The 134,148-nt window shown below is 45.1% G+C and overlaps 1 protein-coding gene across 1 annotated transcript; it reads left to right on the plus strand.

The window, feature by feature from the left end:
* Positions 1-3,472: 3,472 nt before the first annotated feature.
* Positions 3,473-120,616, plus strand: LOC311122553 (myomesin-1-like; the record flags this gene model as incomplete). The annotated part of the gene is made up of 31 exons (XM_084196899.1): positions 3,473-3,615; positions 15,595-15,738; positions 30,507-30,690; positions 30,858-31,015; positions 43,831-43,923; positions 44,669-44,757; positions 44,893-44,937; positions 45,221-45,382; positions 50,966-51,127; positions 53,389-53,530; positions 53,984-54,183; positions 58,792-58,848; positions 58,990-59,114; positions 78,364-78,547; positions 80,424-80,598; positions 80,777-80,898; positions 81,943-82,139; positions 82,313-82,439; positions 94,902-95,083; positions 95,275-95,389; positions 95,994-96,150; positions 97,314-97,420; positions 98,227-98,271; positions 103,685-103,821; positions 104,334-104,478; positions 104,837-104,896; positions 105,002-105,069; positions 115,491-115,616; positions 118,861-118,948; positions 120,023-120,061; positions 120,507-120,616. The coding sequence occupies 31 exons, from the start codon at positions 3,473-3,475 to the stop codon at positions 120,614-120,616; spliced, it is 3,888 nt and encodes a 1,295-aa protein (XP_084053025.1).
* Positions 120,617-134,148: the final 13,532 nt, after the last annotated feature.

A 134,148-nucleotide genomic window follows, 5' to 3' on the forward strand; every position in this document is an offset into this window, starting at 1 on the left:
TAGCTAACATAACAATTCTGAGGAAACTAACTTACCTCCCAATGTATTAATTTAATGTTCATATTTTTTAATTGACTAACTCTCATAATGGTACTAAGACTGGGTTCATATTTGCAGTTGAATAGTGCATGGATACCTAATTTTAGAATAAGGGCCCCAGTGGCCGACCATAAGTCATATTACGTAACATCTTTAGACATCGTGAAGAGATTCTCTGGTACTTTTTAGGCAGTAGTTCTGAAAGTAGCGCCCACGAGCCAAAGGTGGGTCCCGAAAATGGTGTACTACGTCACATATGTGCACCATGTCATGGCCCGCCCTGCAACCTCATTGGATAACGCTGGGCAGGCCTCTTACTAGCTGTCACTCAAATGTGAGGGGCTGAAGCTCATTGGTTAGAACTCAAACTGCTAGGGGGCTGGCCCACGTGGGGGGAAATGTAGAGAAAATGGCACCGGCACAGCTTCAAGAAAACAGTTGCTTTGTAACTAGGGATTTCGTGGCTAATTGAGGTAAGACAGTAATTCTGGTCATAGATTATGCATCTATGAAATACACCGACACATCCAGCCCAAAGTGAGAGGTTTAAAAAAATACTTTCTTAGTCGCCAAAGTACCGGAGCATGTCTTTAAGACATGTAAACTATAGTGGAATGTAGAGCCTTCTTTACATTGCATTGTAACATGCTTTGATAGATGTCCATTCATTTCATCAGCTAGCAGTGTGTGGAAGTGTAGCGTACTGTCAGACAGACAGACAGACCTCTCACAGTATTTCTGGAATATCTCTAATGATGTGATCATGGGTTGTCTACTATTGACAGCAGATGATGGGGTCTATGTATGATTTTGATTTGATTTGATATAGTTCCCCAATGCTCTTTTGTTTTGTTTGTCAAGAATCAAATGAACAATGTATTAAATAAAATGCTAGAGGAGCACATCACCCAGTTTCCCATAGGCTTACTACCAGAGCATAGGTCTACCAATGTCCATACTCACCCTGGGTAGGCCTATCTATATCCATACTCACCCTGGGTAGGCCTATCCCTTACTCACCCTGGGTAGGCCTATCCCTTACTCACCCTGGGTAGGCCTATGTACAGTGGGGGAAAAAAAGTATTTAGTCAGCCACCAATTGTGCAAGTTCTCCCACTTAAAAAGATGAGAGAGGCCTGTAATTTTCATCATAGGTACACGTCAACTATGACAGACAAAATGAGGAAAAAAAATCCAGAAAATCACATTGTAGGATTTTTAATGAATTTATTTGCAAATTATGGTGGAAATTAAGTATTTGGTCAATAACAAAAGTTTCTCAATACTTTGTTATATACCCTTTGTTGGCAATGACACAGGTCAAACGTTTTCTGTAAGTCTTCACAAGGTTTTCACACACTGTTGCTGGTATTTTGGCCCATTCCTCCATGCAGATCTCCTCTAGAGCAGTAATGTTTTGGGGCTGTCGCTGGGCAACACAGACTTTCAACTCCCTCCAAAGATTTTCTATGGGGTTGAGATCTGGAGACTGGCTAGGCCACTCCAGGACCTTGAAATGCTTCTTACGAAGCCACTCCTTCGTTGCCCGGGCGGTGTGTTTGGGATCATTGTCATGCTGAAAGACCCAGCCACGTTTCATCTTCAATGCCCTTGCTGATGGAAGGAGGTTTTCACTCAAAATCTCACGATACATGGCCCCATTCATTCTTTCCTTTACACGGATCAGTCGTCCTGGTCCCTTTGCAGAAAAACAGCCCCAAAGCATGATGTTTCCACCCCCATGCTTCACAGTAGGTATGGTGTTCTTTGGATGCAACTCAGCATTCTTTGTCCTCCAAACACGACGAGTTGAGTTTTTACCAAAAAGTTCTATTTTGGTTTCATCTGACCAAATGACATTCTCCCAATCCTCTTCTGGATCATCCAAATGCACTCTAGCAAACTTCAGACGGGCCTTGACATGTACTGGCTTAAGCAGGGGGACACGTCTGGCACTGCAGGAGTTGAGTCCCTGGCGGCGTAGTGTGTTACTGATGGTAGGCTTTGTTACTTTGGTCCCAGCTCTCTGCAGGTCATTCACTAGGTCCCCCCGTGTGGTTCTGGGATTTTTGTGATCATTTTGACCCCACGGGGTGAGATCTTGCGTGGAGCCCCAGATCGAGGGAGATTATCAGTGGTCTTGTATGTCTTCCATTTCCTAATAATTGCTCCCACAGTTGATTTCTTCAAACCAAGCTGCTTACCTATTGCAGATTCAGTCTTCCCAGCCTGGTGCAGGTCTACAATTTTGTTTCTGGTGTCCTTTGACAGCTCTTTGGTCTTGGCCATAGTGGAGTTTGGAGTGTGACTGTTTGAGGTTGTGGACAGGTGTCTTTTATACTGATAACAAGTTCAAACAGGTGCCATTAATACAGGTAACGAGTGGAGGACAGAGGAGCCTCTTAAAGAAGTTGTTACAGGTCTGTGAGAGCCAGAAATCTTGCTTGTTTGTAGGTGACCAAATACTTATTTTCCACCATAATTTGCAAATAAATTCATAAAAAATCCTACAATGTGATTTTCTGGATTTTTTTCTTCTCAATTAGTCTATCATAGTTGACGTGTACCTATGATGAAAATTACAGGCCTCTCATCTTTTTAAGTGGGAGAACTTGCACAATTGGTGGCTGACTAAATACTTTTTTCCCCCACTGTATATCCATACTCACCCTGGGTAGGCCTATCCCTTACTCACCCTGGGTAGGCCTATCTATATCCCTTACTCACCCTGGGTAGGCCTATCTATATCCCTTACTCACCCTGGGTAGGCCTATCTATATCCATACTCACCCTGGGTAGGCCTATCTATATCCATACTCACCCTGGGTAGGCCTATCCCTTACTCACCCTGGGTAGGCCTATCCCTTACTCACCCTGGGTAGGCCTATCCCGGCCATGACACCTGACGGGGCTCACCCTGTCCAGTGTCAGTCTGCTCAAAATCTGCTCTGGAACTTTAGTCTGCGAGATGTAGTCTATCAGTTTCCAGTCTCAAAACTGAAGACTGAAGTGATTGTTAGGCTGGAGTAGGAGAAGGAGAAGAAGTCAATTCGTTAAAGACATTATAGCCTAATAGTAAAGATGAAATGAATTGTAAACTTGCTCTATTCTAATCAGATTCTTCTAATAACAGCTTTTTCATTTTAATACATTGTGAACTAATGTATAACTATTGTATTTTTATTAACTATAATACCTTATATTTAGTTGTCTAATAATAATATAAATTAAAACCATTTAATCATAAATTGACATATTTAACTACAAGTTTTAACTAAACCGACTTGACTCCCTCTATAACATAACCCCATCATAACCATAATCAGATTGTTTTACAGATGTATTTACACTGAATAGATACAGATCCCGTTCTGATTGAACTTAGCGTGTGGCGGGGAGCCTCGAGTCTGAACTTATCAGCCAGCCAGTCAGGATGTCTGGATCGGTCCATGTGAAACACCACCACCACAGTGACAAGAAACAGCAGCATGAGAGCATCAGCCATCACAGTTCTCGCTCCTCTTTTAGTCAGCTGTCATACGCTGCTCACAAGAGGAGCCAGCACAGCACCACAGGGTAAGAAAAGGAGGAGGAGAGGAGGAGAGGAGAGGAGGAGAGGAAGAGAGGAGGACTGTATCACAGCACGAGCATGGATCCCATAATATGTCCTCTACCGTAGAAGGCACCATGGTAACCATCTCTCTACTGTAGAAGGCACCATGGTAACCATCTCTCTACTGTAGAAGGCACCATGGTAACCATCTCTCTACTGTAGAAGGCACCATGGTAACCATCTCTACTGTAGAAGGCACCATGGTAACCATCTCTCTACTGTAGAAGGCACCATGGTAACCATCTCTCTACTGTAGAAGGCACCATGGTAACCATCTCTACTGTAGAAGGCACCATGGTAACCATCTCTCTACTGTAGAAGGCACCATGGTAACCATCTCTCTACTGTAGAAGGCACCATGGTAACCATCTCTACTGTAGAAGGCACCATGGTAACCATCTCTCTACTGTAGAAGGCACCATGGTAACCATCTCTCTACTGTAGAAGGCACCATGGTAACCATCTCTCTACTGTAGAAGGCACCATGGTAACCATCTCTCTACTGTAGAAGGCACCATGGTAACCATCTCTACTGTAGAAGGCACCATGGTAACCATCTCTACTGTAGAAGGCACCATGGAAACCATCTCTACTGCTCCTCTCCTCTGCTGTTTGATCATTTATAATCTATCCGCGTGATTAACTCATATCCTGGCTGTAACAGTCTTGGTGTGGTGAAGTGATGTGAATATAGTCTTTCCGTGTGATTAACTCATATCTCAGCTGTAACAGCCTTCATGTGGTGAAGTGAAATTAAGTGAGGTTACTGTTGGTCTAATACTACTAAAGATAACTGTAGTAGTAGTTTATGTGTTAAGGGTTTTCTTTACTACGTTGTGTTGACATAGATATGTGACTGACTGGTGACTTGTATGTCTGGAGTAACTGTGTGACTCGTTTCAGTGTGTCGGACGTCACTACTTCACAGGAGAGCCATTTGAACATAAACTGTTTTTAAAAAATCTAAACGTGTTTTTTGGCAGAAATGCCATCTGGAACATGTGAACTTTCATGTGCCTTAATAACAAACTTGTATGCCATCTGTAAATACGAATAAAATTGTTAAATTACGAGCCTAGTTGGTTTAGCCACAGAAAAAGACAGCAACCTTCTCGCTAGCCATGATTGGCTGAGATAATGAATGGGCTGGACATGCAGAGAGATGAGTTCGGATTGGTCTGCCATATAGCACGCTTCTGTCTATTTGAGCTGGTCAGTATGTGTAGGTAATCCTGTCTAATGCGGCTTTTAAAAAATATATATTGCTTAGTAGAACTGCATAAGTGTTGCTCTCAACTTTCTGGACGACCGAGTTTTGAAATCAGTGGAATTAGAGTATGATAGCTAAGGAGATGGAGAAAACACCTGTCTCCGGATTACATCTTCAAACTAAGGGCAACCATGGCATCCGTGACAGAGAGGGAGAAGCGTTCATCCATGTAAATGGGTAAGATTGTCTAGCTAGCTACATTTTCAGATATTACACGTTTCTAATTTTGTCAGAAATTTGTTTTCATTTCAAGTTAAAGTGTAGCTAGCTAATGTTAGCTGGCTCACTAGCTAACATTACGTGTATGATCTGTGTAGTAATATTATTTGTATCTCAGAGTCATTTGCATTCCTAGTTATAGCCTAATGTTAGCTAGCTAACATTGAACCTGGTTGGTTAGCTACCTACAGATTCATGCAGGGGAGTAATGTCATGAGTTGGGATTATGGTTCATTGTTTAGCTAGCTAGCTACATGTCTTAACAAAAGACTTCACTATGCAAGTATCCATTTCAACAGGGCGAGTAAAATGGTCACAGTGAGCTGTTTTCTCATTTGTGTCTGGAAGTAGCTAGCAAGCTAGCCAACGTTAGCCAATTAGCTTGGGTGCTTGACTGCTGTTGTTAGGTCAGCTAGCTAATGTTACGTGTATGATCTGTGTAGTAATATTATTCGTATCTCAGAGCCATTTGTATTCCTAGTTATAGCCTAATGTTAGCTAGCTAACATTGAACCTGATTGGTTAGCTACCTGCAGATTCATGCAGGGTAGTAACGTCATGAGTTAGGATTATGGTTCATTGTTTAGCTAGCTAGCTACATGTCTTAACAAAAGACTCCACTATGCAAGTAAGCATTTCAATAGAATGTTAATGATGTCACAGCGACAACTGTTGATAGACGTAGCTGGTAAATTCCCTTTGGCTATCTACTCCGATTTCAGAGCATTCTCGTTTGAGTGTGCCAGAGCACAGAATAACTGACTAATTTACGAATGCTCAACACCTTTTGAATTTGTCCGGTGTCAGTAAACGTTGGCAAAAAAGTGTGAATTGTTGCCAGCAGCACAGTTGCAGTCACCAACGCTTTGGATAACATAGAAACAGCCTAACCAGCTCTGCTAGGGCGAGTAAAATGGTCAGAGTGAGCTGTACTCATTTGTGTCTGGAAGTAGCTAGCAAGCTTTCCAACGTTAGCCAGATAGCTTGGGTGCTTGACTGCTCTTGTTAGGACAGAACGCTCGGAACAACCCTTAAAGAGATGGGTGGGGCTAAGCTAAGCTTAAGAGGGTGTGAACGATGCTGAATGGGTGTAGACAAAGAAGAGGTCTCCAGTTGGTGTACCAAAACATTCAAAGGCCATTTTCTCAAAAGTGAGGTTACAAGTTTATCAACTTTCAAAGCAGAATTACTTTCCCATTGTTCCTCAATTGTAGTGTATGATATACCATTTTCTAGCTCTGAGTCTCTACTTTTATCCAATGTAAAAAACACAATTTCAAATGTTGCTACATAAGACCGAATCGAGCCGGTCGGTCACATATGCTCATAATCCTGATGTCTATTGATGCACCTGTGTCTCAATCTAAGTAGTATAATAAAAATCTGTCAGTTTAAGCTAGAGATATCTGTGTATGTCGGCCATCTGCGGTGGAAGGTGGCCGAGCTACAGCGGTGTTTGTCAGACCATGAGACATCCCGGAAATTGGTTTTCTCATGAAAACGTCTATAGCGTCCGCTCGGTTTGGCCTATGGATTGACCACTCTATGGAAAGGGGAGAGTCTCATGAACACGATGGTGTTCTGTTTTGCTCTATGACCACCACAAGTTTCACAGGACTCATCTGAAAGTAACCCATGGAAACAAATGGAAGTATGGAGGTAGTTATGTGGCAACAAAAATAAGGGTTTAAATATGTGTAAAAAATATATATACAGTACCAGTCAAAAGTTTGGACACACCTATTCATTCCAAGGGTTTTTCTTTATTTTTACTATTTTCTACATTGTAGAATAATAGTGAAGACATCAAAACTATGAAATAACACATATGGAATCATGTAGTAACCAAAAAAGTGTTAAACAAATCCAAATATATATTTTAGATTTTAGATTCTTCAAAGTAGCCACCCTTTGCCTTGACAGCTTTGTACACTCTTGGCATTCTCTCAACCAGCTTCACCTGGAATTCTTTTCCAACAGTCTTGAAGGAGTTCCCACATATGCTGAGCACTTGTTGGCTGCTTTTCCTTCACTCTGCAGTCCAACTCATTCCAAACCATCTCAATTGGGTTGAGGTCAGGGGATTGTGGAGGCCAGGTCATCTGATGCAGCACTCCATCACTCCTTGGTCAAATAGCCCTTACAAAGCCTGGAGGTGTGTTGGGTCATTGTCCTGTTGAAAAACAAATGATAGTCCCACTAAGCGCAAACCAGATGGGATGGCGTATCGCTGCGAATGCTGGGGTAGCCATGCTGGTTAAGTGTGCATTGAATTCTAAATAAATCACTGACAGTGTCACCAGCAAAGCACCATCACACCTCCTCCTCCATGCTTCACGGTGGGAACCACACATGCGGAGATCATCCGTTCACCTACTCTGCGTCTCACAAAGACATGGCGGTTGGAACCAAAAATCTCCAATTTGGACTCATCAGACCAAAGGACAGATTTCCACCAGTCTAATGCCCATTGCTCGTGTTTCTTATCCCAAGCAAGTCTCTTCTTCTTATTGGTGTCCTTTAGTAGTGGTTTCTTTGCAGCAATTCGACCATGAAGGCCTGATTCACGCAGTCTCCTCTGAACAGTTTGATGTTGAGATGTGTCTGTTACTTGAACTCTGTGAAGAATTTATTTGGGCTGCATTCTGAGGTGCAGTTAACTCTAATGAACTTATCCTCTGCAGCTGAGGTAACTCTGGCTCTTCCTTTCCTGTGGCAGTCTTCAGGAGAGCCAGTTTCATCATAGCGTTTGATTGTTTTTGCGACTGCACTTGAAAAATCTTTCAAAGTTCTTGACATTTTCCGGATTGACTGACCTTCATGTCTTAAAGTATAGACAGAAATAGACACTCTGGCTTTACTCAAAGCCAGTAGCATGTCATTAATAAAGATTTAAAAAAGTAAGGGGCCTAGACAGCTGCCCTGGGGAATTCCTGACTCTACCTGGAGTATGTTGGAGAGGCTTCCATTAAATAACACCCTCTGTGTTCTGTTAGACAGGTAACTCTTTATACACAATATAGCAGGGGGTGTAAAGCCATAACACTTACGTTTTTACAGCAGCAGACTATGATTGATAATGTCAAAAGCCGCAAGGAAGTCTAACAAAACAGCCCCCACAGTCTTTTCATCATCAATGTCTCTCAGCCAATCATCATTCAGTTGTGTAAGTGCCGAACGTCCTTCTCTATAAGCATGCTGAAAGTTTGTAGTCAATTTGTTTACTGTAAAATAGCATTGTATCTGGTCAAACACAATTTTTTCCAATAGTTTACTAAGGGTTGGTAACAGACTGATTGGTCTGCTATTTGAGCCAGTAAAGGGGGCTTTACTATTCTTAGGTAGCGGAATGACTTTTGCTTCCCTCCAAGCCTGGGGGCAAACACATTCTAGTGGGCTTATGTTGAAAATGTGGCAAATAGGAGTGGCAATATTGTCCACTATTATCCTCAGTAATTTTCCATCCAATTTGTCAGATCCCAGTTGGCTTGTCATTGTTGATAGACAACATTATTTTCTTCACATCTTCCACACTCACTTTACAGAATACAATGCTTAGTGCTAACAGTATTAATCTGGTTATTAGACACATGATTACCTCATCCAATAGCTGTAGGATCAGCAGAGGCATTCAGGGCAGTTAGAGGGACATACATTAGGTTACTTATATTGTGTCTACCGACGCCCCTGTTGTAATGTACATTTGCTGAAGCATTTTGACAACTCTGTGTCACAATGGTAGGGATTAGCTAAACTGGGCTTGGGTCATTCATAAGTCATTGTCTCAATGCAGCCTTATAATGCTGTGAAAGGATCCAGGAACCCAAATGATTGGGGTGGATCCCATCCTCCTTATAAAACGTGTTTTGTTTCCAAAAGGTATCGAAATGATCAACAAAGTTACACCCATTAAGCTGCAATAATCACGTAGCCAGTTGTGAAGAGAAAGAATCCTGCTAAAGCGTTCAATGCCACGATTCAGAGAGGACACAGGGCCAGATATGTTTATTTTTTGTTAGTGTCTAGCAGAGAGTCAATCAGCTCTTTAAAATCAAATTTCAACTGTTCAGAGCTGTTCTTCATAATGTCATTAAAACCCACATGGACTACAACAGAATCGATTTCCATGTCCTGACGTAGTACATTCGGGAGCAGCTTAGTAACGTCATTTACTCGAGCTCCGGGATAGGACATTGGTTTTGCACCAGGAACGCTCACATGTCATATAAAATATATTGTGATTTGTTTAAAACATTTTTGGTTACTACATGATTCCATATGTGTTATTTCATAGTTTTGATGTTTTCACTATTATTCAACAATGTAGGTTCCATTTTGGAGACATGCTTTAGGCCGAAGGAACAGACTGTAGGCTCCATGTTGGAGATATGATGTAGGCTGAAGGACCAGACTGGAGGCTCCATGTTGGAGACATGCTGTAGACTGAAGGCTCCATGTTGGAGACATGCTGTAGACTGAAGGCTCCATGTTGGAGACATGCTGTAGGCTGAAGGCTCCATGTTGGAGACATGCTGTAGGCCGAAGGACCAGACTGAAGGCTCCATGTTGGAGACATGCTGTAGGCTGAAGGACCAGACTGTAGGCTCCATGTTGGAGACATGCTGTAGGCTGAAGGACCAGACTGTAGGCTCCATGTTGGAGACATGCCATAGGCTGAAGGTCCATGTTGGAGACATGCTGTAGGCTGAAGGACCAGACGGAAGGCTTGGAAGTGTGGTGTTCCTCCAGCTGAAAGATCATTGTCAATCTGTAGTTCCTCCAGTTGTTAGTGTTTAATACAGCAACTCTTCTAATTATGTGAACTCTCCTACAGCTGAACTCTACTCCAGCTATCCAACAGTTCCTTTCCTTTCTTGGTCTTATTCAAAAACCAAACAGACAAATGGAGGTGTGAGAGGCTAGTGTATCTGTGGCGTATGGAGTATCTGTGGTGTATCTGTGGTGTCTGGTATATCTGTGGTGTCTGGTGTATCTGTGGTGTCTGGTATATCTGTGGTGTCTGGTGTATCTGTGGTGTCTGGTGTATCTGTGGTGTCTGGTGTATCGGTGGTGTATCTGTGGTGTCTGGTGTATCTGTGGTGTCTGGTGTATCTGTGGTGTCTGGTGTATCTGTGGTGTCTGGGTATCTGTGGTGTCTGGTGTGTCTGCGGTATCTGTGGTGTCTGGTGTATCTGTGGTGTCTGGTGTGTCTGGTGTGTCTATGGTGTATCTGTGGTGTCTGCTATTTATGTGGTGTATCTGTGGTGCCTAGTGTATCTGTGGTGTGTCTGGTGTATCTATGGTTTCTGGTGTATCTGTGGTGTCTGGTGAATCTGTGGTTTATCTGTGTTGTCTGGTGTATCTGTGGTGTGTCTGGTGTATCTAATAATAATAATATTAATAATAATAATATGCCATTTAGCAGACGCTTTTATCCAAAGCGTCTTACAGTCATGTGCGCATACATTTTTACGTATGGGTGGTCCCGGGGATCGAACCCACTACCCTGGCGTTACAAGCGCCATGCTCTACCAATTGAGCTACAGAGGACCACATCTGTGGTGTATATATTGTGTCTGCTGTATCTGTGGTGTATCTGTGTTGTATCTGTGGTGTCTGGTGTACAGTGGGGAAAAAAAGTATTTAGTCAGCCACCAATTGTGCAAGTTCTCCCACTTAAAAAGATGAGAGAGGCCTGTAATTTTCATCATAGGTACACGTCAACTATGACAGACAAAATGAGAGAAAAAAATCCAGAAAATCACATTGTAGGATTTGTAATGAATTTATTTGCAAATTATGGTGGAAAATAAGTATTTGGTCAATAACAAAAGTTTCTCAATACTTTGTTATATACCCTTTGTTGGCAATGACACAGGTCAAACGTTTTCTGTAAGTCTTCACAAGGTTTTCACACACTGTTGCTGGTATTTTGGCCCATTCCTCCATGCAGATCTCCTCTAGAGCAGTGATGTTTTGGGGCTGTCGCTGGGCAACACAGACTTTCAACTCCCTCCAAAGATTTTCTATGGGGTTGAGATCTGGAGACTGGCTAGGCCACTCCAGGACCTTGAAATGCTTCTTACGAAGCCACTCCCCGGCGGTGTGTTTGGGATCATTGTCATGCTGAAAGACCCAGCCACGTTTCATCTTCAATGCCCTTGCTGATGGAAGGAGGTTTTCACTCAAAATCTCACGATACATGGCCCCATTCATTCTTTCCTTTACACGGATCAGTCGTCCTGGTCCCTTTGCAGACAAACAGCCCCAAAGCATGATGTTTCCACCCCCATACTTCACAGTAGGTATGGTGTTCTTTGGATGCAACTCAGCATTCTTTGTCCTCCAAACACGACGAGTTGAGTTTTTACCAAAAAGTTCTATTTTGGTTTCATCTGACCATATGACATTCTCCCAATCCTCTTCTGGATCATCCAAATGCACTCTAGCAAACTTCAGACGGGCCTGGACATGTACTGGCTTAAGCAGGGGGACACGTCTGGCACTGCAGGATTTGAGTCCCTGGCGGCGTAGTGTGTTACTGATGGTAGGCTTTGTTACTTTGGTCCCAGCTCTCTGCAGGTCATTCACTAGGTCCCCTCGTGTGGTTCTGGGATTTTTGCTCACCGTTCTTGTGATCATTTTGACCCCACGGGGTGAGATCTTGCGTGGAGCCCCAGATCGAGGGAGATTATCAGTGGTCTTGTATGTCTTCCATTTCCTAATAATTGCTCCCACAGTTGATTTCTTCAAACCAAGCTGCTTACCTATTGCAGATTCAGTCTTCCCAGCCTGGTGCAGGTCTACAATTTTGTTTCTGGTGTCCTTTGACAGCTCTTTGGTCTTGGCCATAGTGGAGTTTGGAGTGTGACTGTTTGAGGTTGTGGACAGGTGTCTTTTATACTGATAAGAAGTTCAAACAGGTGCCATTAATACAGGTAACGAGTGGAGGACAGAGGAGCCTCTTAAAGAAGAAGTTACAGGTCTGTGAGAGCCAGAAATCTTGCTTGTTTGTAGGTGACCAAATACTTATTTTCCACCATAATTTGCAAAAAATGCATTAAAAATCCTACAATGTGATTTTCTGGATTTTTTTCTTCTCAATTTGTCTGTCATAGTTGACGTGTACCTATGATGACAATTACAGGCCTCTCTCATCTTTTTAAGTGGGAGAACATGCACAATTGGTGGCTGACTAAATACTTTTTCCCCCCACTGTATCTGTGGTGTCTGGTGTATCTGTGGTGTCTTGTGTATCTGTGGTGTATCTGTGGTGTATCTGGTGTATCTGTGGTGTCTTGTGTGTCTGGTGTGTCTGTTGTGTATTTGTGGTGTATATGTGGTGTCTGGTGTGTCTGTGGTGTATATGTGGTGTCTGGTGTATTTGTGGTGTCTGGTGTATCTGTGGTGTATCTGTGGTGTCTGGTGTATCTGTTGTGTCTGGTGTATCTGTGGTGTCTTGTGTATCTGTGGTGTATCTGTGGTGTCTGTTGTATCTGTGGTGTCTGGTGTGTTTGTGGTGTGTCTGGTGTATCTGTGTATCTGTGGTGTATCTGTGGTGTCTGGTGTATCTGTGGTGTCTGGTGTATCTGTGGTGTCTGGTGTATCTGTGGTGTCTGGTTTGTCTGGTGTATCTGTGGTGTCTGGTTTATCTGTGGTGTCTGGTGTATCTGTGGTGTATCTGTGGCGTCTGGTTTGTCTGTGGTGTCTGGTGTATCTGTGGTGTATCTGTGGTGTCTGGTGTATCTGTGGTGTCTGGTGTATCTGTGGTGTATGTGTGGTATCTGGTGTATGTGTGGTGTATCTGTGGTGTATCAGTTGTGTCTGGTGTATCTGTGGTGTATCAGTTGTGTCTGGTGTATCTGTGGTGTCTGGTGTATCTGTGGTGTATCTGTGGTGTATCAGTTGTGTCTGGTGTATCTGTGGTGTATCTGTGGTGTCTGGTGTATCTCTGGTGTCTGCTGTATCTGTGGTTTATCTGTGGTGTCTGGTGTATATGTGGTGTCTGCTGTATCTGTGGTGTATCAGTTGTGTCTGGTGTATCTGTGGTGTATCAGTTGTGTCTGGTGTATCTGTGTTGTATCTGTGGTGTATCTGTGGTGTATGGTGTATCTGTGTTGTATCTGTGGTGTATCTGTGGTGTCTGGTGTATCTGTGGTGTATCTGTGGTGTCTGGTGTATCTGTGGTGTACCAGTTGTGTCTGGTGTATCTGTGGTGTTCTTGTGGTGTACCTGTGGTGTCTGGTGTATCTGTGGTGTCTGGTGTATCTGTGGTGTATCAGTTGTGTCTGGTGTATCTGTGTTGTATCTATGGTGTATCTGTGGTGTCTGGTGTATCTGGGGTGTATCTGTGGTGTCTGGTGTATCTGTGGTGTATCTGTGGTGTATATGTGGTGTATGGTGTATCTGTGGTGTATCTCTGGTGTATCTGTGGTGTATCTGTGGTGTCTGGTGTATCTTTATTGTATCTGTAGTGTATCTGTGGTGTCTGGTGTATCTGTGGTGTATCTGTGGTGTCTGGTGTATCTGTGGTGTATATGTGGTGTATCTGTGGTGTCTGGTGTATCTGTGTTGTATCTGTGGTGTTTCTGGTGTATCTGTGGTGTATCTGTGGTGTATCTGTGGTGTCTGGTGTATCTGTGGTTTCTGGTGTATCTGTGGTGTATCAGTTGTGTCTGGTGTATCTGTGGTGTATCTGTGGTTTATCTGTGGTGTCTGGTGTATCTGTGGTGTATCAGTTGTGTCTGGTGTATCTGTGTTGTATCTGTGGTGTCTGGTGTATCTGTGGTGTATATGTGGAGTCTGGTGTATATGTGGTGTATCAGTTGTGTCTGGTGTATCTGTGGTGTATCTGTGGTGTCTGGTGTATCTGTGGTGTTTGGTGTATCTGTGGTGTCTAGTTAGCCTGTTGTTTGTCTGGTGTATCTGTGGTGTATCTATAGTGTCTGGTGTATCTGTGGTGTCTGGTGTGTCTGTGGTGTATTTGTGGGGTCTGTGGTGTATTTGTGGTGTCTGGTGTATCTGTGGTGTCTGGTGTATCTGTGGTGTCTGGTGTATCTGTGGTGTCTGGTAAATCTGTGGTGTATCTGTGGGGTCTGTTGTATCTGTGGTGTCTGGTGTATCTGTGGTGTATCTGTGGTGTATCTGTGGTGTCTGGTTTGTTTGTGGTGTATCTGTGGTGTATCAGTTGTGTCTGGTGTATCTGTGTATCTGTGGTGTCTGGTGCATCTGTGGTGTATCAGTTGTGTCTGGTGTATCTGTGGTGTATCAGTTGTGTCTGGTGTATCTGTGGGGTTTGGTGTATCTGTGGTGTCTAGTTAGCCTGTGGTTTGTCTGGTGTATCTGTGGTGGTATATATGGTGTCTTTTGTATCTGTGGTTTATCTATGGTTTATCGTTGGTGTCTGGTGTATCTGTCGTGTCTTGTGTATCTGTGGTGTCTGTTGTATCTGTGTTGTCTGGTGTATCTGTGGTATATCTGTGGTGTCTGGTGTATCTATGGTGTATGGTGTATCTGTGGTGTCTGGTGTGTCTGTGGTGTATCTGTGGTGTCTGTATCTGTGGTGTATCTGTGGTGTATCTGTGGTGTCTGGTGTATCTGTGGTGTATCTGTGGTGTCTGGTGTATTTGTGGTGTATCTGTGGTGTATATGTGTTGTATCTGTGGTGTATATATGGTGTATCTGTGGTGTATCTGTGTTGTATCTGTGGTGTCTGGTGTATCTGTGGTGTATCTTTGGTGTATATCTGGTGTATCTGTGGTGTCTGGTGTATCTGTGGTGTATCTCTGGTGTATCTGTGGTGTCTGGTGTATCTGTGGTGTATCTCTGGTATATCTCTGGTATATCTGTGGTGTATCTGTGGTGTCTGGTGTATCTGTGGTGTATATGTGGTGTATCAGTTGTGTCTGGTGTATCTGTGGTGTCTGGTGTATTTGTGGTGTATCTGTGGTGTATATATGGTGTCTGGTGTATCTGTGGGGTTTGGTGTATCTGTGATGTCTGGTGTATCTGTGGTGTCTGGTGTATCTGTGATGTCTGGTGTATCTGTGGTGTCTGGTGTATCTGTGGTGTCTGGTGTGTCTGTGGTGTATCTGTGGTGTTTGGTGTATCTGTGGTGTCTGGTGTATCTGTGGTGTCTGGTGTATCTGTGGTGTCTGGTATATCTGTGGTGTCTGCTGTATCTGTGGTGTCTGCTGTATCTGTGGTGTCTTGTGTATATGGGTCTGTAATGTGTGTCAGGATCATGTCAGTTATTTCTGCTGTTCACTGGACTAGGATCCAGTCTCAGTTTATCTTTATATGTTTCTTTGTTTAGTGACTCTTTCCATTCTTCCATCTATCACAGTAACTGTAAAGGCACATCCAGGTAGAACACATGTTGCTGTTACACAACTACTCAGTGTTAAAGAGTTGTACAGCTCTGCCTCTCTCTAACTGTCTCTCCCCCTGGCAGAGTGCAGCAGAGTTCTGTCCAGTCAGTGAAGGGGTCGGAGTTCATACCTAGCCAGCTGCTGCCGCCGAGAGTCAAGAAGTACCTGGCCATGGACCCTGACACCAACGAGGTCATTGGATACATAGTTCCTGTCTTCAGGACCAGGTGGAGTACTGACATTATGTCTGTTGTCCTGTCTGTAGTCATAGGATATGTCATCCCTGTCTTCAGGACCAGGTGGAGTACTGACATTATGTCTGTTGTCCTGTCTGTAGTCATAGGATGTGTCCTCCCTGTCTTTAGCACCAGGTGGGAGACTGTTGTCAGGGTTACTATAGCTGGGATATAACATAGTACCATTGACATGTTTCAGATAGACTTTACTCTGAATGTAGTGTTGCCAGTATTGTCTGTTTTCATACAGCATGCGCCTGTTGTCTGTAGCCATGAGTTTGGGGATGTTTAGGTTTAATTTATTTGCACCAAAGAAAACAATTGATAAACAACAATATAGATAAAAACTAATAAATAAACGGTGTGCAGGTGTAGTTGGAAGCCCAGGGGCTTGTATAAAAACCACACCACAAAAAAACTATATACAATACATAAGTACAAAAATAAAAAGGTTTGTTAAAACAGATAACAAAACCTACTAATCATAAATGTATAAATTAATTGATCAGTAATCACGAAAAAAAAACTAACAGTATTTGTTTTGTTTAAATGTGTGTGTGTGCATGTGAGTGTGTGAGAGTTGGGCTATATGGAGGAGATTACTGAGTAGTTTGGTTCATCAGGCTGACCCCCAATCTTACCTTTAAGTTATTGAGGGATGATGATGTTTTGGCAGTGTGAAGATAAGAATTCTATATCTGATAGAGAATTGACTATGAGAGGTGGGGCAGTGGGGAGGGTGAAGGTTATCACAGTGTCTTGTTTTATATAGATGGATTTGGAATTAACCTGGAAGAATCCATTGAATGGTTTAGATAAAATGTCTGGGAGATATGAGTATTTGTAGATGAAACTTTTCATCCATTTCATTCCCACCAATTGAGATTCTGGCTCCTTTTTTACAATCTTACTAGTGCATACAATAAAGTTGGATTTTTTAACATTTAAAGATAACTAGTTTATCTGGAACCATCCAGAAAATGTGTCCATGCCTGAGTTGGCTTCATTAATTACTGAATCAACATTTGTGTGTGATAAAATCTACTTGGTATCATCAGCAAAGAGAAGGGGAAGTATGGTAGGAGACACAGCAGCAAGGTCATTAATATAGATTAGGAATGACAAAGGTTCAAGGTCATTAATATAGATTAGGAATGACAAAGGTTCAAGGTCATTGATATAGATTAGGAATGACAAAGGTCCAAGGTCATTGATATAGATTAGGAATGACAAAGGTCCAAGGTCATTGACATAGATTAGGAATGACAAAGGTCCAAGGTCATTGACATAGATTAGGAATGACAAAGGTTCAAGGTCATTAATATAGATTAGGAATGACAAAGGTTCAAGGTCATTGATATAGATTAGGAATGACAAAGGTCCAAGGTCATTGATATAGATTAGGAATGACAAAGGTTCAAGGTCATTGATATAGATTAGGAATAACAAAGGTCCAATTATCCAACCCTGTGGAACACCACAGGATATCGTGGCCCTGGTAGATGCACAGCTGTTTGCATAAACAAATTGCTCTCTATCATAAACATAACTACAGTTCATTCGGAAAGTATTCAGACCCCTTGACTTTTTCCACATTTTGTTACGTTACAGCCTTATTCTAAAATGGATTTTAAAAAACATGTAATTCTCATCAATCTTCACATAATACCCCATAATGACAAAGCAAAAACAGGTTTTTAGATTATTTTTGCACAAAATAAAAAAATAAAACACTGAAATATCACATTTACATAAGTATTCAGACCCTTTACTCAGTACTTTGTTGAAGCACCTTTGGCAGTGATTACAGCCTCGATACTTTTAAGGTATGACGCTACAAGCTTGGCACACCTGTATTTGGGGAGTTTCTCCCATTCTCTCTGCCAGGATTCCTCCAGATGTCACGCTTGGCATTCAGGCCAAAGAGTTCAATCTTGGTTTCATCAGATCAGAGAATCTTGTTTCTCATGGTCTGAGAGTCCTTTAGGTGCCTTTTGGCAAACTCCAAGCGGGCTGTCGTGCTTTTGTTCTGAGGAGTGGCTTCCGTCTGGCCACTCTACCATAAAGGCCTGATTGGTGGAGTGCTGCACAGATGGTTGTCTTTCTGGAAGATTCTCCCATCTCCACAGAGGAACTCTGGAGCTCTGTCAGTGACCATCGGGTTTTTGGTCACCTTCCAAATTTCTTCCATTTAAGAATGATGGACGCCACTGTGTTCTTGGGGACCTTCAATGCTGCAGACATTTTCCGGTACCCTTCCCCAGATCTGTACCTCGACACAATCCTGTCTCTGAGCTCTACGGACAATTCCTTCTACCTCATGGCTTGGTTTTTGCTCTGACGTGCACTGTCAACTGTGGGACCTTATATAGGCATGTGTGTGTATTTCCAAATCATGTCCAATCAATTGAATTTACCACAGGTGGACTCCAATCAAATTGTAGAAACATCTCAAGGATGATCAATGGAAACAGGATGCACCTGAGCTCAATTTCGATTCTCATAGCAAAGGGTCTGAATACTTATGTAAACAAGGTATTTCAGTTTTTTATATTTAGTACATTTGCAAACATTCTAATACCTGTCATTATGGGGTATTGTGCGCAGATTGATGAGGAAATAAAAAATAAATACAAATGTTTGAAAAGGCTGTAACATAACAAAAAGGGAAGTGGTCTGAATACTTTAGGAATGCACCGTATATAGCCAATTATATGTATATTCATAAACCGTAATAATGTAATATTTCATCATCAACCGTGTCAAATGCTTTGCATACATCTAAAAAGATGCCAAGAGCGTATTCATTGTTGTTAAGGGCTGTAAATATTTTATCCACAAGTTGCAAAAGAGCCATATCTGGGAAGTAGATTTTACGAAAACCATATTGGTGCTCATATAGAATACAGGGTTGGAACCATATTGGTGCTCATATAGAATACAGTGTTGGAACCATATTGGTGCTCATATAGAATACAGTGTTGAAACCATATTGGTGCTCATATAGAATACAGTGTTAAAACCATGTTGGTGCTCATATAGAATACAGTGTTAAAACCATATTGGTGCTCATATAGAATACAGTGTTGGAACCATATTGGTGCTCATATAGAATACAGTGTTGAAACCATACTGGTGCTCATATAGAATACAGTGTTGAAACCATACTGGTGCTCATATAGAATACAGTGTTAAAACTATATTGGTGCTCATATAGAATACAGTGTTAAAACCATATTGGTGCTCATATAGAATACAGTGTTAAAACCATACTGGTGTTCATATAGAATACAGTGTTAAAACTATATTGGTGCTCATATAGAATACAGTGTTGGAACCATATTGGTGCTCATATAGAATACAGTGTTGAAACCATACTGGTGCTCATATAGAATACAGTGTTGAAACCATACTGGTGCTCATATAGAATACAGTGTTAAAACTATATTGGTGCTCATATAGAATACAGTGTTAAAACCATACTGGTGTTCATATAGAATACAGTGTTAAAACCATATTGGTGCTCATATAGAATACAGTGTTGAAACCATACTGGTGCTCATATAGAATACAGTGTTAAAACTATATTGGTGCTCATATAGAATACAGTGTTAAAACCATATTGGTGCTCATATAGAATACAGTGTTAAAACCATACTGGTGTTCATATAGAATACAGTGTTAAAACCATATTGGTGCTCATATAGAATACAGTGTTAAAACCATACTGGTGTTCATATAGAATACAGTGTTGGAACCATATTGGTGCTCATATAGAATACAGTGTTGGAACCATATTGGTGCTCATATAGAATACAGTGTTGGAACCATATTGGTGCTCATATAGAATACAGTGTTGGAACCATATTGGTGCTCATATAGAATACAGTGTTGGAACCATATTGGTGCTCATATAGAATACAGGGTTGGAACCATATTGGTGTTCATATAGAATACAGTGTTGGAACCATATTGGTGCTCATATAGAATACAGGGTTGGAACCATATTGGTGCTCATATAGAATACAGTGTTGGAACCATATTGGTGCTCATATAGAATACAGTGTTGAAACCATATTGGTGCTCATATAGAATACAGTGTTGGAACCATATTGGTGCTCATATAGAATACAGTGTTGGAACCATATTGGTGCTCATATAGAATACAGTGTTAAAACCATATTGGTGCTCATATAGAATACAGTGTTAAAACCATATTGGTGCTCATATAGAATACAGTGTTGGAACCATATTGGTGCTCATATAGAATACAGTGTTGGAACCATATTGGTGCTCATATAGAATACAGTGTTGGAACCATATTGGTGCTCATATAGAATACAGTGTTGGAACCATATTGGTGCTCATATAGAATACAGTGTTGAAACCATATTGGTGCTCATATAGAATACAGTGTTGGAACCATATTGGTGCTCATATAGAATACAGTGTTGGAACCATATTGGTGCTCATATAGAATACAGGGTTGGAACCATATTGGTGCTCATATAGAATACAGTGTTAAAACCATACTGGTGCTCATATAGAATACAGTGTTGAAACCATATTGGTGCTCATATAGAATACAGGGTTGGAACCATATTGGTGCTCATATAGAATACAGTGTTGGAACCATATTGGTGCTCATATAGAATACAGTGTTAAAACCATACTGGTGCTCATATAGAATACAGGGTTGAAACCATATTGGTGCTCATATAGAATACAGTGTTGGAACCATATTGGTGCTCATATAGAATACAGTGTTGGAACCATATTGGTGCTCATATAGAATACAGTGTTAAAACCATATTGGTGCTCATATAGAATACAGGGTTGGAACCATATTGGTGCTCATATAGAATACAGTGTTGAAACCATATTGGTGCTCATATAGAATACAGTGTTGGAACCATATTGGTGCTCATATAGAATACAGTGTTGGAACCATATTGGTGCTCATATAGAATACAGGGTTGGAACCATATTGGTGCTCATATAGAATACAGTGTTAAAACCATACTGGTGCTCATATAGAATACAGTGTTGAAACCATATTGGTGCTCATATAGAATACAGGGTTGGAACCATATTGGTGCTCATATAGAATACAGTGTTGGAACCATATTGGTGCTCATATAGAATACAGTGTTAAAACCATACTGGTGCTCATATAGAATACAGGGTTGAAACCATATTGGTGCTCATATAGAATACAGTGTTAAAACCATATTGGTGCTCATATAGAATACAGGGTTGGAACCATATTGGTGCTCATATAGAATACAGTGTTAAAACCATATTGGTGCTCATATAGAATACAGTGTTAAAACCATATTGGTGCTCATATAGAATACAGGGTTGGAACCATATTGGTGCTCATATAGAATACAGTGTTGGAACCATATTGGTGCTCATATAGAATACAGTGTTGGAACCATATTGGTGCTCATATAGAATACAGTGTTAAAACCATATTGGTGCTCATATAGAATACAGGGTTGGAACCATATTGGTGCTCATATAGAATACAGTGTTGGAACCATATTGGTGCTCATATAGAATACAGTGTTGAAACCATATTGGTGCTCATATAGAATACAGGGTTGGAACCATATTGGTGCTCATATAGAATACAGTGTTGGAACCATATTGGTGCTCATAATGAATACAGTGTTAAAACCATACTGGTGCTCATATAGAATACAGGGTTGAAACCATATTGGTGCTCATATAGAATACAGTGTTAAAACCATATTGGTGCTCATATAGAATTCAGGGTTGGAACCATATTGGTGCTCATATAGAATACAGTGTTAAAACCATATTGGTGCTCATATAGAATACAGTGTTAAAACCATATTGGTGCTCATATAGAATACAGGGTTGGAACCATATTGGTGCTCATATAGAATACAGTGTTGGAACCATATTGGTGCTCATATAGAATACAGTGTTGGAACCATATTGGTGCTCATATAGAATACAGTGTTAAAACCATATTGGTGCTCATATAGAATACAGGGTTGGAACCATATTGGTGCTCATATAGAATACAGTGTTGGAACCATATTGGTGCTCATATAGAATACAGTGTTGAAACCATATTGGTGCTCATATAGAATACAGTGTTGAAACCATATTGGTGCTCATATAGAATACAGTGTTGAAACCATATTGGTGCTCATATAGAATACAGTGTTAAAACCATACTGGTGTTCATATAGAATACAGTGTTAAAACCATATTGGTGCTCATATAGAATACAGTGTTAAAACCATACTGGTGTTCATATAGAATACAGTGTTAAAACCATATTGGTGCTCATATAGAATACAGTGTTGGAACCATATTGGTGCTCATATAGAATAAAGTGTTGGAACCATATTGGTGCTCATATAGAATACATTGTTGAACCATATTGGTGCTCATATAGAATACAGTGTTGGAACCATATTGGTGCTCATATAGAATACATTGTTGAAACCATATTGGTGCTCATATAGAATACAGTGTAAAAACCATATTGGTGCTCATATAGACTACAGTGTTGAAACCATATTGGTGCTCATATAGAATACAGTGTAAAAACCATATTGGTGCTCATATAGAATACAGTGTTAAAACCATATTGGTGCTCATATAGAATACAGTGTTAAAACCATATTGGTGCTCATATAGAATACAGTGTTGAAACCATATTGGTGCTCATATAGAATACAGTGTAAAAACCATATTGGTGCTCATATAGAATACTGTGTTAAAACCATATTGGTGCTCATATAGAATACAGTGTTAAAACCATATTGGTGCTCATATAGAATACAGTGTTGAAACCATATTGGTGCTCATATAGAATACAGTGTTAAAACCATATTGGTGCTCATATAGAATACAGTGTTTTAAAACATTATGGTTGCTCATAGAATACAGTGTTAAAACCATGTTGGTGCTCATATAGAATACAGTGTTAAAACCATATTGGTGCTCATATAGAATACAGTGTTGGAACCATATTGGTGCTCATATAGAATACAGTGTTGGAACCATATTGGTGCTCATATAGAATACAGTGTTAAAACCATATTGGTGCTCATATAGAATACAGTGTTGAAACCATATTGGTGCTCATATAGAATACAGTGTTGAAACCATATTTGTGCTCATATAGAATACAGTGTTGAAACCATATTGGTGCTCATATAGAATACAGTGTTGGAACCATATTGGTGCTCATATAGAATACTGTGTTGAAACCATATTGGTGCTCATATAGAATATAGTGTTGGAACCATATTGGTGCTCATATAGAATACAGTGTTAAAACCATATTGGTGCTCATATAGAATACAGTGTTGGAACCATATTGGTGCTCATATAGAATACAGTGTTAAAACCATATTGGTGCTCATAGAATACAGTGTTAAAACCATATTGGTGCTGATATAGAATACAGTGTTGGAACCATATTGGTGCTCATATAGAATACAGTGTTGGAACCATATTGGTGCTCATATAGAATACAGTGTTGAAACCATATTGGTGCTCATAGAATACAGTGTTGAAACCATATTGGTGCTGATATAGAATACAGTGTTGGAACCATATTGGTGCTCATATAGAATACAGTGTTAAAACCATATTGGTGCTCAGTGTTGATTTAAATGTTTCAACATTCTCTTTTACACCCATTTTTCTAGGATTTTAGAAACATGGTAGGACAAATACTGGGCGATCATTTGTAAAATATTTTGGATCCCCAGATTTATAGAGGGGGATAACCTTTTCAATTTTCAGATCTTTAGGAAAAATATCAGTTTGCATAGATTTGGTGAAGATGTACGTTAGAGGCTCAGTGATTGAGGAAGACTCTGATTTCACCAAAGAGGCCCCAATCTCATCATAACCTGCTGCTGGTACCTTTAATTTACCAATGACCTCCATCACCTCCATCACCTCCATCACATCAGGAGGATCAAACTGAAGCAGAGAAGGGAAATGTCCCTTAATGTAATCCAAGTGATTTACGTCAGTTTTCTCTATTTTATTTGACAGAGAGGAACCCACAGTCACAAAGAAGTTATTAAATTCACATGAAATAACATCAGAATCACTATAGGTTTTATTTCCAACAATAAATTGAGATGGGATATTTGTAGATGTTGTTTTCTTATTCAACAGTTGATTGATGATTTTTCAAGTTGACTTTAAATTATTTAAGTATTCTTGGAATTTGTTAGTTAAATATATTTTTGGGATATCTGAAGTAATTTGTTCTTGGTGCTCATATATTCAGGGGAGAGGGATTTGTGAGAAACCTCCAAATCAAATCAAGTTGTATTTTTCACATACGCCGAATACAACAGGTGTAGACCTTACAATGACTTACATGCCCTTAACCAACAATGCAGTTTTAAGAAAGAATACCAAAAACAATCACAAAGAAATACAATATCAAATAATACGAAATAAAAGTAACAAATAATTAAAGAGCAGCAGTAAAATAACAGTAGGGAGGCTATATACAGGGGGTACCGGAACAGAGTCAATGTGAAATAACAGTAGGGAGGCTATATACAGGGGGTACCGGTACAGAGTCAATGGGAAATAACAGTAGGGAGGCTATATACAGGGGGTACCGGTACAGAGTCAATGGGAAATAACAGTAGGGAGGCTATATACAGGGGGTACCGGTACAGAGTCAATGGGAAATAACAGTAGGGAGGCTATATACAGGGGGTACCGGTACAGAGTCAATGTGAAATAACAGTAGGGAGGCTATATACAGGGGGTACCGGTACAGAGTCAATGGGAAATAACAGTAGGGAGGCTATATACAGGGGGTATCGGGACAGAGTCAATGGGAAATAACAGTAGGGAGGCTATATACAGGGGGTACCGGTACAGAGTCAATGTGAAATAACAGTAGGGAGGCTATATACAGGGGGTACCGGTACAGAGTCAATGGGAAATAACAGTAGGGAGGCTATATACAGGGGGTACCGGTACAGAGTCAATGGGAAATAACAGTAGGGAGGCTATATACAGGGGGGTACCGGGACAGAGGCTATGTGAAATAACAGTAGGGAGGCTATATACAGGGGGTACCGGTACAGAGTCAATGGGAAATAACAGTAGGGAGGCTATATACAGGGGGGTACCGGTACAGAGTCAATGGGAAATAACAGTAGGGAGGCTATATACAGGGGGTACCGGTACAGAGTCAATGGGAAATAACAGTAGGGAGGCTATATACAGGGGGTACCGGTACAGAGTCAATGGGAAATAACAGTAGGGAGGCTATATACAGGGGGTACCGGTACAGAGTCAATGGGAAATAACAGTAGGGAGGCTATATACAGGGGGTACCGGTACAGAGTCAATGGGAAATAACAGTAGGGAGGCCATATACAGGGATACCGGTACAGAGTCAATGGGAAATAACAGTAGGGAGGCTATATACAGGGGGTACCGGTACAGAGTCAATGGGAAATAACAGTAGGGAGGCTATATACAGGGGGTACCGGTACCGAGGCAATGTGCGGGGGCACCGGTTAGTCGAGGTAATTGGGGTAGTATGTACAGTTGAAGTGGGAAGTTTACATACACCTTAGCCAATTACATTTAAACTCAGTTTTTCACAATTCCTGACATTTAATCCCAGTAAACATTCCCTGTCTTAGGTCAGTTAGGATCACCACTTTATTTTAAGAATGTGAAATGTCAGAATGATAGTAGAGAGAATGATTTATTTCAGCTTTTATTTCTTTCATCACATTCCCAGTGGGTCAGAAGTTTAAATACACTCAATTAGTATTTGGTAGCTGAGTAACTGAGTCAGGTTTGTAGGCCTCCTTGCTCGCACACGCTTTTTCAGTTCTGCTCACACATTTTCTATAGGATTGAGGTCAGGGCTTTGTGATGGCCACTCCAATACTTTGACTTTGTTGTCCTTAAGCCATTTTGCCACAACTTTGGAATTATGCTTGGGGTCATTGTCCATTTGGAAGACCCACTTGCGACCAAGCTTTAACTTCCTGACTGATGTCTTGAGATGTTGCTTCAATATATCCATATAATTTTCCTTCCTCATGATGCCATCTATTTTGTGAAGTGCACCAGTCCCTCCTGCAGCAAAGCACCCCCACAGCATGATGCTGCCACCCCTGTGCTTCACGGTTGGGATGGAGTTCTTCGACTTGCAAGCAACCCCCTTTTTCCTCCAAACATAACATTTTACATTTGAGTCATTTAGCAGACGCTCTTATCCAGAGCGACTTCCATAACAATGGTCATTATGGCCAAACAGTTATATTTTTATTTCATCAGACCAGAGGACATTTCTCCAAAAAGTACGATCTTTGTCCCCATGTACAGTTGCAGACCGTAGTCTGGCTTTTTAATGGCGGTTTTGGAGCAGTGGCTTCTTCCTTGCTGAGCGGCCTTTCAGGTTATGTCGATATAGGACTCGTTTTACTGTGGATATTGTCACGCTCGTCGGGAACAGAGGAGGATCAAGGTGCAGCGTGGAATGCGAACATTTTATTATTATAAAGTATCACACGAACAAAACAACAAAACGAAAACGTGACGTCCCTGGTTACATACACAAACCAACACGGAACAAGAAACCACCCCAAATGAATGCCTAACGGTTACTTAAGTATGGCTCCCAATCAGAGACAACGAGCTACAGCCATCTCTGATTGGGAGCCACCCTGGCCAACATAGAAATACAACAACTAGAACAAACACAAATGAAAACTCACACCCTGGCTCAACATACTAGAGTCCCCAGAGCCAGTGCGTGACAGTACCCCCCCCTAAAGGCGCGGACTCCGACCGCGCCAACCAAATACCACAGGGGAGGGACCGGGTGGGCACTCCGCCTAGGCGGCGGATCCAGCTCCGGGCCTGATCCCCGCTCCCTCTCCAACCCCCCAAAGTATCCCTGGTCCGGTCTGGCCCCGCTGGCCGGAGCTGGACTGCACACTGGTGGAGCGGATTGCTCTAGCTCCGGCGTGAAGCATCTGAACAGGCACGGGACGTGCCGGACTGACGACGCACACCACTGGCTTGGTGTGGGGAACAGGCACGGGCCGTGCCGGGCTGACGACGCACACCACTGGCTTGGTGTGGGGAGCAGGAGCGGGCCGGACCGGGCTGGCGATGCGCACCATTGGCTTGGTGCGGGGAGCAGGAACGGGCCGGACCGGACTGGTAACACACCCCAGTACCTCTCGCCGTGCCTCTACACCTTCCATCCCCTCTTCGACCAGTGGCCCCCGTAACCTGGCGGCCTCCTCTGCCAACCCGCTGGGCCGCTCTGTTGCGGTCTCCTGCTGGCCCGTCGTCCACGGCGTTAGCCCCCCCCTAAAAATTTTCTGGGCATCTCTCCTACCCGTGGACCAGGTCTCCATGTCCCTCGCCAGACTTTCGCCCTTCTGCTTCCAAGTCCGGCCCTTCTCTTCCTCACCCGGCTTGACCCAGTCGAGGAGGCGAAGGAGATCTGCTAGAGATCTCCCTGGCGATGGCTCCTGGACACGCTGCTTGGTCCAGTCTTGGTGGTTTCTTCTGTCACGCTCGTCGGGAACAGAGGAGGACCAAGGCGCAGCGTGGAATGCGAACATTTTATTATTATAAAGTATCACACGAACAAAACAACAAAACGAAAACGTGACGTCCCTGGTTACATACACAAACCAACACGGAACAAGAAACCACACCAAATGAATGCCTAACGGTTACTTAAGTATGGCTCCCAATCAGAGACAACGAGCTACAGCCATCTCTGATTGGGAGCCACCCTGGCCAACATAGAAATACAACAACTAGAACAAACACAAATGAAAACTCACACCCTCAACATACTAGAGTCCCCAGAGCCAGGGCGTGACAGATATAGATACTTTTGTACCTTTTTCCTCCAGCATCTTCACAAGGTCCTTTGCTGTTGCTCTGGGATTGATTTGCACTCTTCGCACCAAAGTACGTTCACCTCTAGGAGACAGAACGCGTCTCCTTCCTGAGCGGTATGATGGCTGCATGGTCCCATGGTGTTTATACTTGCGTGCTATTGTTTGTACAGATGAACGTGGTACCTTCAGGCGTTTGGAAATTGCTCCCAAGGATGAACCAGACTTGTGGAGGTCTACAATTTTTTTTCTGAGGTCTTGGCAGATTTATTTTGATTTTCCCATGATGTCAAGCAAAGAGGCACTGAGTTTGAAGGTAGGCCTTGAAATACATCCACAGGTACACCTCCAATTGACTCAAATGATGTCAATTATCCTATCAGAAGCTTCTAAAGCCATGACATCATTTTCTGAAATGTTCCAATCTGTTTAAAGGCACAGTCAACTTAGTGTATGTAAACTTCTGACCCATTGGAATTGTGATACAGTGAATTATAAGTGAAATAATCTGTCTGTAAACAATTGTTGGAAAAATTACTTGTGTCATGCACAAAGTAGATGTCCTAACCGACTTGCCAAAACTATAGTTTATTAATAAGAAATTTGTGGAGTGGTTGAAAAACGAGTTTTAATGAATCCAACCTAAGTGTAAACTTCCGACTTCAACAATAAAAAGAAGTGATGCAGTCAGTCTCTCCTCAACTCTTAGCCAAGAGAGACTGGCATGCATAGTATTTATATCAGCCCTCTGATTACAATGAAGAGCAAGACGTGCCGCTCTGTTCTGGGCCAGCTGCAACTTAACTAGGTATTTTCTTGCAGCACTCGACCACACAACTGGACAATAATCAAGATAAGACAAAACTAGAGCCTGCAGGACTTGCTTTTTGGAGTGTGGTGTCAAAAAAGCAGTGCACCTCTTTATTACGGACAGACCTCTCCCCATCTTTACAACCATTGTATCTATATGTTTTGACCATGATAGTTTACAATCTAAGGTAACGTCAAGTAATTTAGTCTCCTCAACTTGTTCAACAGCCACACCATTCATTACCAGATTCAGCTGAGGTCTAGAAGTTAGGGAATGATTTGTACCAAGTACAATGCTCTTAGTTTTAGATGTGTTCAGGACCAGTTTATTACTGGCCACAAATTCCAAAACAGACTGCAACTCTTTGTTAAGTGTTTCAGTGACTTCATTAGCTGTGGTTGCTGATGCGTATATGGTTGAATCATCAGCATACATGGACACACATGCTTTGTTTAATGCCGGTGGCAATACATTGGTAAAAATAGAAAAGAGTAGAGGGCCTAGAGAGCTGCCCTGTGGTACACCACACTTTACATGTTTGACATTAGAGAAGCTTCCATTAAAGAAAACTCTTTGAGTTCTATTAGATAGCTCTGAATCCACAATATGGCAGAGGTTGAAAAGCCATAACACATACGTTTTCTCAACCACAGGTTATGGTCAATAATATCAAAGGCTGCACTGAAATCTAAGAGTACAGCTCCCACAGTCTTTTTATTATCAATTTCTTTCAACCAATCATCAGTCATTTGTGTCAGTGCAGTACATGTTGAGTGCCCTTCTCTGTAATCATGCTCAAAGTCTGTTGTTAATTGTAACTCGTTTCAGGAAACTAGGCATATGTCTTGTGTCACTACTTCACAGGAGCACCATTTGAATGTAAACTTTTTTTTAAATCAAAATGCGTTTTTGGCAGAAATGCCTTCTGGAACGTGTGAACTTTCATGTGCCTTAATAACAAACTTGTATGCCATCTGTAAATACGAATAAAATTGTTAAATTACGAGCCTAGTTGGTTTAGCCACGGAAAAAGACAGTAACCTTCCCGCTAGCCATGATTGGCTGAGATAATGAGTGGGCTGGACATGCCGAGAGATGAGTTCAGATTGGTCTACCATGTAGCTCGCTTCTGTCTATAATATGAGCTGGTCAGTACAGTGAGGGAAAAAAGTATTTGATCCCCTGCTGATTTGGTAGAGCATGGCGCTTGTAACGCCAGGGTAGTGGGTTCGATCCCCGGGACCACCCATACGTAAAAATGTATGCACACATGAATGTAAGTCGCTTTGGATAAAAGCGTCTGCTAAATGGCTTATTATTATATTATTTTGTACGTTTTCCCACTGACAAAGAAATGATCAGTATATAATGTTAATGGTAGGTTTATTTGAACAGTGAGAGACAGAATAACAAAAAATAAATCCAGAAGAACGCATGTCAAAAAATTTATAAATTGGCAGATGTGTTGTTGCCTACCCTTACCACCTGGGGGCGGCCCATCAGGAAGTCCAGGATCCAGTTGCAGAGGGAGGTGTTTAGTCCAAGGGTCCTTAGCTTAGTGATGAGCTTTGAGGGCACTATGGTGTTGAACGCTGCGCTGTGGGCAATAAACAGCATTCTCACATAGGTGTTCCTTTTGTCCAGGTGGGAAAGGGCAGTGTGGAGTGCAATAGAGATTGCATCATCTGTGGATCTGTTGGGGCGGTATGCGAATTGGAGTGGGTCTAAGGTTTCTGGGATAATGGTGTTGATGTGAGCCATGACCAGCCTTTCAAAGCACTTCATGGCTACAGATGATAACAATAATACATGTTCCACCTCTCCCACACTAACTTTACAAAATGCAAACTTGCAATGCTTTTCTTTCGTTATTAGTTTTTTTTATAGATGAGTACGACGGCTCACTGTTCGTTGTTGGAATTGAAAAATGTCTGTTGTTGTCTGTTGATGTGTCTGTAGCCATGAGTTTGAACAGTGTCTGTTGTTGTGTCTGTAGCCATGAGTTTGAACAGTGTCTGTTGTTGTGTCTGTAGCCATGAGTTTGCCAGGGGCCTAGTGGAGGTCCAGGAAGAAGTGAAGGAGGAGGGGGTGGGGCATGTTGCCATGAGGAACCTGTTCTCCCGGGAAGCCAGCTCCATGGAGACAGTTACCGTGGAGAAGAAGAGCAGGAAGAGGCACATTAGAGAGTCAGCTGACCGCCTGGAGCTCAGCAAGAAGGTCAGTACTATTATTTGATCGATTGACTGATTGATTTATTGATTGGAGCTACAGAAGAAGGCTCTCCTGGACATCACATTACTTGTGGTCTTTTGTCAGTGTTATGAGGGCGGTCTTAGATAAGTTAACCCTTTCCTGTCCATATCCCTGCTGTCTGTCCCCTGTAGGTTGAGGAGAGAGCAGAGTTCCGTAAGAAGCAGAACAGTGACAGCCTGACCCATCCTCCTGAGTTCATAGTTCGTCCCCGAGGACAGACTGTCTGGGAGGGCAAGACTGTCAAGCTGCACTGCACCGTGACTGGATGGCCTAAACCACGCATTGCATGGTGAGACACACACACACACACACACCCTCTCCTGCTGCTTTTTATACCCCGCCCGCTCCCACTGACTTCTTGTCCGACTTCCACACTCTCCCGCAAGAACTGGTCCCGAACACGACCGCAGTCCTGCAATGTTGTTTTAGGCTTATGTGACACAGCTCACTTTGCGGCCCCAGTCCCAGATATTTTGCCAACCTAGTCAAGATCAAAATTTACAGAAATATCCTAAGAAATAGATTAAAATACCAGCGATTCTCACGTGGCCCATTATATTAGGCTATCGGTATTATTGGGCTATATATCAGCCAATAGGGTAGGGCTGACCCCATTTAGTCAACTAATGGATTGGTCGAAAGAACAGATGACTCTCGGGTCGACCAATGTTTTTTTTAGTAGGGGACAGCCCTACAATAGGGTATTATTGGGCTATATATATCAGCCAATAGGGTATTATTGGGCTATATATATCAGCCAATAGGGTATTATTGGGCTATATATATCAGCCAATAGGGTATTATTGGGCTATATATATCAGCCAATAGGGTATTATTGGGCTATATATATCAGCCAATAGGGTATTATTGGGCTATATATATCAGCCAATAGGGTATTATTGGGCTATATATATCAGCCAATAGGGTATTATTGGGCTATATATATCAGCCAATAGGGTATTATTGGGCTATATATATCAGCCAATAGGGTATTATTGGGCTATATATATCAGCCAATAGGGTATTATTGGGCTATATATATCAGCCAATAGGGTATTATTGGGCTATATATATCAGCCAATAGGGTAGCCCCTATAATAATGAATTGTATTTTGTAAAGCGGTTTCTTGCATCATAAAACACAATACATTGCAATTTACAGTCAGCTATTTGGCCCATGGTGTTACAGACCACGTAAAAAAAGTCCTTCATAATGTAAAAACGTTTTTAAAAGTAGGCCTGCATTGAACACCACATATACTGTACTGTAGGCTATATCATATAGGACCCTGAACAGCTTCTTCTCCCATAAGACTGCTAAACAAGACTGATAAATAGCTACTCAAATGGCTACCCACTGCTGCTACTGTCTATTATCTACCCTGTTGCCTAGTCACTTTACCCCTACCTACAGTATACTGCTGCTACTGTCTATTATCTACCCTGTTGCCTAGTCACTTCACCCCTACCTACAGTATACTGCTGCTACTGTCTATTATCTATCCTGTTGTCTAGTCACTTTACCCCTACCTATATGTACATAGCTACCTCAACTACCTCAACTACCTCGTACCCCTTCACATTGACTCTGGTACTGGTACTCCTTATATATAGCCATGTTGTTATTCATGACACATAACAGGATGGTGCCGACAGACATGGTGGCCCTGTTTCTAGCTCCTAGCCCACAATATCTGCTCAGAACGTTTCTTACATTATTACTTACAGCCGAAAATAACTTTGGGATATATTCGACCGGCAGTCCAGCTTTTTGACCAGAAATTAGACTTTCCTGAATTGGATCCTTTGTTTGAACTTCCCGAGGCAATTTCATTCATCCCAGGGGAAGAGGAATAAGGAGTGGACTTTTAGTTCGACTCAGTCAGGGTCAGGCGGAGGGCAAACCATCCACCGCTTCCCAGTATATTACTCGCTAATGTTCAGTCCCTGGACAATAAAGTAGACGAGTTTAGGGTGAGGATCTCCTTCCAGAGAGACATCACGAAATGTAACATACTCTGTTTCATGGAATCATGGCTCTCTCCGGATGTACTGTCCCCGTCCATACAGCCAGCGGGTTTCTCCGTCCATTGTGCGTACAGGAATAAAAAACTCTCAGGGAAAAAGAAAGGTGGAGGTGTTTTATGATGAACTCGGTGTGATTGTGGTAACGTACAGGAACTCAAGTCCTTTTGTTCTCCCCATCTGGAATATGTAGTGATCACAATATAGTAACCATATCTAGAAAAACCAAAGTTTCAAAGGCTGGGCCTAATATAGTGTATAAGAGGTTAGTTTTGTAGTAATTCTTATGTTGATGTAAAGAATATTTGTTGGTCCGTGGTGTGTAATGAGGAGCAAACAGACGTTGCACTTGACACATTTATGAAATTGCTTATTCCAGTTACAAATAAACATGCACCCATTCAGAAAATAAAAAAACGGTTAAATCCCTGTGGATGTAAGAAATCCCGTTATGCCCTCATACAAACCATCAAACAGGCAAATCGTCAATACATGACTAAGATTGAATGCTACTACACCAGCTCTGATGCTCGTCGGATGTGGCAGGGCTTGCAAACTTTACGGACTACAAAGGGAAAACCAGCCACGAGCTGCCCAGTGACGCGAGTCTACCAGATGGGCTAAATGCTCGCTATGAGGCAAAAAACTCTGAAGCATGCATGAGAGCACTAGCTGTTCTGGATGACTGTGTGATCACGCTCTCCATAGCTGATGTGAGCAAGACCTTTAAACAGGTCAACATTCACAAGGCTGCAGGGCCAAACGGATTACCAGGACGTGTACAGTCGTGGTCAAAAGTTTTGAGAATGACACAAATATTAATTTTCACAAAGTCTGCTGCCTCAGTTTTTATGATGCCAATTTGCATATACTTCAGAATGTTATGAAGAGTGATCAGATAAATTACAATTAATTGCAAAGTCCCTCTTTGCCATGAAAAATGAACTTAATCCCAGAAAAACATTTCCACTGCATTTCAGCCCTGCCACAAAAGGACCAGCTGCCATCATGTCAGTGATTCTCTCGTTAACACAAGTGAGTGTTGACGAGGACAAGGCTGGAGATCACTCTGTCATGCTGATTGAGTTAGAATAACAGACTGGAAGCTTTTAAAGGAGGGTGGTGCTTGAAATCATTGTTCTTCCTCTGTTAACCATGGTTACCTGCAAGGAAACACGTGCCGTCATCATTGCTTTGCACAAAAAGGGCTTCACAGGCAAGGATATTGCTGCTAGTAAGATTGCACCTAAATCAACCATTTATCGGATCATCAAGAACTTCAAGGAGAGAGGTTCAATTGTTGTGAAGAAGGCTTCAGGGTGCCCAAGAAAGTCCAGCAAGCGCCAGGACCGTCTCCTAAAGTTTATTCAGCTGCGGGATCGGGGCACCACCAGTGCAGAGCAGCAGGCAGGTGTGAGTGCATCTGCACGCACAGTGAGACAAAGACTTTTGGAGGATGGCCTGGTGTCAAGAAGGGCAGTGAGGAAGCCACTTCTCTCCAGGAAAAACATCAGGGACAGACTGATATTCTGCAAAAGGTACAGGGATTGGACAGCTGAGGACTGGGGTAAAGTCATTTTCTCTGATGAATCTCCTTTCCGATTGTTTGGGGCATCCGGAAAACACCTTGTTCCGAGAAGACAAGGTGAGCGCTACCATCAGTCCTGTGTCATGCCAACAGTAAAGCATCCTGAGACCATTCATGTGTGGGGTTGCTTCTCAGCCAAGGGAGTGGGCTCACTCACAATTTTAGCAGAGAACACAGCTATGAATAAAGAATGGTACCAACATATCCTCTGAGAGCAACTTCTCCCAACCATCCAAGAACAGTTTGGTGACGAACAATGCCTTTTCCAGCATGATGGAGCACCTTGCCATAAGGCAAAAGTGATAACTAAGTGGCTCGGGGAACAAAACATCGACATTTTGGGTCCATGGCCAGAAAATCCCCAGACCTTAATCCCATTGAGAACTTGTGGTCAATCCTCAAGAGGCGGGTGGACAAACAAAAACCCATAAATTCTGACAAACTCCAAGCATTGATTATGCAAGAAAGGGCTGCCATCAGTCAGGATGTGGCCCAGAAGTTAATTGACAGCATGCCAGTGCGGATTGCAGAGGTCTTGAAAAAGAAGGGTCAACACTGCAAATATTGACTCTTTGCATAAACTTCATGTAATTGTCAATAAAAGCCTTTGACACTTATGGAATTTACATTTACATTTATGTCATTTAGCAGATGCTCTTATCCAGAGCGACTTACAAATTGCTTGTAATTATACTTCAGTATACCATAGTAACATCTGACAAAAATATCTAAAAACACTGAAGCAGCAAACTTTGTGCAGACCAATACTTGTCATTCTCAAAACTTTTGACCACGACTGTACTCAGAGCATGCGCAGACCAACTGGCAAGTGTCTTCACTGACATTTTCAACCTCTCCCTGACCGAGTCTGTAATAACTACATGTTTCAAGCAGACCACCATAGTCCCTGTGCCCAAGAAAGCGAAGGTAACCTGCCTAAATGACTACCGACCCATAGCACTCACGTCCATAAGTGTCAGAGGAAGGCCCTCAAAATTGTCAAAGACTCCAGCCACCCTAGTCATAGACTGTTCTCTCTGCTACCGCCCTAGACCCACTCCAATTTGCATACCGCCCCAACAGATCCACAGATGATGCAATCTCTATTGCACTCCACACTGCCCTTTCCCACATGGACAAAAGGAACACCTACTGTATGTGAGAATGCTGTTCATTGACTACAGCTCAGAGTTCAACCCCATAGTGCACTCAAAGCTCATCACTAAGCTAAGGATCCTGGGACTAAACACCTCCCTCTGCAACTGGATCCTGGACTTCCTGACGGGCCGCCCCCAGGTGGTAAGGGTAAGTAACAACACATCTGCCACACTGATCCTCAACACGGGGGCCCCTCAGGGGTGCGTGCTCTGTCCCCTCCTGTACTATTCACCCACGACTGCATGGCCAGGCATGACTCCAACACCACCTTTAAGTTTGATCACCGACAATGATGAGCCAGCCTATAGGAAGGAGGTCAAAGACCGGGCCGTGTGGTGCCAGGACAACAACCTCTCCCTCAACGTGAACAAGACAAAGGAGCTGATCGTGAACTACAGGAAAAGGAGGGCCAAACACACCCCCATTCACATCGACGGGGCTGTAGTCGAGCGGGTCGAGAGTTTCAAGTTCCTTGGTGTCCACATCACCAACAAACTATCATGTTCCAAACACACCAAGACAGTCGTGAAAAGGGCACGACTATGCCTTTTCCCCCTCAGGAGACTGAAAACATTTGGCATGGGTCCCCAGATCATCAAAAAGTTCTACAGCTGCACCATCGAGAGCATCCTGACCGGTTGCATCACCACCTGGTATCACCGCTATTTACATTGACCCCCCCCCCCCCCCCCCCACAGCTGCTACTCGTTGTTTATTTTCTATGCATAGTCACTTTACCCCTACCTACATGTACAAATTACCTCGACTGACTAACCTGTACCCCCGCACATTGACTCGGTACCCCCTGTATATAGTCTCGTTATTGTTATTTTATTGTGTTACTTTTTATTTTTTATTATTTAATTTAGTAAATATTTTCTTAACTCTTAAAATTGCATTGTTGGTTAAGGGCTTGTCAGTAAGCATTTCACGGTAAGATCTACACCTGTTCTATTCGGCGCATGTGACAAATAACATTTAATCTGATTTGGATTGATGAGGAATTGAAAAATGGTATGGTTGATGAGGCGAAAGGAATGGCAAATAAGTCTGGCTGCACAACCGATTGGCAAACGTACTGCAAATTGAGAAATAATGTGACTAAACTGAATAAAAATAAGAAGAAACAAAAATAAATAAATGACATAAAGATGATGATGATGATAAATAGTAAAAAGCTTTGGAAATTTGGGAAAAAAGGCAAACTCAGCTCCATCATTCATTGAATCAGATGGCTCATTCATCACAAAACCAACTGATATTGCCAACTACTTCAATTATTTTTTCATTGGCAAGATTAGCAAGCTTAGGCATGACATGACAGCAACAAACGCTGACACTACACATCCAAGTATATCTGACCAAATTATGAATGACAAGAATTGTAATTTTGAATTCCGTAAAGTGAGTGTGGAAGAGGTGAAATAATGATTGTCTATCAACAATGACAAGCCACCAGGATCTGACAACTTGGATGGAAAATTACTGAGGATAATAGCGGACGATATTGCCACTCCTATTGGCCATATCTTCAAATTAAGCCTCCTAGAAAGTGTTTGCCCTCAGGCCTGGAAGGATTGCAAAAGTCATTCCTCTACCTAAGAATAGTAAAGCCCCCTTTACTGGCTCAAATAGCCGAGCAATCAGCATGTTACCAACCCTTAATAAAGTTTTGGAAAAAATTGTTTGACCAGATAAAATGCTATTTTACAGCAAACAAATTGACAACAGACTTTCAGCACGCTTATAGGGAAGGACATTCAATAATCACAGCACTTACACAAATGACTGATGATTGGCTGAGAGAAATCGATGATAAAAAGGCTGTTTTGTTAGACTTCTGTGCGGCTTTTGACATTATCGATCATAATCTGCTACTGGAAAAGCGTATGTGTTATGGCTTTACATCCCCTGCTATATTGTGGATAGAGTTACCTGTTTAGCAGAACACAGAGAGCGTTTTTTAATGAAAGCCTCTCCAACATAATCCAGGTAGAATCAGGAATTCCCCAGGGCAGCTGTCTAGGCCCCTTACTTTTTAAAATCTTTATTAATGACATGCTACTGGCTTTGAGTAAAGCCAGAGTGTCTATTTCTGTCTATGTAAAACAAGGTTGTCCACTATCGGCATACAGTGGGGGAAAAAAGTATTTAGTCAGCCACCAATTGTTAATAACAGAACACAGAGGGTATTATTTAATGGAAGCCTCTCCAACATAATCCAGGTAGATTTAGGAATTCCCCAGGGCAGATGTCTAGGCCCCTTACCCTTTTCAATCTTTACTAACGACATGCCACTGGCTTTGCGTAAAGCCAGGGTGTCTATGTATGCGGTTGACTCAAAACTATACACGTCAGCTACTACAGTGACTTAAATGACTGTAACACTTAACATTGAGCTGCAGTTAGTTTAAGAATGGGTGGCAAGGAATAAGTTAGTCCTAAATATTTCAAAAACTAAAAGCATTGTATTTGGGACAAATCGTTCACTAAACCCTAAACCTCAAAGAATTCTTATAATAAATAATGTGGAAATTGAGCATGTTGAGGTGACTAAACTGTTTGGAGTAACCCTGGATTGTAAACTGTCATGGTCAAAACATATTAATACAACAGTAGCTAAGATGGGGAGAAGTTTATCCATAATAAAGCGCTGCTCTACCTTCTAAACAGCACTACAGACACACAGACAGGTCCTACAGGCCCTAGTTTTGTCGCACCTGGACTACTGTTCAGTCGTGTGGTCAGGTGCCACAAAGACGGACTTAGGAAAATTGCAATTGGCTCAGAACAGGGCAGCACGTCTGGCCCTTGGATGTACACAGAGAGCAAACATTAATAATATGCATGTCAATCTCTCCTGGCTCAAAGTGGAGGAGAGATGGACTTCATCACTACTTGTATTTGTGAGAGGTATTGACATGTTGGTGTTGGAGTCGTGCCTGGCCATACATTCATGAGTGAACAGGTAGTACAGGAGGGGACTGAGGATCAGCATGGTGGATGTGTTGTTACCTACCCTTACCACCTGGGGATGGACGTCAGGAAGTCCAGGATCCAGTTGCAGATGGAGGTGTTTAGTCCCAGGGTCCTAAGCTTGGTGATGAGCTTTGAGGGCACTATGGTGTTGAACGCTGAGCTTTAGTCAATGAATAGCATTCTCACATAGTTGTTCCTTTTGTCCAGGTGGGAAAGGGCAGTGTGGAGTGCAATAGAGAGTGCATCATCTGTGGATCTGTTGGGGCGATATGTAAATTGGAGTGGGTCTAGGGTTTCTGGGATAATGGTGTTGATTTGAGCAATGACCAGCCATTCAAAGCACTTCATGGCTACAGACGTGAGTGCTACGGGTCTGTAGTAATTTAGGCAGGTTACCTTAGTGTTCTTGGGCACAGGGACTATGGTGGTCTGCTTGAAACATGTTGGTATTACAGACTCAGGCAGGGAGAGGTTGAAAATGTCAGTGAAGACACTTGCCAGTTGGTCAGCGCATGCTCGGAGTACACGTCCTGGTAATCCGTCTGGCCCTGCGGCCTTGTGAATGTTGACCTATTTAAAGGTCTTACTCACATCGGCTACGGAGAGCGTGATCACCTAGTCGTCCGGAACAGCTGATGCTCTCATGCATGCTTCAGTGTTGCTTGCCTCGAAGCGAGCATAGAAGTATTTTAGCTCGTCTGGTAGGCTTGTGTCACTGGGCAGCTCGCGGCTGTGCTTCCCTTTGTAGTCTGTAATAGTTTGCAAGCCCTTGCACATCCCTCGGAACCGGTGTAGTACGATTCGATCTTAGTCCTGTATTGACACTTTGCCTGTTTGATGGTTCGTCGGAGGGCGTAGCGGGATTTCTTATATGCTTCCTGGTTAGAGTCCCGGTCCTTGAAAGCGGCAGGTCCAATCTTTAGCTCAGTGCGGATGTTGCCTATAATCCATGGCTTCTGGTTGGGATATGTATGTACAGTCACTGTTGTGATGACATCATCGATGCGCTTATTGATGAAGCCAGTGACTGATGTGGTGTACTCCTCAATGCCATCGGAAGAATCTCGGAATAGTCCTGTAGCTTAGCATCTACTTCATCTGACCACTTTTCTATTGACCGAGTCACTGGTGCTTCCTGCTTTAGTTTTTGCTTGTAAGCAGGAATCAGGAGGATAGAATTATGGTCAGATTTGCCAAATGGAGGGCGAGGGAGAGCTTTGTACGCGTCTCTGTGTGTGGAGTAAAGGTGGTCTAGAGTTTTCTTCCCTTTGGTTGCACATTTAACATGCTGGTAGAAATGATGTAAAACGGATTTAAGTTTCCCTGCATCAAAGTCCCTGGCCACTAGGAGCGCTGCCTTTGGATGAGCATTTTCCTGTTTGCTTATGGCCGAATACAGCTCATTGAGTGCAGTCTTAGTGCCAGCATCGGTTTGTGGTGGTAAATAGACAGCTATGAAGAATATAGATGAGAACTCTCTTGGTAGTTAGTGTGGTCTACAGCTTATCATGAGCTACTCTACGTCAAGTGAGCAAAACCTTGAGACTTCCTTAGATATCGTGCACCAGCTGTTGTTTACAAATATACATAGACCGCCACTCCTTGTCTTACCAGAGGCTGCTGTTCTGTCCTGCCGATACAGTGTATAACCCGCCATCTGTATGTTATTCATGTCGTCGTTCAGCCACGACTCGGTGAAACATAAGATTTTACAGTTTTTAATGTCCCGTTAGTAGGATATACAGTTGAAGTCGGAAGTTTACATACACTTAGGTTGGAGTCATTAAAACTCGTTTTTCAACCACTCCACAAATTTCTTGTTAACAAACTATAGTTTTGGCAAGTCGGTTAGGACATCTACTTTGTGCATGACACAAGTAATTTTTCCAACAATTGTTTACAGACAGATTATTTAATTTATAATTCACTGTATCAAAATTCCAGTGGGTCAGAAGTTTACATACACTAAGTTGACTGTGCCTTTAAACAGCTTGGAAAATTCCAGAAAATGATGTAATTTTTTTTTTTTTTTTCATCATTTGAGTCAATTGGAGGTGTACCTGTGGATGTATTTCAAGGCCTACCTTCAAACTCAGTGCCTCTTTGCTTGATAATGTGGGAAAATCAAAAGAAATCAGCCAAGACCTCATAAAAAAATGGTAGACCTCCACAAGTCTGGTTCATCCTTGGGAGCAATATCCAAACACCTGAAGGTACCACGTTTATCTGTACAAACAATAGTACACAAGTATAAACACCATGGGACCACGCAGCCGTCATACCGTTCAGGAAGGAGACGCGTTCTGTCTCCTAGAGATGAATGTACTTTGGTGCGAAACGTGCAAATCAATCCCAGAACAACAGCAAAGGACCTTGTGAAGATGCTGGAGGAAACAGGTACAAAAGTATCTATATCCACAGTAAAACGAGTCCTATATCGACATAACCTGAAAGGCCGCTCAGCAAAGAAGAAGCCACTGCTCCAAAACCGTCATAAAAAAGTCAGACTATGGTTTGCAACTACACATGGGGACAAAGATCGTACTTTTTGGAGAAATGTCCTCTGGTCTGATGAAACAAAAATAGAACTGTTTGGCCATAATGACCATTGTTATGTTTGGAGGAAAAAGGCGGTTGCTTGCAAGCCAAAGAACACCATCCCAACCGTGAAGCACGGGGGTGGCAGCATCATACTGTGGGGGTGCTTTGCTGCAGGAGGGACTGGTGCACTTCACAAAATAGATGGCATCATGAGGAAGGAAAATTATGTGGCTATATTGAAGCAACATCTCAAGACATCAGTCAGGAAGTTAAAGCTTGGTCGCAAATGAGTCTTCCAAATGGACAATGACCCCAAGCATAATTCCAAAGTTGTGGCAAAATGGCTTAAGGACAACAAAGTCAAGGTATTGGAGTGGCCATCACAAAGCCCTAATCTCAATCCTATAGAAAATGTGTGGGCAGAACTGAAAAAGCGTGTGCAAGCAAGGAGGCCTACAAACCTGACTCAGTTACACCAGCTCTGTCAGGAGGAATGGGCCAAAATTCACCCAACTTATTGTGGGAAGCTTGTGGAAGGCTACCCGACATGTTTGACATAAGTTAAACAATTTAAATGCAATGCTACCAAATACTAATTGAGTGTATGTAAACTTCTGACCCACTGGGAATGTGATGAAAGGAATAAAAGCTGAAATAAATCATTCTCTCTACTATTATTCTGACATTTCACATTCTTAAAATAAAGTGGTGATCCTAACTGACCTAAGACAGGGATTTTTTACTAGGATTAAATGTCAGGAATTGTGAAAAACTGAGTTTAAATGTATTTGGCTAAGGTGTATGAAAACTTCCGCCTTCAACTGTACATGCTTTTAGTTCATCCACTTTATTATCCAGAGATTGTACGTTGGCCAATAGTACCGATGGCAAAGCAGGTTAGCCACTCGGCGCCGGGTTCTTATCAGGCACCCCGATCTCCTTCCGCGATATCTCCGTCTCTTTCTCCTGCGAATGACTGGGATTAGGGCCCTGTCGGTTGTCTGGAGCAAATCCCTCTCGTCCGACTCATTAGAGAAAAATTATTTGTCCAGTTCAAGGTGAGTAATCTCTGTTTTGATGTCCAGAAGCTCTTTTCGGTCATATGAGACGGTAGCAGCAACATTATGTACAAAATAAGTTACAAACAATGCGAAAAAACAAACAAAATATCACGGTTGGTTTAAGAGTCCATAAAACGGCAGCCATCCCCTCTGCTGCTATTACACAATAAATCCATAATAAATGCAAAATACTAAATACCTCACCATCAAATGCAGACAGCATTACCTCCCATTGTCACGCCTGTGTATATTTCCCCCCCAAGCCGACACCACGACGGCTCTCAAGGAACTACATTGGACTTTGTGCGAACTGGAAACCATATATCCTGAGTAGGGCTCTGGCGGTCACGAAATTTCGTCAAGGTTGTCAAGCAAATAACTGCCGGTCTCACGGTAATTGACCGTCAATTAACATAAACAAATTTAGCATCTCCTGGCTTCCTACAAGCCGCTGATGCAGACCTTTGGAACATCGAATCCAAGATGGCGTAGTAGTGCAGTCCTAATGCAGACCTTTGGAACATCGAATCCAAGATGGCGTAGTAGTGCAGTCCTGATGCAGACCTTTGGAACATCGAATCCAAGATGGCGTAGTAGTGCAGTCCTGATGCAGACCTTTGGAACATCTACATTTGAAAAAGTCTAATAAATCCAGGTAATATACTGTAGTCTACAACTTTACAATAAATCCATTATTTATTTTAGACAGGTCTAAAGAAACTTGATATGAAGAAAATGTAGTCTGTTTCAGAAGAACAGAATAACATACTTAGTTGTCCTTATGTTAGGTCCTGATCTGGCTATGCCATATGGCTGTAGGCTACACTAGTTCATTTAGCAGACAAGATTTGCTTAGAATTCCGTGGCATTATTTTGTGGTATTTTATTGAATATCAAATACAAGAACATGTTTCAGTATAATACAGTACGCTAAAAAACAAGATGTAGATTCATCAATAATGGCTGTTGATGCCAAAAAGGCTTTCCACCATCTTTAGTGGCGTTTTCTATTCAACATTTTGGAAGGATTAAACTTTCCAGCTGAAATAATACATTTCATGAAAATATTATATAAACATCCTTAAGTAAAAACGCAGTACAGTATACACAAATAATACTGTACATTATTTGCTGAAATTGCTTTAGAAAGGGGCACAAGACAGGGGTGTCCTCTCGCCCCCCTCCTGTTTGCACTGGCAATTGAACCGCTTGCAGAAAGAATTAGACAGGACCCAAACGTAACAGGTATCAGTATTGGTAATATAAACTAAACTTTATTGCCGACGATCTCCTGATATACCTGACTAATATTGAAAACTCAATACCCCCCTTAAAATTTACTTAGATAAAAAAAAAAAAATGTTAATAATAAAAATAAAAATGATAACTCATGATCTACAGCAATCCTTGAAGTGGACCACAAAATATATACCATTATGGCTACAGACAGAAACAACATAACACAATTTGAAGTCATATGGGATAGAGTCTGGGATGCAATGGAGTCAATGTGGGCCAGCATCCCTGTGGAACGCTTTCAACACCTTCTATTGTCCATGCCGCAATGAATTGAGGCTGCTCTGAGGGCAAAATGGGGTGCAACTCAATATTACGAAGGTATTCCTAATGTTTTGTACACTCAGTGTATAATACGTCAAGCAGTTCTCTTCAAGAGTCAAGCCTCTCTAGCACAGAGATCTTCTCCTTTTCTGTTCTTCTGAAAACAATGTCTTCTCTCACTCCCTCCATCAGGTATAAGAACAATGTGATTATAGATGAGAAGGCCAATCCTGACAAGTACGCAGCAGAGAGCAACTACAACATGCACTCTCTGGAGATCAAGAGGTAGGTAGCTATAGTAACCCTGACAACACTCTCTGTAGATCAAGAGGTAGGTAGCTATAGTAACCTGACAACACTCTCTGAAGATCAAGAGGTAGGTAGCTATAGTAACCCTCACAACACTCTCTGGAGATCAAGAAGTAGGTAGCTATAGTAACCCTGACAACACTCTCTGGAGATCAAGAGGTAGGTAGCTATAGTAACCCTGACAACACTCTCTGTAGATCAGGAGGTAGGTAGCTATAGTAACCTGACAACACTCTCTGAAGATCAGGAGGTAGGTAGCTATAGTAACCTGACAACACTTTATGTAGATCAGGAGGTAGGTAGCTATAGTAACCTGACAACACTCTCTGTAGATCAAGAGGTAGGTAGCTATAGTAACCCTGACAACACTCTCTGGAGATCAGGAGGTAGGTAGCTATAGTAACCCTGACAACACTCTCTGTAGATCAAGAGGTAGGTAGCTATAGTAACCCTGACAACACTCTCTGTAGATCAGGAGGTAGGTAGCTATAGTAACCTGACAACACTCTCTGTAGATCAAGAGGTAGGTAGCTATAGTAACCTGACAACACTCTCTGGAGATCAAGAGGTAGGTAGCTATAGTAACCCTGACAACACTCTCTGGAGATCAGGAGGTAGGTAGCTGTAGTAGCTATAGTAACCGTAACCCTGTAAGGTATATCAGACAGGGCTGTGTTGTGGTTGTTGTGGTGGTTTTGTAATGTCTGTGTTCTGCTTGTAGCTGTGACTTCCTGGACACGGCTCAGTACCATGTGTCTGCTCTCAACATAAAGGGAGAGAGCTCCTCCGTTGCCACCGTGGTCATCAAGAGTATGTTCTCCTCCTCTCATATCCTGTTTTTACATCTCTTCTGTATCTCTAAATCTTTGTTTATATTGAGCTCAACTTCCTGAATCAAATATGTGTTATTCATATTAATTTGCATAGCATTTAAATCTCCACCAGGGTTCCAGGAGGGAGATAAAGTGGGACCTCTTGATGCTAAACCACGTGAGTCTAAATCTGGCTCCTGTCGTCAACCCTAACCCTAACCCTAACCCTAACCCTAACCCTAACCCTAAACCACGTGAGTCTAAATCTGGCTCCTGTCTGTCTCTATATCCTGTAGAGGTGTCAACCCTAACCCTAAACCATGTGAGTCTAGTCTGAAATCTGGCTCCTGTCTGTCTCTCTATATGCTGTAGAGGTATCATGGTATAGTTCAGTATGACTGTTGTCTTAGTTCTGTAGAGCACTCTGTTGTTCGTCATCTGTCTGTCTGTCTCTCTTTCAGATGGGTTCTGCTCGGAGCACGGCGTGACCTTTGAGACAGCCATCATAGACTCGTTTGAGGTGGCGTTCGGCCGGGAGGGAGAGACTCTGAGTCTGGGCTGCACCGTCATCGTCTACCCAACCGTTAAACGCTACCAGCCTGATGTCCTCTGGTACAGAGATGGTGGGTAGCAACACAATAATAATAATAATAATATGCCATTTAGCAGACGCTTTTATCCAAAGCGACTTACAGTCATGTGTGCATACATTTTTACGTATGGGGGTGGTCCCGGGGATCGAACCCACTACCCTGGCGTTACAAGCGCCGCGCTCTACCAATTGAGCTACAGAGGAACACAAACACAGGGCCCTAACCTACTTCATTTATATACAATTAAACAACTTTAAATTCTATTTGGAGAACAGCAAAAACAAGCAAAAATGACTCCAGCCATTATCACCTTGGCTGCTGTAGGTCCATTCACCTCAGTCACACATAGCCTATTAGTTATACAATTCTAATGTTATTCCCCTGAAAGATCCTGTGGAGATGTTCATATTGAAACACACAGTGGTTGTATTTTAATGTCGGCCTATAGGGAAGATAGATCCTGTGGAGATGTTCATATTGAAACATACACTGGTTGTATTTTAATGTAGGCCTATAGGGAAGATAGGTCCTGTGGAGATGTTCATATTGAAACATACAGTGGTTGTATTTTAATGTAGGCCTATGGGGAAGATAGGTCCTGTGGAGATGTTCATATTGAAACATCGTCACAGGACCTATCTTCCCTATAGGTTACATTAAAATTCAATTAACATGCAAACAATACAGTTCTAAAAATGTTATATGTTTTCGTTTCTTCACTGATGCTACGTGTCGGTGTGAATCATTTCTAATTTTTCCCCCTCTTTCAGGGGTATAACATTAGAATGGTATTTTAATGTCGGTCTATAGGGAAGATAGGCCTGTGGAGATGTTCATATTGAAACATATGTTATTTTTTGAAGTTTGTAACTTGTTTGATAAGATTAGTACAGATTTTCTCAGGGGACACATGGGGCCACAACCCCAAGTTTTGGAACCACTGTACTAACCTCTCTCTCTCCTCTGCTTCCTCCTGCATGCATTGCATTCTGCCTCAGCTTTACCACTGAGCACCACATCACTGTTTCAGTAGCCTACTCTCTGTAAAGCAAAGTTATGAGAACTTAGTAGCCTATTTTTTGCTGCTGTTGAGGTAGGCTCTGTTTAATGTTAGCTTCTTACGTCATTCTTCTAGCTGGCTTAGTAATGCTAGCCAGAGCCTTCAACGTTACTGCGATAGACGTCTCTGCCGGCAGCTAGCCACCTGACTGACTGACATATCTATAAGCAATTATTTACCAGTTGTTCACTCATTCTCCGAGAGTCGGTTTTCGTTTGCTTGGGGGATATCTGTAGACACGATAGAAGTCGCGGGCGGTTTTAAAATAACCTTTTGTCCGACATCTCGCAAAACACACTGTCAGTAGCGTCTCTATTGCCTACTTGAGCCGACCACGAGCTGGGGTATTTCCTTTCACGTCTCAGGCCCTCAGCCTGTGCCACGAGAGGGCGGAGTTAACCATTTGAGAGAGAGGTGAATGTGCTGCTAAAAGGCAAATCAGGAGGCAAATAATGGTGACATAATGAACAAACCTGTTCGTGATTCCACTCGTTCACAAAGAGGCAGGCTCAATGAGTACTCAGTCAAATCAAGTATATAAGCGTTCTGAGCTTTGATCAACGCTGGTAGGAATATTTAGTTGTTGACCCGTAATTGATTTTCTTTATTGTGTACAAAATATATATTTGTATTACTTTATATATTTTTCAAATGTGACCGACCGCTTTGATTTGGTCTTATGTAGCAACATTTTGAAATTGTGTTTTTTACATTGGATAAAAGTACCGACTCAGAGCTAGAAAATGGTATATCATACACCGCAGTTGAAGAACAAGGGAAAGTAATTCTGCTTTGAAAGTTGATAAACTTGTAACCTCACTTTTGAGAAAATGGCCCTTAAATGTTTTGGTACACCTACTGGAGAGCTCTTCTTTGTCTACACCCATTCAGTATCGTTCACACCCTCTTAAGCTTTAGCCCCACCCATCTCTTTAAGGACTCATGTGAGGTCATGTGCTGAACAGAGTGAGAAGAGTAGTAAACAACCAAATATTTAAAAAGTGATAAAAGTAGTCGCCTACAATAAGGAACAATTCCAGGTAAAAATACACTTCATCTAGTCCTTGGCCTATATCCTAATCTGACTTTGGTGCAGGTCATGTTGTTCCTCACATTACCTTCTCTGGTAAAACAAACAATATATCAAATAAAATCTATGTTTATTTGTCACTTTCACAGGATACAGAAGGTGTAAACGGTACAGTGAAATGGTTACTTGGCCATAATCACCCCCAGACACACCTGGCTAACTTGATGGGTCATGTAATCATCTGGCGAAGTGGAGTCTTTTGTTTAGACATGTAGCTAGCTAGCTAGCTAAACAATGAACCGGCATAATCCCAACTCATTCTACTACCAATACAAACATTGTCATAGCTGTACATTTACATTTACATTTTAGTCATTTAGCAGACGCTCTTATCCAGAGCGACTTACAGGAGCAATTAGGGTTAAGTGCCTTGCTCAAGGGCACATTTACGTCATTTAGCAGACGCTCTTAACCAGAGCGACTACAAATTGGTGCATTCACCCTATAGCCAGTGGGATAACCACTTTACAATTATACTTATTTATTTATTTATTTTTATTTATTTATTTATTTTGGGGGGGGGGGAAGGGTAGAAGGATTACTTTATCCTATCCCAGGTGTTCCTTAAAGAGGTGGGGTTTCAAATGTCTCCGGAAGGTGGTGAGTGACTCCGCTGTCCTGGCGTCGTGAGGGAGCTTGTTCCACCATTGGGGTGCCAGAGCAGCGAACAGTTTTGACTGGGCTGAGCGGGAACTATGCTTCCGCAGAGGAAGGGAAGCCAGCAGGCCAGAGGTGGATGAACGCAATGCCCTCGTTTGGGTGTAGGGACTGATCAGAGCCTGAAGGTACGGAGGTGCCGTTCCCCTCACTGCTCCATAGGCAAGCACCATGGTCTTGTAACGGATGCGAGCTTCAACTGGAAGCCAGTGGAGTGTGCGGAGGAGGGGGGTGACGTGAGAGAACTTGGGAAGGTTGAACACCAGACGGGCTGCGGCATTCTGGATGAGTTGTAGGGGTTTAATGGCACAGGCAGGGAGCCCAGCCAACAGCGAGTTGCAGTAATCCAGACGGGAGATGACAAGTGCCTGGATTAGGACCTGTGCCGCTTCCTGTGTAAGGCAGGGTCGTACTCTCCGAATGTTGTAGAGCATGAACCTGCAGGATCGGGTCACCGCCTTGATGTTAGCGGAGAACGACAGGGTGTTGTCCAGGGTCACGCCAAGGCTCTTCGCGCTCTGGGAGGAGGACACAACGGAGTTGTCAACCGTGATGGCGAGATCATGGAACGGGCAGTCCTTCCCCGGGAGGAAGAGCAGCTCCGTCTTGCCAGGGTTCAGCTTGAGGTGGTGATCCGTCATCCATGCTGATATGTTGGCCAGACATGCAGAGATGCGATTCGCCACCTGGTTATCAGAAGGGGGAAAGGAGAAGATTAGTTGTGTATCGTCAGCGTAGCAATGATAGGAGAGGCCATGTGAGGATATGACAGAGCCAAGTGACTTGGTGTATAGCGAGAATAGGAGAGGGCCTAGAACTGAGCCCTGGGGGACACCAGTGGTGAGAGCACGTGGTGCGGAGACAGCTTCTCGCCACGCCACTTGGTAGGAGCGACCGGTCAGGTAGGACGCAATCCAGGAGTGAGCCGCGCCGGAGATGCCCAGCTCGGAGAGGGTGGAGAGGAGGATCTGATGGTTCACTGTATCAAAGGCAGCAGACAGGTCTAGAAGGACAAGAGCAGAGGAGAGAAAGTTAGCTTTAGCAGTGCGGAGAGCCTCCGTGACACAGAGAAGAGCAGTCTCAGTTGAATGACCAGTTCTGAAACCTGACTGGTTTGGATCAAGAAGGTCATTCTGAGAGAGATAGCAAGAGAGTTGGCTAAAGACGGCACGCTCAATAGTTTTGGAAAGGAAAGAAAGAAGGGATACTGGTCTGTAGTTGTTGACATCAGTGGGATCGAGTGTTGGTTTTTTGAGAAGGGGTGCAACTCTCGCTCTCTTGAAGACGGAAGGGACATGGCCAGCGGTCAAGGATGAGTTGATGAGCGAGGTGAGGTAGGGGAGAAGGTCACCGGAGATGGTCTGGAGAAGAGAGGAGGGGATGGGGTCAAGCGGGCAGGTTGTTGGGCGGCCTGCAGTCACTAGTCGCAAGATTTTATCTGGAGAGAGAGGGGAGAAAGAAGTCAAAGCATAGGGTAGGGCAGTGTGAGCATTAGACTTAACAACAGTGTCATTAGACTTAACAAACGAGGATCGGATGTCGTCAACCTTCTTTTCAAAGTGGTTGACGAAGTCATCCACAGAGAGGGAGGAGGGGGGGGGGGGGGGGGGGGGCGTTCAGCAGTGAGGAGAATGTGGCAAAGAGCTTCCTAGGGTTAGTACTGGGCTATAACTAGCAATGCAAATGGTTTTTTCTGATTGGAATAATATTACTATACAGATCATTTTACATTTACGTCATTTAGCAGACGCTCTTATCCAGAGTGACTTACAAATTGGTGCATTGACCTTATAGCCAGTGTTTTTTTGTTTTTTGGGGGGGGTAGAAGGATTACTTAGATCATACATGTAATGTTAGCTAGCGAGCCAGCAAGCTAACATTCACTAGCTAACTCAGTATGCTTTAACTTACAATGAAAACAACTTTCTGACAAAATTTAAACAGTATCATATCTAAAAATGTAGCTAGACTCTTACCCGTATATATGGATGAACGCTTACACGGCAGACTGGACCCATTTAACTCTGTTTTGTTTGTAGCTACATCTTGTTTGGCGTTGTGTCAAGTCACTCCGGTTCACACTGACCATGGCGTGTGCAGAAAGTAGCCCATCCCTTTTTCCAACTGATCTGTTGATAGCGCTTGCTAAATTCAGGGTATCAATGTTGTTGAGAAAAGTAGCAAAACTTTTGTAGATCCCGATGGCTAACGTTATATCTTTCAAAAATGGCGCGGTAGAAAGGACTATCAACAAATACTGAGCAGCTCACGTTATCGAGAGAAGCATGCTACATGGCAGACCAATCCAAACTCATCTCCCGGGATGTCCAGCCCATCCATTATCTCAGCCAATCATGGCTAGCGGGAAGGTTCCTGTAATTTAACAATTTTATTTGTGTTTAGGGATGGAATACAAGTTTGTTATTAAGACACATGAAAGTTCACGTTCCAGAAGGCATTTATGCCCAAAAACGCATTTTGATAAAAAATTAATGTTTATGTTCAAATGCCTCTCCTGTGAAGTAGTGACATACGCCTAGATTCCTGAAACGAGTCAAAAATTAGAACAAAATACAGAGGTAGGACGCGCATGCACACACACACACACACACACACACACACACACACACACACACACACACACACACACACACACACACACATACACACACACACACACACACACAGAGAGTTGCTGTGCTGAGCTGTTCTTGGACCTACAGCACCCAAAGACCTTTCACACTGTCCTGTGCTTTATCTTTGTGAAGTAATGAGTCCATCTGTCTGATGTGTGTGTTCTCCCCAGGCAAGGCCCTGTCAGAGTCTAAGTGGGTCCACAGCCACTGGAGTGGAGAGAAAGCCACACTGACACTGGTCCATCTTAACAAGGAGGATGAAGGACTCTACACCCTGAGAGTTAACACCAAGTCTGGCTTCCAGACCCACTCCGCTTACATCTTCGTCAGAGGTATGACCCGAAATGGTTTACTTAAGAGTACGATATGATACAGTACGATATCATAGGCTATAATAACATACCATAAGTAAGCAATAATGCATGACAAGGTTTGTATTATAAGGGAATGGCAGTGTGAGAAGACATGAGGCTGAAGGCCAGCTGAGCGCTGGTCCAAAGACTGAGATCAGGAGAAGTACAACTACAGCATGTGTTTCATTCATGTGTACGGCAGTGGATCAGTTCAAATGGCAGTGTTAACCAGTGGATCAGTTCAAATGGCAGTGTTAACCAGTGGATCAGTTCAAATGGCAGTGTTAACCAGTGGATCAGTTCAAATGGCAGTGTTAACCAGTGGATTAGTTCAAATGGCAGTGTTAACCAGTGGATCAGTTCAAATGGCAGTGTTAACCAGTGGATTAGTTCAAATGGCAGTGTTAACCAGTGGATCAGTTCAATTGGCAGTGTTAACCAGTGGATCAGTTCAAATGGCAGTGTTAACCAGTGGATTAGTTCAAATGGCAGTGTTAACCAGTGGATTAGTTCAAATGGCAGTGTTGGCCAGTGGATCAGTTCAAATGGCAGTGTTAACCAGTGGATCAGTTCAAATGGCAGTGTTAACCAGTGGATCAGTTCAAATGGCAGTGTTGGCCAGTGGATCAGTTCAAATGGCAGTGTTAACCAGTGGATCAGTTCAATTGGCAGTGTTAACCAGTGGATCAGTTCAATTGGCAGTGTTAACCAGTGGATCCGTTCAAATGGCAGTGTTAACCAGTGGATTAGTTCAAATGGCAGTGTTAACCAGTGGATCAGTTCAAATGGCAGTGTTAACCAGTGGATTAGTTCAAATGGCAGTGTTAACCAGTGGATCAGTTCAATTGGCAGTGTTAACCAGTGGATCAGTTCAAATGGCAGTGTTAACCAGTGGATTAGTTCAAATGGCAGTGTTAACCAGTGGATTAGTTCAAATGGCAGTGTTGGCCAGTGGATCAGTTCAAATGGCAGTGTTAACCAGTGGATCAGTTCAAATGGCAGTGTTAACCAGTGGATCAGTTCAAATGGCAGTGTTGGCCAGTGGATCAGTTCAAATGGCAGTGTTAACCAGTGGATCAGTTCAATTGGCAGTGTTAACCAGTGGATCAGTTCAATTGGCAGTGTTAACCAGTGGATCCGTTCAATTGTCAGTGTTAACCAGTAGATCAGTTCAATTGGCAGTGTTAACCAGTGGATTAGTTCAAATGGCAGTGTTGGCCAGTGGATCAGTTCAAATGGCAGTGTTAACCAGTGGATCAGTTCAAATGGCAGTGTTAACCAGTGGATCAGTTCAAATGGCAGTGTTGGCCAGTGGATCAGTTCAAATGGCAGTGTTAACCAGTGGATCAGTTCAATTGGCAGTGTTAACCAGTGGATCAGTTCAATTGGCAGTGTTAACCAGTGGATCCGTTCAATTGGCAGTGTTAACCAGTAGATCAGTTCAATTGGCAGTGTTAACCAGTGGATCAGTTCAATTGGCAGTGTTAACCAGTGTATCCGTTCAAATGGCAGTGTTAACCAGTGGATCTGTTCAAATGGCAGTGTTAACCAGTGGATCTGTTCAAATGGCAGTGTTAACCAGTGGATCTGTTCAAATGGCAGTGTTAACCAATGGGTTACTTCATATGGCAGTGTGGTCCTCTGTAGCTCAGCTGGTAGAGCACGGCGCTTGTAACGCCAGGGTAGTGGGTTCGATCCCCGGGACCACCCATACACAAAAATGTATGCACGCATGACTGTAAGTCGCTTTGGATAAAAGCGTCTGCTAAATGGCATATTATTATTATTATTAACCAGTGACTGTCTCAGTGATGTGTCTCTCTGTCTCAGTTTTATCTCCTGAAATGTTGCTTCTATATCAGTCTCCACCCAACACACCGAAACACACTGCAGAGAGAGGAAAGGAGAGTAGAGGGGGGTGCTAGTCTAATAAATGAAAGGTTTCTTCAGGTAAAGCAGACCTTACTATATCCCCAGTGAATGACTACAGGACAGATTTAAAGGGTTTGATAGATGTGTGACAGACAGTGGAGTGATCTGAGTGGTAGTGTAATGTCTTAAGGGCGTGATGTTACACAGTGGAGATACTTGTGAACAGACTACAGGCTCTGTAATGTCATGTAGCCAGAATTGGTCTCACTGGCTGTTATGGCGTGTTCTCACAAGTGTGTGTGTGTGTGTGTGTGTGTACAAGTATTTACGCGTGTGTGTACAAGTATTTACGCGTGTGTGTGTCACAGACGAAGAGGTGGAGTTGGAAGGTGTTCCCGTGGCGCCCCTTGACGTGCGTTGCCATGACGCCAATAAGGACTACGTTGTGGTGACATGGAAACAGCCGGCGGTGGAGGGAAGCAGCTCCATCCTGGGATACTTCATTGATAGGTAGGGACCCTCTTCTTCTCTTCTGTGGTTTCCTAGCTCTCTGTGAAGGTTAGCGCTCTCTCCTCTTTAGACAGATCAGCGTTCTGTACCTGGACACACTAGGTCCATGCTACTAATCTCTGTGCGTGTGCAGGTGTGAGGTCGGCCACCACCACTGGGCTCAGGGTTAGGGTTAGGGTTAGGGTTAGGGTTAGGGTTCTGTACCTGGACACACTAGGTCCATGCTACTAATCTGTGTACGTGTGCAGGTGTGAGGTCGGCCACCACCACTGGGCTCAGGGTTAGGGTTAGGGTTAGGGTTAGGGTTCTGTACCTGGACACACTAGGTCCATGCTGCTAATCTGTTGCAGGTGTGAGGTCGGCCACCACCACTGGGCTCAGGGTTAGGGTTAGGGTTAGGGTTCTGTACCTGGACACACTAGGTCCATGCTACTAATCTCTGTGCGTGTGCAGGTGTGAGGTCGGCCACCACCACTGGGCTCAGTGTAACGACACCCCTGTGAAGTACGCCCGTTTCCCAGTAACGGGGCTGATTGAGGGGAGGAGCTACACCTTCCGGGTCAGAGCCATCAACCGGGCTGGGGTCAGCCGACCTTCTAGAGCCTCTGATCCTGTTACGGCCATAGACCCCCACGACAGGGCTCGCCATCGAGGTCAGCATCTGATTGGTTAGAACAGGAGTGACCAAACCTCCTCCTGGAGAGCAATTGGTTGTGCAGGTGATAGGATCATGTTGTAACCCGCTGTTGTAACCCGCTGTTGTAACCCTCTGTCTCTGTCTCTGTCTCTAACCCTAACCCTCTGTCTCTGTCTCTGTCTCTGTCCCTAACCCTAACCCTCTGTCTCTGTTTCTGTCCCTAACCCTCTGTCTCTGTCTCTGTCTCTAACCCTAACCCTCTGTCTCTGTCTCTGTTTCTGTCCCTAACCCTAACCCTCTGTCTCTGTTTCTGTCCCTAACCCTAACCCTCTGTCTCTGTCTCTGTTTCTGTCCCTAACCCTCTGTCTCTGTCTCTGTCCCTAACCCTAACCCTCTGTCTCTGTCTCTGTCCCTAACCCTAACCCTCTGTCTCTGTTTCTGTCCCTAACCCTCTGTCTCTGTCTCTGTCTCTAACCCTAACCCTCTGTCTCTGTCTCTGTTTCTGTCCCTAACCCTAACCCTCTGTCTCTGTTTCTGTCCCTAACCCTAACCCTCTGTCTCTGTCTCTGTTTCTGTCCCTAACCCTCTGTCTCTGTCTCTGTCCCTAACCCTAACCCTCTGTCTCTGTCTCTGTCCCTAACCCTAACCCTCTGTCTCTGTCTCTGTCCCTAACCCTAACCCTCTGTCTCTGTTTCTGTCCCTAACCCTCTGTCTCTGTCTCTGTCTCTAACCCTAACCCTCTGTCTCTGTCTCTGTTTCTGTCCCTAACCCTAACCCTCTGTCTCTGTTTCTGTCCCTAACCCTAACCCTCTGTCTCTGTCTCTGTTTCTGTCCCTAACCCTCTGTCTCTGTCTCTCTCCCTAACCCTAACCCTCTGTCTCTGTCTCTGTCCCTAACCCTAACCCTCTGTCTCTGTTTCTGTCCCTAACCCTCTGTCTCTGTCTCTGTCTCTAACCCTAACCCTCTGTCTCTGTCTCTGTTTCTGTCCCTAACCCTAACCCTCTGTCTCTGTTTCTGTCCCTAACCCTAACCCTCTGTCTCTGTCTCTGTTTCTGTCCCTAACCCTCTGTCTCTGTCTCTGTCCCTAACCCTAACCCTCTGTCTCTGTCTCTGTCCCTAACCCTAACCCTCTGTCTCTGTCTCTAACCCTAACCCTCTGTCTCTGTCTCTGTTTCTGTCCCTAACCCTAACCCTCTGTCTCTGTCTCTGTCTCTGTTTCTGTCCCTAACCCTCTGTCTCTGTTTCTGTCCCTAACCCTAACCCTCTGTCTCTGTCTCTGTCCCTAACCCTAACCCTCTGTCTCTGTCTCTGTTTCTGTCCCTAACCCCAACCCTCTGTCTCTGTCTCTGTTTCTGTCCCTAACCCTAACCCTCTGTCTCTGTCTCTGTCTCTGTTTCTGTCCCTAACCCTAACCCTCTGTCTCTGTCTCTGTCTCTGTCTCTGTCTCTGTCCCTAACCCTAACCCTCTATCTCTTTCTCTAACCCTAACCCTCTGTCTCTGTCTCTGTCCCTAACCCTAACCCTCTGTCTCTGTCTCTGTTTCTGTCCCTAACCCTCTGTCTCTGTCTCTGTCCCTAACCCTAACCCTCTGTCTCTGTCTCTGTTTCTGTCCCTAACCCTCTGTCTCTGTCTCTGTCCCTAACCCTAACCCTCTGTCTCTGTCTCTGTTTCTGTCCCTAACCCTAACCCTCTGTCTCTGTCTCTGTTTCTGTCCCTAACCCTAACCCTCTGTCTCTGTCTCTGTTTCTGTCCCTAACCCTAACCCTCTGTCTCTGTCTCTGTCTCTGTTTCTGTCCCTAACCCTCTGTCTCTGTCTCTGTCTCTAACCCTAACCCTCTGTCTCTGTCTCTGTTTCTGTCCCTAACCCTAACCCTCTGTCTCTGTCTCTTTCTGTCCCTAACCCTCTGTCTCTGTCTCTGTTTCTGTCCCTAACCCTAACCCTCTGTCTCTGTCTCTGTTTCTGTCCCTAACCCTAACCCTCTGTCTCTGTCTCTGTCTCTGTTTCTGTCCCTAACCCTCTGTCTCTGTCTCTGTCTCTAACCCTAACCCTAACCCTCTGTCTCTGTCTCTTTCTGTCCCTAACCCTAACCCTCTGTCTCTGTCTCTGTCTCTGTTTCTGTCCCTAACCCTCTGTCTCTGTCTCTAACCCTAACCCTCTGTCTCTGTCTCTTTCTGTCCCTAACCCTCTGTCTCTGTCTCTGTTTCTGTCCCTAACCCTAACCCTCTGTCTCTGTCTCTGTTTCTGTCCCTAACCCTCTGTCTCTGTCTCTGTTTCTGTCCCTAACCCTCTGTCTCTGTCTCTGTCTCTAATCCTAACCCTCTGTCTCTGTTTCTGTCTCTGTTTCTGTCCCTAACCCTAACCCTCTGTCTCTGTCTCTGTTTCTGTCCCTAACCCTCTGTCTCTGTCTCTGTTTCTGTCCCTAACCCTCTGTCTCTGTCTCTGTCTCTAACCCTAACCCTCTGTCTCTGTTTCTGTCTCTGTTTCTGTCCCTAACCCTAACCCTCTGTCTCTGTCTCTGTTTCTGTCCCTAACCCTCTGTCTCTGTCTCTGTTTCTGTCCCTAACCCTCTGTCTCTGTCTCTGTCTCTAACCCTAACCCTCTGTCTCTGTTTCTGTCTCTGTTTCTGTCCCTAACCCTAACCCTCTGTCTCTGTCTCTGTTTCTGTCCCTAACCCTCTGTCTCTGTCTCTGTTTCTGTCCCTAACCCTCTGTCTCTGTCTCTGTCTCTAACCCTAACCCTCTGTCTCTGTCTCTGTTTCTGTCCCTAACCCTCTGTCTCTGTCTCTGTCTCTAACCCTAACCCTCTGTCTCTGTCTCTGTCTCTGTCTCTGTTTCTGTCCCTAACTTTAACCCTCTGTCTCTGTTTCTGTCCCTAACCCTAACCCTCTGTCTCTGTCTCTTTCTCTAACCCAGCCCTCTGTCTCTGTCTCTGTTTCTGTCCCTAACCCTAACCCTCTGTCTCTGTTTCTGTCCCTAACCCTAACCCTCTGTCTCTGTCTCTGTTTCTGTCCCTAACCCTAACCCTCTGTCTCTGTTTCTGTCCCTAACCCTAACCCTCTGTCTCTGTCTCTGTTTCTGTCCCTAACCCTAACCCTCTGTCTCTGTCTCTGTTTCTGTCCCTAACCCTCTGTCTCTGTCTCTGTTTCTGTCCCTAACCCTCTGTCTCTGTCTCTGTTTCTGTCCCTAACCATAACCCTCTGTCTCTGTCTCTGTCTCTGTTTCTGTCCCTAACCCTCTGTCTCTGTCTCTGTCCCTAACCCTAACCCTCTATCTCTGTCTCTTTCTCTAACCCTAACCCTCTGTCTCTGTCTCTGTCCCTAACCCTAACCCTCTGTCTCTGTCTCTGTTTCTGTCCCTAACCCTAACCCTCTGTCTCTGTCTCTGTTTCTGTCCCTAACTCTCTGTCTCTGTTTCTGTCCCTAACCCTAACCCTCTGTCTCTGTCTCTGTTTCTGTTTCTGTTTCTGTCCCTAACCCTAACCCTCTGTCTCTGTCCCTAACCCTAACCCTCTGTCTCTGTCTCTGTTTCTGTCCCAAACCTCTGTCTCTGTCCCTAACCCTAACCCTCTGTCTCTGTCTCTTTCTGTCCCTAACCCTCTGTCTCTGTCTCTTTCTGTCCCTAACCCTCTGTCTCTGTCTCTGTCTCTGTTTCTGTCCCTAACCCTAACCCTCTGTCTCTGTCTCTGTTTCTGTCCCTAACCCTAACCCTCTGTCTCTGTCTCTGTTTCTGTCCCTAACCCTAACTCTCTCTAACTCTCTGTCTCTGTCTCTGTTTCTGTCCCTAACCCTAACCCTCTGTCTCTGTCTCTTTCCCTAACCCTAACCCTCTGTCTCTGTCTCTGTTTCTGTCCCAAACCTCTGTCTCTGTCTCTGTCTCTGTCCCTAACCCTAACCCTCTGTCTCTGTCTCTTTCTGTCCCTAACCCTCTGTCTCTGTCTCTGTTTCTGTCCCTAACCCTAACCCTCTGTCTCTGTCTCTGTTTCTGTCCCTAACCCTAACCCTCTGTCTCTGTCTCTGTTTCTGTCCCTAACCCTAACCCTCTGTCTCTGTCTCTGTTTCTGTCCCTAACCCTAACCCTCTGTCTCTGTCTCTGTCCCTAACCCTAACCCTCTGTCTCTGTTTCTGTCCCTAACCCTAACCCTAACCCTCTGTCTCTGTCTCTGTCTCTGTCCCTAACCCTAACCCTAACCCTCTGTCTCTGTTTCTGTCCCTAACCCTAACCCTCTGTCTCTGTTTCTGTTTCTGTCCCTAACCCTAACCCTCTGTCTCTGTCTCTGTTTCTGTCCCTAACCCTAACCCTCTGTCTCTGTCTCTGTTTCTGTCCCTAACCCTAACCCTCTGTCTCTGTCTCTGTTTCTGTCCCTAACCCTAACCCTCTGTCTCTGTCTCTTTCTGTCCCTAACCCTAACCCTCTGTCTCTGTCTCTGTTTCTGTCCCTAACCCTAACCCTAACCCTCTGTCTCTGTCTCTAACCCTAACCCTCTGTCTCTGTCTCTGTTTCTGTCCCTAACCCTAACCCTAACCCTCTGTCTCTGTTTCTGTCCCTAACCCTAACTCTCTGTCTCTGTCTCTGTTTCTGTCCCTAACCCTAACCCTCTCTAACTCTCTGTCTCTGTGTGTCTTAGCTGGTCCCTCTGCTCCCTTCACCGGAATGATCAAGTTCACTGAGGAAGACGCTACAGGTTAGACCTATAATTATACACTTTATATATACTTCCTATGCATTATCTATAGACCTCTCTGCTGTTTACTGTCTTAATGTGAGGAAGACTTCCACTGTTTATTACAATAATCCTGACCCCTGACCCTTGTTGACCCCTCAGTGGGCGTGGTCCCAGGTGAGCCCACCGACCTGGTGGTTACCGAGGCAACGAAGAACTACGTGGTTCTGGCCTGGACTCCTCCCGCTCAGAGAGGTCATGAGGGGGTTATGTACCTCGTAGAGAAGGTGAGAGGATGATTGATTGATTGATTGATGGGTTTAATGATTGATACATTGATTGGTTTATTGATTGATTGATTGATTGATTGATGGGTTGATTGGTTCAACTTTCAACTTTATTGTCACGTGCACGAGTACAGTGAAATGCCTTTCTTCTGAGCTCCAAACCCAACAATGCCGTAATCAATATCAGTAGAACTATAAAACCTACATAAAAAAACACACAAAAATAAGAATTAAGAAGAACACGAGAAAGCAAGAAGCTATATACAGGGTCATTTCCAGGGTCAGTTCCAATACCATACTATATACAGGGTCAGTTCCAGGGTCAGTTCCAATACCATACTATATACAGGGTCAGTTCCAGGGTCAGTTCCAATACCATACTATATACAGGGTCAGTTCCAATACCATACTATATACAGGGTCAGTTCCAATACTATACTATATACAGGGTCAGTTCCAATACCATACTATATACAGGGTCAGTTCCAATACCATACTATATACAGGGTCAGTTCCAGGGTCAGTTCCAATACCATACTATATACAGGGTCAGTTCCAATACCATACTATATACAGGGTCAGTTCCAATACCATACTATATACAGGGTCAGTTCCAATACCATACTATATACAGGGTCAGTTCCAATACCATACTATATACAGGGTCAGTTCCAATACCATACTATATACAGGGTCAGTTCCAATACCATACTATATACAGGGTCAGTTCCAGGGTCAGTTCCAATACTATACTATATACAGGGTCAGTTCAATACCATACTATATACAGGGTCAGTTCCAATACTATACTATATACAGGGTCAGTTCCAATACCATACTATATACAGGGTCAGTTCCTGGGTCAGTTCCAATACCATACTATATACAGGGTCAGTTCCAATACCATACTATATACAGGGTCAATTCAATACCATACTATATACAGGGTCAGTTCCAGGGTCAGTTCCAATACCATACTATATACAGGGTCAGTTCCTGGGTCAGTTCCAATACCATACTATATACAGGGTCAGTTCCAATACCATACTATATACAGGGTCAGTTCCAATACCATACTATATACAGGGTCAGTTCCAGGGTCAGTTCCAATACCATACTATATACAGGGTCAGTTCAATACCATACTATATACAGGGTCAGTTCAATACCATACTATATACAGGGTCAGTTCCAGGGTCAGTTCCAATACCATACTATATACAGGGTCAGTTCCAGGGTCAGTTCCAATACCATACTATATACAGGTTCAGTTCCAATACCATACTATATACAGGGTCAGTTCCAATACCATACTATATACAGGGTCAGTTCAATACCATACTATATACAGGGTCAGTTCAATACCATACTATATACAGGGTCAGTTCCAGGGTCAGTTCCAATACCATACTATATACAGGGTCAGTTCCAATACCATACTATATACAGGGTCAGTTCCAGGGTCAGTTCCAATACCATACTATATACAGGGTCAGTTCCAATACCATACTATATACAGGGTCAGTTCCAGGGTCAGTTCCAATACCATACTATATACAGGGTCAGTTCCAATACCATACTATATACAGGGTCAGTTCCAATACCATACTAAATACAGGGTCAGTTCCAGGGTCAGTTCCAATACCATACTAAATACAGGGTCAGTTCCAGGGTCAGTTCCAATACCATACTATATACAGGGTCAGTTCCAATACCATACTAAATACAGGGTCAGTTCCAATACCATACTATATACAGGGTCAGTTCCAGGGTCCGTTCCAATACCATACTATATACAGGGTCAGTTCCAATACCATACTATATACAGGGTCAGTTCCAGGGTCAGTTCCATTACCATACTATATACAGGGTCAGTTCCAATACCATACTATATACAGGGTCAGTTCCAGGGTCAGTTCCAATACCATACTAAATACAGGGTCAGTTCCAATACCATACTATATACAGGGTCAGTTCCTGGGTCAGTTCCAATACCATACTATATACAGGGTCAGTTCCAATACCATACTATATACAGGGTCAGTTCCAGGGTCAGTTCCAATACCATACTATATACAGGGTCAGTTCCAATACCATACTATATACAGGGTCAGTTCCAATACCATACTATATACAGGGTCAGTTCCAATACCATACTATATACAGGGTCAGTTCCAATACCATACTATATACAGGGTCAGTTCCAATACCATACTATATACAGGGTCAGTTCCAATACCATACTATATACAGGGTCAGTTCCAATACCATACTATATACAGGGTCAGTTCCAATACCATACTATATACAGGGTCAGTTCCAATACCATACTATATACAGGGTCAGTTCCAATACCATACTATATACAGGGTCAGTTCCAGGGTCAGTTCCAATACCATACTATATACAGGGTCAGTTCCAATACCATACTATATACAGGGTCAGTTCCAGGGTCAGTTCCAATACCATACTATATACAGGGTCAGTTCCAGGGTCACTTCCAATACCATACTATATACAGGGTCAGTTCCAATACCATACTATATACAGGGTCAGTTCCAATACCATACTATATACAGGGTCAGTTCCAGGGTCACTTCCAATACCATACTATATACAGGGTCAGTTCCAGGGTCAGTTCCAATACCATACTATATACAGGGTCAGTTCCAATACCATACTATATACAGGGTCAGTTCCAATACTATACTATATACAGGGTCAGTTCCAATACCATACTATATACAGGGTCAGTTCCAATACCATACTAAATACAGGGTCAGTTCCAGGGTCAGTTCCAATACCATACTATATACAGGGTCAGTTCCAGGGTCAGTTCCAATACCATACTATATACAGGGTCAGTTCCAATACCATACTATATACAGGGTCAGTTCCAATACCATACTATATACAGGGTCAGTTCCAGGGTCAGTTCCAATACAATACTATATACAGGGTCAGTTCCAATACCATACTATATACAGGGTCAGTTCCAGTGTCAGTTCCAATACCATACTATATACAGGGTCAGTTCCAGGGTCAGTTCCAATACCATACTATATACAGGGTCAGTTCCAATACCATACTATATACAGGGTCAGTTCCAGGGTCAGTTCCAATACCATACTATATACAGGGTCAGTTCCAATACCATACTATATACAGGGTCAGTTCCAATACCATACTATATACAGGGTCAGTTCCAGGGTCAGTTCCAATACAATACTATATACAGGGTCAGTTCCAATACCATACTATATACAGGGTCAGTTCCAGGGTCAGTTCCAATACAATACTATATACAGGGTCAGTTCCAATACCATACTATATACAGGGTCAGTTCCAGGGTCAGTTCCAATACCATACTATATACAGGGTCAGTTCCAATACCATACTATATACAGGGTCAGTTCCAGGGTCAGTTCCAATACCATACTATATACAGGGTCAGTTCCAGGGTCAGTTCCAATACAATACTATATACAGGGTCAGTTCCAATACCATACTATATACAGGGTCAGTTCCAGGGTCAGTTCCAATACCATACTATATACAGGGTCAGTTCCAATACCATACTATATACAGGGTCAGTTCCAATACCATACTATATACAGGGTCAGTTCCAATACCATACTATATACAGGGTCAGTTCCAGGGTCAGTTCCAATACCATACTATATACAGGGTCAGTTCCAATACCATACTATATACAGGGTCAGTTCCAATACAATACTATATACAGGGTCAGTTCCAATACTATACTATATACAGGGTCAGTTCCAGGGTCAGTTCCAATACCATACTATATACAGGGTCAGTTCCAATACCATACTATATACAGGGTCAGTTCCAATACCATACTATATACAGGGTCAGTTCCAGGGTCAGTTCCAATACCATACTATATACAGGGTCAGTTCCAATACCATACTATATACAGGGTCAGTTCCAATACCATACTATATACAGGGTCAGTTCCAATACCATACTATATACAGGGTCAGTTCCAATACTATACTATATACAGGGTCAGTTCCAATACCATACTATATACAGGGTCAGTTCCTGGGTCAGTTCCAATACCATACTATATACAGGGTCAGTTCCAATACCATACTATATACAGGGTCAATTCAATACCATACTATATACAGGGTCAGTTCCAGGGTCAGTTCCAATACCATACTATATACAGGGTCAGTTCCTGGGTCAGTTCCAATACCATACTATATACAGGGTCAGTTCCAATACCATACTATATACAGGGTCAGTTCCAATACCATACTATATACAGGGTCAGTTCCAGGGTCAGTTCCAATACCATACTATATACAGGGTCAGTTCAATACCATACTATATACAGGGTCAGTTCAATACCATACTATATACAGGGTCAGTTCCAGGGTCAGTTCCAATACCATACTATATACAGGGTCAGTTCCAGGGTCAGTTCCAATACCATACTATATACAGGTTCAGTTCCAATACCATACTATATACAGGGTCAGTTCCAATACCATACTATATACAGGGTCAGTTCAATACCATACTATATACAGGGTCAGTTCAATACCATACTATATACAGGGTCAGTTCCAGGGTCAGTTCCAATACCATACTATATACAGGGTCAGTTCCAATACCATACTATATACAGGGTCAGTTCCAGGGTCAGTTCCAATACCATACTATATACAGGGTCAGTTCCAATACCATACTATATACAGGGTCAGTTCCAGGGTCAGTTCCAATACCATACTATATACAGGGTCAGTTCCAATACCATACTATATACAGGGTCAGTTCCAATACCATACTAAATACAGGGTCAGTTCCAGGGTCAGTTCCAATACCATACTAAATACAGGGTCAGTTCCAGGGTCAGTTCCAATACCATACTATATACAGGGTCAGTTCCAATACCATACTAAATACAGGGTCAGTTCCAATACCATACTATATACAGGGTCAGTTCCAGGGTCCGTTCCAATACCATACTATATACAGGGTCAGTTCCAATACCATACTATATACAGGGTCAGTTCCAGGGTCAGTTCCATTACCATACTATATACAGGGTCAGTTCCAATACCATACTATATACAGGGTCAGTTCCAGGGTCAGTTCCAATACCATACTAAATACAGGGTCAGTTCCAATACCATACTATATACAGGGTCAGTTCCTTACGGGTCAGTTCCAATACCATACTATATACAGGGTCAGTTCCAATACCATACTATATACAGGGTCAGTTCCAGGGTCAGTTCCAATACCATACTATATACAGGGTCAGTTCCAATACCATACTATATACAGGGTCAGTTCCAATACCATACTATATACAGGGTCAGTTCCAATACCATACTATATACAGGGTCAGTTCCAATACCATACTATATACAGGGTCAGTTCCAATACCATACTATATACAGGGTCAGTTCCAATACCATACTATATACAGGGTAGTTCCAATACCATACTATATACAGGTCAGTTCCAATACCATACTATATACAGGGTCAGTTCCAATACCATACTATATACAGGGTCAGTTCCAATACCATACTATATACAGGGTCAGTTCCAGGGTCAGTTCCAATACCATACTATATACAGGGTCAGTTCCAATACCATACTATATACAGGGTCAGTTCCAGGGTCAGTTCCAATACCATACTATATACAGGGTCAGTTCCAGGTGTTTCTCACTTCCAATACCATACTATATACAGGGTCAGTTCCAATACCATACTATATACAGGGTCAGTTCCAATACCATACTATATACAGGGTCAGTTCCAGGTAGTTCCAATACCATACTATATACAGGGTCAGTTCCAGGGTCAGTTCCAATACCATACTATATACAGGGTCAGTTCCAATACCATACTATATACAGGGTCAGTTCCAATACCATACTATATACAGGGTCAGTTCCAATACCATACTATATACAGGGTCAGTTCCCAATACCATACTATACAGGGTCAGTTCCAGGGTCAGTTCCAATACCATACTATATACAGGGTCAGTTCCAGGGTCAGTTCCAATACCATACTATATACAGGGTCAGTTCCAATACCATACTATATACAGGGTCAGTTCCAATACCATACTATATACAGGGTCAGTTCCAGGGTCAGTTCCAATACCATACTATATACAGGGTCAGTTCCAATACCATACTATATACAGGGTCAGTTCCAGGGTCAGTTCCAATACCATACTATATACAGGGTCAGTTCCAGGGTCAGTTCCAATACCATACTATATACAGGGTCAGTTCCAATACCATACTATATACAGGGTCAGTTCCAGGGTCAGTTCCAATACCATACTATATACAGGGTCAGTTCCAATACCATACTATATACAGGGTCAGTTCCAATACCATACTATATACAGGGTCAGTTCCAGGGTCAGTTCCAATACAATACTATATACAGGGTCAGTTCCAATACCATACTATATACAGGGTCAGTTCCAGGGTCAGTTCCAATACAATACTATATACAGGGTCAGTTCCAATACCATACTATATACAGGGTCAGTTCCAGGGTCAGTTCCAATACCATACTATATACAGGGTCAGTTCCAATACCATACTATATACAGGGTCAGTTCCAGGGTCAGTTCCAATACCATACTATATACAGGGTCAGTTCCAGGGTCAGTTCCAATACAATACTATATACAGGGTCAGTTCCAATACCATACTATATACAGGGTCAGTTCCAGGGTCAGTTCCAATACCATACTATATACAGGGTCAGTTCCAATACCATACTATATACAGGGTCAGTTCCAATACCATACTATATACAGGGTCAGTTCCAATACCATACTATATACAGGGTCAGTTCCAGGGTCAGTTCCAATACCATACTATATACAGGGTCAGTTCCAATACCATACTATATACAGGGTCAGTTCCAATACAATACTATATACAGGGTCAGTTCCAATACTATACTATATACAGGGTCAGTTCCAGGGTCAGTTCCAATACCATACTATATACAGGGTCAGTTCCAATACCATACTATATACAGGGTCAGTTCCAATACCATACTATATACAGGGTCAGTTCCAGGGTCAGTTCCAATACCATACTATATACAGGGTCAGTTCCAATACCATACTATATACAGGGTCAGTTCCAATACCATACTATATACAGGGTCAGTTCCAATACCATACTATATACAGGGTCAGTTCCAATACTATACTATATACAGGGCCAGTTCCAATACCATACTATATACAGGGTCAGTTCCAATACCATACTATATACAGGGTCAGTTCCAATACCATACTATATACAGGGTCAGTTCCAATACTATACTATATACAGGGTCAGATCCAATACCATACTATATACAGGGTCAGTTCCAATACCATACTATATACAGGGTCAGTTCCAATACCATACTATATACAGGGTCAGTTCCAATACCATACTATATACAGGGTCAGTTCCAGGGTCCGTTCCAATACCATACTATATACAGGGTCAGTTCCAGGGTCAGTTCCAATACCATACTATATACAGGTTCAGTTCCAATACCATACTATATACAGGGTCAGTTCCAGGGTCAGTTCCAATACCATACTATATACAGGGCCAGTTCCAGGGTCAGTTCCAATACCATACTATATACAGGTTCAGTTCCAATACCATACTATATACAGGGTCAGTTCCAGGGTCAGTTCCAATACCATACTATATACAGGGTCAGTTCCAATACCATACTATATACAGGTTCAGTTCCAATACCATACTATATACAGGGTCAGTTCCAGGGTCAGTTCCAATACCATACTATATACAGGGTCAGTTCCAATACCATACTATATACAGGGTCAGTTCCAGGGTCAGTTCCAATACCATACTATATACAGGGTCAGTTCCAATACCATACTATATACAGGGTCAGTTACAGGGTCAGTTCCAATACCATACTATATACAGGGCCAGTTCCAGGGTCAGTTCCAATACCATACTATATACAGGTTCAGTTCCAATACCATACTATATACAGGGTCAGTTCCAGGGTCAGTTCCAATACCATACTATATACAGGGTCAGTTCCAATACCATACTATATACAGGTTCAGTTCCAATACCATACTATATACAGGGTCAGTTCCAGGGTCAGTTCCAATACCATACTATATACAGGGTCAGTTCCAATACCATACTATATACAGGGTCAGTTCCAGGGTCAGTTCCAATACCATACTATATACAGGGTCAGTTCCAATACCATACTATATACAGGGTCAATTCAATACCATACTATATACAGGGTCAGTTCCAGGGTCAGATCCAATACCATACTATATACAGGGTCAGTTCCAATACCATACTATATACAGGGTCAGTTCCAATACCATACTATATACAGGGTCAGTTCCAATACCATACTATATACAGGGTCAGTTCCAATACCATACTATATACAGGGTCAGTTCCAATACCATACTATATACAGGGTCAGTTCCAATACCATACTATATACAGGGTCAGTTCCAGGGTCAGTTCCAATACCATACTATATACAGGGTCAGTTCCAGGGTCAGTTCCAATACCATACTATATACAGGGTCAATTCCAGGGTCACTTCCAATACCATACTATATACAGGGTCAGTTCCAATACCATACTATATACAGGGTCAGTTCCAGGGTCAGTTCCAATACCATACTATATACAGGGTCAGTTCCAATACCATACTATATACAGGGTCAGTTCCAGGGTCAGTTCCAATACCATACTATATACAGGATCAGTTCCAGGGTCAGTTCCAATACAATACTATATACAGGGTCAGTTCCAATACCATACTATATACAGGGTCAGTTCCAATACCATACTATATACAGGGTCAGTTCCAATACCATACTATATACAGGGTCAGTTCCAATACAATACTATATACAGGGTCAGTTCCAATACCATACTATATACAGGGTCAGTTCCAATACCATACTATATACAGGGTCAGTTCCAATACCATACTATATACAGGGTCAGTTCCAGGGTCAGTTCCAATACCATACTATATACAGGGTCAGTTCCAATACCATACTATATACAGGGTCAGTTCCAATACCATACTATATACAGGGTCAGTTCCAATACCATACTATATACAGGGTCAGTTCCAATACCATACTATATACAGGGTCAGTTCCAATACCATACTATATACAGGGTCAGTTCCAATACCATACTATATACAGGGTCAGTTCCAGGGTCAGTTCCAATACCATACTATATACAGGGTCAGTTCCAGGGTCAGTTCCAATACCATACTATATACAGGGTCAGTTCCAATACCATACTATATACAGGGTCAGTTCCAATACCATACTATATATGGGGTCAGTTCCAATACCATACTATATACAGGGTCAGTTCCAATACCATACTATATACAGGGTCAGTTCCAATACCATACTAAATACAGGGTCAGTTCCAATACCATACTATATACAGGGTCAGTTCCAGGGTCAGTTCCAATACCATACTATATACAGGGTCAGTTCCAGGGTCAGTTCCAATACCATACTATATACAGGGTCAGTTCCAATACCATACTATATACAGGGTCAGTTCCAGGGTCAGTTCCAATACCATACTAAATACAGGGTCAGTTCCAATACCATACTATATACAGGGTCAGTTCCAGGGTCAGTTCCAATACCATACTATATACAGGGTCAGTTCCAGGGTCAGTTCCAATACAATACTATATACAGGGTCAGTTCCAATACCATACTATATACAGGGTCAGTTCCAATACCATACTATATACAGGGTCAGTTCCAATACCATACTATATACAGGGTCAGTTCCAATACCATACTATATACAGGGTCAGTTCCAGGGTCAGTTCCAATACCATACTATATACAGGGTCAGTTCCAGGGTCAGTTCCAATACAATACTATATACAGGGTCAGTTCCAATACTATACTATATACAGGGTCAGTTCCAGGGTCAGTTCCAATACCATACTATATACAGGGTCAGTTCCAATACCATACTATATACAGGGTCAGTTCCAATACAATACTATATACAGGGTCAGTTCCAATACTATACTATATACAGGGTCAGTTCCAGGGTCAGTTCCAATACCATACTATATACAGGGTCAGTTCCAATACCATACTATATACAGGGTCAGTTCCAATACCATACTATATACAGGGCCAGTTCCAGGGTCAGTTCCAATACCATACTATATACAGGGTCAGTTCCAATACCATACTATATACAGGGTCAGTTCCAGGGTCAGTTCCAATACCATACTATATACAGGGTCAGTTCAATACCATACTATATACAGGGTCAGTTCAATACCATACTATATACAGGGTCAGTTCCAGGGTCAGTTCCAATACCATACTATATACAGGGTCAGTTCCAATACCATACTATATACAGGGTCAGTTCCAGGGTCAGTTCCAATACCATACTATATACAGGGTCAGTTCCAATACCATACTATATACAGGGTCAATTCAATACCATACTATATACAGGGTCAGTTCCAGGGTCAGATCCAATACCATACTATATACAGGGTCAGTTCCAATACCATACTATATACAGGGTCAGTTCCAATACAATACTATATACAGGGTCAGTTCCAGGGTCAGTTCCAATACCATACTATATACAGGGTCAGTTCCAGGGTCAGTTCCAATACCATACTATATACAGGGTCAGTTCCAATACCATACTATATACAGGGTCAGTTCCAATACCATACTATATACAGGGTCAGTTCCAATACAATACTATATACAGGGTCAGTTCCAGGGTCAGTTCCAATACCATACTATATACAGGGTCAGTTCCAATACCATACTATATACAGGGTCAGTTCCAATACCATACTATATACAGGGTCAGTTCCAGGGTCAGTTCCAATACCATACTATATACAGGGTGAGTTCCAATACCATACTATATACAGGGTCAGTTCCAATACCATACTATATATGGGGTCAGTTCCAATACCATACTATATACAGGGTCAGTTCCAATACCATACTATATATGGGGTCAGTTCCATTACCATACTATATACAGGGTCAGTTCCAATACCATACTATATACAGGGTCAGTTCCAGGGTCAGTTCCAATACCATACTATATACAGGGTCAGTTCCAATACCATACTATATATGGGGTCAGTTCCAATACCATACTATATACAGGGCCAGTTCCAATACCATACTATATACAGGGTCAGTTCCAGGGTCAGTTCCAATACCATACTATATACAGGGTCAGTTCCAAAACCATACTATATACAGGGTCAGTTCCAATACAATACTATATACAGGGTCAGTTCCAATACCATACTATATACAGGGTCAGTTCCAGGGTCAGTTCCAATACCATACTATATACAGGGTCAGTTCCAAAACCATACTATATACAGGGTCAGTTCCAATACCATACTATATACAGGGTCAGTTCCAATACCATACTATATACAGGGTCAGTTCCAGGGTCAGTTCCAATACCATACTATATACAGGGTGAGTTCCAGGGTCAGTTCCAATACCATACTATATACAGGGTCAGTTCCAATACCATACTATATACAGGGTCAGTTCCAATACCATACTATATACAGGGTCAGTTCCAGGGTCAGTTCCAATACCATACTATATACAGGGTCAGTTCCAAAACCATACTATATACAGGGTCAGTTCCAATACAATACTATATACAGGGTCAGTTCCAATACCATACTATATACAGGGTCAGTTCCAATACCATACTACATACAGGGTCAGTTCCAATACAATACTATATACAGGGTCAGTTCCAATACCATACTATATACAGGGTCAGTTCCAGGGTCAGTTCCAATACCATACTATATACAGGGTCAGTTCCAATACCATACTAAATACAGGGTCAGCTATAATCCCTTATGTCACCTGTTAAATCCACTTCAATCTGTGTAGATGAGGAGACAGGTTAAAGAAAGATTTTTTAATCCTTGAGACATTTGAGACATGTATTGTGTATGTGTGCCATTCAGAGGGTGAATGGACAAGACAAAAAATTGAAGTGCCTTTGAATGGGGTATGGTAGTAGGTGCCAGGCTCACCGGTTTGTGTGTCAAGAACTGCAACGCTTCTTGGTTTTTCACGCTCAACAGTTTCTGTATGTATCAAGAATGGTCCAGCACCCAAAGGACATCCAGCCAACTTGACACAACTGTAGGAGCATTGGGACAAGTCGAAGCTGTTCTGAGGGCAAAAGAGGGTGCAACTCAATATTAGGAAGGTGTTCCTAATGTTTTGTACCCTCAGTGTATGATGAACAGAGCAGCAGCAGCATTATGATCATTGTATGTCAGTGTGTTTAGAGCAGCGGTTCCCAAACTGGGGTCGCGACCCCATGCAGGGTTGCCTGATATGAAAATGGGGTCGCGGGAGAACTTCCAAAATCCTGAATAAAAAAAATATATATACAAAATAATATACATATTATAATATCATATTTGTATCGCAAAATCATTGTGATATGGTTAACCTTAAGACTCTAAATGAAAATGATTCAAATCTATAAGATAAAATTCAACCAGACAGCGCCCTTAGATCATGGGAAAAGGCCACTTGACCTTTGCACTTAAATCATTCCTACGGTGAATGGTAGAGCCGCTACACTATGAAACCACACACTATTGCAGAGACTTTGATATTACCGGCCGCAATTGATATGGTGAAAACAATGTGTGGGGAGGCAGAGGTACAGAAACTCACATCAATACCTTTGTCAGATAACACTGTTAAATGCAATGGTGGAAAAAGTACCCAAATGTCATACTTGAGTTAAAGTAAATATCCCTTAATAGAAAATGACTCAAGTAAAAGTGAAAGTCACCCAGTAAAATACTACTTGAATAAAAGTCTAAAAGTATTCGGTTTTAAATATACTTAAGTGTCAAAAGTAAAAGTATAAATAATTTCAAATGTCTTATATTAAGAAAACCAGACGGCACCATTTTATTTACGGATAGCCAGGGGCACGCTCCAACACTCAGACATAATTTACAGATAGCCAGGGGCACACTCCAACATTCAGACATAATTTACAGATAGCCAGGGGCACGCTCCAACATTCAGACATCATTTACAGATAGCCAGGGGCACACTCCAACACTCAGACATCATTTACAGATAGCCAGGGGCACACTCCAACACTAATATATCATTTACAGATAGCCAGGGGCACACTCCAACACTCAGACATCATTTACAGATAGCCAGGGGCACGCTCCAACACTCAGACATCATTTACAGATAGCCAGGGACACACTCCAACACTCAGACATCATTTACAGATAGCCAGGGGCACACTCCAACACTAATATATCATTTACAGATAGCCAGGGGCACAGTCCAACACTCAGACATCATTTACAGATAGCCAGGGGCACACTCCAACACTAATATATCATTTACAGATAGCCAGGGGCACACTCCAACACTAATATATCATTTACAGATAGCCAGGGGCACAGTCCAACACTCAGACATAATTTAAAGATAGCCAGGGGCACACTCCAACACTAATATATCATTTACAGATAGCCAGGGGCACACTCCAACACTAATATATCATTTACAGATAGCCAGGGGCACACTCCAACACTAATATATCATTTACAGATAGCCAGGGGCACAGTCCAACACTCAGACATCATTTACAGATAGCCAGGGGCACACTCCAACACTAATATATCATTTACAGATAGCCAGGGGCACAGTCCAACACTCAGACATCATTTACAGATAGCCAGGGGCACACTCCAACACTCAGACATCATTTACAAACAAAGCATTTAGTGAGTATGCCAAATCAGACCAGGGATGTTATTTTGAGAAGTGTGTGAATTTGACCATTTTCCTGTCCTGCTAAGCATTCAAAAAGTAATTTTGGGTGTCAGGGGAAATGTATGGAGTAGAAAGTACATGATTTGCTTTAGGAATGTAGTGGATTAAAAGTAAAAGATGTCAAAAACATAAAGAGTAAAGTAGAGATATCCCAAAAACAACTTAAGTAGTACTTTAAAGTATTTTTACTTAAGTACTTTACACCACTGTTTAAACTAATAATTTATGCTCTGAATGAACAACTCAAAAACTCCCCACCTTATGCTCTCCAAATGGACGTTAGCTGTGAGGGCCGAGATGCCCATGTATTGACTTTTCTTCGCTATACATGTCTGGGGACGCTATTCACGAGGACATATTGTTCTGTCTCACGATTCCCGAGCATGAAACGGCACAGGTGATGTTCAGTGTGCTGCTTGGCTATATTGACGAAAATGCGATCGAATGGCAGGCTTTTGCACAAATGGGGCTCCATCTATCACGGGACGGCAGGCAGGCATCCACACTCTAGTTATGAATGTGTCTCCCTCTGCCATATGGGCGCATTGCATGATACCCCAAGAGCAACTGGTGGTAAAAGAGCTGAGCACAGAACTCCGAGATATACTGCAGCAGGTACAGTGGGGAAAAAAAGTATTTAGTCAGCCACCAATTGTGCAAGTTCTCCCACTTAAAAAGATGAGAGAGGCCTGTAATTTTCATCATAGGTACACGTCAACTATGACAGACAAACTGAGAAAAGAAATTCCAGAAAATCACATTGTAGGAATTTTAATGAATTTATTTGCAAATTATGGTGGAAAATAAGTATTTGGTCACCTACAAACAAGCAAGATTTCTGGCTCTCACAGACCTGTAAATTCTTCTTTAAGAGGCTCCTCTGTCCTCCACTCGTTACCTGTATTAATGGCACCTGTTTGAACTTGTTATCAGTATAAAAGACACCTGTCCACAACCTCAAACAGTCACACTCCAAACTCCACTATGGCCAAGACCAAAGAGCTGTCAAAGGACACCAGAAACAAAATTGTAGACCTGCACCAGGCTGGGAAGACTGAATCTGCAATAGGTAAGCAGCTTGGTTTGAAGAAATCAACTGTGGGAGCAATTATTAGGAAATGGAAGACATACAAGACCACTGATAATCTCCCTCGTTCTGGGGCTCCACGCAAGATCTCACCCCGTGGGGTCAAAATGATCACAAGAATGGTGAGCAAAAATCCCAGAACCACACGGGGGGACCTAGTGAATGACCTGCAGAGAGCTGGGACCAAAGTAACAAAGCCTACCATCAGTAACACACTACGCCGCCAGGGACTCAAATCCTACAGTGCCAGACGTGTCCCCCTGCTTAAGCCAGTACATGTCCAGGCCCGTCTGAAGTTTGCTAGAGTGCATTTGGATGATCCAGAAGAGGATTGGGAGAATGTCATATGGTCAGATGAAACCAAAATAGAACTTTTTGGTAAAAACTCAACTCGTCGTGTTTGGAGGACAAAGAATGCTGAGTTGCATCCAAAGAACACCATACCTACTGTGAAGCATGGGGGTGGAAACATCATGCTTTGGGGCTGTTTTTCTGCAAAGGGACCAGGACGACTGATCCGTGTAAAGGAAAGAATGAATGGGGCCATGTATCGTGAGATTTTGAGTGAAAACCTCCTTCCATCAGCAAGGGCATTGAAGATGAAACGTGGCTGGGTCTTTCAGCATGACAATGATCCCAAACACACCGCCCGGGCAACTAAGGAGTGGCTTCGTAAGAAGCATTTCAAGGTCCTGGAGTGGCCTAGCCAGTCTCCAGATCTCAACCCCATAGAAAATCTTTGGAGGGAGTTGAAAGTCTGTGTTGCCCAGCGACAGCCCCAAAACATCACTGCTCTAGAGGAGATATGCATGGAGGAATGGGCCAAAATACCAGCAACAGTATGTGAAAACCTTGTGAAGACTTACAGAAAACGTTTGACCTGTGTCATTGCCAACAAAGGGTATATAACAAAGTATTGAGAAACTTTTGTTATTGACCAAATACTTATTTTCCACCATAATTTGCAAATAAATTCATTAAATATCCTACAATGTGATTTTCTGGATATTTTTTTCTCATTTTGTCTGTCATAGTTGACGTGTACCTATGATGAAAATTACAGGCCTCTCTCATCTTTTTAAGTGGGAGAACTTGCACAATTGGTGGCTGACTAAATACTTATTTTCCCCACTGTAACTTCGATTGTAAACTACATAAAACCACATTATCTGCACTCTCGCCTGTAGGGTTAGGGTTAGGGTTAGGGTTAGGGTGGTTATCGCCTGTTCACTATGTGGAGATATAGGAGCAAAGCATGACAATGTTCTATTGCACACAGAGGCTTGGTGGTTATCGAGGGGGAGTGGTGGAAAGATCTTTCGCATTGAGGGGAATTGTTGTCATTCACAATGGATGTAAAAAAAACAGACTTGGTTGACTTTCTGTGTCATGAAAAGAAAATAACAGAAAACAGCATCAGTAAGTGTCCCACATGAGTGATGACTGCTCACCTCCAACACTTGGAAGAACACTTTGGGACCTACTTCCCAACCCGTCTGACTGTGATCCTGGCTCAGTTCACATGCCGGTAAGTGAAAACGAACGGCTGATCGAGCTGTCATGTGACCGTATGCTGCAGACAACGCATTCACAGGTCATCGAGCTGTCATGTGACCGTATGCTGCAGACAACGCATTCACAGGTCATCGAGCTGTCATGTGACCGTATGCTGCAGACAACGCATTCACAGGTCATCGAGCTGTCATGTGACCGTATGCTGCAGACAACGCATTCACAGGTCATCGAGCTGTCATGTGACCGTATGCTGCAGACAACGCATTCACAGGTCATCGAGCTGTCATGTGACCGTATGCTGCAGACAACGCATTCACAGGTCATCGAGCTGTCATGTGACTGTATGCTGCAGACAACGCATTCACAGGTCATCGAGCTGTCATGTGACCGTATGCTGCAGACAACGCATTCACAGGTCATCGAGCTGTCATGTGACCGTATGCTGCAGACAACGCATTCACAGGTCATCGAGCTGTCATGTGACCGTATGCTGCAGACAACGCATTCACAGGTCATCGAGCTGTCATGTGACCGTATGCTGCAGACAACGCATTCACAGGTCATCGAGCTGTCATGTGACCGTATGCTGCAGACAACGCATTCACAGGTCATCGAGCTGTCATGTGACCGTATGCTGCAGACAACGCATTCACAGGTCATCGAGCTGTCATGTGACCGTATGCTGCAGACAACGCATTCACAGGTCATCGAGCTGTCATGTGACCGTATGCTGCAGACAACGCATTCACAGGTCACTACGGAGGAGTTTTGGTTCCTGTTTTGGTTCCTGACTCAAAGGGAATAAATACCTTCCGTCTCCATCTGAGCATTAATGCCGCGTTCAAAACAACTGCGAACTGGGAACTCATAAATCTCAGACTTCAGACTTCAGTGCATTCAAGACAACTGGGAAATGGGAACTCATAAATCTCCGACTTCAGACTTCAGTGCATTCAAGACAACTGGGAACTGGGAACTCATAAATCTCCGACTTCAGACTTCAGTGCATTCAAGACAACTGGGAACTGGGAACTCATAAATCTCCGACTTCAGACTTCAGTGCATTCAAGACAACTGGGAAATGGGAACTCATGAATCTCCGACTTCAGACTTCAGTGCATTCAAGACATGGAACTCATAAATCTCAGACTTCAGACTTCAGTGCATTCAAGACAACTGGGAACTGGGAACTCATAAATCTCAGACTTCAGACTTTAGTGCATTCAAGACAACTGGGAACTGGGAACTCATAAATCTCCGACTTCAGACTTCAGTGCATTCAAGACAACTGGGAACTGGGAACTCATAAATCTCTGACTTCAGACTTCAGTGCATTCAAGACAACTGGGAACTGGGAACTCATAAATCTCCGACTTCAGACTTCAGTGCATTCAAGACAACTGGGAACTGGGAACTCATAAATCTCCGACTTCAGACTTCAGTGCATTCAAGACAACTGGGAACTGGAAACTTGGAATTCCTACTCAGGAACTCTGACGTTCTGACATAAACATCACTGATGTCATGATTTGACCTCATATTTTTGAAACTGGATTCAGTGCTCTCATCTGCATTAAAACCAAATATCGATCTAGGTTGGATGTGATGGCAGAGATGAGGTGCGCATTGTCAACCACGCCCCTGACTTTGAGAAGCTCCGACGCAACATGCATCAAGCCACACCCATCTCACTGGTGGTGTTCAGATAAGAGATTTGCAATTGACTGCCATAGCCCCACATTAAAAGTATGTGATGGTGAGTTGAGAAAACAATCAGAAATACTGTTAGAATGTTTTTCTGTTGACTGCCATAGCCCCACATTAAAAGTATGTGATGGTGAGTTGAGAAAACAATCAGAAATACTGTTAGAATGTTTTTCTGTTGACTGCCATAGCCCCAAATCAAAAAGTAAACAATGACTGTTAAGGACATACATTTTTTTCACATGGTTGGGGTTGCCAGAATTTGCAGATATCAAAATGGAGTCGAGGGTCAAAACAGTTTGGGAAGCCCTGGTGTCGAGTCAGTATGAATGTTTGTGCACTTTATGTTTGTGTGAGCAAATTAAGTGTAGGTGTGTGAGTGAGTCGTGTCGACAGCAAACTTGATAATATTGTTGGAGTCGTGCGTGGGTGAACAGGGAGTACAGGAGGGGACTGAGCACGCACCCCTGAGGGGCCCCCATGTTGAGGGTCAGCGTGGGGATGTGTTGAGCCTACCCTCCCCACCTGGGGGCGGCCCATCAGGAAGTCCAGTATCCAGTTGCAGAGGGAAGTGTTCAGTCCCAGATTCTGGGATGATGGAGTTGATGTGTGCCATAACCAGCCTTTCAAAGCACTTCATGATTACAGATGGGCCCCGTGTAGCTCAGTTGGTAGAGCATGGCTCTTGCAATGCCAGGGTTGTGGGTTCGATTCCCACGGGGGGCCAGTATGAAAAAAAAATGAGAGAAAAAAAATGTATGTCCTCACTAACTGTAAGTGGCTCTGGATAAGAGCGTCCGATAAATGACTAAAATGTAAAATGTGAGTGCTGCAGGCGGTAGCCTTACAGTTGTTGGGGAAAGGAATGATGATGGTCAGGTTGGTTGACTGATTGATGGCCCTGTATGCCCGTGTTGACCAGTCCTGGCCCTGTATGCCCGTGTTGACCAGTCCTGGCCCTGTATGCCCGTGTTGACCAGTCCTGGGTGTTTATTTTGCCAGTGTGTTGCGGGCAGTGAGTGCTGGCAGAGGGCCAACACAGGGATGCCCGTCAAGTCTCCTCGCTTCGCCCTGTTTGATCTGGCAGAGGGAAAGCGCTACAGCTTCAGAGTCCGCTGCTGCAACTCTGCTGGGATGTCTGAGGCCTCCTCTGCTACTGGAGATATCACTGTAGGAGATATGCTGGGTGAGTAGAGAGATACATATATATAGAGAGATATACTGGACTATAGAGATATATACTGGACTATATAGAGATATATACTGGACTATAGAGATATATACTGGACTATAGAGATATATACTGGACTATAGAGATATATACTGGACTATATAGAGATATATACTGGACTATAGAGATATATACTGGACTATAGAGAGATATACTGGACTATAGAGATATATACTGGAATAGAGATATATACTGGACTATAGAGATATATACTGGACTATAGAGATATATACTGGACTATATAGAGATATATACTGGACTATAGAGATATATGCTGGACTATATATATATATATATATACTGGACTATATAGAGATATATACTGGACTATAGAGATATATAAATATATAGAGATATATACTGGACTATAGAGATATATACTGGACTATAGATATATACTGGACTATAGAGAGATATACTGGACTATAGAGATATATACTGGACTATATAGAGATATATACTGGACTATAGAGAGATACATATATATAGAGATATATACTGGACTATAGAGATATATACTGGACTATAGATATATACTGGACTATAGAGAGATATACTGGACTATAGAGATATATACTGGACTATATAGAGATATATACTGGACTATATAGAGATATATACTGGACTATAGAGATATATATATATATATATATATATATATATATATATATATATATATATATATATATATACTGGACTATAGAGATATACTGGACTATAGAGATATATACTGGACTATAGAGATATATACTGGACTATATAGAGATATATACTGGACTATAGAGAGATATACTGGACTATAGAGATATATACTGGACTATAGATATATATATATATATATATATATATATATATATATATATATATATACTGGACTATAGAGATATATACTGGACTATAGAGATATATACTGGACTATAGAGAGATATACTGGACTATAGAGATATATACTGGACTATAGAGATATATATATATATATATATATATATATATATATATATATATACTGGACTATAGAGATATATACTGGACTATAGAGATATATACTGGACTATATAGAGATATATACTGGACTATATAGAGATATATACTGGACTATAGAGATATATACTGGACTATAGAGATATATACTGGACTATAGAGAGATATACTGGACTATAGAGATATATACTGGACTATAGAGATATATACTGGACTATAGAGATATATACTGGACTATATAGAGATATATACTGGACTATAGAGATATATACTGGACTATAGAGATATATACTGGACTATAGAGATATATACTGGACTATATAGAGATATATACTGGACTATAGAGATATATACTGGACTATAGAGATATATACTGGACTATAGAGATATATATATATACTGGACTATAGAGATATATACTGGACTATAGAGATATATACTGGACTATAGAGATATATACTGGACTATATAGAGATATATACTGGACTATAGAGATATATACTGGACTATAGATATATATACTGGACTATAGAGATATATACTGGACTATATAGAGATATATACTGGACTATAGAGATATATACTGGACTATAGAGATATATACTGGACTATAGAGATATATATATATACTGGACTATAGAGATATATACTGGACTATAGAGATATATACTGGACTATAGAGATATATACTGGACTATATAGAGATATATACTGGACTATAGAGATATATACTGGACTATAGAGATATATACTGGACTATAGAGATATATATATATATACTGGACTATAGAGATATATACTGGACCTCCCCTCTCCTCCCCCCACCTCCCCTCTCCTCCCTCTCCCTCAGACCTGCCTGCGGCCCCCGGCCCAGCCGTAGCCACTAGGAACACAGATACATCAGTTGTTGTTTCCTGGGGGGCGTCCAAGGATGTAAAACACCTGGTGGGATATTACATCGACTATACTGTGGTGGGCAGTGATGTCTGGACCCCTGCAAACAACAAGCCTGTTAAAGGAACCAGGTACATTACATTACAGCAATCAACCAATCATTCAATCAACCATTTATTCATTCATTCAATCTTTAATTCATCCAATATTTCATTCATTCATTCATTTATTCATTCAAAAATATATCTATCAATCAATCATTCATTCAATAATCCAAATCAATAACCCTATGTATCCCTGTCCCACCAGGTTTGTGTGCCACGGTCTGAACACAGGAGAGTCGTGTGTGTTCCGTGTGAAGGCGGTGAATGCAGCAGGATACAGTCACAGCTCTTTGGAGTCAGAGGCCGTGGTCGTCAAGGCTGGCATCGGTGAGTCTTTACATAACTGGATTCACTGTACAGATGCCAATATGGTGCAATATAACATCAAATGAATTTGAGGTGAAGACTTTAGGGGTTTTCAGATTCTGCTTTTAACAGTATGGTAGTATGTATGTCTCACTGTATTCCTCAACTCTGTTAATCCAGAACTGTAGTATGTATTTCTCACTGTATATAAGACAATTCCTCAAAAGCCAAAGCCATCCCCCCCTGTCCCATCCTCCCTGGTCCTGTCCCATCCTCCCTGACCCTCTCCCATCCTCCCTGGTCCTGTCCCATCCTCCCTGACCCTGTCCCATCCTCCCTGACCCTGTCCCATCCTCCCTGACCCTGTCCCATCCTCCCTGACCCTGTCCCATCCTCCCTGACCCTGTCCCATCCTCCTTTACCCTGTCCCATCCTCCCTGACCCTGTCCCATCCTCCCTGGTCCTGTCCCATCCTCCCTTACCCTGTCCCATCCTCCCTGACCCTGTCCCATCCTCCCTGACCCTGTCCCATCCTCCTTTACCCTGTCCCATCCTCCCTGACCCTGTCCCATCCTCCCTGGTCCTGTCCCATCCTCCTTTACCCTGTCCCATCCTCCCTTACCCTGTCCCATCCTCCCTTACCCTGTCCCATCTTCCCTGGTCCTGTCCCATCCTCCCTTACCCTGTCCCATCCTCCCTGATCCTGTCTCATCCTCCCTGTCCCATCCTCCCTGACCCTGTCCCATCCTCCCTGACATTCTCCCATCCTCCCTGGTCCTGTCCCATCCTCACTGGTCCTGTCCCATCCTCCCTGGTCCTGTCCCATCCTCCCTGGTCCTGTCCCATCCTCCCTGGTCCTGTCCCATCCTCCCTGACACTCTCCCATCCTCCCTGGTCCTGTCCCATCCTCCCTGGTCCTGTCCCATCCTCCCTGTCCCATCTTCCCTGACCCTGTCCAATCATCCCTGACCCTGTCCAATCATCCCTGACCCTGTCCAATCCTCCCTGACCGTGTCCAATCATCCCTGTCACATCCTTCCTGTTAACCTGAGCCCCCCCCCCCAGCCGTTCCTGGTATCCCCAGTGGAGTCCACCTGGTGGAGGCAGCTCGTGACTACATGGTGTTAGCCTGGAGGGAGCCGGTGGTGACCGGGGGAGCTGACATCAGAGGATACTTTGTGGACTACAGGACAGTAAAGGGAGGAGTGGGAGGACAGTGGCATGAACTTAACCCCAAGGCTGTCACCTGTACTTCCTATAAGGTAAGACATTTGTAGACACACGGCAAATGGCATAGAATTAACAATTAAGTACACTTATTGTTGATGGATTGATACGTTGGATTATTCCAGTGACGGGGTGATACGGTGTGTTATTAAAGCTTTAGGCCGTGTTAATAAAGCCTCCAACCCTCCTGTGTGCTGCGTGTGTCCAGGCAGAGAACCTGAAGGAGAACTCATTCTACCAGTTCCAGGTGCGAGCCTTCAACATGGCCGGTGTCAGCGAGGCCTCTCTGCCCAGCGCAGCTCTGGAGTGTAAAGAATGGACCATCGCTAAGCCAGGTACCCTTTTACCCTAACCCTATACCCTAGCCCTAACCCTATACCCTAACCTTGCCCTACCTTATACCCTATACCCTAACCTTACCCTATACCCTAACCTTACCCTATACCCTAACCTTACCCTTACCTTACCCTTACCTTACCCTATACCCTAACCTTACCCTATACCCTAACCTTACCCTATACCCTAACCTTACCCTATACCCTTACCTTACCCTATACCTAACCTTACCCTATACCCTAACCTTACCCTATACCCTAACCTTACCCTATACCTAACCTTACCCTATACCCTAACCTTACCCTATACCCTAACCTTACCCTATACCCTAACCTTACCCTATACCTAACCTTACCCTATACCCTAACCTTACCCTATACCCTAACCTTACCCTTACCTTACCCTATACCCTTACCTTACCCTATACCCTAACCTTACCCTATACCTAACCTTACCCTATACCTAACCTTACCCTAACCTTACCCTATACCCTAACCTTACCCTATACCCTAACCTTACCCTATACCCTAACCTTCCCCTTACCTTACCCTTACCTTACCCTATACCCTAACCTTACCCTATACCCTAACCTTACCCTATACCCTTACCTTACCCTATACCCTAACCTTACCCTTACCTTACCCTTACCTTACCCTATACCCTAACCTTACCCTATACCCTAACCTTACCCTATACCCTAACCTTACCCTATACCCTAACCTTACCCTATACCCTAACCTTACCCTTACCTTACCCTTACCTTACCCTATACCCTAACCTTACCCTATACCCTAACCTTACCCTATACCCTAACCTTACCCTATACCCTTACCTTACCCTATACCTAACCTTACCCTATACCCTAACCTTACCCTATACCCTAACCTTACCCTATACCTAACCTTACCCTATACCCTAACCTTACCCTATACCCTAACCTTACCCTATACCCTAACCTTACCCTATACCTAACCTTACCCTATACCCTAACCTTACCCTATACCCTAACCTTACCCTTACCTTACCCTATACCCTTACCTTACCCTATACCCTAACCTTACCCTATACCCTAACCTTACCCTATACCTAACCTTACCCTAACCTTACCCTATACCCTAACCTTACCCTATACCCTAACCTTACCCTATACCCTAACCTTCCCCTTACCTTACCCTTACCTTACCCTATACCCTAACCTTACCCTATACCCTAACCTTACCCTATACCCTTACCTTACCCTATACCTAACCTTACCCTATACCCTAACCTTACCCTATACCCTAACCTTACCCTATACCCTAACCTTACCCTATACCCTAACCTTACCCTATACCCTAACCTTACCCTATACCCTTACCTTACCCTATACCTAACCTTACCCTATACCCTAACCTTACCCTATACCCTAACCTTACCCTATACCTAACCTTACCCTATACCCTAACCTTACCCTATACCCTAACCTTACCCTTACCTTACCCTATACCCTTACCTTACCCTATACCCTAACCTTACCCTATACCCTAACCTTACCCTAACCTTACCCTATACCCTAACCTTACCCTATACCCTAACCTTACCCTATACCCTAACCTTACCCTATACCTAACCTTACCCTAACCTTACCCTATACCCTAACCTTACCCTATACCCTAACCTTACCCTATACCTAACCTTACCCTAACCTTACCCTATACCCTAACCTTACCCTATACCCTAACCTTACCCTAACCTTACCCTATACCCTAACCTTACCCTATACCTAACCTTACCCTATACCTAACCTTACCCTATACCCTAACCTTACCCTATACCCTAACCTTACCCTATACCCTAACCTTACCCTAACCTTACCCTTACCTTACCCTATACCCTAACCTTACCCTATACCTAACCTTACCCTATACCCTAACCTTACCCTATACCCTAACCTTACCCTATACCTAACCTTACCCTATACCCTAACCTTACCCTATACCCTTACCTTACCCTATACCCTATACCCTAACCTTACCCTATACCTAACCTTACCCTATACCCTAACCTTACCCTATACCTAACCTTACCCTATACCCTAACCTTACCCTATACCCTAACCTTACCCTATACCCTAACCTTACCCTATACTCGAGCCCCAAACCTAACCAAATGTAGCATGCATCGGTCCGCGGACCTAAACCGAACCAAATGTAGCATGCATTGGTCCGCGGACTCCAAACCGAACCAAATGTAGCATGCATCGGTCAGAAAATCCATTCAAGAGGGCCTCTGACGTGATTTCCGTTTGCTCCAACTGTGTTCATTAAATGTATGGGTTTACGTACTGTCTCATTCACATGACAACATTTAGGGTTGTTTATTTATTTATTCACGACCCAGTAAACAGTAAATGACCCAGTAAACAGTAAATGACCCAGTAAACAGTAAATGTGTCGAGGCTCCAAGTTTTTTTTTTTTTGGTCGTCACTTCAACGTTGTATGTTTTGAATGTCATTTAGACCCAGCAAACTTTCAATGTTGCACATACGCAGTTTTGTGGTTTTGGTCGTTTTACTGCAATTTGCTTACTTTAAATGAGAGGTTTTTGGCCTCGATACAGTTTATTTATTTATATTTTCCTCTCTCAATACCCTTTATAAAACTGGGGACACAATTTATACATTTTTAGTGATGCTTTTCTAATTTTGTATTTTTAGCTTGTTGATTCACTATCACAGAACGCTACTTTAACCTTTTAAGTCAGGGTCACACAGAGTGTTTCTTGGTAGTCTTAAACAAATCTACTTTGAAACAAAAGTATACACCTCACACACACATGGTTATGGGCCTAAAACAATAAGACACCTGTACCATGTCAGATATAGAGGTGAAATGTATCTTATATAATCTTACATTATTTCTCTGAGACTAGTTATCCTGGGGTTTCGCTCTGCTCTGATGACAGGTGTGTCTAACGGGGGTGCTCAGGGTGGCCAAAATAATACCATCAATTACATTTCGTGGAACGTCAAAAGGGCCAACAACTCTGACACATTTTAAAGGGTTTGAACGCAAATGTTTCATTTCTACAGGAGACTCACTTTGGGACGTGACCACTTTAGGATTTGCAAGGACTGGGTTTGATGTTTCATTTCTACAGGAGACTCACTTTGGGACGTGACCACTTTAGGATTTGCAAGGACTGGGTTTGTCAGTTGTTCCTCTCTAACTTTCAGTAAATCAAGAGATGCTGCCATTTTGGTTCATAAATCTACCCCCTTTGTAGATTCTGAGGTTATTGCTGGTCCCACTACACAGCTGATTCAAATGATTAAAGCTTGATGATTAGTTGATTATTTGAATCAGCTGTGTAATGCTAGTGCAAAAACCGAAACGTGCACCCCTTGGGGTCCCGAGTTTGGAAAACCCTTCCCTACAGTCACATTCTGTCACCAGTAGAGTAGCTATCTAGCTATGTAAACCACGCCCCTCTGCAAACACGCCTTCTCCGATGTTGGTTACAAGGCGGTACTTATTTAAATTAGGTAAGAGAATATCATGTTACCATTGGTATATTCAAATGAGAGTTAACGTGATGTCCCCTTAATATTGAATCTAAGTGTTTGACATGGGGGAGGGGAACAGTAACTTTATGATCAAACTTTATCATTGTAGAAGCAACAGTCATTTTTCAGACTTTAGTCATTATACTTTGATCTGGTTTCCTTCAAATATCATAAAAACATGATTTTGACCGTTCATGACCTTTAAGGCAAACATTGTTGCTCTACCACAGTGGTTCTGAACTGGTTTTGCCTTGCAAAAAATTATCGCCAAAATACAATCTGGAAAACTATTTTTCATTCTGTATTGATAGTAAATGTAGCAATTATATGCCAAGGGACCAACATTCCCACCTCTTTCATTGTCAATAATAAAATGTTGCCCATATTTTTTATGAAGAATGTTAATAAACTCACTGGTTTGAGACCATAATATCAACATAAATGGTGCTGCTAATAGCTCTACATTGAAAATACTGTGATTGAATAAAGATTGTTGAGATTAAATCATTAAAATATGTAAATTCATTATCATTTCTACACACTTTCTACCTGGTTTAAGTTTAGACTGGAGTAGTTTTTCCTTGAATAATAATAATAATAATAATAATAATAATAATAATAATAATAATAATAATAATTTAACTCAGACTCCCGTGACCCACTCAAATCCTCTCGCGACAAAATGAGAATCACTGCTCTAGCAGATAGTTTCAAACGTCTACTACTTTTTTGAAGTCTCTCCCTCTTTCTCTTATTGGAAGGGTTAATGTCATGTCAATGAATGTGTTGCTCACATTTTTATATTTATTTCAATGTTTACCCATTTTTATTCAAAAATATATTCAGACATACTACTGGGTTACAGATGATCAGACATACTACTGGGTTACAGATGATCAGACATTCTACTGAGTTACAGATGATCCGACATACTACTGGGTTACAGATGATCAGACATACTACTGGGCTACAGATGATCAGACATACTACTGGGTTACAGATGATCCGACATACTACTGGGTTACAGATGATCAGACATACTACTGGGTTACAGATGATCCGACATACTACTGGGTTACAGATGATCAGACATACTACTGGGCTACAGATGATCAGACATACTACTGGGTTACAGATGATCAGACATACTACTGGGTTACAGATGATCCGACATACTACTGGGTTACAGATGATCAGACATACTACTGGGCTACAGATGATCAGACATACTACTGGGTTACAGATGATCAGACATACTACTGGGTTACAGATGATCAGACATACTACTGGGTTACAGATGATCAGACATACTACTGGGTTACAGATGATCAGACATACTACTGGGTTACAGATGATCAGACATACTACTGGGCTACAGATGATCAGACATACTACTGGGTTACAGATGATCAGACATACTACTGGGTTACAGATGATCAGACATACTACTGGGTTACAGATGATCAGACATACTACTGGGTTACAGATGATCAGACATACTACTGGGTTACAGATGATCAGACATACTACTGGGCTACAGATGATCAGACATACTACTGGGTTACAGATGATCAGACATACTACTGGGCTACAGATGATCAGACATACTACTGGGTTACAGATGATCAGACATACTACTGGGTTACAGATGATCCGACATACTACTGGGCTACAGATGATCAGACATACTACTGGGCTACAGATGATCAGACATACTACTGGGTTACAGATGATCAGACATACTACTGGGTTACAGATGATCAGACATACTACTGGGCTACAGATGATCAGACATACTACTGGGCTACAGATGATCAGACATACTACTGGGTTACAGATGATCAGACATACTACTGGGCTACAGATGATCAGATATACTACTGGGTTACAGATGATCAGACATACTACTGGGTTACAGATGATCAGACATACTACTGGGTTACAGATGATCAGACATACTACTGGGCTACAGATGATCAGACATACTACTGGGCTACAGATGATCAGACATACTACTGGGTTACAGATGATCAGACATACTACTGGGCTACAGATGATCAGACATACTACTGGGTTACAGATGATCAGACATACTACTGGGTTACAGATGATCAGACATACTACTGGGTTACAGATGATCAGACATACTACTGGGCTACAGATGATCAGACATACTACTGGGCTACAGATGATCAGACATACTACTGGGCTACAGATGATCAGACATACTACTGGGCTACAGATGATCAGACATACTACTGGGCTACAGATGATCAGACATACTACTGGGTTACAGATGATCAGACATACTACTGGGTTACAGATGATCAGACATACTACTGGGCTACAGATGATCAGACATACTACTGGGCTACAGATGATCAGACATACTACTGGGTTACAGATGATCAGACATACTACTGGGTTACAGATGATCAGACATACTACTGGGTTACAGATGATCAGACATACTACTGGGTTACAGATGATCAGACATACTACTGGGTTACAGATGATCCGACATACTACTGGGTTACAGATGATCAGACATACTACTGGGCTACAGATGATCCGACATACTACTGGGTTACAGATGATCCGACATACTACTGGGTTACAGATGATCAGACATACTACTGGGTTACAGATGATCCGACATACTACTGGGTTACAGATGATCAGACATACTACTGGGTTACAGATGATCAGACATACTACTGGGCTACAGATGATCAGACATACTACTGGGCTACAGATGATCAGACATACTACTGGGCTACAGGAGGCTACACTGGGCCTCTCCCCACTGGGCCTCTCCCCACTGGGCCTCTCCTCACTAGGCCTCTCCCCACTAGGCCTCTCCCCACTAGGCCTCTCCCCACTAGGCCTCTCCTCACTAGGCCTCTCCTCACTGGGCCTCTCCTCACTAGGCCTCTCCTCACTGGGTCTCTCCCCACTAGGCCTCTCCTCACTAGGCCTCTCCCCACTAGGCCTCTCCCCACTAGGCCTCTCCTCACTAGGCCTCTCCCCACTAGGCCTCTCCCCACTAGGCCTCTCCTCACTAGGCCTCTCCTCACTGGGCCTCTCCCCACTAGGCTTCTCCTCACTGGGCCTCTCCTCACTAGGCCTCTCCCCACTAGGCCTCTCCTCACTGGGCCTCTCCCCACTGGGCCTCTCCCCACTGGGCCTCTCCTCACTAGGCCTCTCCTCACTGGGCCTCTCCTCACTGGGCCTCTCCTCACTAGGCCTCTCCTCACTAGGCCTCTCCCCACTAGGCCTCTCCCCACTAGGCCTCTCCCCACTGGGCCTCTCCCCACTGGGCCTCTCCTCACTGGGCCTCTCCCCACTAGGCCTCTCCCCACTAGGCCTCTCCCCACTGGGCCTCTCCTCACTGGCCCTCTCCTCACTGGGCCTCTCCTCACTAGGCCTCTCCCCACTAGGCCTCTCCCCACTGGGCCTCTCCCCACTGGGCCTCTCCTCACTGGGCCTCTCCTCACTGGGCCTCTCCCCACTAGGCCTCTCCCCACTAGGCCTCTCCCCACTGGGCCTCTCCTCACTGGCCCTCTCCTCACTGGGCCTCTCCTCACTAGGCCTCTCCCCACTAGGCCTCTCCTCACTAGGCCTCTCCTCACTGGCCCTCTCCCCACTGGGCCTCTCCTCACTAGGCCTCTCCTCACTAGGCCTCTCCTCACTGGGCCTCTCCTCACTGGAACTCTCCCCACTAGGCCTCTCCTCACTAGGCCTCTCCTCACTGGGCCTCTCCTCACTAGGCCTCTCCTCACTGGCCCTCTCCCCACTGGCCTTCTCCCCACTGGGCCTCTCCCCACTAGGCCTCTCCCCACTAGGCCTCTCCTCACTGGGCCTCTCCCCACTAGGCCTCTCCTCACTAGGCCTCTCCTCACTGGGCCTCTCCTCACTAGGCCTCTCCTCACTGGCCCTCTCCCCACTCTGCCTCTCCCCACTAGGCCTCTCCTCACTAGGCCTCTCCTCACTGGGCCTCTCCTCACTAGGCCTCTCCTCACTGGCCCTCTCCCCACTCTGCCTCTCCCCACTAGGCCTCTCCTCACTAGGCCTCTCCTCACTGGGCCTCTCCTCACTAGGCCTCTCCTCACTGGCCCTCTCCCCACTGGGCCTCTCCTCACTAGGCCTCTCCTCACTAGGCCTCTCCTCACTGGGCCTCTCCCCACTAGGCCTCTCCTCACTAGGCCTCTCCTCACTAGGCCTCTCCTCACTGGGCCTCTCCTCACTAGGCCTCTCCTCACTGGCCCTCTCCCCACTGGGCCTCTCCTCACTAGGCCTCTCCTCACTGGGCCTCTCCCCACTAGGCCTCTCCTCACTAGGCCTCTCCTCACTGGGCCTCTCCTCACTAGGCCTCTCCTCACTGGCCCTCTCCCCACTGGGCCTCTCCCCACTAGGCCTCTCCCCACTAGGCCTCTCCCCACTGGGCCTCTCCTCACTAGGCCTCTCCCCACTAGGCCTCTCCCCACTAGGCCTCTCCTCACTAGGCCTCTCCTCACTGGGCCTCTCCTCACTGGCCCTCTCCCCACTGGGCCTCTCCTCACTAGGCCTCTCCCCACTGGGCCTCTCCCCACTAGGCCTCTCCCCACTAGGCCTCTCCCCACTAGGCCTCTCCTCACTGGGCATCTCCCCACTAGGCCTCTCCCCACTAGGCCTCTCCCCACTAGGTCTCTCCTCGCTAGGTCTCTCCTCACTCGCCCAATTATGAATTGATAATACATTTGCCTATTTTGCTCAGCTATAGGTAAAGTACAACCTCCCCCATCCCACTTCTTCCGCTATCTCTAGACTAGGAACTTGGTTAGAGCGAACACATCTGAGTTTCCCATTAAGCCTGCAAGTACAGCTATGAAGAGCATTATTGAGTTAAACAAGCTTCCTAAGTGTGTAATTTCAGATATACTGTATATGCAATCATTAATGACTTACAGAACCCATATTTGTTGCCTTTAAAGGCTCTTTTGGAAAATGATTTGGGGGAGGAACTTGGGGATGACTCCTGGCATACATACTTCTTCTTTTAGCACACAGCCTCATCCAATTCATGGTGATTCACCGTATCCACCGGTCCAGGGCTAAACTTGGGAGAATATTGTCTGATTTTGATCCTACTTGTGTTCGATGTAAAACTGTTTCATATGTTTTGGGACTGTCATAACTGTCTGGTTCCTGGGAGATAATATTGAAATGTTTCTTTGGTAACCAGAGGAAAAATAACTCTAGACCACCTTTACTCCACACACAGAGACACATACAAAGCTCTCCCTCGCCCTCCATTTGGCAAATCTGACCATAACTCTATCCTCCTGATTCCTGCTTATAAGCAAAAACTAAAGCAGGAAGCACCAGTAACTCGTTAATAAAAAGGTGGTCAGATGACGCAGATGCTAAGCTACAGGACTGTTTTGCTAGCACAGACTGGAACATGTTCCAGGATTCTTCAGATAGCATTGAGGAGTACACCACATGGGTCACTATAAGTCAATAAGTGCATCGATGACGTTGTCCCCACAGTGACTGTACTGTACATACCCCAACCAGAAGCCATGGATTACAGGCAACATCCGCACTGAGCTAAAGGGTAGAGCTGCCTCTTTCAAGGAGCGGGACTCTAACCCGGACGCTTATAAGAAATCCCGCTATGCCCTCCGACGAACCATCAAACAGGCAAAGAGTCAATACAGGACTAAGATTGAATCGTACTACACCGGCTCTGACGCTCGTCGGATGTGGCAGGGCTTGCAAACTATTACAGACTACAAAGGCAAGCACAGCCGCGAGCTGTCCAGTGACACGAGCCTACCAGACGAGCTAAATCACTTCTATGCTCGCTTCAAGGCAAGCAACACTGAAGCATGCATGAGAGCACCAGCTGTTCCGGACGACTATGTGATCACGCTCTCCGTAGCCGATGTGAGTAAGACTTTTAAGCAGGTCAACATTCACAAGGCCGCAGGGCCAGACGGATTACCAGGACGTGTACTCCGAGCATGTGCTGACCAACTGGCAAGTGTCTTCACTGACATTTTCAACTTGTCCCTGACAGAGTCTGTAATACCAACATGTTTCAAGCAGACCATCATAGTCCCCGTGCCCAAGGACACTAAGGTAACCTGCCTAAACGACTACTGACACGTAGCACTGACGTCTGTAGCCATGAAGTGCTTTGAAAGGCTGGTCATGGCTCACATCAACACCATTATCCCAGAAATCCTAGACCCACTCCAATTTGCATACCGCCCCAACAGATCCACAGATGATGCAATCTCTATTGCACTCCACACTGCCCTTTCCCACCTGGACAAGAGGAACACCTACGTGAGAATGCTATTAATTGACTACAGCTCAGCATTCAACACCATAGTGCCCTCAAAGCTCATCACTAAGCTAAGGATCCTGGGACTAAACACTTCCCTCTGCAACTGGATCCTGGACTTCCTGACGGGCTGCCCCCAGGTGGTAAGGATAGGTAACAACACGTCTTCCACACTGATCCTCAACACGGGGGCCCCTCAGGGGTGCGTGCTCAGTCCCCTCCTGTACTCCCTGTTCACCCATGACTGCATGGCCAAGCACGACTCCAACACCATCATTAAGTTTGCAGACGACACAACAGTGGTAGGCCTGATCACCGACGATGAGACAGCCTATAGGGAGGAGGTCAGAGACCTGGCCGTGTGGTGCCAGGATAACAACCTCTCCCTCAACGTGACCAAGACAAAGGAGATGATTGTGGACTATAGGAAAAAAATGAGGACTGAGCACACCCCCATTCTCATCGACAGGGCTGTAGTGGAACAGGTTGAGAGCTTCAAGTTCCTTGGTGTCCACATCACCAACAAACTATCATTGTCCAAACACACCAAGACAGTCGTGAAGAGGGCACGACAAAGTCTATTCCCCCTCAGGAGACTGAAAAGATTTGGCATGGGTCCTCAGATCCTCAAAAAATTCTACAGCTGCACCATCGAGAGCATCCTGACTGGTTGCATCACCGCCTGGTATGGCAACTGCTCGGCCTCCGACCGCAAGGCACTACAGAGGGTAGTGCATAAGGCCCAGTACATCACTGGGGCCAAGCTTCCTGCCATCCAGGACCTCTATACCAGGCGGTGTCAGAGGAAGGCCCTCAAAATTGTCAAAGACTCCAGCCACCCTAGTCATAGACTGTTCTCTCTGCTACCGCACGGCAAGCGGTACCGGAGTGCCAAGTCTAGGTCCAAAATACTTCTCAACAGCTTCTACCCCCAAGCCATAAGACTCCTGAACAGCTAATCATGGCTACCCGGACTATTTGCACTGCCCCCCCACCCCCACCCCATCTTTTTACGCTGCTGCTACTCTGTTAATTATTTATGCATAGTCACTTTAACTCTACCCACATGTACATATTACCTCAACTACCTCAACTAGCCGGTGCCCCCGCACATTGACTCTGCAACGGTACCCCCTGTATATATAGCCTCCCTACTGTTATTTTATTTGACTTCTGCTCTTCTATTCTCAACACTTTTTTGTTGTTGTTTTATTTTACTTTTTTATTTAAAAATAAATGCATTGTTGGTTAAGGGCTTTAAGTAAGCATTTCACGTTAATGTCTACACCTGTTGTATTCGGCGAATGTGGCCAATAAAATTTGATTTGATTTTATCTAACATTAAGTAGTGCTATTTTGAGATGTGAGATATCACAATCTCTTTCAATAATGACAGGAATGGAGGAGGTCTTTATTCCAGTGAGATTGCCAAGGCGAACACCGCCATGTTTAGTTTTGCTCAACCTAGATCGAGGCACAGACACGGTCTCAATGGGGATAGCTGAGCTGACTACATTGACTGTGCTAGTGGCAGAGTTAGAGCCCTGTCCATGTTGATAGATAAGATGAGAGCACCCCTCCAGCTAGGATGGAGTCCGTCACTCCTCAGCAGGCCAGGCTTGGTCCTGTAGCACCCCTCCATTTAGGATGGAGTCCATCACTCCTCAGCAGGCCAGGCTTGGTCCTGTAGCACCCCTCCAGCTAGGATGGAGTCCGTCACTCCTCAGCAGGCCAGGCTTGGTCCTGTAGCACCCCTCCAGCTAGGATGGAGTCCGTCACCCCTCAGCAGGCCAGGCTTGGTCCTGTAGCACCCCTCCAGCTAGGATGGAGTCCATCACTCCTCAGCAGGCCAGGCTTGGTCCTGTAGCCCCCCTCCAGCTAGGATGGAGTCCATCACTCCTCAGCATGCCAGGCTTGGTCCTGTAGCACCCCTCCAGCTAGGATGGAGTCCGTCACTCCTCAGCAGGTCAGGCTTGGTCCTGTAACACCCCTCCAGCTAGGATGGAGTCCGTCACCCCTCAGCAGGCCAGGCTTGGTCCTGTAGCACCCCTCCAGCTAGGATGGAGTCCGTCACTCCTCAGCAGGCCAGGCTTGGTCCTGTAGCACCCCTCCAGTTAGGATGGAGTCCATCACTCCTCAGCAGGCCAGGCTTGGTCCTGTAGCACCCCTCCAGTTAGGATGGAGTCCATCACTCCTCAGCAGGCCAGGCTTGGTCCCAGAAAGACAACCAATTCAACTTTTGGGAGGGGCAGAAAACAGTTTACAACCAGCGATTAAGTTGTGCGAGTCTGCTGTAGAGCTCATCACTCACCCTAACTGGGAGGGGGCCAGAGACAATTACTCGATGCCGACACATCTTTCTAGCTAATTTGCACGCTGAAGCTATGTTGCTCTTGGTGACCTCTGACTGTTTCATCCTAACATCCTTGGTGCCGACGTGGATAACAACATCCCTATACTCTCTACACTCACCAGTTTTAGCCTTAGCCAGCACCATCTTCAGGTTAGCCTTTATGTCGGTAGCCGTAGAGAGACAGGTAGTTACTATACCTGTCTCTCTGTCTACCTGTCTGTCTCTCCAGGTGTTCCCCATGGTCTCCGTGTGTTGGAGGTGCGTGACAATTCCCTGGTGTTGCTGTGGGAAACTCCTACCTTCGATGGCCGAACTCCTGTCAACGGCTTCTATGTGGACATCAAGGAGGCCATGGCAGGGGAGGTCTGGAAGGGAGTACATGAGAAGGCCATCAAGCTGAAGTACATGAAGGTTAGGATGTATATCTGTCATAGAGGACCCTGTCTATACCCATACCTGTCTAGCATTCTATAGGGTCCTTGGGAAGAACACAGCGTTCCATCCATTCCAAGTAGTTCAGGACGAGTCAGATAGTAGTGTTGTAGTGTGTTAGCTAACAGCTATGTGTGTTGTTCCTCTCCCTCCTTGTGTGTGTTCTCCAGGTCAATGGTCTGATTGCAGGCAGGTCCTATGTGTTCAGGCTGCGTGCTCAGAACCTGGCTGGAGTTGGAAAGACTTCTGCTGTGTTAGGACCTGTTCTGGCTCTAACCATGCCTGGTGTGTACAGTAGTACATTCTCTCTCTCTCTCTCTCTCTCGTTCTCTCTCTCTCTCGTTCTCTCTCTCTCTCTCTCTCTCTCTCTCTCTCTCGTTCTCTCTCTCTCTCGTTCTCTCTCTCTCTCTCTCTCTCTCTCTCTCTCTCTCTCTCTCGCTCTCTCTCGTTCTCGCTCTCTCTCGTTCTCGCTCTCTCTCTCTCTCTCGTTCTCTCTCTCTCGTTCTCTCTCTCTCTCGTTCTCTCTCTCTCTCTCTCTCTCTCGTTCTCTCTCTCTCTCTCGTTCTCTCTCTCTCTCTTTCTCTCTCTCTCTCGTTCTCTCTCTCGTTCTCTCTCTCTCTCATTCTCTCTCTCTTTCTCTCTCTCTCTCTTTCTCTCTCTCTCTCCATCTCTCTCTGTCTCTCTTTCTCGCTCTCTTTCTCTCTGTCTTTCTCTGTCTTTTTCTCTCTCTCTCAGGGGATTTCTATGTACAGTGGACGATGAGGGGGTCTTGGTTCTAATATTCTAGGTCCGTTAAAATGTAAAGTTTGTGCTTTTATTGATGTGACTATAATCTCTCTCTCTCTTTCTCCCCTTCTCTCCTCTATGTAACATGTATCCCCCCCTCCAGGTACACATGAGATAGTACTTGATGTGGATGATGATGGTGTGATCTCCATGATCTTTGAGTGTTCTGATATGGCCGAGGGGTCAAAGTTCATCTGGTCTAAGAACTATAAGGCTCTGACAGACACCTCCAGACTCACTATCGTCACAGAGGGAGGAAAGTAAGTTCTGTTTAAATACTATGGTCACAGAGGGAGGAAAGTAAGTTATGTTTAAATACTATGGTCACAGAGGGAGGAAAGTAAGTTCTGTTTAAATACTATGGTCACAGAGGGGGCAAAGTAAGTTATGTTTAAATACTATGGTCACAGAGGGGGGAAAGTAAGTTCTGTTTAAATACTATGGTCACAGAGGGGGGAAAGTAAGTTCTGTTTAAATACTATGGTCACAGAGGGAGGAAAGTAAGTTCTGTTTAAATACTATGGTCACAGAGGGGGGAAAGTAAGTTATGTTTAAATACTATGGTCACAGAGGGGGGAAAGTAAGTTCTGTTTAAATACTATGGTCACAGAGGGGGGAAAGTAAGTTCTGTTTAAATACTATGGTCACAGAGGGGGGAAAGTAAGTTCTGTTTAAATACTATGGTCACAGAGGGAGGAAAGTAAGTTCTGTTTAAATACTATGGTCACAGAGGGGGGAAAGTAAGTTATGTTTAAATACTATGGTCACAGAGGGGGGAAAGTAAGTTCTGTTTAAATACTATGGTCACAGAGGGGGGAAAGTAAGTTCTGTTTAAATACTATGGTCACAGAGGGGGGAAAGTAAGTTCTGTTTAAATACTATGGTCACAGAGGGAGGAAAGTAAGTTCTGTTTAAATACTATGGTCACAGAGGGGGGAAAGTAAGTTATGTTTAAATACTATGGTCACAGAGGGGGGAAAGTAAGTTCTGTTTAAATACTATGGTCACAGAGGGGGGAAAGTAAGTTCTGTTTAAATACTATGGTCACAGAGGGGGGAAAGTAAGTTATGTTTAAATACTATGGTCACAGAGGGGGGAAAGTAAGTTCTGTTTAAATACTATCTGTCTCCTCAGGTCCAGAGCCTAACCCTAACCCTTTGTCATGCTGTCTCCTCAGGTCCAGAGCCTAACCCTAACCCTTTGTCATGCTGTCTCCTCAGGTCCAGAGCCTAACCCTAACCCTTTGTCATGCTGTCTCCTCAGGTCCAGAGCCTAACCCTAACCCTTTGTCATGCTGTCTCCTCAGGTCCAGAGCCTAACCCTTTGTCATGCTGTCTCCTCAGGTCCAGAGCCTAACCCTAACCCTTTGTCATGCTGTCTCCTCAGGTCCAGAGCCTAACCCTTTGTCATGCTGTCTCCTCAGGTCCAGAGTGGTCTTTAATGATCCCTCTTTGGAGGACCTTGGTATCTTCTCCTGTGAGGTCACCAACACTGATGGAGTCTCAGCCAGCTACACTCTTACGGAGGCTGGTGAGTCCCTGTCCCATTTCGCTGGTCTACATGAGTTTCTAGGAGTAGGGCTAGGGATGGGGTTAGGATTGGGATTGTGTCAGATACATTCTAACTGAGGAGGGTGAGTCAGTCCTTCCTTGCTGTCTCAGATTATATATATGATCAGGTCTGAGCGACCTCAGATCCTTGGATGGAGGAGGCAAGGGATTGGGGGGTGAGTAGGGGGAGGAGTGGGGAGGGGGGGGGGGTAGGGGTATGTTGAGTATGGGGAGGGGGGAGTAGGGGGAGGGGGGAGTAGGGGTATGTTGACTAGGGGGAGGGGGGAGTAGGGGGAGGTGAGTATTTCTGAGTGATGAATTCTCTTCATGGTCCAGTTACTAACAGCTGCATCACATTAACTGTTAGGGTTAGTGTTGGAGTGACGTCAGAGGTTAGGGGTTAGGGGTTAGGGGTGAGTAGGGGTTAGGGGTTAGGGGTGAGTAGGGGCACATTAACTCTTAGCGATGCACAGATAGAGGATTTATATCCTTAACTCCTACAGTATATGGAGTTGTTCTTATTGTGGTGTAGAAAACCAACGATGTAAACCCTGACCGGACACAATCATCTGTCATCTAATGATTATGATCTCCTTCATGTCTGTTGGTGGGTCAGGTAGGAAGAAACAGGAACAGGAAATGATTGTGTTTGGTGTGAAAATGACAGAGAGGGGGATGGGAGAGAAGATGTGAAAATTAGAGGGAGGGGTAAGGAGAAGAAGTGTGAAAGAGATGCTGACAGTCATGGCAGTCACCAATGTTGTTGGTGATGTTTTTGGTTGACAGGTCTGAAGCGTCTCCTGGATATCAGCCACGAGCACAAGTTCCCCAGTGAGTATTCGTCATTATCCAGGATTCCCACATTTACATCCAGAGCGACTTACAGTTAGTGAGTGCATACATTATTTTTATTTTTCATACTGGCCCCCCGTGGGAATCGAACCCACAACCCTGGCGTTGCAAACGCCATGCTCTGCCAACTGAGCTACATCCCTGCCGGCCATTCCCTCTCCTACCCTAGACGACGCTGGGCCAATTGTGCGCCGCCCAATGGGTCTCCCGGTCACGGCCGGCTACGACAGAGCCTGGATTCGAACCACGATCTCTAGTGGTACAGCTAGCACTGCGATGCAGTGCCTTAGACCACTGCGCCACTCCGTTCCCGTGCTACACTATTCTGATCTAGACAGTCTCCTCTCTGGAGCTATACAGTAGTCTATCCTCCTCCCAGTCTGTTTTGACTCTGTCCCCCTGTCTCGCTTCCTCTGACTCTGTCCCCCTGTAACTCCTCCTTTGACTCTGTCCACGTCTCTCTTCCTCTCACTCTGTTCTGACTATCTCCCCTTGTCTCTCTCTTCCTCTCACTCTGTTCTGACTATCTCCCCTTGTCTCTCTCTTCCTCTCACTCTGTTCTGTCCCTCTGTCCTCCTGTCTCTCCTCCTCTCACTCTGTCCCTCTATCTCCCCTCCTCTCACTCTGTCCTGACTCTGTCCCCCTGTCCCTCCTCCTCTCTCTCTGTTCTGACTCTGTCCCCCTGTCTCTCGTCATTTCACTCTGTTTTGACTCTGTCCCCCTGTCTTCCCCCGTCTCTCCTCCTCTCACTCTGTCCCCCTGTCTCTCCTCCTCTCACTCTGTCCCCCTGTCTCTCCTCCACTCACTCTGTCCCCCTGTCTCTCTTCCTCTCACTCTGTCCCCCTGTCTCTCTTCCTCTCACTCTGTCCCCCTGTCTCTCATTCTCTCACTATGTCCCCCCGTCTCCCCTCCTCTCTCTCTATTCTGACTCTCTCCCCTTGTTTCTCCTCCTCTCACTCTGTTCTGACTCTGTCCCCCTGTCTCTCGTCATTTCACTCTGTTTTGACTCTGTCCCCCTGTCTTCCCCCGTCTCTCCTCCTCTCACTCTGTCCCCCTGTCTCTCCTCCTCTCACTCTGTCCCCCTGTCTCTCCTCCTCTCACTCTGTCCCCCTGTCTCTCCTCCTCTCACTCTGTCCCCCTGTCTCTCTTCCTCTCACTCTGTCCCCCTGTCTCTCTTCCTCTCACTCTGTCCCCCTGTCTCTCATTCTCTCACTATGTCTCCCCTCCTCTCTCTCTATTCTGACTCTCTCCCCTTGTTTCTCCTCCTCTCACTCTGTTCTGACTCTGTCCCCCTGTCTCTCCTCCTCTCACTCTGTCCCCCCGTCTCTCCTCCTCTCTCTCTGTCCCCTGTCTCTCCTCCTCTCACTCTGTCCCCCCGTCTCTCCTCCTCTCACTCTGTCCCCCCGTCTCTCCTCCTCTCTCTCTGTCCCCTGTCTCTCCTCCTCTCACTCTGTCCCCTGTCTCTCCTCCTCTCACTCTGTCCCCCCGTCTCTCCTCCTCTCTCTCTGTCCCATGTCTCTCCTCCTCTCTCTCTGTCCCCTGTCTCTCCTCCTCTCACTCTGTCCCCTGTCTCTCCTCCTCTCACTCTGTCCCCTGTCTCTCTTCCTCTCACTCTGTCCCCTGTCTCTCCTCCTCTCACTCTGTCCCCCCTGTCTCCCCTCCTCTCTCTCTATTCTGACTCTCTCCCCTTGTTTCTCCTCCTCTCACTCTGACCCCCTGTCTCTCCTCCTCTCGCTCTGTCCCCCCGTCTCTCCTCCTCTCACTCTGTCCCCCTGTCTCTCCTCCTCTCGCTCTGTCCCCCCGTCTCTCCTCCTCTCACTCTGACCCCCTGTCTCTCCTCCTCTCACTCTGTCCCCCCGTCTCTCCTCCTCTCACTCTGACCCCATGTCTCTCTTCCTCTCACTCTGTCCCCCTGTCTCTCTTCCTCTCACTCTGTCCCCTGTCTCTCTTCCTCTCACTCTGTCCCCCTGTCCCTCCTCCTCTCACTCTGTCCCTCTCACTCCCCTCCATCTCATTCTGTTCTGACTCTGTCCCCCCGTCTCTCCTCCTCTCTCTCTCTGACCCCATGTCTCTCCTCCTCTCACTCTCTCCCCTTGTCTCTCCTCCTCTCTCTCTGTTCTGACTCTGTCCCCCTGTCTACCTCCATCTCATTCTGTTCTGACTCTGTCCCCTGTCTCTCTTCCTCTCACTCTGTCCCCCTGTCTCTCCTCCTCTCACTCTGTCCCCCTGTCTCTCCTCCTCTCACTCTGTCCCCCTGTCTCTCCTCCTCTCACTCTCTCCCCTTGTCTCTCCTCCTCTCACTCTCTCCCCTTGTCTCTCCTCCTCTCTCTCTGTTCTGACTCTGTCCCCCTGTCTCTCCTCCTCTCACTCTGTCCCCCTGTCTCTCCTCCTCTCACTCTCTCCCCTTGTCTCTCCTCCTCTCTCTCTGTTCTGACTCTGTCCCCCTGTCTCTCCTCCTCTCGCTCTGTTCTGACTCTGTCCCCTGTCTCTCTTCCTCTCACTCTGTCCCCCTGTCTCTCCTCCTCTCACTCTGTCCCCCTGTCTCTCCTCCTCTCACTCTGTCCCCTTGTCTCTCCTCCTCTCTCTCTGTTCTGACTCTGTCCCCCTGTCTCTCCTCCTCTCGCTCTGTCCCCCCGTCTCTCCTCCTCTCTCTCTGTTCTGACTCTGTCCCCCTGTCTACCTCCATCTCATTCTGTTCTGACTCTGTTGTCCTGTCCATTCTCCTCTCACTCTGTCCCCCTGTCTCTCTTCCTCTCACTCTGTCTCTGTCTCTCCCCTCTCGCTCTGTCCCCCTGTCTCTCTTCCTCTCACTCTGTCCCCCGTCTCTCCTCCTCTCACTCTGACCCCTTGTCTCTCCTCCTCTCACTTTGTCCACCATCTCTCCTACTCTCACGCTCTCCCCCTGTCTCTCTTCTTCTCACTCTGTCTCTGTCTCTCCCCCTCTCGCTCTGTCCCCCTGTCTCTCCTCCTCTCACTGTCTCTCCTCCTCTCACTCTGTTCTGACTGTCACCCTGTCCCTTTTCCTCTCACTCTGACCCCGTCTCCCCTCCTTTTACTCTTTCCCTCTGTCTCTCCTCCTCTCACTCTGTCCCCCTATCTCTCTCCCTCTCTCTGTTCTGACTCTGTCCTCCAGTCTCTCCTCCTCTCTCTCTGTCCCCCTGTCTCTCCTCCTCTGACTCTGTCCCCTGTCTCTCCTCCTCTCACTCTCTCCCCAGTCTCTCCTCCTCTCTCTCTGTCCCCCTGTCTATCCTCCTCTCACTCTGTTCTGACTCTGTCCCCCTGTTTCTCCTCCTCTGACTCTGTTTCTCCTCCTCTGACTCTGTCCCCTGTCTCTCCTCCTCTGACTCTGTCCCCTGTCTCTCCTCCTCTGACTCTCTCCCCAGTCTCTCCTCCTCTCTCTCTGTCCCCCTGTCTATCCTCCTCTCACTCTGTTCTGACTCTGTCCCCCTGTTTCTCCTCCTCTGACTCTGTTTCTCCTCCTCTGACTCTGTCCCCTGTCTCTCCTCCTCTGACTCTGTCCCCTGTCTCTCCTCCTCTGACTCTCTCCCCAGTCTCTCCTCCTCTCTCTCTGTCCCCCTGTCTATCCTCCTCTCACTCTGTTCTGACTCTGTCCCCCTGTTTCTCCTCCTCTGACTCTGTTTCTCCTCCTCTGACTCTGTCCCCTGTCTCTCCTCCTCTGACTCTGTCCCCTGTCTCTCCTCCTCTGACTCTCTCCCCAGTCTCTCCTCCTCTCTCTCTGTCCCCCTGTCTATCCTCCTCTCACTCTGTTCTGACTCTGTCCCCCTGTTTCTCCTCCTCTGACTCTGTTTCTCCTCCTCTGACTCTGTCCCCTGTCTCTCCTCCTCTGACTCTGTCCCCTGTCTCTCCTCCTCTGACTCTGTCCCCTGTCTCTCCTCCTCTGACTCTGTCCCCTGTCTCTCCTCCTCTGACTCTGCCCCCTGTCTCTCCTCCTCTGACTCTGTCCCCTGTCTCTCCTCCTCTGACTCTGTCCCCCTGTCTCTCCTCCTCTGACTCTGTCCCCTGTCTCTCCTCCTCTCACTCTGTCCCCCTATCTCTCTCCCTCTCTCTGTTCTGACTCTGTCCTCCTGTCTCTCCTCCTCTCACTCTGTCCTCCTGTCTCTCCTCCTCTCTCTCTGACCACTTGTCTCTCCTACTCTCACTCTGTCCCCCCATCTCTCCTACTCTCACACTCTCCCCATGTCTCTCTTCCTGTCACTCTGTCTCCGTCTCTCCTCTTCTCACTCTGTTCTGACTCTGTCCCCCTGTCTCTCCTCCTCTGACTCTGTCCCCCTGTTTCTCCTCCTCTGACTCTGTCCCCCTGTTTCTCCTCCTCTCACTCTCTCTCCTTTTCTCACTCTGTCCCCTCCTCTCACTCCCCGTCTCTCCTCCTCTCACTCTGTTCTGACTCTGTCCCCTGTCTCTCCTCCTCTCACTCTGTTTCTCCTCCTCTGACTCTGTCCCCTGTCTCTCCTCCTCTGACTCTGTCTCTCCTCCTCTGACTCTGTCCCCCTGTTTCTCCTCCTCTGACTCTGTCCCTCTGTTTCTCCTCCTCTGACTCTGTCCCCCTGTCTCTCCTCCTCTGACTCTGTCCCTCTGTTTCTCCTCCTCTGACCCTGTCTCTCCTCCTCTGTCCCCTGTCTCTCCTCCTCTGACTCTGTCCCCCTGTCTCTCCTCCTCTGACTCTGTCCCTCTGTCTCTCCTCCTCTGACTCTGTCCCCTGTCTCTCCTCCTCTGACTCTGTCTCTCCTCCTCTGACTCTGTCCCCCTGTTTCTCCTCCTCTGACTCTGTCCCTCTGTTTCTCCTCCTCTGACTCTGTCCCCCTGTCTCTCCTCCTCTGACTCTGTCCCTCTGTTTCTCCTCCTCTGACTCTGTCCCCCTGTCTCTCCTCCTCTGACTCTGTCCCTCTGTCTCTCCTCCTCTGACTCTGTCCCCCTGTTTCTCCTCCTCTGACTCTGTCCCTCTGTTTCTCCTCCTCTGACCCTGTTTCTCCTCCTCTGACCCTGTCTCTCCTCCTCTCACTCTGTCTCTCCTCCTCTGACTCTGTTTCTCCTCCTCTGACTCTGTCCCCCTGTCTCTCCTCCTCTGACTCTGTCCCTCTGTTTCTCCTCCTCTGACTCTGTCCCCCTGTCTCTCCTCCTCTGACTCTGTCCCTCTGTCTCTCCTCCTCTGACTCTGTCCCCCTGTTTCTCCTCCTCTGACTCTGTCCCTCTGTTTCTCCTCCTCTGACCCTGTTTCTCCTCCTCTGACCCTGTCTCTCCTCCTCTCACTCTGTCTCTCCTCCTCTGACTCTGTCTCTCCTCCTCTGACTCTGTCCCCTGTCTCTCCTCATCTGACTCTGTCTCCCTGTCTCTCCTCCTCTGACTCTGTCTCCCTGTTTCTCCTCCCTCCCAGTCATTCCCTTCAAGACTCAGATGGCCATGGATCTGCTGGAGAAGGGCCGTGTGAGGTTCTGGACACAGGTTGAGAAGTTCACCGCTGGCTGCCATGTAGAGTATGTCTTCAACGATGCGATCGTAGAGAACGGAGAGGTGAGGAAACACACATCAGGATCAGGAAACGCATACACACTCACACACATGTACACACACATCTCAATCAGAACACACACATTATGGACAGAATACACGCACATCTACTTTTGCACACACACACACACACACACACACACACACACACACACACACACACACACACACACACACAAACACCCACATACACACACACACAAACACACACATATACACACACACACACACACACACACACACAAACATCCACATACACATTTACACACACACACACACACACACACACACACACACACACACACACACACACACACACACACACAAACACCCACATACACACACACACAAACACCCACATACACATATACACACACACACACACACACACACACACACAAACACCCACATACACATATACACACACACACACACACACCCACCCACCCACCAATCAGAACACCCCACAGCGTGTTCTCACGTGTATATTTCTGTGTCACATTTCCCTCCTCTAGAAATACACAATGAACTTTGACAAGAACTCAGGTATCATTGAGATGTTCATGGACTCTCTCGCGGTCACCGACGAGGGAACATTCACCTTTAACCTTGTGGACGGGAAGGCCAAGGGGTCCACCAGCCTGGTGCTGATTGGAGAAGGTGAGGCCACACCCCACCTACAGGGGTTCAGTCACCATGCCTACCACAGCTAGTGGGTGTGGCACTGATAGCAGTGACATGTTGTGTCCACTAAGGGGCAGGAGAAGGGTTAGGGTCAGGGGTTCAGTCACCATGCCTACCACACCATGTTGTGTCCACTAAGGGGCAGGAGAAGACCAGTAGTGTTTAGACAAACTGTATGCGCATGTGATGGCTTTGGTGCGGTGTAGGTTCCTCATGTAGGTTCCTCATGTAGGTTCCTCATGTAGGTTCCTCATGTAGGTTCCTATTCTGACCACTGTCTGGGGGAAAGTGTTCTAGTGGTGAAATATGGCTGTAACTTCTTCTACTTCTCCAGAGTTCAGAGAGCTCCAGAAAAAGTCTGAGTTTGAACATGCTGAATGGATCAGAAGACAAGGTCTGGAATATATTGTACACATATAATGTTGTTAGATGATTGATATTATGTTGCTGCAGAGTGTTGTCCAGTAGCGGTTTTAACTCTGTCTGTCGTCTTTCTCAGGTCCTCACTTCGTGGACTACCTTGGTTTCGAAGTCACCCCAGAATGCAACGTGCTGCTGAAGGCCACGGTAAGGTTCTATAACAGAAAGGTTCTATGACGGTAGGGTTCTATCTATGATGGTAGGGTTCTATCTATGATGGTAGGGTTCTATCTATTGTGGTAAGGTTATACTTATGATGGTAGGGTTCTATCTATTGTGGTAAGGTTATACTTATGATGGTAGGGTTCTATCTATGACGGTAGGGTTCGTTCTATGACGGACGGTAAGGTTCTATCTATAACAGAACGTTTCTATGATGATAAGGTTCTATCTGTGATGGTAAGGTTCTATCTATGATGGTAAGGATCTATGACGGTAAGTTTATATCTATGACTAGGACTCTATCTATGACGATAAGGATCTATGGCAGGGTTCTATCCATAACATATTTTTTTTTGCAGCGGTAAGGTTCTATCTATGACGGTAAGGTTTTATCTATGACGATAAGGTTATATCTATAACATTAGGGTTCTATGACGGTAAGGTACTATCTATGACGGTAAGGTTCTATCTATAATAGAAAGGTTATATGACACTATGGTTATATCTATGATGTTAACATGTATTGAAAATGAAATACAGAAAGATCTCATTTAAATGAGTATTCACACCCCTGAGTCAATACTTTGTAGAAGCACCGTTGGCAGTGATTACAGCTGTGAGTCTTTCTAGGTAAGTCTCTAAGAGCTTTCCACACCTGGATTGTACAACATTTGCCACTTATTGATTTCAAAATTCTTCAAGCTCTGTCAAATTGGTTGTTGATCATTGCTAGACAACCATTTTCAGGTCTTGCCATAGATTTTTAAGTAGGATTAATTAAAAGATGTAAATCGACCACTTTGGAGCAACTCCAGTGTAGATTTGGCCTTGTGTTTTAGGTTATTGTCCAGCTGAAAGGTGAATTAATCTCCCAGTGGCTGGTGGAAAGCAGACTGAACCAGGTTTTCCTCTAGGATTTTGGCTTGTGCTTAGCTGCATTCCGTTTCTGTTTTATCCTGAAAAACTCCCACGTCTTTAACGAATACGAGCATACCCATAACATGATGCAGCCAACACTAGAAAGAATTCACCCTCCTTGGAATTGTTCCTATGTTGTTGCCTTACAACCTGGAATTAAAATGGATATTTTGGGGGTTTGTATCATTTAATTTACACAACATTCCTACCACTTTGAAGATGCTAAATATTTTTTATTGTGAAACAAACAAGAAATAAGACAAAAAAACTTGAGCGTGCATAACTACTCATCCCCTCAAAGTCAATACTTTGTAGAGCCACCTTTTGCAGCAATTACAGCTGCAAGTCTCTTGGGGTATGTCTCTATAAGCTTGGCACATCTAGCCACTGGGATTTTTGCCCATTCTTCAAGGCAAAACTGCTCCAGCTCCTTCAACTTGGATGGGTTCCGCTGGTGTACAGCAATCTTTAAGTCATACCACAGATTCTCAATTAGATTGTGGTCTGGGCTTTGACTTGGCCATTCCAAGACATTTAAATGTTTCCCCTTAAACCACTCGAGTGTTGCTTTAGCAGTATGCTTAGGGTCATTGTCCTGCTGGAGGTTGAACCTCCGTCCCATTCTCAAATCTCTGGAAGACTGAAACAGGTTTCCCTCAAGAATTTCCCTGTATTTAGCGCCATCCATCATTCCTTCAATTCTGACTGGTTTCCCAGTCCCTGCCGATGAAAAACAACCCCACAGCATGATGCTGCCACCACCATGCTTCACTGTGGGGATGGTGTTCTCGGGGTGATGAGAGGTGTTGGGTTTGCGCCAGACATAGCGTTTTCCTTGATGGCCAAAAAGCTTCCATATGTTTGGGGAGTCTCCCACATGCATTTTGGCGAAAACAAAATGTGTTTGCTTATTTTTTTCTTTAAGCAATGGCTTTTTTTTTTTTACCACTCTTCCGTAAAGCCCAGCTCTGTGGAGTGTACAGCTTAAAGTGTTCTAAAGGACAGATACTCCAATCTCCGCTGTGGAGCTTTGCAGCTCCTTCAGGGTTATCTGTGGTCTCTTTGTCGCCTCTCTGATTAATGCCCTCCTTGCCTGGTCCGTGAGTTTTGGTGGGTGGCCCTCTCTTGACAGGTTTGTTGTGGTGCCATATTCTTTCCATTTTGTATTAAGGGATTTAATGGTGCTCCGTGGGATGTTCAAAGTTTCGGATATTTTTGAATAACCCAACCCTGATCTGTACTTCTCCACAACTTTGTCCCTGACCTGTTTGGAGAGCTCCTTGGTCTTCATGGTGCCGCTTGCTTGGTGGTGCCCCTTGCTTAGTGGTGTTGCAGACTCTGGAGCTTTTCAGAACAGGTGTATATATACTGAGATCATGTGACAGATCATGTGACACTTAGATTGCACACAGGTGGACTTTATTTAACTAATTATGTGACTTCTGAAGGTAATTGATTGCACCATATCTTATTTAGGGGCTTCATAGCAAAGGGGGTGAATACATATGCACGCACCACTTTTCCGTTATTTATTTTGTAGAATTTTCTGAAACAAGTAATTTTTTTCATTTCACTTCACCAATTTGGACTATTTTGTGTATGTCCATTACATGAAATCCAAATAAAAATCAATTTAAATGACATGTTGTAATGCAACAAAATAGGAAAAATGCCAAGGGGATGAATACTTTTGCAAGGCACTATAGGTAGGGGTAAAGTGACTATGCATAGATAATAAACAGAGAGTCGCAGCAGTGTAAAAACAAAGGGGTGGGGGGGGGTTGGGGGAGGGGGAGGTCAATGCAAATAGTAAACAGTCCTGGTGGCCTTTTGATTAATAGTTCAGGAGTCTTATGGCTTGGGGGAAGAAGCTGTTAAGGAGCTGTTAACGCTGCTGGCACCCGCCCACCCGAATAGAATCACTACTCTCGACGGGTCTGACTTAAAGTATGTGGACAACTACAAATACCTAGGTGTCTGGTTAGACTGTAAACTCTCCTTCCAGACTTACATTAAGCATCTCCAATCAAAAGTTAGATCTAGAATCGGCTTCCTATTTCGCAACAAAGCCTCCTTCACTCATGCTGCCAAACATGCCCTCGTAAAACTGACTATCCTACCGATCCTTGACTTCGGCGATGTCATTTAGGTCCTCTGTAGCTCAATTGGTAGAGCATGGCGCTTGTAACCCCAGGGTAGTGGGTTCGATCCCCGGGACCACCCATACGTAAAAATGTATGCACACATGACTGTAAGTCGCTTTGGATAAAAGCTAAATGGCATATTATATATTATTATATTTACAAAATAGCCTCCAACACTCTACTCAGCAAATTGGATGTAGTCTATCACAGTGCCATCCGTTTTGTCACCAAAGCCCCATATACTACCCACCACTGTGACCTGTACGCTCTTGTTGGCTGGCCCTCACTACATATTCGTCGCCAAACCCACTGGCTCCAGGTCATCTATAAATCACTGCTAGGCAAATCCCCGCCTTATCTTAGCTCATTGGTCACCATAGCAACACCCACGCGTAGAATGCACTCCAGCAGGTATATTTCACTGGTCATCCCCAAAGCCAACACCTCCTTTGGCTGCCATTCCTTCCAGTTCTCTGCTGCCAATGACTGGAACGAACTGTAAAAATCTCTGAAGCTGGAGACTCTTATCTCCCTCACTAACTTTAAGCATCAGTTGTCAGAGCAGCTTACCGATCACTGCACCTGTACACAGCCATTCTGAAATTAGCCCACCCAACTACCTCATCCCTATATTGTTATTTATTTTGCTCATTTGCACCCCCAGTATTATTTTGCACTATGGCCTATTTTATTGCCTTACCTCCATAATGTACTACATTCGCACACACTGTATATAGATTTTCTGTTGTATTTTTGACTTTATGTTTTGTTTTACCCCATATGTAACTCTGTGTTGTTGTTTTTATCGCACTGCTTTGCTTTATCTTGGCCAGGTCGCAGTTGTAAATGAGAACTTGTTCTCGACTGGCTTACCTGGTTAAATAAAGGTGAAATAAATAAAAAATAAAAAATGGTAAGGTTATGTCTATCATGGTAAGATTCTATCTGTGAGGGTAGGGTTCCATTCTATGAGCGTAGGAATGTATTTATGACATTACTGTTCTATATGATGGTAGGGTTTTATCTATGACGGTAAGGCTATATCTGTACCCAAATGTTTCTATGATGTTAGGGATCTATCTATGACGGTAAGGCTATATCTGTACCCAAATGTTTCTATGATGTTAGGGATCTATCTATGACGGTAAGGATCTATGACAGTAAGGTTCAATCTATGATAATAGGGTTCGATCTATGATTTTAAGGTTCTCCCTATGACGGTAGGGTTCTATCTATGACGGTAGCGTTCTATGATGGATAAAAATGTAGGATTCTAACTATGATGGTAGGGTTCTATGACGGATCAAGACCATAGGGTTTTATCTATGATAGTAGGGTTCTATGACGGATCAAGACCATAGGGTTTTATCTATGATAGTAGGGTTCTATGACGGATCAAGACCATAGGGTTTTATCTATGACGGTATGGTTCTATGACGGATCAAGACCATAGGGTTTTATCTATGATAGTAGGGTTCTATGACGGATCAAGACCATAGGGTTTTATCTATGATAGTAGGGTTCTATGACGGATCAAGACCATAGGGTTTTATCTATGATAGTAGGGTTCTATGACGGATCAAGACCATAGGGTTTTATCTATGATAGTAGGGTTCTATGACGGATCAAGACCATAGGGTTTTATCTATGATAGTAGGGTTCTATGACGGATCAAGACCATAGGGTTTTATCTATGATAGTAGGGTTCTATGACGGATCAAGACCATAGGGTTTTATCTATGATAGTAGGGTTCTATGACGGATCAAGACCATAGGGTTTTATCTATGATAGTAGGGTTCTATGACGGATCAAGACCATAGGGTTTTATCTATGATAGTAGGGTTCTATGACGGATCAAGACCATAGGGTTTTATCTATGACGGTAGGGTTCTATGACGGATCAAGACCATAGGGTTTTATCTATGATAGTAGGGTTCTATGACGGTAACGTTATTTCTAACAGAAAGGTTTTATGACGGTAGGGTTCTGTCTATAACGGAAGGGTTCTGTCCATAACGGAAGGGTTCTGTCCATAACGGAAGGGTTCTGTCTATAACGGAAGGGTTCTGTCCATAACGGAAGGGTTCTGTCTATAACGGAAGGGTTCTGTCTATAACGGAAGGGTTCTGTCTATAACGGAAGGGTTCTGTCTATAACGGAAGGGTTCTGTCCATAACGGAAGGGTTCTGTCTATAACGGAAGGGTTCTGTCTATAACGGAAGGGTTCTGTCTATAACGGAAGGGTTCTGTCCATAACGGAAGGGTTCTGTCTATAACGGAAGGGTTCTGTCTATAACGGAAGGGTTCTGTCTATAACGGAAGGGTTCTGTCTATAACGGAAGGGTTCTGTCTATAACGGAAGGGTTCTGTCTATAACGGAAGGGTTCTGTCCATAACGGAAGGGTTCTGTCCATAACGGAAGGGTTCTGTCCATAACGGAAGGGTTCTGTCTATAACGGAAGGGTTCTGTCTATAACAGAAGGGTTCTATCTATGACGGTAGGGATCTATAATTGCAAGGTTGTATCCATGACGGCATACGAAAAGTATTCAGACCCCTTGACTTTTTCCACATTTTGTTACGTTACAGCCTTACTCTAAAATGGATTAAAAAAAAAAATATCCTCATCAATCTACACACCATACCCCGTAATGACAAAGTGAAAACAGGTTTTTAGAAATGTTTGCAAATTTATTAAAAATGAAAGACAGAAGTACCTCATTTACATAAGTATTCAGACCCTTTGCTATGAGACTCGAAATTGAGCTCAGGTGCATCCAGTTTCCATTGATCATCCTTGAGATGTTTCTACAACTTGATTGGAGTCCACCTGTGGTAAATTTAATTGATTGGACATGATTTGGAAAGGCACACACCTGTCTATATAAGGTCCCACAGTTCAAAGCAAAAACCAAGCCATGAGGTCAAAGGAATTATCTGTAGAGCTCCGAGACAGGATTGTGTCGAGGCACAGATCTGGGGCTTTTCTATGATGGTAAGGTTCTATCTATGACGGTAGGGTTCTATCTATGACGGAAGGGTTCTATGACGGATCAAGATGGTAGGGTTGTATCTATGATGGTATGGTTCTATGACGGTATGGTTCTATGACAGATCAAGACGGTAGGGAACTATCTATGACGGTAGGATTATATCTATTATGGTAGTGTTCAATTACAGGTCAAGACGATAGGGTTCTGTCTATGATGCAATGTTTCCATCTATGACGGTAAGGTTCCATCTATTACTGTATGGTTCTATGATGGTAGGGTTCTATCTATGATGATAGGGTTCTATGACGGATCATGATGGTAGGGTTCTATCTATGACGATAGGGTTCTATGACGGATCATGATGGTAGGGTTCTATCTATGATGATAGGGTTCTATGACGGATCATGATGGTAGGGTTCTATCTATGATGGTAAAGTTCTATCTGTGACTGTAAGGTTTTATCTATGATGGTAGGGTTCTATGTATGATGGTAGGGTTCTATGTATGATGGTAGGGTTCTATGGATGATGGTAGGGTTCTATGTATGACGGTAGGGTTCTATGGATGATGGTAGGGTTCTATGTATGATGTTAGGGTTCTATGGATGATGGTAGGGTTCTATCTACCTTCAGACTAGCCTTGTGATGCTTGTGGGTGTTCTAGAAGAGGTCCGACAGGTCTAACAACTTGGATGGAAAATTACTGAGGATAATAGCAGACGATATTGCCACTCCTATATGCCATATCTTCAATTTAAGCCTACTAGAAAGTGTGTGCCCTCAGGCCTGGAGGGAAGCCAAAGTTATTCCCCTACCTAAAAATAGTAAAGCCCCCTTAACTGGCTCAAATAGCCGACCAATCAGCCTGTTACCAACCCTTAGTAAAGTTTTGGAAGTTTACATACACCTTAGCCAAATACATTTAAACTCAGTTTTTCACAATTCCTGACATTTAATCCTAGTAAAAATTCCCTGTCTTAGGTCAGTTAGGATCTCCACTTTATTTTAAGAATGTGAAATGTCAGAATAATAGTAGAGAGAATGATTTATTTCAGATTTGATTTCTTTCATCATCTTCCAAGTGGGTCAGAAATTTACATACACTCAATTAGTATTTGGTAGCATTGCCTTTAAATTGTTTAACTTGTGTCAAATGCTTCGGGTAGCCTTCCACAAGTTTCCCACAATAAATTGGGTGAATTTTGGCCCATTCCTCCTGACAGAGCTGGTGACAGAGCTGTGCCTCCTTGATCACACAGGTTTTTTCATTTTTTATGGTGGGGGAGGGGGGGGGGGGGGGGGTAGAAGGATTACTTTTATACTATTCCAGGTATTCCTTAAAGAGGAAGGGTTTTCAAGTGTCTCCGGAAGGTGGTCAGTGACTCCGCTGTCTTGGCTTCGTGGGGGAGGTTGTTCCACCATTGGGGTCCAGAGCAGCGAATAACTTTGACTTTCTCCAAAAAATACTATCTTTGTCCCCATGTGCAGTTGCAAACCGTAGTCTGGCTTTTTTATGGCGGTTTTGGAGCAGTGGCTTCTTCCTTGCTGAGTGGCCTTTCAGGTTATGTCGATAAAGGACTCGTTTTACTGTGGATATAGATACTTTTGTACCTGTTTCCTCCAACATCTTCAGAAGGTCCTTTGCTGTTGTTCTGGGATTGATTTGCACTTTTCGCACCAAAGTACGTTCATCTCTAGGATGCGTCTCCTTCCTGAGCGGTATGACGGCTGCGTGGTCCCATGGTGTTTATACTTGCGCACTATTGTTTGTACAGATGAACGTGGTACCTTCAGGCGTTTGGAAATTACTCCCAAGGATTAACCAGACTTGTGGCGGTCTACAATTTTTTTTCTGATGTCTTGGTTGATTTCTTTAGATTTTCCCATGATGTCAAGCAAAGAGGCACTGAGTTTGAAGGTAGGCCTTGAAATACATCCACAGGTACACCTCCAATTGACATGAAATTATGTCAATTAGCCTATCAGAGGCTTCTAAACCATGACATGATTTTCTGGAATTTTCCAAGCTGTTTAAAGGCACAGTCAACTTAGTGTATGTACATTTCTGACCCACTGGAATTGTGATACAGTGAATTAAATGTGAAATAATATGTCTGTAAACAATTGTTGGAAAAAAAAGTAGATGTCCTAACTGACTTGCCAAAACTATAGTTTGTTAACAAGAAATGTGTGGAGTGGTTGAAAAACAAGTTTTAATTACTCCAACCTAAGTGTATGTAAACTTCCGATTTCAACTGTAGTTTCAGAATGGGTGGTAAGGAATAAGTTAGTCCTAAATATTTCAAAAACTAAAAGCATTGTATTTGGCGCAAATCATTCACTAAACCCTAAACCTCAACTACATCTCTAATGAATAATGTGGAAATTGAGCAAGTTGAGAGCACAATACTTGTTAGACTTCAGTGTGGCTTTTGACATTATTGATCATAGTCTGCTGCTGGAAAAATGTATATACTATGGCTTTACACCCCCTGCTATAATGTGGATAAAGAGTTACTTGTCTAACAGAACACAGAGGGTGTTCTGTAATGGAAGCCTCTCAAACATTATCCAGGTAGAATCAGGAATTCTCCAGGGCAGCTGTCTAGGCCCCTTGCTTTTTCCATCTTTACTAACGACATGCCACTGGCTTTGAGTAAAGCCAGTGTGTCTATGTATGCAGATGACTCAACACTATACATGTCAGCTACTACAGCAACTGAAATAACTGCAAAATGTAACAAAGAGTTGCAGTTAGTTTCGGAATGTGTGGCAAGGAATAAGTTAGTCCTGAATATTTCTAAAATTAAAAGCATTGTATTTGGGTCAAATCATTCACTAAATCCTAAACCTCAACTACATCTCGTAATGAATAATGTGGAAATTGAGCAAGTTGTGGTGACTAAACTGCTTGGAGTTTTAAACTGTCATGGTCAAAGCATATTGATTCAACAGTAGCTAAAATGGGGACAAGTATATCCATAATTAAGCGCTGCTCTGTCTTCTTAACAACACTATCAACAAGGCAGGCCCTAGCTTTGTCGCACCTAGACTGCTGTTCAGTAGTGTGGTCAGGTGCCAAAAAGAGGGACTTGGGAAAATTACAGTTGGCTCAGAACAGGGCAGCACAGCTGGCCCTTAAAAGTACACAGAGAGCTAACATTGATGACATGCATGTCAGTCTCTCCTGGCTCAGAGTGGAAGAGAGATTGACTTCATCACTGCTTGTTTTTGTGAGAGGTGGCGACGAGCTGAATGCACCGAGCTGTCTGTTTGGAATACTGGCACACAGCTTGGACACCCATGCATACCCCACAAGACATGCCACCAGAGGTCTCTTCACAGTCCCCAAGTCCAGAACAGACTATGGGAGGCGCACAGTACTACATAGAGCCATGACTACATGGAACTCTATTCCACATCAGGTAACTGATGCAAGAAGTAGAATCAGATTTAAAAAACAGGTAAAAATACACCTTGTGGAACAGCAGGGACAGTGAAGAGACACACACACACACACAGGTACATACACACATACATATAGACACTCACTCTACACACACGTACACATGGATGTTGTATTGTAAATATGTGTTAGTGGAGTAGTGGCCTGAGGGAAGACACTAAATGTATTGGGTAAAGTGTTATGAAATAACAATAAATAGAAATACAAATACATAGAGCCATGACTATATGGAACTCTATTCCACATCAGGTAACTGATGCAGGCAGTAAAATCAGATTAAATAAACAGATAAAAATAAATCTTATGGAACTGTAGGGACTGTGAAGCAACACAAACATAGACACAGACACATGCATACACACACACGATAACATACGCACTATACACACAGGTACACATGGATTCTGTGTTATAGATATGTGGTAGTGGAGTAGTGGCCTGAGGGAACACCCTCAATATGTTGTGAATTCTGTTATGAATGTATTATAATGTTTTTTAAATTGTATAACTGCCTTAATTTTGCCGGTCCCAAGGAAGAGTAGCTGGGGATCCATAATAAATACAAATACAAAACAACCGACATGTACGTGTTTGTGAAATTCTCAGCTTTCGATGGTGGGGTCATACAGACATTCGGATGCTACAGACGTTTTAATGAGAAGACTGATTTTCGGGACGTCTCCTGGTCTGACAAACACCACTGTAGCTCTGTCACAATCCACCGCGGAAGGCCGTCATCGGAGGATGCAGTGGATTGAGACGCAAAAATACATATCTTTATCTTAAACTGATAGATTTTGATGGATATTTTTTTCAATGCTATTTAGATAGGGGGTCCATTAAGCCCTCAGTGTGCTGACTGTCTCTGTGTGTCTCTCCCTGTAGATAGGAAACATCAAGCCAGAGACAGAGATCAGATGGTACAAAGACGGATTGGAGATTGAAGAGGATGATGCTGATTACAAGAAGATCGAGATGAAGGACGTACTGTTGACCTTCAACATCGGAAAGGTCAGGAAGTGGCTGTGGGGGATTGGGTTGAGGCAGTAGACAGACGGGGTGTGTGGAGAAGACCTGGGTCATAATGTCCATTACTACTCAAGGTGCTTCTGATGTAGCTTGTCCGTATAATGGAAGCAATGGAGTAGTACAAAAAGTGCAAGCTCCACCCGCCCTGCATGCTGGTCAAGCTAAATGAATCACAGCTCAATTATTTGCCATCCCGTAGGCTATGTATTTAACCCAGGTCTGGTCTGGTTCAGCTAACTTCTGAAGAGCATTGCTTCTAACTCAGCTCTGCTACGCTTTACAATATGCTATCAGGCTAACGGCTACCAAACTACTGTACGCTAACGGCCAACATTTACAGCCTACTACCCCACTAGACTGTCCCTCCCTGTCACAGACTCTAACATTAGGACATTTAGGTTATATCATGTCACTCCTAAACTACTCCAAGACTGTCCGTCACCATTGTAATAATAAGAATGATATCTATGGTAGACGGAGTGTACGATAAGAGCGTCTGCTAAATGAAGTAGGTTCATGCTCTACAACATTCAGAGAGTACGACCCTGCCTTACTCTGGATAAGAGCGTCTGCTAAATGACGTAGGTTCATGCTCTACAACATTCGGAGAGTACGACCCTGCCTTACACAGGAAGCGGCACAGGTCCTAATCCAGGCACTTGTCATCTCCCGTCTGGATTACTGCAACTCGCTGTTGGCTGGGCTCCCTGCCTGTGCCATTAAACCCCTACAACTCATCCAGAATGCCGCAGCCCGTCTGGTGTTCAACCTTCCCAAGTTCTCTCACGTCACCCCGCTCCTCCGCACACTCCACTGGCTTCCAGTTGAAGCTCGCATCTGCTACAAGACCATGGTGCTTGCCTACGGAGCTGTGAAGGGAACGGCACCTCCGTACCTTCAGGCTCTGATCAGTCCCTACACCCAAACGAGGGCATTGCGTTCATCCACCTCTGGCCTGCTGGCCCCCCTACCTCTGCGGAAGCAAAGTTCCAGCTCAGCCCAGTAAAAAAAAAAAACATATTGTAAAGTGGTTATCCCACTGGCTATAAGGTGAATGCACCAATTTGTAAATCGCTCTGGATAAGAGCGTCTACTAAATGACGTAAATGTAAATGTTGTCACTCTCAGTTGACCAGATGCTTCCAACAAATATCTGTTATTATGACACTATCTAATGTATAAACCTTATTGACAGTGAATATGTTCACTATGTGAATGTAGCAAATATCTATGATGTAGTCTCATTTATGTATCAAACTCTCTTCAACATTTATGCCCATATATCATAAATATATGGTAGTTCCATGTGCTAAATTTAAATAGTTAAAATATAATCTGCGTTCAGTCCCACTGCATTGGCGTTAGACGCCATGTTCTGTTCAAATGAAGGGAAAATAACCATCTGCTATTATGGAGGTACAAATAAATGTATTCCAGTCACATTGAATGCCTAGTTTCAAAGTACCACAATGTCCATTCAGATGTCAGTGTGTGACAGAGGGGTGGAGCCAGTGCCATAGCATGGGTCAGAGAGCTGCACCTCCACCACTACTCTCCTAGAGGGCCCATAGCATGGGTCAGAGAGCTGCACCTCCACTACTACTCTCCTAGAGAACCCATAGCATGGGTCAGAGAGCTACACCTCGACCACTACTCTCCTAGAGGGCCCATAGCATGGGTCAGAGAGCTGCACCTCCACCACTACTCTCCTAGAGGGCCCATAGCATGGGTCAGAGAGCTGCACCTCCACCACTACTCTCCTAGAGGGCCCATAGCATGGGTCAGAGAGCTGCACCTCCACCACTACTCTCCTAGAGGGCCCATAGCATGGGTCAGAGAGCTGCACCTCCACCACTACTCTCCTAGAGGGCCCATAGCATGGGTCAGAGAGCTGCACCTCCACCACTACTCTCCTAGAGGGCCCATAGCATGGGTCAGAGAGCTGCACCTCCACCACTACTCTCCTAGAGGGCCCATAGCATGGGTCAGAGAGCTGCAACTCCACCACTACTCTCCTAGAGGGCCCATAGCATGGGTCAGAGGAGAGCTGCACCTCCACCACTACTCTCCTAGAGGGCCCATAGCATGGGTCAGAGAGCTGCACCTCCACCACTACTCTCCTAGAGGGCCCATAGCATGGGTCAGAGAGCTGCACCTCCACCACTACTCTCCTAGAGGGCCCATAGCATGGGTCAGAGGAGAGCTGCACCTCCACCACTACTCTCCTAGAGGGCCCATATTATGGGTCAGAGGAGAGCTGCACCTCCACCACTACTCTCCTAGAGGGCCCATAGCATGGGTCAGAGGAGAGCTGCAACTCCACCACTACTCTCCTAGAGGGCCCATAGCATGGGTCAGAGAGCTGCACCTCCACCACTACTCTCCTAGAGGGCCCATAGCATGGGTCAGAGAGCTGCACCTCCACCACTACTCTCCTAGAGGGCCCATAGCATGGGTCAGAGGAGAGCTGCAACTCCACCACTACTCTCCTAGAGGGCCCATAGCATGGGTCAGAGAGCTGCACCTCCACCACTACTCTCCTAGAGGGCCCATAGCATGGGTCAGAGGAGAGCTGCACCTCCACCACTACTCTCCTAGAGGGCCCATAGCATGGGTCAGAGAGCTGCACCTCCACCACCACTCTCCTAGAGGGCCCATAGCATGGGTCAGAGAGCTGCACCTCCACCACTACTCTCCGAGAGGGCCCATAGCATGGGTCAGAGAGCTGCACCTCCACCACTACTCTCCTTGAGGGCGCATAGCTGCAGCTGCAGCTATAGGCTGCTACATTAACCTGCTTATCTTGTAATCCGCAGTGGGTTGTGGTTAAAACAGACACTGAATGTGGGGACCCTGGGGAGAGAATGGCACCAGCAGCCGTCGTGGAGGCACCACCAAGACACAAAGTCTGGACTGATACTTTATCTAAAGCCATGAGTCACTGTCTGTCCACTTATCAGCCTGCAGCATCTTGGCAGGAAAAAAGCGTTGTTTCGGGTCTAGAAGTTTCTCTGTGTGATCTGTGTCAGCATAATTCAGGCCACGTCCCAGATGGCACCCTATTCCCTATGTAGGGCATTACTTTTGGCCGGAACTATGAGACTGTATAGGGAATAGGGTGTGATTTGGGACAGAGCCTCAGATTGCCTTTGTAACTGATGAGGGCTGGGTAAGTGTCTCTCAAGGTCTCTGACTGTCCTCCTCTCTGACTCTAACCCTGTTCTAGTTGTCCAAAAAGGATGCAGGTGTGTACGAGGTGAAGCTAAAGGATGCCAGAGGAAAAGATAAGAGCATGTTCAACCTGACTGAAGCAGGTACGGATACACCTCTCTCACGGCTCTACTGTGTTCTAGAACACTTATCATGTATATACTGTATTCTAGAACACCTGTCATGGCTCTACTGTGTTCTAGAACACTTATCATGTATATACTGTATTCTAGAACACCTATCATGGCTTTACTGTGTTCTAGAACACCTCTCTCACGGCTCTACTGGGTTCTAGAACACTTATCATGTATATACTGTGTTCTAGAACACCTCTGTCATGGCTCTACTGTGTTCTAGAACACCTCTGTCATGGCTCTACTGTGTTCTAGAACACCTCTGTCATGGCTCTACTGTGTTCTAGAACACCTCTGTCATGGCTCTACTGTGTTCTAGAACACCTCTGTCATGGCTCTACTGTGTTCTAGAACACCTCTGTCATGGCTCTACTGTGTTCTAGAACACCTCTGTCATGGCTCTACTGTGTTCTAGAACACCTCTGTCATGGCTCTACTGTGTTCTAGAACACCTCTGTCAAGGCTCTACTGTGTTCTAGAACACCTCTGTCATGGCTCTACTGTGTTCTAGAACACCTATGTCATGGCTCTACTGTGTTCTAGAACACCTCTGTCATGGCTCTACTGTGTTCTAGAACACCTCTGTCATGGCTCTACTGTGTTCTAGAACACCTCTGTCATGGCTCTACTGTGTTCTAGAACACCTCTGTCATGGCTCTACTGTGTTCTAGAACACCTCTGTCATGGCTCTACTGTGTTCTAGAACACCTCTGTCATGGTTTCACTGTGTTCTAGAACACCCCTGTCATGGCTCTACTGTGTTCTAGAACACCTCTGTCATGGCTCTACTGTGTTCTAGAACACCTCTGTCATGGCTCTACTGTGTTCTAGAACACCTCTGTCATGGCTCTACTGTGTTCTAGAACACCTCTGTCATGGCTCTACTGTGTTCTAGAACACCTCTGTCATGGTTTCACTGTGTTCTAGAACACCCCTGTCATGGCTCTACTGTGTTCTAGAACACCTCTGTATCTCTCTAAGGCCAAACTGTGTCCACTACTGTAACTATTGTTGACTACTAGTAATGACTGTAATCTGTTCCAGGTTACCAAGCTGTGCTGAACGAGCTGTTCAGGGTGATTGGTGAGTCTCATCTACATGTTAACAGATACACTGCATGTGGAACATTGTGTTTTATAAACCGGCTGGTTCGAGGCCTGAATGCTCATTGGCTGAAGGCCGTGGTATATCAGACCGGATACCACGTGTATGACAAAAATAATATTTGTACTGTTCTAATTACGTTGGTAACCAGTTTATACCACAGCCCCCCGTGCGTTATTGCTTAAGTATACAATATGATTCTTTAAGGAATACCTGGAATAGTATAACAGTAATCCTTCTACCCCCCCTCCCCCACCCCCCATTAGAAGAAAACAAAAATTGTGGTTGTCCCACTGCCTATCCTAAGTTGAATGCACCAATTTGTAAGTGTCTCTGGATAAGAGCGTCTGCTAAATGACTAAAATGTAAAATAATGATGATTGAATAATGCAGTTTATTACCCTGTCTACTTGGTCTCCTCCAGCCAAGTCGTCTACGGACATCAGTGTGCTGAGTACAGAACATGGTATCGTCCTCTACTCCTTCATCACATATCACATGGAGGACCTCCAAGTGGGCTGGCTGCACAAGTAAGACTATGGACCCAATGGCTCCCTACCCTAACCCTAACCCTAACCTCCAAGTGGGCTGGCTGCACAAGTAAGACTATGGACCCAATGGCTCACTACCCTAACCCTAACCCTAACCTCCAAGTGGGCTGGCTGCACAAGTAAGACTATGGACCCAATGGCTCCCTACCCTAAGCCTAACCCTAACCTCCAAGTGGGCTGGCTGCACAAGTAAGACTATGGACCCAATGGCTCCCTACCCTAACCCTAACCCTAACCTCCAAGTGGGCTGGCTGCACAAGTAAGACTATGGACCCAATGGCTCCCTACCCTAACCCTAACCCTAACCTCCAAGTGGGCGGGCTGCACAAGTAAGACTATGGACCCAATGGCTCCCTACCCTAAGCCTAACCCTAACCTCCAAGTGGGCTGGCTGCACAAGACTATGGACCCAATGGCTCACTACCCTAACCCTAACCCTAACCTCCAAGTGGGCTGGCTGCACAAGTAAGACTATGGACCCAATGGATCCCTACCCTAAGCCTAACCCTAACCTCCAAGTGGGCTGGCTGCACAAGTAAGACTATGGACCCAATGGCTCACTACCCTAACCCTAACCCTAACCTCCAAGTGGGCTGGCTGCACAAGTAAGACTATGGACCCAATGGCTCCCTACCCTAACCTTAACCCTAACCTCCAAGTGGGCTGGCTGCACAAGTAAGACTATGGACCCAATGGCTCACTACCCTAACCCTAACCCTAACCTCCAAGTGGGCTGGCTGCACAAGTAAGACTATGGACCCAATGGCTCCCTACCCTAACCCTAACCCTAAACTCCAAGTGGGCTGGCTGCACAAGTAAGACCATGGACCCAATGGCTCACTACCCTAACCCTAACCTCCAAGTGGGCTGGCTGCACAAGTAAGACTATGGACCCAATGGCTCCCTACAATAACCCTAACCCTAACCTCCAAGTGGGCTGGCTGCACAAATAAGACTATGGACCCAATGGCTCACCACCCTAACCCTACCCCTAACCTCCAAGTGGGTTGGCTGCACAAGTAAGAATATGGACCCAATGGCTCCCTACCCTAAACCTAACCCTGACCTCCAAGTGGGCTGGCTGCACAAGTAAGGCTATGGACCCAATGGCTCCCTACCCTAACCCTAACCCTAACCTCCAAGTGGGCTGGCTGCACAAGTAGTCCTCTGTACCTCAGCTGGGAGAGCACGGCGCTTGTAAAGCCAAGGTAGTGGGTTCGATCCCCGGGACCACCCATGCACAAAAATGAATGCACGCATGACTGTAAGTCGCTTTGGATAAAAGCGTCTGCTAAATGGCATATTATTATTATTATTATAAGTAAGACTATGGACCCAATGGCTCACTACCCTAACCCTAACCCTACCCTCCAAGTGGGCTGGCTGCACAAGTAAGACTATGGACCCAATGGCTCACTACCCTAACCCTAACCCTAACCTCCAAGTGGGCTGGCTGCACAAGTAAGACTATGGACCCAATGGCTCCCTACCCTAACCCTAACCTCCAAGTGGGCTGGCTGCACAAGTAAGACTATGGACCCAATGGCTCCCTACCATAACCCTAACCCTAACCTCCAAGTGGGCTGGCTGCACAAGTAAGACTATGGACCCAATGGCTCACTACCCTAACCCTAACCCTAACCTCCAAGTGGGCTGGCTGCACAAGTAAGACTATGGACCCAATGGCTACCTACCATAAGCCTAACCCTAACCTCCAAGTGGGCTGGCTGCACAAGTAAGACTATGGACCCAATGGCTCACTACCCTAACCCTAACCCTAACCTCCAAGTGGGCTGGCTGCACAAGTAAGACTATGGACCCAATGGCTCCCTACCCTAAGCCTAACCCTAACCTCCAAGTGGGCGGGCTGCACAAGTAAGACTATGGACCCAATGGCTCACTACCCTAACCCTAACCCTAACCTCCAAGTGGGCTGGCTGCACAAGTAAGACTATGGACCCAATGGCTCCCTACCCTACCCCTAACCCTAACCTCCAAGTGGGCTGGCTGCACAAGTAAGACTATGGACCCAATGGCTCACTACCCTAACCCTAACCCTAACCTCCAAGTGGGCTGGCTGCACAAGTAAGACTATGGACCCAATGGCTCCCTACCCTACCCCTAACCCTAACCTCCAAGTGGCTGGCTGCACAAGTAAGACTATGGACCCAATGGCTCACTACCCTAACCCTAACCCTAACCTCCAAGTGGGCTGGCTGCACAAGTAAGACTATGGACCCAATGGCTCCCTACCCTAACCCTAACCCTAACCTCCAAGTGGGCTGGCTGTACAACACTCTCACTGTACTACCTAGTGGCTCCATAGCTCCCTACTGTACTACCTAGTGGCTCCCTACTGTACTACCTAGTGGCTCCATAGCTCCCTACTGTACTACCTAGTGGCTCCCTACTGTACTACCCAGTGGCTCCCTACTGTACTACCTAGTGGCTCCCTACTGTACTACCTAGTGGCTCCCTACTGTACTACCTAGTGGCTCCCTACTGTACTACCTAGTGGCTCCCTACTGTACTACCTAGTGGCTCCCTACTCCACTACCTAGTGGCTCCCTACTGTACTACCTAGTGGCTCCCTACTGTACTACCTAGTGGCTCCCTACTGTACTACCTAGTGGCTCCCTACTGTACTACCTAGTGGCTCCCTACTCCACTACCGAGTGGCTCCCTACTCCACTACCTAGTGGCTCCCTACTGTACTACCTAGTGGCTCCCTACTGTACTACCTAGTGGCTCCCTACTGTACTACCTAGTGGCTCCCTACTCCACTACCTAGTGGCTCCCTACTGTACTACCTAGTGGCTCCCTACTGTACTACCTAGTGGCTCCCTACTCCACTACCTAGTGGCTCCCTACTGTACTACCTAGTGGCTCCCTACTGTACTACCTAGTGGCTCCCTACTGTACTACCTAGTGGCTCCCTACTGTACTACCTAGTGGCTCCCTACTGTACTACCTAGTGGCTCCCTACTGTACTACCTAGTGGCTCCCTACTGTACTACCTAGTGGCTCCCTACTGTACTACCTAGTGGCTCCCTACTCCACTACCTAGTGGCTCCCTACTGTACTACCTAGTGGCTCCCTACTCCACTACCTAGTGGCTCCCTACTCCACTACCTAGTGGCTCCCTACTGTACTACCTAGTGGCTCCCTACTCCACTACCTAGTGGCTCCCTACTGTACTACCTAGTGGCTCCCTACTGTACTACCTAGTGGCTCCCTACTGTACTACCTAGTGGCTCCCTACTGTACTACCTAGTGGCTCCCTACTCCACTACCTAGTGGCTCCCTACTGTACTACCTAGTGGCTCCCTACTCCACTACCTAGTGGCTCCCTACTCCACTACCTAGTGGCTCCCTACTGTACTACCTAGTGGCTCCCTACTGTACTACCTAGTGGCTCCCTACTGTACTACCTAGTGGCTCCCTACTCCACTACCTAGTGGCTCCCTACTGTACTACCTAGTGGCTCCCTACTGTACTACCTAGTGGCTCCCTACTCCACTACCTAGTGGCTCCCTACTGTACTACCTAGTGGCTCCCTACTCCACTACCTAGTGGCTCCCTACTGTACTACCTAGTGGCTCCCTACTCCACTACCTAGTGGCTCCCTACTGTACTACCTAGTGGCTCCCTACTGTACTACCTAGTGGCTCCCTACTGTACTACCTAGTGGCTCCCTACTCCACTACCTAGTGGCTCCCTACTGTACTACCTAGTGGCTCCCTACTCCACTACCTAGTGGCTCCCTACTGTACTACCTAGTGGCTCCCTACTCCACTACCTAGTGGCTCCCTACTGTACTACCTAGTGGCTCCCTACTGTACTACCTAGTGGCTCCCTACTCCACTACCTAGTGGCTCCCTACTGTACTACCTAGTGGCTCCCTACTCCACTACCTAGTGGCTCCCTACTGTACTACCTAGTGGCTCCCTACTCCACTACCTAGTGGCTCCCTACTCCACTACCTAGTGGCTCCCTACTGTACTACCTAGTGGCTCCCTACTGTACTACCTAGTGGCTCCCTACTGTACTACCTAGTGGCTCCCTACTGTACTACCTAGTGGCTCCCTACTGTACTACCTAGTGGCTCCCTACTCCACTACCTAGTGGCTCCCTACTGTACTACCTAGTGGCTCCCTACTGTACTACCTAGTGGCTCCCTACTGTACTACCTAGTGGCTCCCTACTGTACTACCTAGTGGCTCCCTACTCCACTACCTAGTGGCTCCCTACTGTACTACCTAGTGGCTCCCTACTGTACTACCTAGTGGCTCCCTACTGTACTACCTAGTGGCTCCCTACTGTACTACCTAGTGGCTCCCTACTGTACTACCTAGTGGCTCCCTACTCCACTACCTAGTGGCTCCCTACTGTACTACCTAGTGGCTCCCTACTCCACTACCTAGTGGCTCCCTACTGTACTACCTAGTGGCTCCCTACTCCACTACCTAGTGGCTCCCTACTCCACTACCTAGTGGCTCCCTACTCCACTACCTAGTGGCTCCCTACTCCACTACCTAGTGGCTCCCTACTGTACTACCTAGTGGCTCCCTACTGTACTACCTAGTGGCTCCCTACTGTACTACCTAGTGGCTCCCTACTGTACTACCTAGTGGCTCCCTACTCCACTACCTTGTGGCTCCCTACTCCACTACCTAGTGGCTCCCTACTGTACTACCTAGTGGCTCCCTACTGTACTACCTAGTGGATCCCTACTGTACTACCTAGTGGCTCCCTACTCCACTACCTAGTGGCTCCCTACTGTACTACCTAGTGGCTCCCTACTGTACTACCTAGTGGCTCCCTACTGTACTACCTAGTGGCTCCCTACTGTACTACCTAGTGGCTCCCTACTGTACTACCTAGTGGCTCCCTACTCCACTACCTAGTGGCTCCCTACTGTACTACCTAGTGGCTCCCTACTGTACTACCTAGTGGATCCCTACTGTACTACCTAGTGGCTCCCTACTCCACTACCTAGTGGCTCCCTACTGTACTACCTAGTGGCTCCCTACTGTACTACCTAGTGGCTCCCTACTGTACTACCTAGTGGCTCCCTACTGTACTACCTAGTGGCTCCCTACTGTACTACCTAGTGGCTCCCTACTCCACTACCTAGTGGCTCCCTACTGTACTACCTAGTGGCTCCCTACTCCACTACCTAGTGGCTCCCTACTGTACTACCTAGTGGTTCCCTACTGTACTACCTAGTGGCTCCCTACTCCACTACCTAGTGGCTCCCTACTGTACTACCTAGTGGCTCCCTACTGTACTACCTAGTGGCTCCCTACTCCACTACCTAGTGGCTCCCTACTGTACTACCTAGTGGCTCCCTACTGTACTACCTAGTGGCTCCCTACTGTACTACCTAGTGGCTCCCTACTGTACTACCTAGTGGCTCCCTACTCCACTACCTAGTGGCTCCCTACTGTACTACCTAGTGGCTCCCTACTCCACTACCTAGTGGCTCCCTACTGTACTACCTAGTGGCTCCCTACTCCACTACCTAGTGGCTCCCTACTCCACTACCTAGTGGCTCCCTACTCCACTACCTAGTGGCTCCCTACTGTACTACCTAGTGGCTCCCTACTCCACTACCTAGTGGTTCCCTACTGTACTACCTAGTGGCTCCCTACTGTACTACCTAGTGGCTCCCTACTCCACTACCTAGTGGCTCCCTACTCCACTACCTAGTGGCTCCCTACTGTACTACCTAGTGGCTCCCTACTGTACTACCTAGTGGCTCCCTACTGTACTACCTAGTGGCTCCCTACTGTACTACCTAGTGGCTCCCTACTGTACTACCTAGTGGCTCCCTACTGTACTACCTAGTGGCTCCCTACTCCACTACCTAGTGGCTCCCTACTGTACTACCTAGTGGCTCCCTACTGTACTACCTAGTGGCTCCCTACTCCACTACCTAGTGGCTCCCTACTGTACTACCTAGTGGCTCCCTACTGTACTACCTAGTGGCTCCCTACTGTACTACCTAGTGGCTCCCTACTCCACTACCTAGTGGCTCCCTACTGTACTACCTAGTGGCTCCCTACTGTACTACCTAGTGGCTCCCTACTCCACTACCTAGTGGCTCCCTACTGTACTACCTAGTGGCTCCCTACTGTACTACCTAGTGGCTCCCTACTCCACTACCTAGTGGCTCCCTACTCCACTACCTAGTGGCTCCCTACTGTACTACCTAGTGGCTCCCTACTGTACTACCTAGTGGCTCCCTACTCCACTACCTAGTGGCTCCCTACTGTACTACCTAGTGGCTCCCTACTGTACTACCTAGTGGCTCCCTACTCCACTACCTAGTGGCTCCCTACTGTACTACCTAGTGGCTCCCTACTCCACTACCTAGTGGCTCCCTACTGTACTACCTAGTGGCTCCCTACTCTACTACCTAGTGGCTCCCTACTGTACTACCTAGTGGCTCCCTACTCCACTACCTAGTGGCTCCCTACTGTACTACCTAGTGGCTCCCTACTGTACTACCTAGTGGCTCCCTACTCCACTACCTAGTGGCTCCCTACTGTACTACCTAGTGGCTCCCTACTGTACTACCTAGTGGCTCCCTACTGTACTACCTAGTGGCTCCCTACTCCACTACCTAGTGGCTCCCTACTCCACTACCTAGTGGCTCCCTACTGTACTACCTAGTGGCTCCCTACTCCACTACCTAGTGGCTCCCTACTGTACTACCTAGTGGCTCCCTACTGTACTACCTAGTGGCTCCCTACTGTACTACCTAGTGGCTCCCTACTGTACTACCTAGTGGCTCCCTACTCCACTACCTAGTGGCTCCCTACTCCACTACCTAGTGGCTCCCTACTGTACTACCTAGTGGCTCCCTACTGTACTACCTAGTGGCTCCCTACTCCACTACCTAGTGGCTCCCTACTCCACTACCTAGTGGCTCCCTACTGTACTACCTAGTGGCTCCCTACTGTACTACCTAGTGGCTCCCTACTCCACTACCTAGTGGCTCCCTACTGTACTACCTAGTGGCTCCCTACTCCACTAACTAGTGGCTCCCTACTCCACTACCTAGTGGCTCCCTACTCCACTACCTAGTGGCTCCCTACTCCACTACCTAGTGGCTCCCTACTCCACTACCTAGTGGCTCCCTACTCCACTACCTAGTGGCTCCCTACTGTACTACCTAGTGGCTCCCTACTGTACTACCTAGTGGCTCCCTACTCCACTACCTAGTGGCTCCCTACTCCACTACCTAGTGGCTCCCTACTCCACTACCTAGTGGCTCCCTACTGTACTACCTAGTGGCTCCCTACTCCACTACCTAGTGGCTCCCTACTGTACTACCTAGTGGCTCCCTACTGTACTACCTAGTGGCTCCCTACTGTACTACCTAGTGGCTCCCTACTGTACTACCTAGTGGCTCCCTACTGTACTACCTAGTGGCTCCCTACTCCACTACCTAGTGGCTCCCTACTGTACTACCTAGTGGCTCCCTACTGTACTACCTAGTGGCTCCCTACTGTACTACCTAGTGGCTCCCTACTGTACTACCTAGTGGCTCCCTACTCCACTACCTAGTGGCTCCCTACTGTACTACCTAGTGGCTCCCTACTGTACTACCTAGTGGCTCCCTACTGTACTACCTAGTGGCTCCCTACTGTACTACCTAGTGGCTCCCTACTCCACTACCTAGTGGCTCCCTACTGTACTACCTAGTGGCTCCCTACTCCACTACCTAGTGGCTCCCTACTCCACTACCTAGTGGCTCCCTACTGTACTACCTAGTGGCTCCCTACTCCACTACCTAGTGGCTCCCTACTGTACTACCTAGTGGCTCCCTACTCCACTACCTAGTGGCTCCCTACTCCACTACCTAGTGGCTCCCTACTGTACTACCTAGTGGCTCCCTACTCCACTACCTAGTGGCTCCCTACTCCACTACCTAGTGGCTCCCTACTGTACTACCTAGTGGCTCCCTACTGTACTACCTAGTGGCTCCCTACTGTACTACCTAGTGGCTCCCTACTCCACTACCTATTGGCTCCCTACTCCACTACCTAGTGGCTCCCTACTGTACTACCTAGTGGCTCCCTACTGTACTACCTAGTGGATCCCTACTGTACTACCTAGTGGCTCCCTACTCCACTACCTAGTGGCTCCCTACTCCACTACCTAGTGGCTCCCTACTGTACTACCTAGTGGCTCCCTACTGTACTACCTAGTGGCTCCCTACTCCACTACCTAGTGGCTCCCTACTGTACTACCTAGTGGCTCCCTACTCCACTAACTAGTGGCTCCCTACTCCACTACCTAGTGGCTCCCTACTCCACTACCTAGTGGCTCCCTACTCCACTACCTAGTGGCTCCCTACTCCACTACCTAGTGGCTCCCTACTCCACTACCTAGTGGCTCCCTACTGTACTACCTAGTGGCTCCCTACTGTACTACCTAGTGGCTCCCTACTCCACTACCTAGTGGCTCCCTACTCCACTACCTAGTGGCTCCCTACTCCACTACCTAGTGGCTCCCTACTGTACTACCTAGTGGCTCCCTACTCCACTACCTAGTGGCTCCCTACTGTACTACCTAGTGGCTCCCTACTGTACTACCTAGTGGCTCCCTACTGTACTACCTAGTGGCTCCCTACTGTACTACCTAGTGGCTCCCTACTGTACTACCTAGTGGCTCCCTACTCCACTACCTAGTGGCTCCCTACTGTACTACCTAGTGGCTCCCTACTGTACTACCTAGTGGCTCCCTACTGTACTACCTAGTGGCTCCCTACTGTACTACCTAGTGGCTCCCTACTCCACTACCTAGTGGCTCCCTACTGTACTACCTAGTGGCTCCCTACTGTACTACCTAGTGGCTCCCTACTGTACTACCTAGTGGCTCCCTACTGTACTACCTAGTGGCTCCCTACTGTACTACCTAGTGGCTCCCTACTGTACTACCTAGTGGCTCCCTACTCCACTACCTAGTGGCTCCCTACTGTACTACCTAGTGGCTCCCTACTCCACTACCTAGTGGCTCCCTACTGTACTACCTAGTGGCTCCCTACTCCACTACCTAGTGGCTCCCTACTCCACTACCTAGTGGCTCCCTACTGTACTACCTAGTGGCTCCCTACTCCACTACCTAGTGGCTCCCTACTCCACTACCTAGTGGCTCCCTACTGTACTACCTAGTGGCTCCCTACTGTACTACCTAGTGGCTCCCTACTGTACTACCTAGTGGCTCCCTACTCCACTACCTAGTGGCTCCCTACTCCACTACCTAGTGGCTCCCTACTGTACTACCTAGTGGCTCCCTACTGTACTACCTAGTGGATCCCTACTGTACTACCTAGTGGCTCCCTACTCCACTACCTAGTGGCTCCCTACTGTACTACCTAGTGGCTCCCTACTGTACTAACCTAGTGGCTCCCTACTGTACTACCTAGTGGCTCCCTACTGTACTACCTAGTGGCTCCCTACTGTACTACCTAGTGGCTCCCTACTCCACTACCTAGTGGCTCCCTACTGTACTACCTAGTGGCTCCCTACTCCACTACCTAGTGGCTCCCTACTGTACTACCTAGTGGTCCCTACTGTACTACCTAGTGGCTCCCTACTCCACTACCTAGTGGCTCCCTACTGTACTACCTAGTGGCTCCCCTACTGTACTACCTAGTGGCTCCCTACTGTACTACCTAGTGGCTCCCTACTGTACTACCTAGTGGCTCCCTACTCCACTACCTAGTGGCTCCCTACTGTACTACCTAGTGGCTCCCTACTCCACTACCTAGTGGCTCCCTACTGTACTACCTAGTGGCTCCCTACTGTACTACCTAGTGGCTCCCTACTGTACTACCTAGTGGCTCCCTACTCCACTACCTAGTGGCTCCCTACTCGTACTACCTAGTGGCTCCCTACTTCACTACCTAGTGGCTCCCTACTCCACTACCTAGTGGCTCCCTACTCCACTACCTAGTGGCTCCCTACTCCACTACCTAGTGGCTCCCTACTGTACTACCTAGTGGCTCCCTACTGTACTACCTAGTGGCTCCCTACTGTACTACCTAGTGGCTCCCTACTGTACTACCTAGTGGCTCCCTACTCCACTACCTAGTGGCTCCCTACTGTACTACCTAGTGGCTCCCTACTGTACTACCTAGTGGCTCCCTACTGTACTACCTAGTGGCTCCCTACTGTACTACCTAGTGGCTCCCTACTGTACTACCTAGTGGCTCCCTACTCCACTACCTAGTGGCTCCCTACTCCACTACCTAGTGGCTCCCTACTGTACTACCTAGTGGCTCCTACTCACTACCTAGTGGCTCCCTACTGTACTACCTAGTGGCTCCCTACTGTACTACCTAGTGGCTCCCTACTGTACTACCTAGTGGCTCCCTACTGTACTACCTAGTGGCTCCCTACTCCACTACCTAGTGGCTCCCTACTGTACTACCTAGTGGCTCCCTACTCCACTACCTAGTGGCTCCCTACTCTACTACCTAGTGGCTCCCTACTCCACTACCTAGTGGCTCCCTACTGTACTACCTAGTGGCTCCCTACTCCACAACCTAGTGGCTCCCTACTCCACTACCTAGTGGCTCCCTACTCCACTACCTAGTGGCTCCCTACTGTACTACCTAGTGGCTCCCTACTCCACTACCTAGTGGCTCCCTACTCCACTACCTAGTGGCTCCCTACTGTACTACCTAGTGGCTCCCTACTGTACTACCTAGTGGCTCCCTACTCCACTACCTAGTGGCTCCCTACTGTACTACCTAGTGGCTCCCTACTCCACTACCTAGTGGCTCCCTACTCCACTACCTAGTGGCTCCCTACTGTACTACCTAGTGGCTCCCTACTCCACTACCTAGTGGCTCCCTACTGTACTACCTAGTGGCTCCCTACTCCACTACCTAGTGGCTCCCTACTCCACTACCTAGTGGCTCCCTACTCCACTACCTAGTGGCTCCCTACTGTACTACCTAGTGGCTCCCTACTCCACTACCTAGTGGCTCCCTACTGTACTACCTAGTGGCTCCCTACTGTACTACCTAGTGGCTCCCTACTCCACTACCTAGTGGCTCCCTACTCCACTACCTAGTGGCTCCCTACTGTACTACCTAGTGGCTCCCTACTGTACTACCTAGTGGCTCCCTACTGTACTACCTAGTGGCTCCCTACTGTACTACCTAGTGGCTCCCTACTGTACTACCTAGTGGCTCCCTACTGTACTACCTAGTGGCTCCCTACTCCACTACCTAGTGGCTCCCTACTGTACTACCTAGTGGCTCCCTACTGTACTACCTAGTGGCTCCCTACTCCACTACCTAGTGGCTCCCTACTGTACTACCTAGTGGCTCCCTACTGTACTACCTAGTGGCTCCCTACTGTACTACCTAGTGGCTCCCTACTCCACTACCTAGTGGCTCCCTACTGTACTACCTAGTGGCTCCCTACTGTACTACATAGTGGCTCCCTACTGTACTACCTAGTGGCTCCCTACTGTACTACATAGTGGCTCCCTACTGCACTACCTAGTGGCTCCCTACTGTACTACCTAGTGGCTCCCCTACTCCACTACCTAGTGGCTCCCTACTGTACTACCTAGTGGCTCCCTACTGTACTACCTAGTGGCTCACTACTGTACTACCTAGTGGCTCCCTACTGTACTACCTAGTGGCTCCCTACTGTACTACCTAGTGGCTCCCTACTGTACTACCTAGTGGCTCCCTACTGTACTACCTAGTGGCTCCCTACTGTACTACCTAGTGGCTCCCTACTCCACTACCTAGTGGCTCCCTACTGTACTACCTAGTGGCTCCCTACTCCACTAACTAGTGGCTCCCTACTCCACTACCTAGTGGCTCCCTACTCCACTACCTAGTGGCTCCCCTACTCCACTACCTAGTGGCTCCCTACTCCACTACCTAGTGGCTCCCTACTGTACTACCTAGTGGCTCCCTACTCCACTACCTAGTGGCTCCCTACTCCACTACCTAGTGGCTCCCTACTCCACTACCTAGTGGCTCCCTACTGTACTACCTAGTGGCTCCCTACTCCACTACCTAGTGGCTCCCTACTGTACTACCTAGTGGCTCCCTACTGTACTACCTAGTGGCTCCCTACTCCACTACCTAGTGGCTCCCTACTGTACTACCTAGTGGCTCCCTACTCCACTACCTAGTGGCTCCCTACTGTACTACCTAGTGGCTCCCTACTCCACTACCTAGTGGCTCCCTACTGTACTACCTAGTGGCTCCCTACTGTACTACCTAGTGGCTCCGTACTGTACTACCTAGTGGCTCCCTACTCCACTACCTAGTGGCTCCCTACTGTACTACCTAGTGGCTCCCTACTCCACTACCTAGTGGCTCCCTACTCCACTACCTAGTGGCTCCCTACTGTACTACCTAGTGGCTCCCTACTGTACTACCTAGTGGCTCCCTACTCCACTACCTAGTGGCTCCCTACTGTACTACCTAGTGGCTCCCTACTGTACTACCTAGTGGCTCCCTACTCCACTACCTAGTGGCTCCCTACTCTACTACCTAGTGGCTCCCTACTGTACTACCTAGTGGCTCCCTACTGTACTACCTAGTGGCTCCCTACTCCACTACCTAGTGGCTCCCTACTCCACTACCTAGTGGCTCCCTACTGTACTACCTAGTGGCTCCCTACTCCACTACCTAGTGGCTCCCTACTGTACTACCTAGTGGCTCCCTACTCCACTACCTAGTGGCTCCCTACTGTACTACCTAGTGGCTCCCTACTCCACTACCTAGTGGCTCCCTACTGTACTACCTAGTGGCTCCCTACTGTACTACCTAGTGGCTCCCTACTCCACTACCTAGTGGCTCCCTACTGTACTACCTAGTGGCTCCCTACTGTACTACCTAGTGGCTCCCTACTGTACTACCTAGTGGCTCCCTACTGTACTACCTAGTGGCTCCCTACTCCACTACCTAGTGGCTCCCTACTGTACTACCTAGTGGCTCCCTACTGTACTACCTAGTGGCTCCCTACTCCGTACTACCTAGTGGCTCCCTACTGTACTACCTAGTGGCTCCCTACTGTACTACCTAGTGGCTCCCTACTCCACTACCTAGTGGCTCCCTACTCGCTACTACCTAGTGGCTCCCTACTGTACTACCTAGTGGCTCCCTACTCCACTACCTAGTGGCTCCATACTGTACTACCTAGTGGCTCCCTACTGTACTACCTAGTGGCTCCCTACTCCACTACCTAGTGGCTCCCTACTGTACTACCTAGTGGCTCCCTACTGTACTACCTAGTGGCTCCCTACTCCGTACTACCTAGTGGCTCCCTACTCCACTACCTAGTGGCTCCCTACTGTACTACCTAGTGGCTCCCTACTGTACTACCTAGTGGCTCCCTACTGTACTACCTAGTGGCTCCCTACAGTACTACCTAGTGGCTCCCTACTCCACTACCTAGTGGCTCCCTACTCCACTACCTAGTGGCTCCCTACTCCACTACCTAGTGGCTCCCTACTGTACTACCT

This window comes from Coregonus lavaretus (genome assembly GCF_964263955.1).
Source record: "Coregonus lavaretus genome assembly, contig: HAP1_SCAFFOLD_977, whole genome shotgun sequence".
Lineage (NCBI taxonomy): Eukaryota > Metazoa > Chordata > Actinopteri > Salmoniformes > Salmonidae > Coregonus > Coregonus lavaretus.